Here is a 142,957-nt window from a genome sequence, read left to right on the forward strand (position 1 = left end):
TTGCCCTCAGGGCACTCAGGCCTGGTCCTTACCCTGAGCAATGCCGCCCGTTCCTCTCAGTTCCTCCCCAACTTTATGGTGGCGGATGCGGGTGTCTGGGGTACTTTTCTGCTGGGAGTTGCTTTTAGGCACATAATCTGTGGGGTTTATTTATTTATTTATTTATTTTCCTCCCAGTTAGGTTGCCCTCCGAGATTCGAAAACTTCCCCCAGACCCGCCAGTGCGAGGGTTTCCTGGTGTTTGGAAACTTCCTCTATTACGACTCCCTTCCCGGGACTGGTCTCCGTCCCTAGCTCTTTTGTCTCTCTTTTTATCTTTTATATTTTGTCCTACCCCCTTTTGAAGACAATGGGCTGCTTTTCTGGGCGCCTGATGTCCTCAGCTAGCGATCAGAAGTTGTTTTGTGAAGTTTGCTCTGCGTTGAATTGTTCTTTCGATGAATTTGTAGGGGAGAAAGTGGTCTCACCGTCCCATTCCTCCGCCATCTTGGCTCCTTCCCCCAACAACATATCTTATATAGCCTCACTGTTTTATAACATTTTTTGTGATAGAATATACACAACATAGAACTTACCATTTTAACCCTTGTTAAGTACACCTTTCCATGGAATTAAGTATTTTCATGTTGTTATGCAAGCGCCATCTGCCTCCAGAATTTTTTCAACCTCCCTGACTGAGGTTGTATCCATTAAACACTAACTCCCCATTTCCTCCTCCATTAAACCCCCAAGAAATTACCTTTCTTTGTGTCTGCATGAATTGGATGATCCTAGAACCTGTTTTTTAATTAAACTCTTTTCATAAGAGTGTCCTTGTGAAAAATCTTATTTCTAAAAATATCTCTACCTATAGATGAAGTAGATACTATCATATCTAGTTTATAGTTGGACAAACTAAGTTAAGAGAAATTCAGTGCATAAGAAACAAGTGGCTACTTATCCAAATCTATTCTGCTCTGTCCTCCTTCCCTTTCACCCTTCTTTGTTTTGGCAAGTCCCAAATTTTGTCCTGCTATTCACAAGCAAGGTATATACACAGGGAAGAGGGTACTGTTAGCCCTAGGAGTAAGTCTGCATGCATTTGAGTCGATCACAGTAATTTCAGTCCCTTTGCCAAAGACTGATATAGAGGATTAGCAAGTGATACACTTTGAGCCTATGAGACATGAGAGAACACTGATGTAAGGATTCTAAAAAGGATCTCTTTGCTTTGACAAATACACAGTTCCTATTTTCTGCTTCTCAATATGGTGGCCGTGCGTGAAGTGGTGCCTGGAGCTCAGCAGCCATCTTGCCACCATGAGGAGAGTTAGCCACGTCACCCAGATAATACACTGAAGATGGCAGAGGGGAGTCTGGATCCTTTATGATGTGAATGAGATTCTGAATTAACCAACTTTGGAGCTCCCCACCTTTAGTCTTGCTGTTTATGTGACATCATACATTTCCTTTTTATTTAAACCACTTTTGCATTTTCTGTACTTGCAACCAAAAGCATATCAAGTAACTTGTTAAGGATTAAAGCTAAATAAGAACCAATGCAGATGACCCAAGTCTCACAAGCTTTTGCACTGGATGATGCTATTGAGGCAGCATTGGTCTTTTTGTTATGAGAGAGCCCATCCTATTGTATTATTTCTGAACTGTCGGCTCTGGGAAAAGATTTCTAGGAAAAAGTACTCTTGAAAAATTGAGTTTAATTTTGAGAAAAGAAAGAGGTGGGGAGATATGGGAGAAAATGGAGACAGACACAAATAACAGAGTGAAATTTGTGTAGGAAGTTGCAACTGGAAGGATGGAGAAAAATTTTACCTGGGAATGGTCCTTTGAAATATGATGGTCAGGTGTAGTGAGAGGAATGAGAAAAACAAGCCAGTCAGTATAGCTGTAAGTGCGAGGGAGCTTTTCTCTCCAATGAGAGACCCAGGAAATCTCAGAGAGATGGTGTGTGACAAAGTGGAAGACAAGGACGTGATATGAAGATGACTAGGTAAAGGGCTTTGAAATACTCCAACTACAGAAAGCTGACCGGAAACTAACAGAATTACACACCAAACTGACATCAGTGCTCACTCATGTTGAACTTGTGCCGATTGGACTCTTCTTTAGAGTCTACCCAGCAAACTTTCTTTTAGGCATGTGAGCTGGGCATGTGATCCAGGTTTGGATTATCATAGTTCTTCATTCTCCAGGCAACTTCAATCAGTCCAAGTGGTAGGCACATGACTCAAGGAATGGCCAGAGTCCTTCCCTAGAAAATTATACACAGATGCTGAGAAAAACAAGGTGGGTTTTTTTTTTTTTTTTTTTTTTTGCTAATAGACAAAGAAACAGAGTTGAGCAGAAACAAAAGGCAGAAGAAAAAGAGGGAAGCATTTCTTTGTGTCAGACCTTAAGGCCTAGGCTCCTTTAGCATTTGTTTTAAATCTGTGAACTACCCCAGAGTGGCAGATCATTTTCTTCAGAAATGGCCACCATGATATATCCCATCCCACATACTCTAATTACAATGCAACACTGACACTCCTTCTGTGGAGTGGTGATGTCTGTATCCCTGCCTCTTGTACCTGGACAGACCTTTGTGACCACTTAATCTGAAAATGTATGTGGAAGTGGTGCTATGTGACTTCTGACACTGAATCATAAAAATGCCATACACTATTGCTTTATTCTCTGGGGACTTCTGACTTTGGAACTCAGGCACCGTGCTTGATGAAGCCAGGAGCTACATGAAGAGACCATAGGGGTCATGCCAACAGCTCTAGATGAGGTCCCAGCAGACAGCGTCAACCAGAAATGAGACATATCCAGATGAACCCAGGCATCAAGTCACCTTGAGCCTCAGTCTTCCCAACTGAGGTTCCAGGCATTGAGGGGCAGGAACGTCACCCCCACATATCCTATCTGAATTCCTGACCCATACAGTCCACAGAATAATAAAATGATAGTGCTATATCACTAAACTTTGCGATGGTTTGTTACACAGCTACATTTAGCAGAAATACTCAGTGTCCTTCTTAGCTATGTGAACCAACAAATTTTCTTTTTTGCTTAAGCTAGTTTGAAATGAGTTGCTCGCCTTTGCAACTAAAGGAATCTTGACTCATAAACCCTCTGTGCTCAGTTGCTCAGAAGTGTCTGACTCTTTTGAGCCTATGGACTGTAACCCACCAGTCTCCTCTGCCCATGGAATTTTCCAGGCTAGAATACAGGAATCGGTTGGCATTTCCTACTCCAGGGGATTTTATTTTTTACCACTAGCACCACCTGGGAAGCCCCCATCAACCCTCTGTGCTAAGTCACTTCAGTTGTGTCTGACTCTTTTGCAACCCTATGGACTGTAGCCTGCCAGGCTCCTCTGTCCATGGGATTTCAAGGCCAGAATACTGGAGTGGGTTGCCGTTTCCTTCTCCAGGGGATCTTTCCGACCCAAGGATTACACCTGGGTCTCTTATGTCTCCTGCATTGGCAGGTGGGTTCTTTCCCATTAGTGGGAAGCCTCTGTGCTGTGCTTAGTCACTCAGTCGTGTCCGACTCTTTGTGACTCCCATGGGCTGTAGCCCACCAGACTCCTCTGTCCCTGGGGATTCTAGAGGCAGGAATACTAGAGTGGGTTGCCATGCCTTCCTCCAGGCGATCTTCCCAACCCAGGGATCGAACCCACATCTTCCACATTGCAGGCGGATTCTTTACCAGCTGAGCTACCAAGGAAGCCTGGGAAGCCTCCAGTTTCTAGGAATTATCCATTCTTGCAAATCAGTTACTCAGTTTACCAAAAAAAAGGTGGTTTTTCACATGGTCTTCACAGGAAAAAAGTGCAAAAAGATAGTGAAAAAGAAAGAAGAGTCAGAATTAGGGCAAAGGCCTAAAAAAGGAGTCTTCTTTCTGTTTTCTTCAATCCATGACTTCACGGGAAATGGCACGCCTTATCTCCTCATTCAAATTATGTCATTTTTCTGCTTAGGATTGGGTGCTAGCCACTGATTCACTGAGTGACTTTTGACAGTCATTGTCACCTTGCTGGGTCTATTTCCTTTTTCAAAGGGTGATAGTGGTGGGAGCTAGTTCTTTATCAGCAAAATGAGGGCTAGATGTGGTATTTATTAGCATTCTTAATAACAGCCCTGAGCTAAGTATTATGTTAGGTGTTTCCCACGTATTCCCACTTGCTCCCCACCATGCCGCTAGGCAGCAGATAGTATTAGCCACTTTACAGTCCTTTCCTTAACTAACACGCTATCCACCCTGTTGAACTTCTTCTCTAGTGCCTCTCACTATGATACACTCTGAGGGCGTGACAAGTCACATGGGACAAGTTCCTCATTTTTAAGAAGCTTATGTTCAGATTGGAAAGGTAAGGCTAAACTAGGTAATAAATTGTTACAATCTAAACTGAGTAGCTCTGGCCATAGATGCAACCAGAGTTATATTTATTACTTATCATCGTGTAACAGGTTACCACAAATTGAACAGTTTAAGACAATACACATTTATAATCTCACAAGTTCTGTGGTCCAGGAGTCTGGGTTCAGCTTAGCTGAGTTATCTGTAGGGTCTCACAAGCCTGCAACAAGGCATTGGCTGGGTTGTGTTCCCAAGTTGAAGCCAGGATCCTCCTCCAAGCTCATGAGGTTGTTGTAACAATTTCTTGCAGATTTAGGACTGAGGGTCCTATTTTCTTGCGGTCAGCAGGGGGCAGCTCTCAGATCCTAGAGGCTCCTGCAGTTCCCTCCCACGAGCCTTCTCCACAGGCAGTTCACAACATGGCAAAGTTCTTCTTCAGGGCCAGCAAGAGACTCTCACGCCAGTCAGCAAGAAAGGAGTGTTATATAACGTGTCTGTAACCATGCGAGTGACACACCATTATCTTCACCATGTTCTACTGCCTAGAAGCAAGTCACAGGTGCCACCCACACTCAAGACGAGGGAATCACACAAGGATGTGACTCACTGAGGGGGTGATGGGGTCATGGAAGGTGTATTTGCTGCAGGAATTAAAAAAAGTGAGAGGGGTCAGAGTAAACTGGTATCCTCAGGGGAGGTTTTACGGAGGGACTTAGGCTACAGTTTGAAGGATGAGTAGAAGTGAGACCAGCAAAGAGCAGAAGAGAAGAGGCAGGACATCAAGGGCTAAAGAACGATATGAGTGATGGTGTGGAGGTGGGGTTCTCCTCACAGTACACAAAAAGCTAACAGAAACCTGCTGACTTTGTACATCACAGAGGGTAGGAGGACCTTTTTTTTTTTAACCAAAAAGGAAGTTGGATAATGGAGAGTCCCGGCCTTGGTGTCAGAAAATGTGGGTTCCAGATTCAGTTTTGCTATTAACTAGCAGTGTGATTGGGGTCTGCTGGTTATCCAAGTCTTGTTTCTCAAAAACGCTTTTATTTACCTGGTTATTGTGAGGACTAAACACGCTCTTGACTAGGTGCTCTGCAAACTGTCCTATTTCCAAAGGTAGCTTCATCAACTTTCAAGTCCCTGATCTCTCTGGGTCCCCCAACTCTCTGACTCCTCTTTCTCAGTCTTTCCCCCGTTCTCCTTCCTCTTAAAGTCTGCTAAATTTGATGAGGGAGAGCATTCTCTGGGCTCTGACCTTGGCCCGTCTCTCACTCACTACCCTTCTGCCTTGGGACTCTCAGGAGCCCCACCCAAGACTGATGGCTCCCAAATCTACGCTCCAGCCCAGACCCTTTCTCCCAATGCCAGACTCATGCATCCAACCAGTAACTGATCAATTCTTGGGTCTCCCGCAGGCCCCTCAAACCCAACATACCCCAAACTGAATTATCTTTCCGCCCAAACTTTTTCCTCTTCCGTTTCATGCCTGCTCTTAAAGAATCCCACTGGCAAATCATCATTCTTTCTTCCCCTACCCACCTGAGAGCCAAATGGTCACCAAGTCCTTTTTCTTTAGCTTTTCTTCCCTCCATCACCACTGCCCTCGCTTGAATCTCATCAATTCTCACCTGAATCACTGCAGTCACTTCTTAACTGATCTATCTCATTCTATCTCCACACTGCACAAAATGAAACTTCTGAAGCACAGATCTGATGATACTGCTGCTCTGCTCAAAAGCATTCAGAGGCCCCCAAGTACTTCGGAATGACATCCAAACTCCTGGGTACCCTCTTCAGCATCTGAAACCCTCCTGGATCTGACTCTTGCCCACTTCTCCTGTCTCCTCTGTGCCCACTTCCTCCCTGTCGCCTCTGCTCTGGCTTGCAGTTCTTACACTGCTCCATGTTCTTACAAATCTCTGTGTGTCCTGCCATATTTAAAATGGATAACTTTCCAGCAGTGAAAATCTCATGAGAACATGCTTCTCGCAAAGGGTCTTCTTCATTCCTCTCCAGAAGAGGAGAAGAAGAAACACAAGAAGAAGAGCCTGGTGCAGAGCCCCAATTTCTATTTCATGGATGTAGAATGCCTTGGATGCTATAAAATCACCATTGTCTTTAGCCATGCACAAACAGTAGTAGTTTTGTGTATTGGCTGCTCTACTGTCCTCTGCCAGGCTGCAGGAGGAAAAACAAGGCTTACAGAAGGATGCTCCTTCAGACGGAAACAGCACTAACAGTACCCTGTATCAAGATGAATGGGAAACCATCCCGATAAAGACGTGTTGGATACATCCTGTTTATTGTCTTGTTTTACTCCTAGGAAGCTCCTACCACACATATTCAGGGGCAACCAGAAGAGTGGACTCTAGAGTCACTCAAGAGTCTGGGGCAAGTAAGTGGCCAAGTACTTAAAAAGTCTATTTGGGACATTGCTATCCCTAGGTTCATGGAGTAAATCTGCAGAGTTTGATTAAAAACTGGAATAGTATGTAAATAGGGTATTTCCTTTTACTTGTATGTTTTCTTAGAACTAAGAACTGACAGTTGATACTTAAAACACAATCCAGCACACCACTTTAATATAAAACAGCTTAGGATCCTTTATTTACAGTTCTCAGAAGCCTTGTTTGGAGGCGTATGAGTGTAGAGGTTGCTGCTAGGCACCTGGTCTGGGGCTAGAACTCCCCAGTCCCCTATAGTTAAAGACTTGTCCAAGCAGAGGTTAGTGTCTTATACTCCACAGCCAGTGTTGCAGCCGATTCTGGGTTGGTGGGGGTTGTGGACTCATGAATGGAGGGGATGAATGTGTGGATGTGTAAGAACCTAGAGGTAAAGGAGGAAAGGAAATAGAAGACGGATGAATAGAGGTGAATGAGGGTGGTACCTGAACTTTTCGAGATACAGATGATGATTCTTTACCTGACTGTGTACCTAGAGTTTGTTGAAACTGTCTGTATCTTGTTTAGGCAGGCATTGTATGCTGGAAAAAGAATAAGAGAGATGTCAACAAGGAGATCTATTTTCACTGGAGTCAGGCTTTAAGGATCAAGTCTGTTCTTAAGTATTGCTATAAAAAAGTAATGCTTCAAATTAAATAACACTATATACTTAACAGGAAATTTTTATTCAGTGATTTTTAGAGGTATTCCAACTTTTGTCTGAAAGATGGGAAATGCACGTGTAGATAATGGTATGTTCTGTGTTGCCTGAATCATCTCTCACTGTGTATTTGAACAAAACTAGCTATAAACTAAAGTTCAGCAGTGATTTCCACTTCTGAGTGGTATTTGTTTGCCACATGCAGTTTATTGCTTCTCAGTAAGTTGGGCAGGATCTTTGGTCCACCAGGTGACTAGGTAGGGAGGCTAAGTCAGTTTCAATTGCATGTCCCAAATTAGATGTGATAAATAGCTAATTTTCATCCTGATTTAGTTTGTGAAATAAAATGAAGGCAGTTTCCAAGTTTAAAGTCCACAGTGCTGAATATAAGGACTCCTTACCTAGAAAGAGGGAAGTTGTTGATGCCAGCACCACCAAGAGGGTAAAGAGGAGAGTCTGGCAAGAACCTGCGAACTTCTGTAGAACACCCGAACCTTCATATTGATCTATGCATTGGCAGAATAAAAGAAGATAGTTTTTTGATACATCCAGGACAGATGTCGCATTTAAAAATTGTGTGCTCCTGAGATGTCTAGCTGAAGCACTCAAAACCTAGCCCTTTAGGAAATTCTTTTTGTTTTTTACCAGAGAAAAAGTGGTGAACTGTGCTTGGCGTCTCTACCTCTTTTTGGCTTTTTACCACTGTAATGTAACAAACTACAATTCTTGAGCCTTTCTTTTCAGCTTGCAAAGGAATGTTTAAATTCTCTGCCACTGTAAAATGCCTGTTATCTTTCCTATGTACTTTAACTCCAGGTGACGTGCTTCAACTTTTAATCCCTCTAACCTGAAACAATGACCTCTTAAATCCAGGAGCCACTTGTCTTTTTTGTTCAGCTGTCATTTCTAGGGAACATAATGCTTTGTATATAACTTTGTCCTCAATAAAACTTCAGACTTATGTCTTTTGAAGTGAAAAAATAATAAAATAAAATGAATAGCTGTCAAGGACCAACAATACAGCACATGGAACTCTCTCAGTGTTGTGTGGTGGCCTGGATGGGACCAAAGTTTGGGGAAGAATGGATACATGTGTATGTATGGCTGAGTCCTTTTGATGTTCACCTAAAACTGTCACAATATCATTAATCAGTTACACGCCATACAAAATAAAAAGCTGAAAAAAAAAATCTCTCTGTGTCTTGTCAGAATGTCCTTCCACCACTCCCCTTCCCTGCCTTGCTAACTCATCTTGATCAGTCAGCCGCTCCACGCGGAAGCCGGCTCTGATGTGCACCCAGCGGCCGGTGCAGCCTCTGTCACAGCTCTCATTGCTCAGGAGTGCCAAGGCTCGTATTGTAATCACTTTTTCTTTTGCTGTCTCTCTTGCTAGATTCTTGAGAGCAGTAATGGCGTCTTATTTTATTTTCCTAGTTTGATGCTCTGATCACCTTTTCTTCCAATCTTATCCTTCTAAGTATTTTCTGTATTTATTTTGTGAATGGGCAACACATTCATCTATCTAAAAGAACTTACAGAATGGTATATAGTGAAATGTCTCCCACTCCTGTCCTCCCTGCTCCCTGCAGTTGTCCAGTCCCCCTTTCCAGAGGCAATCAATGTTACTGGTTTCTCGTGAATGCTCAGTCTTGTCTGACTCTTTGCAACCCCATGGACTGTAGCCCGCCAGGTTCCTCTGTCCATTGAATTTTCCAGGCAAGGATACTGGAGTGGTTTGCCATTTCCTACTCCAGGGGATATTCCCAATCCAGGGATTGAACCTGAGTTTCCTGCGTCTCCTGCATTGGCAGGCAGATTCTTTACTACTGTGCCACCTGGGAAGACCTTCTTATAAATAATTCTAGAGACATAAACATATCTATGGTTCCCTTTTATGCAAAAGTGGTATCATACTCTACAGACTGAGCTGCACCTTTTCATTTAACTGTGTACAGTGTCCATGAAGTCATTCCTCTTTAGTAAAGAACTTCCTTATTCTTTACTTACAGTTTTTCAGTTTTCCATTGTGGAACATTATTTCCTAGCTTTTGTGAAGACAAACAATACTGCAATGACTAACTTCACAAAAATGTCATTTCACACATGTGCAACTGTGACAGTAGAATGAACTCCTACAAGCAGAACTGATAGATCAAGGAGTATGCACATTTGTAGGTTTAATCATGTCATATTGCCTTCATGGAGTTTGTAGATACCATGTTTGGATCCCTAGCCACCATTACAGAGTGTAAAGCAGATAGGCATTCAGGATATCTTTGACAAATACATAAATGAAGAAGAAAAAAAAAAAAAGCCCAGCTCTTTTAGTGGAAATTCTCTTTTCCTTTCTCTGATGCCTTGCTTTGTTGGATAAATTTCTTCCCATCCAGTGCTCTGTTCAAACCAAATGATTCATGTTCAATATCAATGCCATTATTATTTTGGAGCAAAATTCTCATTCCAACTTCTATTCATTTCCATACCTATTTAACTAATCTAGATCCCTCTTTGTTAGCTTGGTTATAAAATATGGCACATTAATTTTATGTTATAATATAATAACTTTGAGTCCTCATCCCACATTTTAGTAAGATATCTTAGTTATTCCACTGGGGTTGTTTTTTTGGCTGCATCTCTTGGCTTGTGGGATCTTAGTTCCCTGGCCAGGGACTGAACCAGCACCCTCAGCTCTGAAAGCAGAGTCATCAGGGAATTCCCTATTTTACCGTTTTCCCCCCGCCTGCGCTTATATAGTCCATAAATTCTTTGGAGGGGTTGCTTGTTGCTTTTACAAGTCATCAAACCTCTGTAAATTAACTTTTATTCTCTTCTAACTATGTATCCCTGTTGTTTTTCCTAGATTCACACCTTATTAGCTGTGTGAGCTCTCTATGCCTGTTTACTTAATCTATGAAATACAGGACTTTAAAGAGTTGTGAGAAAAAAAAAAAAAGAGTTGTGAGGACTAAATGAGATTACAAAGTGTTTAGCATTTAGTGCTTAATGTTTGGCACGGTGGCTTAGAGGGTAAAGCGTCTGCCTGTAACACGGGAGACCTGGGTTCAATCCCCGAGTCGGGAAGATCCCCTGGAGAAGGAAATGGCAACCCACTCCAGTACTCTTGCCTAGAAAATCCCATGGACCGGAGAAGCCTGGGAGGCTTCAGTCCATGGGGTTGCAAAGAATTGGATACAACTGAGCAACTTCACTTCACTCACAATGTGCAGAGAGACAGTCCTTCATGGGTTTTTTATGCTTTTTACCCACCTTCCTGGGGCGTCGCAGGGGGCACATTAGTAAAGAATCTGCAACAGACGTGGGTTTGATCCCTGGGTTGGGAAGATCCCCTGGAGTAGGAAATGGTAAACTGTTCCAGTATTCTTGCCTGAAAATTTCCATGGTCAGAGGAGCCTAGCAGGCTACAGTCCATAAGGTTGCAATAAGTCAGACACAACTGAGCATGCACATACACACATCCACCTTCTTGCACATGACAAGAATGTAAGGCCCTGACCATTTTTTACCAGGGTTATTTCTCAGGGTTATGTTTACAGTGAGCAGATGTGAGGAATGAAATAAGCTCTCCCTCCAGGATAAATAATACGTTTGCTTACTACTCCCTACAAAATGGTGTAGGTTCCCCAAGCTCAGTGTTCCCCAACTGTGGAGTTTAAGACCACCAAGTACACAGCATTCATCTGAGCCTTCATGTCATCCTCATGGCACTTGGTGGGGCAAGAGGAATTAATACAAAGGGTCTGAAGTTGTTGCTACTGTTGTGAATAAAATTCCTCTGTCTCTGGCCCAGGAATCTTGGATCTTTTTTCAGCATTCATGAAACAGTAACAGACTTATTAGCTTGCCAGACTTGAGCAGTAAGTGCTTAAGCAAGCTATTTTTCATATTTTTGTTCTTGTTCTTCTTACTTGACTTGCCAGGCATTCTGCACAATATTTGTAAGTTTGTGTTTGTGTAGTTAGCCAAAAAACATCAATTACTGCTATTTACAAAGAACACTACTGTGCTCTTGGGGGAAACAAAATGAATTTGAAACACAGGTAACTTCAAAATCATTGTGTAATACTATGTTATCATTTATATGTGAAATCTAAGACATAAAACACAGTAGTGAACATAACAAAAAAGAAACAGATTCTCAAAGAAAGAAAGAAAGAAAGAAAGAAAGAAACTCTCAGATACAGAAAACAAACTAGTGTTACCAGTGTGGAGAGGGAAGGTAGAAGGAGCCTGATAGGGGTTGGGAATTAAGGGGTACAAACTACTGGGTATAAAATAAGTAAGTTACAAGGCTACATTGTGCAGCACTGGGAACATAGCCAATATTTTATAATAATTATAAATGGGGTATAATCTTTAAAACTTGTGAATCACTATGTTGTATCCCTGAAACTTACTTAATATTGTAAATCACTATATTTCAGTAAGGAAAAGAAAAAGAACATTTTAAAACTAAAAAAAAAAAAAAACAAAAAAAAAAAAACCCAAAGAACAAAATCACTACTCAATTGAAATTATTACTTGGCCACTCTAATATCCAGGTCTAAATCACTGAGACTATAGTTTCCTCTCCATAAGTTTTTACATAGATGGGGCACTCTGGGTTGAGAAGATCCCCTGGAAAAGGAGATGACAACCTGCTGCAGCATTCTTGCCTGGAAAATTCCAAGGACAGAGGAGTCTGGAGGGCTATAGCCCATGGGGCCCCAAAAAGAGTCAGACACAACAGTTCTTATGTAGTTGCAATATAAGAAAAGAATGTTGCACAAAAATAACTGGGCTTTAGTTCCTATTACTTAATAGCTGGATGACTTTGGTTCAGTTTCTTCATATGTTAAATAAAGAAATGAATTCATGACCCAGTTGTCTCACAAGATTGTTGGAGTCCCGAAATAAAATAATGTATGTAGGGACTTCCCTGGCAGTGCAGTGGTTAAGACTTCTGCACTTCCATTGCAAGAGGCAAGGGTTCCATTCCTGGTGGGGGAACTAAGATTCTGTATGCTGGCAGGCAGGACTTGGGGGGAAAAAAAGAAAGTAATAATGATGTATGTAGACACAAAATACTGAGCAAACGAGTTATAATTTAAGACTGTGTTGAATCACAAATGTCAAATCTGTCCTATTAGAATTGTTTTTAGAAGTTATGAAATGAAAGGAAAATTAAATTTGCCCCGCACCAAAAGATGAATCTGTCACCTACATTCTAGGCCGGATTAGGGACTCCCGGTCCAACAGGATAAAACGAGTATAAAAGACGAACTACAACCCCCAGCAGGCTTTGCGCCCCGAATTGCGTCGTATAACCTCAGCTCCGGCCCGGGCCCAGCCCTCTCCCCGCCCCCACCAATCAGAAACTACATCTCCCAGGAGGCTTCACGGCATCTAACCGTCCTCTTTTCCCCCCGCCCCCTGTCTCCCCTTAACCCGCGCCGGTAGCTCCGTGGCCGACTAGGGTCCGGCGGTCGGCGGAGCGGGCGCGCGCGCCGGGGGTCGCGCGGCGGCTGAGAAGGGCGAGCACGCGCGGAGGGAGTGGAGGTGTAGCGGGGTGGGAGTACGGCTTGCTAGCTCGCAAGATGGCGGACGAGGACGGGGAAGGGATTCACCCCGCAGCCCCTCACAGGAACGGAGGTGGCGGCGGCGGTGGGGGGTCTGGGCTCCACTGCGCCGGGAACGGCGGCGGGGGAGGCGGCGGCCCGCGGGTCGTGCGCATCGTCAAGTCCGAGTCCGGCTACGGCTTCAACGTGCGGGGCCAAGTGAGCGAGGGCGGGCAACTGCGGAGCATCAACGGAGAGCTGTACGCGCCGCTGCAGCATGTGAGCGCCGTGCTGCCCGGGGGGGCAGCCGACCGGGCCGGGGTGCGCAAGGGGGACCGCATTCTGGAGGTGTGAGTATTGGGGCTGCCCGCTGTCCCACCCCGCCCCCTCCCCTCCGTCTGTCCCTGCATTTCTCCTCTAACCCTGTCACCCTCAGGCCGCACCTCCCTGCAACCCCCGAACCGGCCCTCCGGTCCCCCGCCCCTCCACGGAGGTTGCCCCTTTTACCTCCCCACACCCTGGGTTTCTGGGACCCCCACCTCCCTCCCTGTAATCTCCCAGCGTCCCTCCTGCTGTTACCCCTGCCCCCATTGCTTTGGCTTCTTTTCTGTCCCGCTTGCCTTCCCCCCTCGGCATGCTGCCGCCTTCTCCGCTTTCCTCTTGTCGAACCTCTTTCTGCTTCTGACTGACAGCATCTCCTTTTCTCACCCAGCCACTGTGTGTCCCCCCCTCCCCAAGTTCTCATCTTGAACATCATAGTTTCTTGCGCTCTACCACTCCTTTCAGCCCCCGTGGACCGTCCCTTCTGCCCTCTAGACCAGAGGCAGGACCTTTGGTCTGCTCCTACTTTTCTCCGAAAACAGATCCCTCCACTCCGCACTCCCTTTTCTTCCCTTAGCTACCCTCTCCTATGGTTAAGAACTCGCTGTATTTTTGTATCCTACCGTGTGTCCCCTCTTTTTGTGTATTCATACTCCAAGAACACCTTCTTCTCTGACCCTTGGGGTTCTTTTGGTTGGTGGCGGTGGTGGCGGTGGCGGCGTCGTCTTTGGCACGATGGTTTGTCTTCACAGTAGTCCCTACATCACATCAGGATTTTGAATCTAGTGTCTCCATCACACCTCTCTGAGAGCACCTCTGTTCTGGCCCTCGTCTTCACTCCTGCACGCTACTCATACTTCTTTTGAGTCAGAGCTTTATGGTAGAACGCTCCCTAGCTGGTACTTCCCCCTAACTACAGCCCTTTTGGGGTCTTGACCTCCCCACTTTCACAGGGCATGCCGTTTTCATTCTCTGCTGTCTTCCCTTGTTATCTCAAGCTTTATTTTTATTCTTTCTCTCCTCTGGGTTGCTTTCCCTTTCTTCTCTTTTTAGGCTCCTTCTGCTGTTGCAGTCCTTCCTCTTTCCTTGCTCCACCCCTCCCCCTTCATATTCCTTCATCCTTACTTCCTCACTGCATCCCTTAAAACTCTAGCAGGATGCTGCCCTGTTTTGCAGTTTCTTTGCAGACCTCCTCCACTTCTTTAATCCAGCTGTTACATGTGTGTTTTTATACTTTGTATTAAAATTTATATAGTGCTTGCTGAGTGACTGGTAGATGGTGTATACGCTGTCTCCCTTCTCCTCAGCAGTCTTCTATCTTACTGCCTTGTATATTCCTTTTTCCCCACACTTCTGTTCTTCCTTTCAGAGTTTAGATTTGCCCTCATGAATCTTTCTCTCTTTTCTTTCTTTCTTTTTTTTTTTTTTGGCCTTGCTTTGCTCCTTGCAGGATCTCCGTCCCCCTACCAGGGATCTAACCACCACCCCCCGCCCCCGCCACGGCAGTGAAAGCTCAGAGTCCTAACCACTGGACCGCGAGGGAATTCCCTCTTTCTCATATTTAACTGTAATTTCCCTAACCTCCAGCCTTTCCTCTAGTAGGACAGTAGGTTTGATCAAAGTTTCAAGGGAATAGTGTTTTGAAGGACCCGTAGCGGGTCTATCCTTTCTTATTCAGCTCATGCCTCTTACCTTTATCCTTGACCTTCTTACTCTGTGGTATCCCTTCATTCTGTTTCCTTTTACCTTACACTATAAGAAAGAGTAGCTCACCAAATTAAGTGTTTGAAGCTATTATACCTTTCCTCTGTCCTTTTTGTAAATGGATGAGTTATTTTTCTGTTAATGTCCTACAGTGTTTCTGGTTCTCTCTGGCAGTATATTAATCTTTTGAGGTTTTATTCTCAACCTTTTGTTTTATACCTGGGCACCTAATTCTTTGTTTTTTCCCTAGATAACTCAAAATCTGTGACTGACGTTTCCTTTTGGTAGAAGCTCTTGGAATTGTCATTTTCCTTTCCTTTTCAAAGTTAATTTTGGATCCAGCTGTTTATTTTTAAATTTAAAACTGAAGTGTTTATTTAAAATTATAAATTTATCATAGAGTTCTAAATCATTTACTCTTTACTGGAGGTAAAGGGACTAAACTGAAACAAAGAATTCTGTAGAAGACAACAGCTAACATGACCATTTTATATATACTAAGTAGTGTAGCTGGTGGCTTCTTGCCTTTTCTGTGGTTTTTGCCACAGAGTTCAGATATAAACTAGATGTTGTAAAGGAGACCCCAGGTGATTCCCTACAGAAGGACTTGCCTCAGGCACAGGTTCCAGTCTAGGCCCATTTCTCCTTCTAGAGAAAAGACATTACATTTTAGCACATCATTAGTGGTGAGTGGAGAACTTTATTTTCGTGGGCAGGGCAAAAAGAGCACTCTTTGCTTAGAGAACCTTTCTTGGAAGGTTGTGATGATCAGATATCTTCCAGACATTGGTTTCTCACCTTCCAACTGTATTTTGATTTCCAAATTCTTTGAGGCATCTCTGCTAATAGTGAAAATAGTGATAGTTGCACCACAGAGCCAGTGTAGTTGGTAATTTGTTTGCGTCCTCAACTATACAACTTCCTTCCTTCCTTCTACTAAAGTCTGCATTTTCTCCTTAAGTTTTCAAGTGAGAGGAGGAAATCAGAGACATGGTTCTTGAGGGATATCTGTATCTGGAACTTGTTTTTATCTTGGTTAGGTTGATGCTGATTTTCCTAAAGCATTCTTTAGGCAACACTTTTCTCTGTCTCTCACCCAGTTTCCTTAATTAAGCTCTCTATTGTCCCAGGAAAGTTTTGCATGTTGATGAAGTGCCAGGTAGGGTCAGGGTAGGTCTAGGTAGGTTATTATTGTATAGAGGTAGTTTGTATTGAGTCAAAGGTGGATGTTTGGACCTTGATAATTGCCTTTTTAGACTTTTCTGCTTTCTTTCAATACATAAATTATTACAATTTCCATATGTGCAGTAATTTGGACAACTGACAGAGGTTTGAAAGAATAGAATAACTTTGAGATTTAAGAGAATACAGGCTTGGACAAAAAAGAGCATCATTTCTGTGCATTTCTTTAAAGGCTCCTTACTATGGCCTTGTCCTCATTGAATCTTGGAAAAGTCATTAAACTGAATTCGGTATGGTTTGGTTTGTCCTTCTCTGTTCAAAACTGCCTAGATTCTTAACTGGTTTGGGAAAGAGTCATGTTGCAAGGCTAGATACTAGAGTATGAGCAAGCCTCTGAGTTCTGACTTTTACTGCAGATGGAAAGTTTTTTCAAATGACATTGTTAGTCTCCACCTTGTAATTTCTCAGTGTAATATATATTGAGTGTCTTCCCTGTGATGTGTATATACCTGGAGGCTAGTGAGAAAGGATGCTTTGAGCAAGTAGAACCAAAATAAGTATGTCTTTGCACTAATTATATAGCGTATGAAATATTTGACTTCAGGTTGATTTTTCTTAAGGTAGTTTCATGGACCCTTGATTGATTTCTTAAGAGATGCCTTTCAGAGGGTCTAAGCGTGCACTGTATATGGATATAATACTGTCTGTTTTTGAGAGATTAGGTTTGTCTGTGGCTAGTTTGTTTTGTCTCTTTGGTATTTGTATAATATCGTCTTCAATAAGCATGAACTCTAAGGTTGGCTTGTAAGCATTCAGTATCATGATATGTTTATGCTAGGCAGAGGGTGTATGCCTTACTTCTTGATAGCTGCAAGATAATATAACTTTCCTGTGTTAAATCCTAAGAAAAATTGAAGATGTTTGTGTGTATATATTTATTTGTAATTTATTTTTAAAACTTGTAGATATGCCATAGGCATTCTCTCTCTCTCTTTTTGCTTCATTTTATTTGAAAATTGACTAAAAAGAGGTTGGGGCCACAAGTATTTTTATGAGTTAAAAAGTACCTTCTTAAGATCTGCTTTCTCAGTTGTAGCTGAATTCTATATAGTGTAGATTTTCAAGGTAGATTTTGAAAATGGTGTTTGAAATCATGGTTATTGATCAAAGGAAGTTTTTATGGCAGTGATTCTCAAGCTTTAGTGAGTATAAGAATCACTGGGTTTGCTTGTCAAAAGTATGGATTCTCAGGCTCACCCTTTAAACATTATGATTCAGTAGGTCTTGCATGGTGACCTGAAGTCTTTATTTTTTACTCCCTTGCCAGGTGTGGTTAATACAGTCTACATACTGAACCTATACCTGGAGTGACTCTACAGGCCTTGAATTCTCAGTTCATTTTATTGTCATGGTTATGTAGAGAGTCAATAGTCAAGAAACAAACAAAGTGAAATCCCAGCCCTTAGGACAATCAGTTCAGTAGATAATGGACTAACTATTATACCTAGTCATCTGTACTTTACTGAATCTTTCTTGTTGTTCAGTTGCTTAGTCGTGTCCGACTCTTTGTGACCCCATGGACTGCAGCACACCAGGCTTCCCTGTCCTTCACTATGTCTGGGAGTTTGCTTGAACTCATGTCCATTCAGTCGATGATGCCATTGAATCTTGCTGAGCTGTTGTAATAAAGATGAGGGTTAAGAGGTAGAACAAGATAATAGTAATAATAATCATATCACTTTGCAGTTTGTATAGTGGCTTCCCTGGTGGCTCAGATGGTAAAGGATCCGCCTGCAGTGCGAGAGACCTGGGTTCGATACCTGGGTTGGGAAGATCCCCTGGAGGAGGGCATGGCAGCCCACTCTAGTATTCTTGCCTGGGGAATCCTATGGACAGAGGAGCCTGGTGGCTACGGTCAATCAGGTGGCAAAGAGGCAGAAACAATTGAGCGACTAAGCATACAGCACAGTTTGTGCAGTGTTTTTATGTTTGATTTGATCTTCATAATAGCATTGTGAGATAGGGAAGTCAACTATTCTTGACTGAAGTCACTGAAAATTCTTAAAATTCAGTCACATTCCTGTAAAGTTGGGTAGCAATTGAACTTTGGTTCTATAGTTTTGAAGTGGAACTATTTTATAACTTTATTTACCCTGTTTCTCTTACTGTTAAATTGGGTGGAAGACAGGGACAAAATAGTCATTCTTTGCTGTTATTTTTTGCTATCTTTATCAGTGAAGAGAACATGACGATTGTAACTGTAACCCCAAGAAATAGTTTTAATTCCATAGGGAGTAGGGCAGCAAAATAATACAACTAAATTTGAAAATAACATTATCTTCCCCTCAGAAATGACTTCCGCTACATTGCTGTGACCAGGAAAAAGATCTTTTGTTAGTAACATGAAGATTTGTCTGGGTCATGTAAGTTACTGTGAAAAACAGTTCTCTTTTCAGCCACTACTTTCCAGTTTATTTCAGGAGAGGGTTTGTTACCATGCTGTCAAGGATAATTGTTTTTTTAGATAGGTCCCATTGGGAATAATTCTTATGATCCGTAGATAAGCAAAGAGGCTCAGTTGACAAGCAAACATTTACGATTTATGATCACGGCAGGGCGCTTAGGGAGCATGATCTGTGGCGAGTTCATTTGTTAGATGATGGCACAAAGGATATTGTAGTGGTTTAGGTTGGAGCCAGTTAGGGTCGTTCTGTTCTTCGATTGTCAGCTATATAGATAGTTTCTGTGCTTCCCTTGGGCAGTCTAGTAAGAGCCTATGTATGGGTCCACATTTGGGGAAAAAACTATTCCAGGCCTACATTTGGAAAAAACAGTATCTAGGCAGTTTAAAAATATTAATTGGAACTCATAGTAAGAGATACATTTTGTATTACAACCCAATTAAAAACGACAACAACAAACCAACAACCCACCTGAAACAAGTCTCACAAAACTGTCTTTACTGGGATCTTGCACCCTGGTATTTTTTAGTCTGTTCAGTGTTTTATTTTATTTTATTTTTTTTGTTTGAATGCTGATGTTGACCCACTGCATTAATGTCCTGACTCATTAGGTTGTAATCCACTGTTTGAAAAACAGTGATTTAGAGTGTCACTTTTCTGATTTTGGCCCACTAACATCACCTCATATTCAGCCTGATACCACAATTAAGCACAAGCTATGTGTAAACACTATTAGGCTCATATGAGTCACAGAGTCCCAACATCCCTGCCCTTGAGAAACCTACACTGCAGGTGGGTTAGATCTAACTGCTTGAAGTTAGATCAGAGTTCTGATTGCAGTGCTAATAAGTTTGGATTTTATACTGTTTTTGAGGTCAGAGAATGGTTGTGTGTGCATTAATACCCAGGACTCACTGTGCATTTAGTTTTTATTTAATTATTTATCTGAAGAGGTTGAATAACATTTACAAGACCAGAGAGGAGAATCACTGTTGGAAGACTTTCAGGGCATCTGCTCTCTTGGGCTGTCTTGTGCTCTTATATAAAGAAGGGAACTAAAGACAACTAAGTTCTAAGCCCCAGAGGTGAGCGTAGCAGGTGAGGAACTGGTTACCTTTAATTTGTTTGTGTAGTTTACCTCACAGTCCAGTTCAGCTTCTCAAGTGTCCGTTTCTCTTTCTCTTATGTTTTACGTGACTGTACTTGCTATTGTGTTTACAGTTGATCCTGTGTACTATAGGCCCACTTGTGCTCTGACATACAGATGTTCTGTTTTAGCTGCACTCCTCTGATTTGAAGATGCCTCCTTTAAATCTTTTATTTTGGCATATACAGCATATTTGGGAGTTGAGGGGAACTGAAGGATCTTAATGCATACAGTACTAAGACTTATACCTGCAGTCTACCTTTAGAATGAAAAAATTCTTACAGATTCTTCAAATAAGTTTTAAGAATTGGTGGTGACTGTACAGTGAATTTCCGCTGTCAGCAATGTGAGGGGTACTTAAGAATTAAATTTGTGCTATAACGTTAATCAAATGCTAAGTAGTATGTGTGTAGGTTCTTTTGTTTGTTACTTATTTTCCCTGCTAACTAATAAAGCTCTCATATAGTTGAAGAAATACACCTGTCTGCAGGGTATTAAAGTTGCAGAGTAAGGTACTGTATTTGAGTACTCTTGTATGTACTTCCTTCAGTGAACTTCCGTTATTATGAAAACATCTTTTAAAAATGATTTGTTTTTGCTTAAGTTCTCTGAAACTGCAGATTCTTGTCTCAGGCCTTAGAGCAAGCCTAGAATGACAGATCTATGTATTCTGTGGACTTGAAGCACAAGTAATTAGTTTACTTCTGTTTGGAAAAGTACAGAGCAGTCTGCAGAGAGTCAGCTGCTTGTGTGGATTTTCTCCCAGCTGCGTTCAAGAGCCTGATTACTCTTAGGGGGAGCTATTCAGTGAATTAACCAGGAAGTTTTCTCTCTCCCCTCTACTCCTCCACCTCCCCCACAGCGCCTTTGTATCTGTGTGTCTGTCTAGTTCTGGTTATATTAGTATGTTCTGAAAATTGGGAGGTTGATTAGTTTAATGTTTGGAGATCTTGGAAAATGTGATGACCTCTGTGAAAGTTCTGAAAACTTCTTTGAATTCTTTTGCTAAATCAGTTTAATCATGATAAAATTTGTAATTTATTAAGTGTATAGTTTTTCTATTGAATGTACCATGAAGGTTATGTAATTCTTTTTGCCCATTATGATCATTTTGATTCTGGTAGGGTTAAAAACTTTTTTGGATCTGTTTTCTCAAGGTATGTACCTTACATCTCTTTTCTTAGAAATGACAATGAATTTTGTTTTCTCTCCCTGATGTTTTGAATCTAAGGAAATGTGACACTGAAGTTTCCCTTTATGAATTGTGTGCTGATAGATTATTTTAGATTTCCCTGGCCTACAAAATTATCTTTTATGTTAACTAATTTGGAAAAAGTCTTACTGTAACTTTTTTCTCACTCAATATGTTGAAATAGACTATAGCTTACAAAACCTATACTGTAGTCTGTATTCCTCAGCTTTCAAAAGAAATGGCACAAATTTAAATTGGATTAAAGGATGATGCATTTAATTGCTAGTGGGTCATATCACTTAAAAAGTATCTCTCTTTTTATTAATTTCTAAGGGCTTCTTTCAAAGATGAAGGTATTTTGAGCTCTTTTTTCAATAGTAGTGATAGATTTACACTTATACTCACACTCAAATACAGTACCTCTGAAGACTAGTTGAATATTTAAGAAATGGGTGTTGGGATTCAGGGTGGGTGCCGTCTGTCACCCCAGAATAGACTTATCAGATCACGTGAGGAATCATGCTTTTAATAGCTTTATGTGGTAATTCAGAAATAATAATGAAACAGAACTTTAAAATATTAAGATGCCTTCTTCGGTAATTTACTTGAGTTGCAAACTCAACGGTGGTTGATAAAGCAAGTATATCTTATTTAACTTTCACCATATACCAAACTAAAAGCATTTGGGAGTTGCATTTAAATTGGCTGTAAAGGCTATGGTTCAAATTATAGCAGATCTCAAGAGCCTGAGTTGGTGTTGAGAAATGGTTTAGGACTGATTATGTTTGTTTTGCTGGTGAATAACTGATTGAGGGGTCCTCAGAAATAGGGTGCATAGGAAGAGAATGAGTTAAATTAGGGAAACTATTATGGCTATTAGCAACTTTCTTCCCTGTAGCATTCATTATCCCACACTGTAAAGAAGTAACCCATTTTCACATCCAGGTGGTAGCTTAGACGGTAAAGAATCTGTTTTCTATGTGGGAGACCTGGGTTCCATCCCTGAGTTGGAAAGATCCCCCAAAGAGGGGAATGGCTATCCACGCCAATATTCTTGCCTGGAAAACCCCATGGACAGAGGACCCTAGAGAGCTATAGTCCATGGGGTCGCATAGAGTTGGACATGAGAGAGCAACTAACAGTTTCACTTTTATAGAGTTGTTGTATGCTGATCGAGTTTTTAAAGATAAAAATTGAAAAGTAAGTAAACAAAAAAATCTTATCCAGACAAAATAAATATATCTTTACAGCTTTAGCATCAGAAATGTCTTCAAGACTTTACTGGAAATATTTAGCCTCTATTATGTGAGGAAACCCATTGTGTTTAATTTTTTCTTACTAAGCGTGGTGCATTTATTTTTTATGAGATGAAACAGTATAATTATAATAGATTTTATTCCCAGAATTAACATAAAATAAAGGCTACTTTTTACATGTCAGCATGTTTGTTTCTTTTTCCTTTTTCTTACCTCATTTTGCTATCCTTGGAATTAAGGTTTTTTTTTTAATTAATAAAAACTTTTATTTTCAGTATACTTCAGTAAAGGAAAACATAGCCTCACTTTGAAATTGCTTACATAATTGAATGTCATATTTTATTATTAAGCATTATTTTTATTGCTTCCCATAATAGGAAACAAAACTGTCACTAATACTAAAACTTGAAAAATGTAGAGCTTGCATAATATTTTTAGTACTTCCCTCTAAATAGTGAACAGGATCTTCCTGGTGGCTCAGTTGGTAAAGAATCTCCTGCAATGCAGGAGACTCAAGTTAGATCCCTGGGTTGGGAAGATCCCCTGGAGAAGGGAATGGCAACCCACTCCAGTTTTCTTGCCTGGAGAATTCGATGGACAGAGAAGCCTGGTAGACAACAGCCCACAGGGTCACAAAGAGTCGGACACAACTGAGAGTGACTAACACTTTCACACTTTGACTAAACAGTGAAACCTGTATAAAAATTAAAAATAAGGAATTGTCGGGCGAGTGTATGCTCCTCGGTTCTTTGTCTCGTCACAACAAAAATTTGGAATGACGGACATTAAAGCCTCCTCGGCGGGTCGCAGCTCTCGGGTCTTGGACAGACCGTGTTATAGCTCTCAGGTCTCCAATGGACCGTGTTACAGCTCTTAAGTAAATCAGTGTTACAGCTCTATTTTATTTAGATAATAGCAGGAAAATCCATCTTCGAGGCGTGAGGGCACGTGGATCCAAAGACGGGAAGAGAAGAGCGCTCCATTGCGTGCGCGCGGGGGTGTGGGGGGGGGGCGCACCCTTTGGCTCCTCTTTTTGTATGTTTTTTCCTTCCCCCCGGGCCTGTCCTATGCAAATTGGGCTTCGGTAGGAGCGCTGTCTTCCCTGAAGTCCCCCGCTCCTGTCCTTGGACTTTGCTTTGACCTTCCTCTGCTCTATTTTCCCTGGCTTTTCCCTCCTGTCTTTTGGTCACCGCCATTTTGGACTCCTTTTCCCTATTCTAACTACCTAACAGAATGAAATTATGAAAGTGCATAAAGGAAAAGTAGTATGAGTTTGTATGCTGGCCTTAATAATCACCTTTCATTCATTCAGGGAAAATTTTTTTTAAATTTTTATTATTTGTTTATTTTTGGCTGTGTGTTTATTTTTGTCCTGTTGCGGTGCACAGGCGTCTCACTGTGGTGGCTTTTCTTGCGGAGCATGGGCTCTAGAGTGTGTGGGCTTCTAAGTAGCTGCAGCGCGTGCTCTCAGCTCTTGCGGTTCCCTGACTCTAAAGCACAGAGGCTCAGTAGTTGGGACACTTGGGCTTTGTTGCTCTGTGACATGTGGGATCTTCCCGGACTAGGGATCGTACCTGTGTCACCTGCATTGGCAGGCAGATTCTTTGCCACTGAGCCACCAGAGAAGACCCCCAGGGAAAAATTTTAATGAGTACTTACTACATGACATATATAATATTGGACACTGGGGATAGGAAGCTGAATGACAAATAGTCTTTGGCCTAAGGAATTTTAGGTTTAATGGGGAATCTGGCAGCCTCAGGTCATTTCTGAAGCCCAGTTGACCTCAGGTCTCATTCCTCCTTGCTAACCTCTCCCATCCTGCCTCCCCACAATGGAATGAACAAGTCTAGAGCAATTCCTCCAACTCCCGGTAAGTACTTTTCCACCCTTAGTTATCTAGTTATCTAAACTAGTAATGCAGGTGCCCAGAGACCATGTGCCTATTAACAGGAGCCTTTCAGGCACAAAATGTACTAAAACTGGGAAGACTATGTAGTGTATGGTACAAACCAAGACACTTGGGAATGCAAGGGACCCATTAATTATGCTAGGAAGAAACATGTAAACTAGCTGTGTACTGGCCACCTGGAACACAGATCTGTAGCCTTGGTAATTTTAAATATAGGAGGCTGTTTGAAATTCTAAGACTAGAGTTTTGTATTCTATTAGGGAAATGAACGAGTTTATTTATTTTTTTTTTTTACAAGTTTATTTTTATTCTTGGTGTCAAGTTGTCACATTGGCCCTGTAGGTAATTATGAGATAACAAATGAACTTTCCTTCTGAATAGCTTGATTGTAATTTTTTTTGTTTGTTTGTTTTGATAAGTAATTTATTTTTCAGTCATTTCAAACTTACAGAAAATTTTCAATAGCAAGAATCAAAGTATTCATATTTGCCCCTTCATACAAAATACTCCACAGTGTGTTTTACCCCAAACAAGGATACTCTCCCAGGAACCCAGCACATATCCCCGAAATGAGGATCATGAAATTATCTTCTAATCATCTGATCCATGAGTCTACTTCAACTTTCACCAGCTGTCCCAACTCTATGGTAGTATCTTCTTTCATTCTGGTTTGGTTTTCTTTCTTTTTTCTGGAACCTTGATTGAGACTTTCTCTCATTCAAATCCTGGATGGATTTAAAGCCTCAGATGTGCATGTGACCTGGGTGGCCTTTCCTGGGTGGCTTCTTTCACTTAGGATGTTGTCAGTGTTCATCCATGCTGGAGCTTGTATCACTCTTACATCTTTTTCATTGTTATGAAAAACACATAACAACAGGTGCCTAGCACGTTTCCTGGAGGCACCTCCTCGAGGTCTTCCAGTTCCCTTCCCATCAGAAGGTACAGGTTTTCCAATGTGTGGCACGCCACGTGGGGGAGCGTGGGAAGGTCCTCTAATGGAGCTGAGAAGCCTAATGGCACTATGTTGTATATCTTTCATGTCTAAGTGAAGGCTAGACATCAATATTCCAACTGCTTGAGACCTTGTGTTGCTTAGCAACTTGACAACCCGCAAGTACAAAGCTGACACAGACACCATGTCCTCATGCTCCCGGATCCTCGGCTCCTCCAAACTCGCAGCTCTTGATTGTAATTTTATATTGATTTTTAAAATGTCTGAAAACCTTAAGCCTTATTATACTTTTTTTTATTGAATGAAAAATAAGATTTATTTATTTAGAAATAAGTCTGTCTGTGTCGATTATGTTTGTATCCTGATTGCCTTGAAACTAGAAGGTTTGAGGAATCTATTGAAAGTGAAAGTGAAGTCGCTCAGTGTGTTCCACTTTTTGTGGCCCCGTGGTCTGTAGCCCACCAGGCTCCTCCGTCCATGGGATTCTCCAGGCAAGAATACTGTAGTGGGTTGCCATTTCATTCTCCAGGGGATCTTCCTGACCCAGGGACCGAACCTGGGTCTCCCGCATTGCGGGTAGATGCTTTAACCTCTGAGCCACCAGGGAAGTCCTTGGGAGTCTATTACTCTTTCCCAAGTAATCAACCCTTGTTAACTCTGGCTGGAGGTATTATGGTGGAAAGTCAGATGAGGTTTATTTGTGCTTTTACTGCCTCAGGCAGCATTCTTTGTGAATAGAACACCCAGCCAAGGTTAAAAATTCCCAGTGATGATGAGCAGCTTATTTGACAAGTTATGTATTCTTTTTTACCTCTTTGGGAAGACCAGATGCATTGTTGACCTACCTCTCAGTTTCTCAGTCCTGACAGGGCATACTCTATTGTTTTTATTAACAGTTATACAGTACCCTCTTTTGCCCAGCATTAAAATTTTGGATGTGCTTTAAAATATTGGTGCAAATATTGCATTTTGCTTTTGATACTTAAAAAAGGCACCAAGGGTTTGTGAATTAGGGGTCTCCACAGAATGCATAACCTCCAACATTGTAAATATACCCCACCAGAGATGGTTAGAATTGATGAGCCTACATTGATACATCATTGTCACTCAGAGTCCATGATTTATTTTAGGGTTCACTCTTGGTGTTGCGTATTCTATGGGTTTGGACAAATTTGTAATGATGTATCTGCCATTATTGCATGCAGAGTACTTTTACTGCCCTAAAAATCCCCTGTGCTCTGCTTATTCTTTCCTTTCTCCCCCTAAGCACTGGCAACTAATCTTTTTACTATCTCCATAGTTTTGCCTTTCCCAGGTTATCATATAGTTGGAATCATATACTATGTACTCTTTTCAGACTGTCTTCTTTTACTCATTAATATACATTTAAGTGTCCATGTCTTTTCATGGCTTGATAGCTCATTTCTTTCTAGTGCTGAATAATACTGCTTTGTCTAGTTCTCCCACAGTTTGGGCTTCCCCGATAGCATAGTTTCCATATATGTATCCCCCACTCCTGCCAAACAGTTTCTTGTTATAAACATCTTATATTAGTATGGTTATTTGTTAATTTAACATTTATTAAAATAAATAAATCAATGTTGATACATTGTTATTAACTGAAACTCATAGTTTCTTCTGATTTCCTTAGTTTTTACCTATTGTCTTTCTGTTTCCGAATCCCATCAAGGACACCACATTACATTTAGTTGTCATGTCTCCTTAGGCTCATCTTAGCTGTGACAGTTTCTTAGTCTTTCCTTGATTTTGATGACCTTGACATTTTTGAGGAGTACTGGTCAAGTATAGTACACCTGACTATTAGAATTTGTCTGAGTTTTTTTTCATGATTAGATTGGAATTTTGGGAAGACAGTCACAGAAGTAAAGTGCCATTTTCATCAGTTCATAGCAAGGGTGTATTTTATCATCATAATTTGTGACTATTTATATTGACCTTGATCGTCTGGCTAAAATAGTATTTGCCAGGTTTCCCTACTATATTCTCCTCTCCCCCTTACTGTAGACTTTGGATAGGAGTCACTATATATGCAGCCCATACTTGGGCTGTTTCCCTTTAGTATGTGGTAACTATATAATTTATTTGGAATTCTACACAGGAGAAGATGTCTCTTCTTCGTGTATTTATTCTGTCCTTTATCTGTATCAGTCTGGGCTAAGGTACACAAGGGTGTACCTTCTTTTAGACCCTGTCAGCTGACAGAGTAAAGAAATATATGTGTTTATAAACCCCTGTGTATATTCATGAGTTGAGTTCAGTTGCTCAGTCATGTCCAACTCTTTGCAACCCCATGGACTGCAGCACGCCAGGCTTCCCTGTTCATCACCAGCTCCCGGAGCTTGCTCAAACTCATGTCCATCAAGTCAGTGATGTCATCCAACTATCTTATCCTCTGTCACCCCCTTCTCCTCTTGCCTTCAGTCTTTCCCAGCATCAGGGTCTTTCCCAATGAGTCAGTTCTTCGCATCAGGTGGCCAGAGTATTGGAGTTTCAGCTTCAGCATCAGTCCTTGCAATGAGTATTCAGGACTGATCTCCTTTAGAATGGACTGGTTTGATCTCCGTGCAGTCCAAGGGACTCTCAAGAGTCTTCCCCAACACCACAGTTGAAAAGCATCAATTCTTTGGTGCTCAGCTTTCTTTGTAGTCCACCTCTCACTTCTGTACATGACTACTGGAAAAACCATAGCTTTGACTAGATGGACGTTAGTCAGCAAAGTAGAGTCTCTTTTTAATATGCTATCAAGGTTTGTTGTAGTTTTCCTTACAAGGAGCAAAGCATCTTTTAATTTCATGGCTGCAGTCACCATCTGCAGTGATTTTGGAGCCCCCCAAAATAGTGTGTCACTGTTTCTGTTGTTTCCCAATCTATTTGCCAGGAAGTGGTGTGATCGGATGCCATGATCTTAGTTTTTTGAATGTTGAGTTTTAAGCCAACTTTTTCACTCACCTCTACATATCTATAAATATTTCTATGTGTAACCATCTGTATCTATAGAAACTTAAACATGAGTTCTTTCTGATGTCTCTGGTTTTTCTTCATTGCTATATGGATGTTTTGTCCCCCTCCCCTTGCTGATCTGTTCATTTTCACACCAACATTGAGGAACTTGACTCCCTGCATCTACCCTTTATTTACTTAATTGTTCAGTTCCAGTATACATATGTAGCAGTGTCAGAATTGTTAACCTGTACCCTGTGGGAAACAACTTTATTGACTAGAATACAGTACTTTTGTGCAGTCCCTTTGGCCTTGAATTCATTTCCAGATACTTAGGTCTGTAATTCCCTGCCCACTCCCTCTCCCTGCCCCAACCCTGTTCAGTGAGACTTTTTGAAATAGATTTGAAATATAGTTAGACTGCCTTGTTACAAGTGGAATTCTCTGGACCTACTGACTTAAGAAAAAGTTGCAAATATTAAGGTTTCAGTTCAGTTCAGTCGCTCAGTCATCTCTGACTCTGTGACCCCATGGACTGCAGCACGCCAGGCCTCCCTGTCCATCACCAACTCCTGGAGTTTACTCAAACGCATGTCCGTTGAGTCAGTGATGCCGTCCAACCATCTCATCCTCTATTGTTCTCATCTCCTCTTGCCTTCAATCTTTTCCAGCATCAGGGTCTTTTCCAGTGAGTCAGTTCTTTGCATCAGGTGGCCAAAGGATTATAGTTTCAGCTTCAGCATCAGTCCTTCCAATGAATATTCAGGACTGATTTCCTTAGGATGGACTGGTTGAATCTCCTTGCTCTCCAAGGGACTCTCAAGAGTCTTCTCCAACACCACAGTTCAAAAGCATCAATTCTTCGGTGCTCAGCTTTCTTTATAGTCCAACTCTACATCGATACACGACTATTGGAAAAACCATAGCTTTGACTAGACGGACCTTTGTTGGCAAAGTAATGTCTCTACTTTTTAATATGCTGTCTAGGTTGGTCATAGCTTTTCTTCCAAGGAGCAAGTGTCTTTTAATTTCATGGCTGCAGTCACCATCTGCAGTGATTTTGGAGCCCGACAAAATAGTTTGTCACTGTTTCCACTGTTTCTCCATCTATCTGCCATGAAATGATGGGACCAGATGCCATGATCTTAGTTTTCTGAATGTTGAGTTTTAAGCCAACTTTTCACTTTCCTTTTTTACTTTCATCAAGAGGCTGTTTCCTCTTGCCTAGCAGTAGATACAATGGTAGTAGTAGTAGTAGATATAATGGTCATCTGAGTTAAATTCACCCATTCCAGTCCATTTTAGTTTGCTGATTCCTGAAATGTTGATGTTCACTCTTGCCATCTCCTGTTTGACTACTTCCAGTTTACCTTGATTCATGGACCTAACATTCCAGGCCTATGCAATATTCTTCTTTACAGCATCAGACTTTACTTCCATCACCAGTCACATCCACAACTGGGTATAGTTTTTGGTTTGACTCTGTCTCTTCATTCTTTCTGGAGTTATTTCTCCACTGATCTCCAGTAGCATGTTGGGCACTTAGCGACCTGGGGAGTTCATCTTTCAGTGTCCTATCTTTTTGGCTTTTCCTACTGTTCATGGGGTTCACGAGGCAAGAATACTGAAGTGGTTTGCCATTCCCTTCTCCAATGGGCCACGTTTTGTCAGAACTCCACCATGACCTGTCCGTCTTGGGTGGCCCTACATGGCATGGCTCATAGTTTTATTGAGTTAGACGAGGCTGTGGTCCATATGATCGGATTGGTTAGTTTTCTGTGATTGTGGTTTTCAGTCTGTCTGCCCTCTCATGGAGAAGGATAAGAGGCTTATGGAAGCTTCCTGATGGGAGAGACTGACTGAGGGGGAAACTGGGTCTTGTTCTGATGGGCAGGGCCATGCTCAGTAAATCTTTAATCCAATTTTCTGTTGAAGGTTTAAGGTTTACACTTTGTGTTTTAAAGTTCTGTAGGTTTTGACATGTGCATCCTGTCATGTATGCAGTGTTACAGTATCATACAGAGTAGTTTCACTGCAGTAAAAATCTCCCCTGCTTCACTTATTCATCCCTCCACTCCATCCAAAGCCCTGGCAGCCTGCTGATATTTGCCTACTCTGGAATGTCATGTAATTAATTGGAATCAAACAATGCTGTTTTAGATTGGCTTCTTTCCCTTGGCAATATGCATTTAAAATTCCCTCATGTCTTTTCGTGGCTTGAGAGCTTATTTCTTTTTATAGCTGAATAATATTCCATTGTCTAGATGTACCATTTTTGTCTATCCATTCACATATAAAAGACATCTTGGTTGCTTTCAGGTTTTGGCAATTATGAATAAAACTGCCATAAACATTTATATGCTGGTTTTTGTGTGAATATAAGTTGTAAGTTCTATTGAGTAAATACCTAGGAGTGTGATTGTTGGATATTATTGGTGAGACTATGTTTAGCTTTTAAAGAAACTGTCAAACTGTCTTCCAAAGTGGCTATACCATTGAATGAGTTGCTATTGCTTCACATCTTAACCAGCATTTGATATTATCATCTTTTAAAGACCCATTCAAATAGGTGTTTAATGTTATTTGCAGTTCTCTCATTATGAGTGATGTTGAGTAACTTTTATATGCTTATTTGCTATCTGTATATCTTCTCTTCAGAGGTGTCCAGATCTTTTGCCTGTTTTTAGCTTGTTTTCTTACCGTTGAGTTTTAAGTTTTAAGGTTCTTTTATATTTTGGATACAAGTCTTTTATCAGATATATTTTCCAAATATTTTCTCCTAGTCTGTGGTTTGTTTTTCATTCTCTTAATAGTATCTTTTGCAGAGTGGACATTTTTAATTTTAATAAAATTCATCTTAGCATTTTTTTTTCATGGATCACATTTGTGTTGTGTAAAATCTCGTTGTCATACCTGTCACTTAGATTTTCTCCCATGTTATCTTTTAGAAGTTGCATTTTTATAATCCGTTTCTTAGCATTGACTCAAATATATGTCTAGATTATCTTGTTCATATTTAAAATTTTAAATGATTGCTTTATAGTCAAATTGTTCTACCATAATTTTTTTTGACCATTCATTTCCCTCTATTGTTGACTTTTTATAAGAACAGAAATTGGGAAACAACCTAAATAATAATGAACATACTTGCACTTTGCTTTTTCTGTGTTCAGAATTGTTTCATTTCTTCCCACAAATACTTGAGAATGGTCTACATGCCACTATAAAGTTCTGGTCTTCATGGAACTCATACTTTGGTGATTTCCTTAGGATAAATCCTCAGGTCACTTGGGGTTGAAAGAAAATGAACATTTTTATGACTTTAGATGCATATTACCAGTGAAATTGCTTTCCAAGAGTATTTTACCTATTTATATAGTCATCATCTCATTTTCCATATGTTAACATTAAAAGTAATTGAGATAATATATTTGCACTTTTAAAATCGTTAACCAGATTTACTGTTTGTTAAAAAAAGTGCAGACATTTTAGAAACCTTTGCTCATTTACTTTCTCTAATTGTATTTCTCTTTTCCTATCAGTAAATTAGGTGTCCTAAAATGTTATTTCTGCAACAGAATTCCAAAAAATTCTTGATACTTAGTAATCTGGAATTATACCTTGGTGTGGACACGTTCAAGCTTGAGTCCCTTTGGCTGTTTTCAGTGCCTGTGCATGCCTGAGTCCCTTATCTCCAGAGTGTAAGGGCAAAGGACAGTATCATTCCTGAGACAATCAGTCAATAAAAATATTCCCTGACTTGATTGTTTGCCTAAGTAAGATAGCAAAGAGGCAGAGGTGGGTGAAAGGAAGTCAACCTAAACCAGCCAGTTCATTTAACTGCAAAATTTAAAAGGACATGTCTTTACATTTCAGTAGAGTGGTTTCTTTTTATAGTCTAGTGTCTAATATAACTGTATGCAACTGTGCAGTCACAACCAGTGAAAAGTCAAAGGAAATGTCTTTCTTTTAAAGTGTCAGGGGACTGTTTTTTTCTAACTTGTAAAGTGTTCACCCAGTTTCCAAGAAGATATATTACAGAGAAGATAGAGAGTTTGTTTAAACAGCTTTGTATAATTGAAAAGATGGAAAAATTTGTTAGGTTTAAAAAATTACCCATAGTTCCATAATTACCCTAACTCAGTTATTTTCATATTTTACATATCGTGCCTATTTTTGGCACAAAAATATCTTATGTGCTTATAATCACAATTGATAATATTTTTATATTTTAAATGCAAAAACCTCCAAAGTAGGTAGTCTTTGTTTTTGCATATTGCATACTGTACAGACTTTTCCATGTTTGCATATAGTCTTTCTAAATATTTTTTGAAAGTTGTAAGCCCATTTGCTTGATGTACTTCAGTGTCATTAAAAGTTTTTCTAATGTTAGCTATTTGGCTGAACAAATTCTTTTTCAAATACTCTGTGAGAAGAAAATGCTTTATAGTTTTGAATGCTTAAAAATCTAACAAGGGGATTCTAGGACTCCTAAAAAGATTGATTATATTTATAATGTAATATAATAGTATTAATCAAGTGTTAAGTGAGTTTGAAGTTTGTTTCTCACATTATGGTTTTAATAAACTTGAGAGAGATGCTGTTGCTCTCTGGCTTAACTTTATAATCATCCATTGCTGAGGTTCTTAGCTACACTGGGCTCGAAATAACATGTGTGTTCTGTTGTTTATAGGATGCTAAGACAGTGCCAAATCAGTAGTAGGGATAAAACTAGTTCTGGCGTAATTTTGTCTTTATTATTTCTGTGAACTAGGCTTGTGAGACATGAAAGTACTGAAAGTATTTTCAGTATGAAAGTATGAAGTATTTTCCACAAAGATATGGGAGGTGAAGAAAAAAGGATGTGTTTTATCCATTAAACAATTTTGTATTGCAGATATGTGTATAGATTCATCTACTAGGATCTTCATAACATTATTCAATAACAGCAAAAAAAAAATTCGGAGTAAGCTAAAAGTTGAATAGGGGCTCTTTCATTCTGATGACTACTATTTCACATTTATAAATGAGGATATTGTATAATTTTAAAATTAGCTTTATTGAGGTTTAGCTTATATACACACTTAGTTTACATGCACACATTTTGACAATTTTAGATTTGAGAAAAGTATAGATTTACCACACCAGTCAAGATACAGAACACATCTGTTACTTTAGAAAGCTTCCGTGTGCGTGTGCATGTTGTTCCCTGCCGTCTGATTATTATCACTATAGAGTAGTTTAGTCTGTTTTGGAACTTCAAATAAATGGAGTCAAATCAAGCAGATTCTTTTCTGTCTTCTTCGCTCAGTGTGTTTTTGGTTTCATCCATATTGTGGACATCAGTAGTTCGGTCCTTTTCATTGCTGAGTAATACTCCATTTCTTGAATATGCCACAGTTTTTCTGTTTACCTCTTGATGGACATTTGGTTGTTACGAATGAAGCTTCAGTGAACATTTGACTATAACTGTTTGTATGGACATGTTTTCATTTCTTTTGGGTAGATACCTATGAGTGGAATTACTAGGTCATATAGTAAATGTATATTTAACATGATGAGAAACTGCCAGAGACTTCCCTGGTGGTCCAGTGGCTAGGACTCCAAGCTCCCAGTGCAGGGGGCCTGGGTTCAATCCCTGGTGGGGGAACTAGATTCCACATGGCATCACTTAAGTGTGCATGCTGCAAATAAAGATCCCAGGTACTGCGCCTAAGAACTGGAGCAGCAAAATAAATAAAAATAAGTATTAAAGAAACTGCCAGATAGTTTTAGCTTTATGCTCCCATCAGCAATGTAGGAGAATTCTGATTCTTCCATATCCTTGGCAAAACTTCTTTTTTAATTTAACTGTTGGGTGAACATGTAGCCATTATGCTTTAACCTCTAGAATTGAAGTGTGTCCTACTGCTTGCAGTTATAGGAATTTATTGTCTGTTTTTTACAGGCTTCAGACTAACTACACTTTAATTGCTTTCCTGCATGTCACGGGGGTCAAAGCAATATTGTGCTTGCCACATGGAAGGGCTCCTTCCTGTGCCACATGTAGTGATTGACTCTGTCATATTTCCATCCATGTCTACTTTCATTATATATGGGTTCCTTCATAAACTGTATACAAATCCTGACTGTTTAGAGCATTTTTTTGCTTTTTGGGAGTATTTATATTAGTTTTGCAATTTCCCCAGCTGACCAGATTTGAAAAGTGAAAGTATTAGTTGCTCATTCATGTCTGACTCTTTGTGACCCCATGGACTGTAGTCCACCAGGCTCCTCTGTCCATGGAATTCTGTAGGCAAGAATACTGCAGTGGGTTGCCATTCTCTTTGGTGGATCTTGCAGACCCAGGGATTGAACCCTGGTCTCCTGCATTGCAGGCAGATTCTTTACTATCCGAGCCACCAGGGGGAGGGCTTGAAGTCACTCTTATTAGCTAGCTAAAGGCCTCTTGATGGGGCCAAGTTTTGGTCTTATGTAAAAAATGAAGGGCATTTTATTAAAATTATCAAAGTGTATCTTTAAAATGCTGAAGGCACAAATTAATTGGATATCATCTAATTGGCTAAGGGGGAAAAAATTGGCCTTAGTTGTGGATTTTTTTGGAGGCTTGGAAAGAAGCCTTCCTTTTTCCCTCCACAATGTATTATGAAAAATTTCAAACGTACAGAAAAATCGAAGGATTGCACATGAATACCTGTTTTACCTACCATCTGGATTCTGTAATTAACATTTTGCTGTATTTGTTTAATCATGTATCTGTTGAAAAATTTTGATGATGTGTTTAAGCCTTTCTTTGTGGACGAAGCATTGATGGGTAGAACCTACTGGGTGGTTAGTTACTTTTGTGTGGTGTAGAATTCAGTGCTTCTCTGATGTGGTAGTTCGCTTTTGAAGTTGATTACCTTGTGATTCCTGTTATCACTGGCCGAGAGCTCAATCATTTATTTTCAAATGAATGGCAACTGGATTATGTTACACAGACAAACGAAACGCGAGGGAAATTGTTCATAGAAAGGGTTTGTATCATCAGGAGCCCCAAATACTACCAACCTGCTCACCTAGCTGATATAATTAATATCACATGAGTAACTACCATTTGTTGAGTGACTACTGTATTCTAGAGCTTTATCTCATTTGAGGTCTTACAGCAACTCTCTTAGCTGAGGGTATTATTAGCCCCATTTGGGTTAAGAAATTGAAGTTCAGTAATATTGAGATTGAATTATTTACCTAATGTCTCATCTGTTAAATGGCACAATTGGCATTTAAACCGAAGTCTTGCTTAACTCCAAAACCCACACTTTGAACCAGAAGTCTATAGTGCTGCAAGTTCCCTTTATTGCAGAATTTATATTTTACATTCATTTATGTCTTCAGAATTGATCAGACTGGGCCACACCTAATATGAGCCTGGTATAGTAGCATTCCTGTAGAAAAGGGGTATCATAAACATTTTTATGAGTATGAAGGCCTCTTAATTCTTGAGGATGGAGGACTCTTTTTGAAATCTGACATCCTGGGGTTTTTACTGACCCATTTCATTCTCTGAAGAAGTTTCAAGCTTGTATTAAATTGTCGAATGTATAATATCCCTTCTGTAATTGAACCAGATAAGTATTACCAAGTGTGTTTAGAATACAATACTGGTAATTCTTTCCTGTTTCTGTTTTTTTTTTTTTTAAGAGGGATTTGGGATGATAGCCAATTTGAAGTGTGGTCTTATTGTTAAAGAAGTGAAACCCAAGCAAATTTCTTTGCTTGCTGGCTGCTCTTAGAGTAAGCCTCACTTAAGTTTCTCTGCCGATTTTCAGGGTTTATTTATGTGAGGGACCTGTAGGAACGGTGTATTCTAACTTGAAAACTGAATGAGTGGAGGTATGTATTGAAAGCTGTAGTTCTTAACCTTTCTGAGATTACATACTCCTTTTTGAAGCGGATGAAAGCTGTTAGCCCTCTTCCCTGGAAAAAAAAAATGCATATATGTAGACAAATATAATTTTACATACAATTTCTGTAGGGGTTCACTGATTTTCCTCTGCTGCTGCCACAAGCCTATCAACAGAGTAGCCCAGATTAGGAATCCTTTAAAGGGGAAGAATTAGGGAGCTGAAAAATAAGAGTGGAGCATTGCTTCTTAACTTTTTTCCTAAGAGCTCATCTCATAAAGTTGATTGTGTTCACATAAAAACCACACTTTTAGTGTATAAGGTGTTTTCTTCAGTCTCTGAAGTGTTAGTTTTTCACTTTGTTTTTTTTTTTTTTAAAACTTAAGGATATTTGTAAGTTAAGTTGATTCCTAGGGATAGATCAAATTTTCTATGTTGATTTTTTAACTTTTACTTTTTCAATTTTATTTCTTCTACCATCAAAACATTTTCCCAGAACTGCTAATTAGATCAAAGATTTAGATGAAATCCTTTATCAGTCCCCAGCTTTAGTTGTCCATTTCTTCTTTAACCAAAATCTCTTCATAACACATAGCTACATAGTACTTCTTTTCCTTAATACACCTAATGTGAGTATTCAGACATTGATCTTAGCAAGTTACATGTTACATTACATGTAATGTTATGTTACATTAATCTTCACAGTGATCTGTTAGGGACTTATTGTCTCCATTTTATAGATGTGGAAAGCAATGGTAAGAAAGATCAAATGACTTGATTAAGATCATTTCTGGCAGGGCCAGGATTTAAGCCCATGTAGATCTCTCTCCAAAGCCCATTTTCTATTTTATCATCCTGCTTTATGGTCAAAGAACTGACCACTTCTTCTGGTCACTGGTCTGACCTGATCTGAACTTTATTTTTTTTTAACAACAAGGATTTACCATATAGCACAGTGAACTATATTCAATAATCTTGCAATATGCTACAATGAAAAAGAATAGAAAAGCAGAATATAGATACATACATAAATCATTGTTGTTTTGTTGTTAAGTTGTGTCCAACTCTTTTGCTACCCCACGGACTGTAGCCCATCAGACTCCTCTGTCCGTGGGTTTTCCCAGCCAAGAATACTGGAGTGGGTTGCCATTTCCTTCTCCTGATCTGAACTTTAAAAGCTAAAATTTCCATTGGTGGAGGGGGCTGATTTTCTTCTGTAGCTAGCCAGTTGTAAAATTGCTATATTATATGTGTGTGTGTGTGTGTGTATGTGTGTAAGTTAGATTTTAGGTTGTGAAATCTCAAGAGTGCTGAATTTACTGGCTAGATTGTTAGACCCGAAATAAGGAAGGAGGCTTGGCTAGATGATCTCCTGCTTGTTCTGTTTATATAAATGGATATTTCAGATATCATACGCTGACAGACAGTTCCAGTGATTGAAAAGTTGGTGGAAGGCTTGTTACTAAACTTAGCATCATTTTCAAGAAGGAAAAACCCTAATGATTTGGAACAGGACTGAAAAAGTTTAAAGGGTAAATAAACTTTTGTCAGATTGACTAAAGGCCAGGTGTGTATTTCCTCACCCTCTTGGGGTAGCTATGGAGGGAACCTCCAGGTCAGCTAGCTGCCTAGTGGTTTTTGCTGAGATAGCAGGCTGGGTCAGCATTCTGGGAAGGTAGCTCAGTTTGCTGGGTGAGTTTTGTGAAACTCAGCATCTTTCTTGACAAAATTATTGTTCTTCCAAACCTTGTACTTTTCCTAGTTTCAGCCTTTATATACACAGTGGAACAGGAAGGAGAATGCGTAGGTTGATTTACTATGTAACCTTAACTGTACATTTTTTAGTTTGAACTGATTACACAGGGCTTTAAGTGAGACAGCACAGAACAGAAAAAAGTAGATAGACTGCTAAAAGAGACTAATTGAAGTGATTGGGAGAGAACAAAGGATATTGGGTTAGATAATACAATTTTAGAGATGTTATCTCCTTGCTTTTCTTAAAACTGAGTGATAGAAGAAACTAGTGTGTATGAAGATATGATCATTTAATTCCCGAGGTAATAAAACTTGATATAAGGGAAAATGAAGTTGACTGACTTGAATATATGGGGAGAAATCAGATAGAAACACCAGATAACTATCTTAAGTCAGTCACACTTCTTGAGTCTTTACAAATTATGGAAGCGCATTTTGTAAAATTTTTCTTTTAATAAAATTCCCAGTTCCACAGGGTTTTAAAAGGACACAGAACAGTTCAAATGGCAGGATTGTTAAAAGTCACTTTATTGTATTGTACACATGCTTAGTTAGGATGAGGAAATTGGACTCTTCAGCTTTAAAAGCTTTGTTTCCTCTTCAGCTTCACCTTCCTTCCCGTGTGTTTTCCTAAGGCTGTGTGTGGAGTTCTAGTATAGAGGAAGAGTAGGTCTTCTCACCTGTTAACATTTTTTCCCCCTGCCTTAAGTTCACACACACTTTTTCACATTATGATTTGTAAAAACAAACAGCTTTGCTGGAACCAAACTGATCCTTTTCTTTTCTGGTTCACACTTCATGACACTGGAGTGGGGGCAGGAGGGTGGAGCTCTAAGGTGTTTGGACCCTTCTGGTTTATGGGATTGTCTTTTTCCCTTTTTCCCCTTAGGAACGGCGTGAATGTTGAGGGGGCGACACACAAGCAGGTGGTGGACCTGATCCGAGCAGGCGAGAAGGAATTGATCTTGACAGTGTTATCGGTACCTCCTCATGAGGCAGATAATCTAGATCCCAGTGACGACTCGTTGGGACAATCATTTTATGATTACACAGAAAAGCAAGCAGTGCCCATATCGGTCCCCACATACAAACATGTGGAGCAGAATGGTGAGAAATTTGTGGTGAGTGTCAGCCCAACTCAATCCTCAAACACTTAGCTTTTGTTTCTCCCAATCTTATAATTTATGATATATATTAGTGCGCTGGGATAAATGACTGCAACCTAGGTCAGTTTGCCTACCAGGAATGTGGGTTTACACATAAATAAAATACCCTGACCCTGATTTATTGCAGGGGTGAACTGCAGTAATGAAGAGGAGTCCTATTTCTGCTTAAGTATTTCTAGACAGTTTTAAGTTTCCATTTGGGCCTATTGAATCATGTGTACGTTTGTTTTGTTTGTTCTTTTATTGTCATATCTCCTTGCTAATGGTGTCTCACTGTTGACTCTGTAGAGATATAGAACAAGATTAATTTTAAAATGTGGTATCTTCTAAAGCATTTGGGTAATACCGTTTGTCCATGTTAGAACCTACAAGTGCCCTATACCCCTTTCGTGTCTTGTTCTTTTCCATTTTCTTTGTAGATATCTGTGTGAATGGTTAATTCGGGTTTTCTCCAAGGGCCTCATTATATTCTGAATGCAATTCACATGGGCTACTTTATACATTTCCAATTTCTTGCTGTTGTAGATATGCAGGAAAGCCCATCTTGAATTTGGATGATATGTGCCAGCCCCTTTCTTTAATGCCTTTGTTTGTTCTTCAAAACCTAATTTCAGTGATCGCCCAATCTACTTAATTTTTCCCTTGGTTGCAGTATTCTTTATTTACCTTTGATTAGTCTGGGAGTAATGGTACAATGAGAAATTCACTAATCTTTGTGAAAAATGCAGTATGTTCTGTTAGGTATTGGCAAACAGACTACATTTATTTAAAGCTGATCTGCTCTTTAAAGTTGTAGTCTCTGAAACAGATTTGTCCCCTGTATACGAATGAGCTACTAGAATTTTATGTAGGTTTTATGTCAGTCTGGTGTATGTATTCTCAGAGCCATACACACAAAATTTAGAGTTTTGTTTTACAGAGGTGCTATACCTTTTGTCTTTAACCATTTTTTTAAATTGAAGTATAGTTAATTTACAACGTTGCGTTAATTTCAGGTGTGATTCAGTTATACATATACATATATATCGGGTTGGCCAAAAGTTCATTCTGGTTTTTCTGTGACATTTTATGGAAAAACTCAAATGGACTTTTTGACCAACCCTCTATCTATTCTTTGTCAGATTCTTTTCCATTATAGGTTATTAAAAGATAACTGAATATGGTTCCCTGTGCTATATAGTAGGCCCTTGTTTATTTTATATACAGTAGTGTATATATGTTAATCCCAAACTCCTGATGTATCTCTGCCCCACCCCCACCCCCTGCCATCCCACTATCTCCTTTGGTAACCATTAAGTTTTCTGCCTCTATGAGCCTGTTTCTGTTTGTAAATAAATTCATTTGTATCATTTTTTAAAATTTCCACATATAAGTGGTATCATATGATATTTGTTTTTTTCTGTCTGACTTACTTCGTTTAGTATCATCATCTGTAGGTCCATCCATGCGTGCTGCATGCTAAATTGGTTCAGTCTTGTCTTACTCTTTGTGATTCTGTGGGCTATAGCCTGCCCGGTTCCTCTGTCCTTGGGATTTCCCAGGCAGGGATACTGGAGGGGTTGCCATGCCTCCTCCAGGGGGTCGTCCTGACCCAGGGGGTGAGCCCCTTCTCTTACGTCTCCTGCATTGGCGGGCGGGGTTTTTACCACTAGTGCTGCCTGGGAAGCCCTAATAGCATTATTTCATTCTTTTCATGGCTGAGTAATACTCCATTCTATAAATGCTCTTTGTCTTTTTTACCAATTCGTCAGTGGATATTTAGGTTGCTTCTGTGTCTTGGCTGTGCTGAACAGTGCTGCTGTGAACATTGGTATGCATGTATCTTTTCAAATTAGAGTTTTCTCCAGATATATGCCCAAGTGTGGGATTGCTGAGTCCTATAATAACTCTATTTTTAATTTTTTAAGGAACCTCCATACTGTGTTCCGTAGTGGTGGCACCAATTTACATTCCCACCAATGGTGTAAGAAGGTTTCTTTTTCTCCATACCCTCTCCAGCATTTATTATTTCATTGTTAGTGTATAGAAATGCAACAGATTTCTGTGTGTTAATTTTGTATCCAGCAACTTTACCTAATTCATTGATGAGCTCTAGTAGTTTTCTGGTAGCACCTTTAGGATTTTCTGTTTATAGCATCATGTCATCTGCAAACTGTGACAGTTCTATTAAGTTGATGAAACAGTAATTGCAATTTTGCATTGTTGAACTTTACTGCTTGATACTGGAATATATTCTTAAAGAAATGTGGTCATGTTGTCCATCATGTTAATGTGCATTTCTTGCTGTTTTTTTTTTTTTCTGATGACTTATTATTAGCTGTGTATTTTATATTTATTTCAGACTATGGAAATAATGTTAGACAAAAGCAAATTCAAGCGATTTTCTTATTTGAGTTCAAAATGAGTCATAAAGCAGCAGAGACAACTTGTAACATCAACAACACATTTGGCCCAGAAACTGCTAATAAACTTTCAGTGCAGTGTTGCTTCAGCAAGTTTTCACAGGGGACGAGAGCCTTGAAGATGAGGAGCGTATTGGCCAGCCATTGGAAGTTGACAGTGACCAACTGAAAGTGACATCAAAGCTGATCCTCTTACAACTACGTGAGAAGTTGCTGAAGAACTCAACATTGACCATCCTATAGTTAGCCAGCATTTGAAGCAAATTGAAAAGGTGAAGAAGTTCAATAAATGGGTACCTCATGAGCTGACTGAAAATCAAAAAAATCATTTTGAAGTTTCATCTTCTCTTATTCTACGCAACAACAGTGAACCATTTCTCGATCGAATTGTGACTTGAGATGAAAAGTGGATTTTATATGAATGTAGATGACAACCAGCTCCATAGTTGGATTGCGAAGATGCTCCAAAGTACTTCCCAAAGCCAGACTTGCACCAAAAAAAGATCATGGTCATGACTGTTCGGTGGTCTGCTGCCCATCTGATCCACTACAACTTTCTGAATCCCAGTGAAACCATTACATCTGTAAAGTCTGCTCAACAAATCAATGAGATGCACCGAAAACTGCAATGCCAACAGCTGGTGTTGGTCAAAATAAAGGGCCCACTTCTCCTCCATGACAATGCCTGATTGCCCATTGCACGACCAGCACTTCAGAAATTGAACGAATTGGGCTAGGAAGTTTTGCCTCATCCACCATGTTCACCTGACCTCTCCACAACCGATTGCTGCTACTTCAAGCATCTCAACAACTTTTCTGCAGAAAATGCTTCCACAACCAGCAGGAGGCAGAAAATGCTTTTCAAGAGTTTTTTGAACCCTGAGGCATGGATTTTTACATTACAGAATAGACAAACATTTCTCATTGGCAAAAATGTGTCGATTGTAATGGTTTCTATTTTGATTAATAAAGATGTGTTTGAGCCTAGTTATAATGCTTTAAAATTCACAGTTTGAAACCTCAATTATGTTTGCACCAACCTAATACTTCCTAATATGCTAGCAAAGTAATGCTCAAAATTCTCCAAGCCAGGCTTAATAGTACATGAACCGTGAACTTCCAGGTGTTCAAGCTGGATTTAGAAAAGGCGGAGGAACCAGATATCAAATTGCCAGCATCTGTTGGATCATTGAAAAAACAAGAGAGTTCCAGAAAAACATATACTTCTGCTTTATTGACTATACCAAAGCCTTTCACTGTGTGGATCACAACAAACTGTGGAAAATTCTTCAAGAGATGGGAATACCAGACCTCCTTACCTGCCTCCTGAGAAATCTGTATGCAGGTCAAGAAGCAATAGTTAGAACTGGACATAGAACAATAGACTGGTTCCAAATCAGGAAAGGAGTATGTCAAAGCTGTATATTGTCGCCTTGCTTATTTAACTTATATGCAGAGTACATCATGAGAAAGGCTGGGCTGGATGAAGCACAAGCTGGAGTCAGGATTGCCAGGAGAAATATCAATAACCTCAGATATGCAGATGACACCACCGTTATGGCAGAAAGCAAAGAACTAAAGAGCCTCTTGATAAAAGTGAAAGAAGAGAGTGAAAAAGTTGTCTTAAAACTCAACATTCAGGAAACTAAGATCATGGCATCTGGTCCCTTCACTTCGTGGCAAATAGATGGGGAAACAATGGAAACAGTGACAGACTTCATTTTGTTGGGCTCCAAAATCACTGCAGATGGTGACTGCAGCCATGAAATTAAAAGATGCTTGCTCCTTGGAAGAAAAGCTATGACCAACCTAGACAGCATATTAAAAAGCAGAGACATTACTTTACCAACAAAGGTCTGTGTAGTCAAAGCTATGGTTTTTCCAGTAGTCATGTATGGATGTGAGAGTTGGACTATAAAGAAAGCTGAGTGCTGAAGAATTGATGCTTTTTAACTGTGGTGTTGGAGTAGACTCTTGAGATTCCCTTGGACTGCAAGGAGATCAAATCAGTCAATCGTAGAGGAAATTAGTCCTGTACATTCATGGGAAGGACTGATGCTGAAGCTGAAACTACAATCCTTTGGCCACCTGATGTGAAGAACTGACTCATTGGAAAATACCCTGATGCTGGGAAAGAGAAGGCAGGAAGAGAAGGGGGCGACAGAGGATGAGATGGTTGGATGGCATCACTGTCTCGATGGACATGAGTTTGAGTAAGCTCTGGGAGTTGGTGATGGACAGGGAAGTCTGATGTGCTGCAGTCTGTGGGGTCGCAAAGAGTTGGAAACGACTGAGCGAGCAAACTGAATACTTCTCCAGTTTGGATTCCTTTTATTTCTTTTTGTCTCTGATTGCTTTTGGCTAGGGCTTTTAAAACTGTTGAATAAAAGTGACAAGAGTGGGTATCCTTGTCTTATTCCTGATCTTATAGGAAATGCTTTCTTTCAGCTTTTCACTGTTGAGTATGATGTTAGCTGTGGATTTGTGATATATGGCTTTGATTATGTAGATGTATGTTCTGTCTGTGCCCACTTTCTGAAGAGTTTTTATCATAAACGGTGTTGAATTTTATCAGAAGCTTTTTCTATGGTTTTTATTCTTCAGTTTGTTAATGTGGTGTATTGTATCACATTGATTGATTTGTGAATATTGAAAAATCCTTGCATCCCTGGAATGAATCCTACTTGGTCATGGCTTATGATCCTTTTAATGTATCATTGGAGTTGGTTTGCTAGTATTTTGTTGAGGATTTTTATATCTGCCTGTAATTTTGTGTGTGTGTGTGTGTGTGTGTGTGTGTGTGTGTGTGTGAGATATCTTTTTTTGGTTTTGGTATCAGGGTGATGGTGGCCTCACAGAGTGAGTTCAGATGTGTTCCTTCCCCTGCAATTTTTTAGAGTGGTTTCAGAAGGATAGCTGTTAACCCCTCTCTAAGTGTTTGGTAGAATTCACCTTCTAAGCCATCTGGTCTTGGACTTTTGTTTGTTGGGAGTTTTTAAATTTTAATTTAATTTCAGTACTGATAGTTGGTCTGTTCATATTTTCTATTTCTTCCCTGTTCAGTCTTGGGAGATTGTACTAATCTAAGAATTTGTCCATTTCTTCTAGATTGTCCATTTTATGGGCACAAAGTTGCTTGTAGTAGTCTCTTAAAATCCTTTGTAGAGGTACTTTTAATCATAAGACACGTAAGAAGTAGAAATCAAGGTCAGGTTCTAAAAATGGATCACATTGGATGTTGGCACCTTTGGGGAGTTGCCTAAGACTTTGAGAACCTCTGTAGACTTAGAAAAGGAATGAAACTACTAATTGTCCTTTTTTAAAAATCAACTTCATTAAGCATAATATACTTGCATTAACATTCATCACTGTTAAATGTCCAGTTTCGTGAGTTTTAATTAATGTGCATAGTTTTCTAATCACCACAAGTCAATAATAGAACATTTTCCTTGTCCCAGAAAGTTGCCTCATACCCCTTTGCAGTCATCTTCTCTCCCTCCCACTGCTGTTATCAACCATTGACCACCTTTCTATCACGGTATTTTGTCTTTTCTTGAATGTAAAATAAATGAATAAGCAGGGTAACAATATACAGCCTTGACGTACTCATTTTCCTATTTGGAACCAGTCTGTTGTTCCATGTCCAGTTCTAAGTGTTGCTTCCTGACCTGTATACAGGTTTCTTAAGAGGCAGGTCAGGTGGTCTGGTATTCCCATCTCTTTCAGAATTTTCCACAGTTTATTGTGATCCACATAGTCAAAGGCTTTGGCATAGTCAATAAAGTAAAAATGGATGTTGGAGCTCTCTTGCTTTTTCAGTGATCCAGTGGATGTTGGCAATTTGATCTCTGGTTCCTCTGCCTTTTCTAAAACCAGCTTAAACATCTGGAAGTTCACGGTTCACATATTGCTGAAGTCTGGCTTGGAGAATTTTGAGCATTACTTTCCTAGTGTGTGAGATGAGTGCAATTGTGCGGTCGTTTGAGCATTCTTTGGGATTGCCTTTCTTAGGGATTGGAATGAAAACTGACCTTTTCCAGTCCTGTGGCCACTGCTGAGTTTTCCAAATTTGCTGACACATTGAGTGCAACACTTTCACAGCATCATCTTTTAGAATTTGAAATAGCTCGACTGGAATTCCATCACCTCCACTAGCTTTGTTCGTAGTGATGCTTCCTAAGGCCCACCTGACTTCACATTCCAGGATGTCCGGCTCTAGGTAGAGTGTGAGTGATCACACCTTCGTGATTATCTGGGTCGTGAAGGTCTTTTTTGTATAGTTCTTCTGTGTATTCTTGCCACCTCTTCTTAATATCTTCTGCTTCTGTTAGGTCCATACCATTTCTGCCCTTTATTGAGCCCATCTTTGCATGAAATGTTCCTTTGGTATCTCTGATTTTCTTGGCAAGATCTCTAGGCTTTCCCATTCTATTGTTTTCCTCTTTCTTTGCATTGATTGCTGAGGAAGGCTTTCTTATCTCTCCTTGCTATTCTTTGGAACTCTGCATTCAAATGGGTATATCTTTCCTTTTCTCCTTTGCTTTTCACAGCTATTTGTAATGCCTCCTCAGACAGCGATTTTGCTGTTTTTCATTTCTTTTTCTTGGGGATGGTCTTGCTCCCTGTCTCCTGTACAATGTCAGGAACCTCCGCCCGTAGTTCATCAGGCACTCTGTCTATCAGATCTAGTCCCTTAAATCTATTTCTCACTTCCACTGTATAGTCATAAGGGATTTGATTTAAGTCATACCTGAATGGTCTAGTGGTTTTCCCCACTTTCTTCAATTTAAGTCTGAATTTGGCAATAAGGAGTTCATTATCTGATCTACAGTCCGCTCCCGGTCTTGTTTTTGCTGACTGTATAGAGCTTCTCCATCTTTGGCTGCAAAGGATATAATCAGTCTGATTTCGGTGTTGACCATGTGGTGATGTCCATGTGTAGAGACTTCTCTTGTGTTGTTGGAAGAGGGTGTTTGCTGTGACCAGTGCATTCTCTTGGCAGAACTCTGTTAGCCGTTGCCCTGCTTCATTCTGTACTCCAAGGCCAAATTTGCCTGTTACTTCAGATGTTTCTTGACTTCCTACTTTTGCATTGCAGTCCCCTATAATGAAAAGGACATCTATTTTGGGTGTTAGCCCTAGCAGGTCTTCTAGGTCTTCATAGAACCGTTCAACTTCAGCTTCTTCAGCATTACTGGTCGGGGTATAGACTTGGATTACCATGATATGCAGAGTACATCATGAGAAATGTTGGGCTGGAAGAAGCACGAGCTGGAATCAAGATTTCCGGGAGAAATACCAATAAACTCAGATATGCAGATGACACCACCTTTATGGCAGAAAGTGAAGAAGAACTAAAGAGCCTCTTGATGAAAGTGAAAGAGGAGAGTGAAAAAGTTGGCTTAAAGCTCAACATTCAGGAAACTAAGATCATGGCATCCAGTCCCATCACTTCATGGCAAATAGATGGGGAGACAGTGGAAACAGTGGCTGACTTTATTTTTCTGGGCTCCAAAATCACTGCGGATGGTGATTGCACCCATGAAATTAAAGGACGCTTGCTCCTTGGAAGGAAAGTTATGACTAACCTAGACAGCATATTAAAAAGCAGAGACATTACTTTGCCAACAAAGGTCCATCTAGTCAAGGCTGTGGTTTTTCCAGTAGTCATGTATAGATGTGAGAGTTGGACTAGAAAGAAAGCTGAGTGCAGAATTGATGCTTTTCAACTGTGGTATTGGAGAAGACTCTTGAGAGTCCCTTGGAGAGCAAGGAGATTCAACCAGTCCATCCTAAAGGAGATTAGTCCGGGGTGTTCATTGGAGGGACTGATGTTGAAGCTGAAACTCCAATAATTTGGCCACCTGATGCGGAGAGCTGACTCATTTTAAAAGACCCTGATGCTGGGAAAGATTGAGGGCAGGAGGAGAAGGGGACGACAGAGGATGAGATGGATGGCATCACCGACACAATGGACGTGGGTTTGGGCGGACTCTGGGAGTTGGTGATGGACAGGGAGGCCTGGGCTGCGGTTCATGGGGTCGCAAAGAGTCAGACACGACTGAGTGACTGAAATGAACTGAAAATAAATGAAATCATATAGTATATAGTCCTTCATGTCTAGGTTTGTTTGCTTAGTGTAGTTCTTGTAAGATTGATGCGTGTGGTTGCATAGACCAATAGATTATTGCATTTAATTACTGATAGTATGCCATTGGATGGATTTATTACAATTTATTTATCCATCCACTTGTTGTTGCCCTTTTGTGTTGTTTCCAGTTTGGGCTATTATTACTGAAACTGCCGTGAAATAACATTAATGTACAGGTTTTTAAGTAGATTTATGTTTTCATTTCCCTTGAGTATATACATAGCTAGAAATGGAATTGCAGGGTCAAATGCTAAGTGTAAGTAACCTTATAAACTGTTTTTTAGAGAGGCTGTACTATTTTTGTATTCTCATCTGTAGTGGAGTGTTCCAGTTGCTCCATAACCTCTTGAACACTTGGTATTTTCAGTTTTTAAATTCTGGTCATTCTGAGTATAATGGTAGCTCACTCTGATTTTAATTTGCATTTGCCTAATGGCACATGATGAGTGTATTTTCCTGTGCTTACTGGCTTTTCTTATATCTTCATTGTTGACGTAGCTGTTCTACTCTTGCCCGTTTAAAAAATTGGGCTGTTTGTCTTGTTTTGTGTAAGAGTTCTTTATGTATTCTGTATATGTCTTCTATCAGATAGATGCCTTGTAAAATATTTCTCCCAGTCTATGGCTTGCCTTTTTATTTTATTTTTACCTGCCTTTGAAAAAAAAAAAAAAAAGGCTATAAATTCTGATAAAGTCTGCTTTGTCAATTTCTTTCTGTTATGGATAATACATTTTTGCATTTCTAAGAAATCTGCCTGCCCCAAGGATGCAAATCTTTTATGTTTTCTTAAGAAAGTTTTATAGTTTTACCTTTCTGTTTTTGCAATAACTTTATTTTGAGGTTTGAGTCACATATCATCAATTCACCCATTTAAAGTATGCAGTTCAGTGGTTCTTGGTATGCTCAGCATTGTGCAACTATCACCACAATTTTAGAACATTTTCATCCTCTCAAAAAGAAACTTTGTACCCTTTAGCCATCATTCTTCAAACCTCCTATCCCCTCTAGTCCTAGGCATCTACTTTCCATCTCTGTAGATTTGCCCATTCTGGATGTTTCATATAAATGAAGCCATATGTGTGTTCAAGGTTTATCCATGTTGTAGCATGTATCAACCAAATGGCATTCCGTTTTATGAATATACCACATTTAACTTATCTGTTCTTCAGTTGATGGACATTTGGTTTTTTTGTACTTTTTGCTTCTTATGTATAATGCTGGATTGAGCATGTGTGTACAAGTTTTTGTGTGAATACCTGTTTTCATTTCTCTTGGAAAGAAATACTTAGGAGTACAATCGCTGGGTTATATGATAACTTTTATCATTAACTTTTTGAGGAAATGCCAAACTGTTTTCCAAAGTGGCTGGATCCTGGTTTTCTTATTTGTTTGTTTTTTTTTTTTGGCTGCACCATGCTTGACATGCAGGATCTTAGTTCCCTGACCAGGGATCAAACCCTCACCCCCTGTAGTAGAAGTGTGGAGTTTTAACCACTGGACTGCCAGAGAAATCCCAGTTTTATTCTTATGTTTAGGTCTGTGATGCATTTTGGGTTGACTGTTTTATATGTATGATCTAGGGGTCAAGATTATTCCCGTCTCCCCCCCGCCCCAATGTGGACATCTTGTTTCAGCAGATGTGTTGAAAAGACCATTCTTTCCCCATTGAAACATCTTGACATTATTGTTGAAAATCAGTTGAACTTATATGTGTGTTTTTATTTTTGTATTCATTGAGTATATGTTTAAACATTTTAATATTTAAGTCGTTTTGAGTTTGTCCTCTGTTTAGTGTTTTTGTTTTCCTTGTGAATGGCTCATATCTTCTGAGTTCTTTGTGTAGTGAGTAATTTTGGATTGTGTCCTGGGTATTACGAATGTTACAATTGTGCAGGCTCTGGATTCTATGATATTCTTCTGAGGAATGTTGGTGTGTTTATTTTAGCTGGCAGTTAACTGAGTATGCTGTGTCAGCTTCTGTGAGTTGTACAAGTCTCATTACAATTCTTTAAGCTTTTGCTGTGCTGCTTTTGAATCTGTCCTGTGTGTATATCATTTAGGGAGGAATCAGCCTGAGGTGTATGTGATGTTTGCTCGTAGAGTTAAGGCATCTCTTTCTCTGATTCTCTCTCCTTTGGGATTCTCCACTCATTTCGTGGCATCTGTGATTGCCCAGAACCTGTCTCTCTTTCCTCCAGCCAGAAAGATGTCTATCAGAGTTTTAGTTGCTTAAGTTATGCTACTATGTGACTGAGGTCCACTATCAAAGCAAAACTCCCTAAAAGTAGGAAACTCCCCAACTCTTTGTCAGTTGCTTCATGTTTTGACTCCTGTCTACAGTTTTAGGGTACTGTTCAGAATCCTCAGGTAATTGGTTTTTGTATTTTTTCCCCAGAGTTTGTGGTTATTCACTGGGAGGGTTGGTCTATAGTGAGTTTACCTGAAGCCTAATCTTCATTTCTACCCATTTTTTGATCCCTTAAACATTCTCTCTTGTAATGTTCTTTGTTCTGAAGTCTTTCTCTAATGTTAACATATAGCCACTAATAGTCACTTCAGCCTTCTTTTGATTATTGTTTTCATTGGATATCTTTTCCATCCTTTTTAACCTACCTGTTTAATTATATTTGAAATGGGTTTATTGTAGGTAGCATATAATTGTGTCTTGCTTTTTTATGCAGCCTGGCAATCTTAGTCTTTTATTTAGTGTGTGTAGTCTGCTTCCCTAGTATAATTATTGATATAGTTAAAATTAAATCTGCCATCTTATTCTTTGTTATCTGCATCTCATCTGTTCTTTATTCCTCCTTTCTTGCTTTTTTCAATTAATAGAATATTTGTAATGATACCATGTTATTTCTCTATAATTTGTTTCATTTTGTTAGTTGTTGTTCTAGGTTTACAGTATGCATCTTTATAAATAGTATCTTTAATACATTATTGCTTCTCAGTGTGAGAATTTACTAATGGTATATTTCATTTCTACCTTTTATCCTTTGTGCTTCTGTTATACATTTTTCTTCTTTATGTACGATAAATTTTATGAGATTTTGTTGTTGTCTTTGCTTTAAGTAATTAAAGAGATCGAAAATGAGAAGAGTTTCTTTATATTTAAGCACATATTTCCATTTCTTATGTCTTTCATTCTTTTGTGTAATTGTAGTTTCAGTTTCCATCTGGTATCATATTCCTTCTGCCTGAAGAAATTCCATTAATATTCTTGTAGTGTAGATCTGCTGGCAGTGATTTCTCTTAGCTTTTGTTGATGTGAAGAAGTCTTTATTTCACCCTTATGTTTGAAAGGCATAAAATTCAGGGATGATGGTTTTTTCTTTCAGTACATTAAAAATGTCTTGCCAAAGAACCAGCTCTTAGTTTCATCAGTCTTCTCTATTATTCTGTTGTTATTTAGTCTCTATTTCATTTATTTCTGCTCTTATCTTTATGGTCTCTTTCCTTCTACTAACTTTAGGTTTTGTTTGTGTTTTTTTTCTAGTCACTTTAGGTGTAGGTTTAGCTTGTTTATTTGAGATTTTTCTTGTTTCCTGAAGTAGACTTATACTGTTATAAACATCTCTTAGAACCTCTTTTGTTGTTTGCATAGGTTTCGGATCATTGTGTTTTCATTTGTCTCCATGTATTTTTAAATTTCCTCTTTGATTTCTTCACCCATTGTTTGTTGAGTAGCATATTGTTTAGCCTCCATGTGTTTGTGGTTTTTGCAGTTTTTCTCCTTCTAATTCATTTCTAGTCTCATAGCATTGTGGTCGGAGAAGATGTTTGATATGATTTCAATCTTAAATTTCGTGAGACTTGTTTTGTAGTCTAGTATGTGATCTGTTCTGGAGACTGTTCAACGTGCACTTGAAAAGAATGAAAAATTTGCTTCTTTTGGGTGGGATGTTATACATGCTAGCAAAGTACTGCTCAGAATCCTTCAAGCTAGGCTTCAACAGTATGTGAACCAAGAACTTCCAGATGTACAAGCTGGATTTAGAAAAGGCAGAGGAACCAGAGATCAAACTGCTGACATCTGTTGAATCATAGAAAAAGCTAGAGAATCCAGAAAAACAACTACTTCTGCTTCATTAACTGTGCTAAAGCCTTTAACTGTGTATATCACAACAAACTGGAAAATTCTTAAAGAAATGGGAATACCAGACCACCTTACCTGCCTCCTGAGAACCTGTATGCAGGTTAAGAGGCAACAGTTAGAACTGGATATCGAACAACGTACTGGTTCAAAATTGGGAAAGGAGTATGTCAAGGCTGTATATTGTCACCCTGCTTATTTAACTTATATGCAGAGTACATCATGTGAAATGCCAGGCTGGATGAAGCACAAGTTGAAATCAAGATTGTGGGAAGAAATATCAATAACCTCAGGTATGCAGACTACACCACCCTTATGCCCAAAAGCAAAGAAGAACTAAAGAGACTCTTGATAAAGTGGAGAGTGAAAAGTTGTCTTAAAACTCAGTATTCAAAGAATGAAGGTCATGGCATCCAGTCCTATCACTTCATGGCAAATAGATGGGGAAACAATGGAAACAGTGACAGACTTTATTTTCTTGAGCTCTAGAATCTCTGTGGATGGTGACTGCAGTCATGAAATTAAAGGACACTTGTTCCTTGGAAGAAAAGGAATGATAAACCTAGACAGCATGTTAAAAAGCAGAGACATTACTTTACCTACAAAGGTCCGTATAGTCAAAGCTATGGTTTTTCCATTAGTCATATATGGATGTGAGAACTGGACAATAAAATAAGCTGAGTGCTGAAGAATTGATGCTTTCAAACTATGCTGCTGGAAAAGACTCTTGAGAGTCCCTTGGACTGCAAGAAGATCAAACCAGTTAATCCTAAAGGAAATCAACACTGAATATTCATTGGAAGGACTGATGGCTGAAGCTGAAACTCCAGTCCTTTGGCCACCTGACGGGAAGAGCTGACTCATTGGAAAAGACCCTTATGCTGGGAAAGACTGAAGGCAGGAGGAGAAGGGGTAACAGAGGATGAGATGGTTGGATGGCATCACCAACTTAATGGATATGAGTTTGAGCAAACTCCAGGAGATGGTGAAGGACAGGGAAGATTGGCATGCCGCAGTCCATGGGATTGCAAAGAGTCGGACACAACTGAGTGATTGAATAGCAACAACAGCAACTTGTTCAGTTAAGTCCATCTGGTCTGATGTGTCATTTAAGGCTAGTGTTAATTATTGATTTTCTTTTTCTTCTTTTTTTTTGGCCATAGCACTTGGCATGTGGGTCTTAGTTTCGCCCCCAGGGATTGAACTCACAACCCCTGCAGTGGGTTGGCAGTGCAGAGTCTTAACCACTGGGTTGCTGGGACTATCCCTCATTATTGATTTTCTGTTTGGATTATCTCTCCATTGATGTAGGTGTGGTGTTGAAGTCCTGTACTATCATTGTCTTACTGTCCATTTGTCCCCCTTTATATTTATTAATATTTGCTTTATGTATTTAGGTGCTCCTATGTAGGGTGCATGGACTTCCCTGGTGGCTCAGATGGTAAAGAATCTGCCTGCAGTGCAGAAGACCTGGATTTGATCCCTGGGTTGTGAAGATCCCCTGGAGAAGGGAACGGCAACCCACTCCAGTATTCTTGTTTGGAGAACTCCATGGACAGAGGAGCCTGGCGGGCTATAGTCCATGAGGTGTCAGAGTCGGACATGACTGAGCGGCGGACATAACACCGCGGCAACAGCATGTTGGGTGCATGTATATTTACAAATGTTATATCTTACTGGATTGATTCATTGATTGTTACGTAATTTTCTTCTTTATCTCTTATTACAGACCTTGTTTTAAAGTATATTTGGCTTGATACAAGTATTATTACCCTGGCTTCCTTTTCATGTCATTCATATGGCATACTTTTTTCCATTCCCTCCTTTTCTGCCTGTGTGTCTTTAGACCTGAAGTGAGTTTCTCTCAGGCAGCATGTATATGGTTCTCTTTTGTATATCCATTCAGCAGCTCTGTGTCTTTTGGTTGGAGTACCTAGTCAATTTATATTTAAAGTAATTGGATAGATTTGTACTTACTGCCATTTTATTAATTGTTTTGGGGTTGTTTTTATGACCCTTTTTTGTTTTTTTCTTTGTCTTTTGCTTTTTGCCATGTCTTTAGTGTTATGTTTGGATTCCTTTCTCTTTTTTGTGTGTATATCTTGTGTAGATGTTTGGTTTGTGATTACCATGAAGTTTATGTATAGCAGTCTGTCTATACGATCATTTTAAGTTTCTAATCTAATCCCTTAATTTCGAATGCATTTTAACAATCCTGTGTTTTTATTGCTCACCATGTTTATTGTTTTTAACATCATATTTTACATCCTTTTTTGATGTGTGTATCCCTTAACTGCTTATTGTGATAATGATGATTTTGATACTTTTGTCTTTTAACCTCCCTACTAGTTTTATAATCGACTAATCAGCTACCTTTACTGTATATTTGTCTTTAACAATGAGATTTTTCCTTTCCTAATTTCTTATTTCTAGTTGTGGCCTTTTTTGCATAGAGAAGTCCCTTTAACATTTCTTATTGAGTTGGTTTCATAGGGCTAAACTCTTAGCTTTTTGCTTGTCTGTAAACCTTTTTTGATTTTCTCCTTCAAATCTGAATAATATCCTTTCCAGGTAGAGAATTCTTGGTTGTGGGTTTTTTCCTTTCATCGCTATAGTATATTGTGCCACTCCCTACTGGTCTGCGGTTTCCGCTGAAAAGCCAACTGATGGCCTTATGGGAGTTCCCTTGTGCATAACTAGTTGCTTTTCCTTTGTTGCTTTTAATATTCTCTGTTTATCTTTAATTTTTGCTGTTTTAATGACAGTGTGTCTTGGTGTGGTCCTCTTTGGGTTGGTCTGTTTGGGACTCACTGTGCTTCCCAGATTTGGATGTCTGCTTTCTTTCCTAAGTTAGGAAAGTTTTTAGTTAGTACATCTTCAAATATGCTCTCTGCACCTTTTATTTCTTTTCTCCTTCTGGGACCCCTCTTAAATGAATGTTATATGCTTGATGTTGTCCTAAAGTTCTCATTTTTAAAAATAATTTTTCGTTTTTTTTCTGTTCAGTTTGAGTTATTTTCTTTACTCTGTCTTCCAGTTTTCTGATTCATTTCTCTGTATAATCTGTTATTGAATCCTTCTAGTGTATTTTTTATTTTAGTTACTGTATTTTTCATCTGTTTGGGTCTACTTTATATTTTCTAACTCTTTGTTAGAAAAATTCTAACTTCTCACTGTGTTCATCTAGTCTTCTCCAAAGTTCTTTGAACATTTTTATGATCATTAACTTGAAATCTTTGTTGCATAAATTGCTTATCTCCATTTCACTTAGTTCTTTTTCTGGGATTTTGTCTTGTTCCTTTGTTTGAGACATATTCCTCTGTAGCCTCCTTTTGCCTAATTCTGTGTTTTTGTTTCTATGTGTTTGGTAGGTTGGTATGTTTCCTTATCATGGAGAAGTGCCCTTAAGTAGGAAATGCCTATGGGCCAGCAGCATACTTGCTTCTGGTCTCCAGACCTTTATGCTTTAGGGGTGCCGTCTATATGGGCTGCATGAGCCCTTCTGTTGTGGCAGGCTGACTACTGTGAGGCACATTGGTAGGCATTGCTGGCCCCTGATTGGGTTCGTTGCCAAGCCTTGCCTAGTGCAGAAGCTGTCAGCCACTGGTGGGTGGGGCCGTGTCCTGGGAGGTTCTGGGTCAGATGTCAGACTGCTGGTAAGTGGGGCCAGTTCCTGACTCAGCTGACTGGGGGTCTGGGGTTTTCCACAGTTGATGTTGGCCCAGTGGTGGGTGAGCCTTGATCCCTGGGCAGCTGGCCAATAAATATATATGGAGAGACAATGATCAACATCATTAATAATCATGGAACTGTAAATTAGGACCAGAGCAAGAAATCTTTTCATAGCCATTCCATCTGCAAAAATTAAGAGGATCTTTTTATATTATTACTGAAAAGGAGTGTAAGGAGTATAAGTTTATGTAACTGCTTTAGCTTATAAGTTGGCATTGTCTCCTTAGGTTGAATATTCACATACCTTATAATCCTGAAGTTCCTCACATGGAGTATATCCAGGAGAATCTCTTACATTAATGTATGTACTGCAGGCGGCATATGTGCAAATGTTCACAGTAGCATTGTTCATAATACTTAAAACCAAGAAATATTAAATCCCAGAAACAACCTGAATGTATGTCAACAGAACAGATTTTTTAAAAAATGCAAAACAACAAAGTGTTACGTACAATAGAATAAACCACAAAGATAGATAGCATTGTGGATGAGACTGTGTGAAAAAATAAGTGCCACAAAGCCTCATTCTGCATATTAGACTTTTTATAAAACTGAAATATCCTCCAAAAATTAAAATAAGGACTTCCTTGATGGTCCAGTGGTTAAGAATCCCCCTGCCAATGCAGAGGACACAGGTTTGATCCGTGGTCTGGGAAGATTCCATGTGCCCTGAGGCCGCTAAACCCATGCACCACAACTGAGCCCACGTATCACAACTACTGAAGCCCATGTGCTCTAGAGCCTGTGCTGTGCACCAAGCGGGGCTGCTGCACGGAAAGCCGCGCACCACGACTAGAGGGTAGGCCCGCCTCCCCGCAGCCGGAGAGGAGGCCCGCCTCCCCGCAGCTAGAGGGTAGGCCCCCCTCCCCGCAGCCAGAGAGAAGGCCCGCCTCCCCGCAGCTGGAGAGTAGGCCTGCTTTCCCGCAGCTAGAGAAAGGCCGCACACAGCAGCACAGGCCCACGGCAGCCAAAAAATTAACGTGAACAATAAAAACGTGAAGATTACATGTGAACGTAGGAATAAACTGTGAAAAGAAAAACAAGGGAATAATGAAACATGGTTGAGCCTAATAATTTTGAGAGAGAAGCAGGGAGATGGGGTGAAGGAGGCAGAGACTATGTGATTAGAAATGTTTTTGTCACGGTCTTAGCTTTTAGTTTGTTTTTTACAATGTTAAACATAACTAAATTGGGATTTCCATGGTGGTTCAATGATTAAGACACTCTGTGCTTCCACTGCAGGGGGTGTGAGTTCAATCCCTGGTTGGTGATCTAAGATCCCACATGCCATGTGGAGTGGCCAAAAAAAAAAAAAAATCAATTAATTAAAATAAATTTTAAAAGATAAAAATATCTAAATTAAATATCCAGACAGAGTTCATCAAAATGAGACTGTGTTATGAACCAAGGATTGCTGTTAACCCAGTTCTATACACCTGAGGTCCAAATAAAGAAAACAGATGCCATTTATGATCTACATTAGGGAAAACACACACACATAGCCTAAGTTCTTTAGGAGCATCTTGTTGTCTTTTGATTTTTTTTTTTCCAAGAAGAAACCTAAATACTTCAGCATTGGGAAAGAATCCCTTAGTTAAGGATCTCATACATTTCACTCAGAAATCAGATAAGAATGCTGAATGTTCTTTTGCTATTATAATCAGCTTGTGAATAGCCAATAAGGTGTCCTTTGGAAGACATGTTTTCAGCTAAAAGCAAGATTAAATGGCAAGGTGGCATTGGAAACAATTTGTTGGTCCTAATGTACATTGAGGATTTATCCAGATCAATAGCATGAACCAGATGAATGTCTGTTTGACATTTGTAGGCAGAACTTGGGTGGTGTTGTCATTCTTTTTTTCTTTTTGTTGGAGGATAACTGCTTCACAATATTGTGTCTGATCACTTTTGCACTGTTAAAGGAGACTCTCTTCTGTGTGTTCAGTAGCGTAATTCCTGTGGGTTACTAGAGGCTTGAGAAAGTGAGAACATTTTAATATTCAGATCTTACACAGAATGAGATGTTACCATTTAAAAGCCTTAAGAAATCTGTAAGTGGGGATTAAGGAACCAACAAAATAAAGATCTCTGTTATCTGGAATTTTGTTTTTTCATATTGAATATAGAGCCCAAATATTACTAGAATTGCTTTCCCTACACTGGTTTGTGCTTTTGTGAGAATTTATCAGTTACCACCTTCTGGCATTCATTCCACAGAATTAAGTCATGAGGATAAAGCAAAATGGCATGGCATGGAGTTTCAACATTCACATATAGAGAAATTTAGAAATTATTTCAAAGCTGAATTTTGAAACTTTTATTTGCAGAATCCAGAGAGACAAAATCAGATCACTGATCACATAAGTTTTACACTTTCCCCACTCATAATTCATTCCTTTTCCCTCATTGGGTTTAACTCAGCAAAGAGTATCTCAAGAGGGCAATAACTTGTTACCCTTGGAAGCTGACTTTGCAATCTGAACATTCCAACTTTTGAAATTTTTTAGGATATGGTCATTTGGAGAAGACAGTGACCAGTGATCATTAAATTCAACATGTTCTCGCAAGCTAGACAAACTGTCTAATTCCATGTATGAGCCAGCTAGTCTGGGGTTTACATTAAGATGGAATCTAGAAGTACTACCTGCTTGCCTATATCTTTAGTCCCTATTTTATGATAATCTCCTTCATGTCTGGCAAGTATATTTTCTGATGGACCATTCTCATTTGTAATGAGACCGTGGTCATTTCTCATGGTCCATGGACCTTCACGAGTTGATTCAGCAGGGAATCAGTCATTTTCTTTGCAAATGAGTGTGTCCAAATCAGTGAAATGAATACTAATGGATCGTAGGTTAATTTTAAGGACAAGTGAAGAACAAAGCATCACTGTTGTAATATGTTTTTGTATGGTTTTCGTTTGCTAAGCACTACTAATTTAAAAATGGTTTAGCTCTTGTGGAAGCCATTCTTACCTGCATGAATGTATTACTGAACTGTCAGGCATCCTATTTATAGTTCTGTTCCCTTTGACTTCACATTTAAGTGGGAAGAGGTGGGTGGTGAGAGGCTATTTGATGTTACTGTTCGCACTTTATGAGAAACTGAAATTTTAGGGTTGAAATTGTCACAAAGGCCTCTTAAGTTTTAGGGTTCTTTCTACCCTAAGAAATGTTTTGTTAGACTTGAGATCACTCAAGTGATCGTCACTAGGGAAATGTAGTCATAGTCTTTCTTTAGAAGGCAGTGATGGGAATACTTGGTATTACGTGTGGTTCATTACAATCAGTTACAAATTTGTGTGATAATTACAAGAAGAAAACTCATTGATCAGGATCATATTCATCCCTGGACACTGATAGTAGTTAGAGGCTTTGCTTAGGGGAGGAATCATAGAAGGAGAGTTGTGAGAGAGGAGTTTTCAATGACTAAATTTTTGTTACATTTAATTTATACTTCTTAAATCATAGAAGCATGGAAAAGATTCTTCTTGAGACTGAAGGAAATGCTTTGGTGTATACATTCTCAGTGACTAAGTCTTTATTTATTAGATTGAAGTATAGTTGATTTAGAGTAATTGTGTTAACTGCATCTGTACAACAGAGTGATTCAGTTATATATATATTCTTTTGTAAGAATATATATATGTTCTTTTCTGTATACATACATGCATATATACACACACACATATATATACACTTTCTCTTTTATGTTCTTTTCCATTATGTTTTATCATAGGATATTGAGTACAGTTCTCTATGCTGTACAGTAGGACCTTGTTGTTCATCCATTCTGTATATGAAAGCTTACATCTGGTCACCCCAGCCTCCTCCTCCCATCCCTCCCCCTACACCTTCCCTCTTGGCAACCACCAGTCGATTCTATGTTCAGTGACTAACTCCTGATTACACGAGTAGATGACCTGTTTTGTGCACATTTAAATTTTTGAGTGATTTTTGCTAAGCCAGTAAGTGTGATTTGGGGCTAATTTTCCCATCTCTGCGTAATTTGATATGTTCTGAGACTACAGTTACTTACTTGGTGTTTTTGGATCATGTATTGCACCACTTTCCTTTATGAGGACACATATCTAAGAATTGCCAATATATACACTCATTTCTTCATCAAATATTTACCGAGTGCCTACCGTGTGTCAGGCCCTATTCTAGAAGCTTGGCATGCATCTGTGAACAATAGACAAATATCTGTCTACTTCCTTATGAGGATTATTAACTGTTTATTATTATGAGGAGGTCCTTAGAGTACATTTATTCTTCAGCTTTTTGTTAACTCTGTTTTAATGTTGGAAAGGAGAAGACCAAAACTAGGGACATCTGATTTTAAAAAGGAGCTTTGGCAAAAATGATCTTTTTGTAGCAAAAATACCAATATTGCTTACATCATTTTTTAGACCTTTTCTTTGGAAATGTGGTTCACACACAAATGTCAGCCACTTTGCTTTATGATCAGTTCTGACTTTTTACATCTCTCCAAATTTGCTTGCTTGTTCATTCACATTGGCTTTAAATGATTTTTAACTTTCTGAAAATAAAAACCGATAATTGCCTCCAAAGATGTTTAAAACAGTGTGCTGGAGGTAATTGTAATAGCAAAAATAAGATCATGGGCCCCTTGAAGGCAGTATCTGTCTTTTTTACATACAATTTCTGGCATGTTTATTAAAAGTAAATCTTGTTTTATGGTGACCTTGAACATAAATTCTCTGTTAAAGTACATAGAGAAATATACCTATGCTGCTGCTAAGTCACTTCAGTCATGTCCGACTCTGTGCGACCTCATAGACGGCAGCCCACTAGGCTCTGCTGTCCCTGGGATTCTCCAGGCAAGAACACTGGAGTGGGTTGCCATTTCCTTCTCCAATGCGTGAAAGTGAAAAGTGAAAGTGAAGTAGCTCAGTTGTGTCCGACTCTTCGCGACCCCATGGACTGCAGCCTACCAGGCTCCTCCGTCCAGGGGATTTTCCAGGCAAGAGTACTGGAGTGGGGTGCCATTGCCTTCTCTGACCTAACCAGTGTTAATCTGAACCTGACTCTAGATGATTCTGTGATTTAATATATAGTAAGTAGGCTTTTTTTTGTTCTTCCCCCTCACCAGGTCTACAATGTTTACATGGCAGGGAGGCAGCTGTGTTCTAAGCGGTACCGGGAGTTTGCCATCTTACACCAGAACCTGAAGAGAGAGTTTGCCAACTTTACATTTCCCCGACTTCCAGGGAAGTGGCCATTCTCTTTATCAGAACAGCAATTAGATGCCCGACGTCGGGGGTTGGAAGAATATCTAGAAAAAGGTAAGCCAGCCTGTTAAACTCTATTATCTTGAGTAAACATAGGGTCAAGATAGTATGTTGTGGCTCTTAAGCTGCATAGCTAAGTTCCTGAAACTCAATAGTGAAAGTCACGTTTCTGACTATAGATGTTGATTGATCTGAGCATTAAAGCCAACACTGAACTGTTCAGTACAGCAGTTAATAGCCTATATTATTGACTCACTGAACACTTAACAACAATAAAAAAAATGCATAATTATTTTTTATGCGTCAAGGACCTATATTTATAGGGTTATATTATTTGCCAGCAAACACATACACACTCAACATGCTAAATGTATTTGGAAGCTAGGTGTTTAAGACATTTTTACGAAAGTGATTCTTAGTTTACTGACATAGCCTACTTGAAAACTCCTTATTCCTTTTGGACAGGTTTGCTGAGTTGTAAGTAAGCTAAAGTCCCCTTGTTCTTAGCAGGTTATAGGTAGAAATATTATAACTAACTTGTTATTAGTATCTCAGGACTTGCAGACAAGACATTAGGAATCTTTGGAAGCTGAGACATTCATTTGTCTAGAAAGGCAGGGAGAGATGACACGAATCTCCTAAATATGATGGTTCAGTTTGTGGCTCAGAGAGGAGACCTTGCTTTGATATATTATAGAGTTATAGAATTTGCTAGGCGTGCAATAGTTTTTTCTTTAAAATACTCATTTAATAGAATAATGGTCTTACGTGGTATTTAGTAATTCTGTGTCCTTGTAGAAGAACTAATTGACCTAGTTGAATTTTTTAAAACTTTGGTAGAGAGCTTTCCCTGAAGAAAAACCATTTCCTCCATAGAAGGTAGTTAAACTTCATCTATTTTTAACTTCTCTAAGGTGGAATGGCCTCTAAACACAGCCCTTGGGAAATGAAAAAGAGTACAATTTTTTTTTAATAAAATGAAGTAAAATCAGCTGTGTAATTTATTATCCCCATGAGAATGTTAGGAAATTGACTCTCTTAGATGATTACCTGCTTACCTGCCTGTTTTCCTTTCCTTCCTTTTCCCTTTTTCTCTTTTTTTTTTTTTTTTCAGTTGTAGTTGTTTTGAAGTTAAACTTAGTGAGATGAGAAGATGTACTCAGCTTAATACTTGATTACCCCTTTTTTTCCAAAATGGCTTTGAATGTTAATGATTCTCTTACTGACCTTCTCCTATGCCAAATAGATATTTTTCTTTGTATTTTAATTGTGTGTTTGATACATTCCTAATTGTCCGTGCTCTTGCTCTATTCTCTGGCTTATTAACACAAGCCATCAAAGTTGGATTTACTGAACTTTTATTTCTCTTTTATGAGTGACTTCCTTTGTCTATGTTTAATGTTTTTAGCAAGCTGTATCTTTGTACATCCTGTTATTCCTCAGTTCTACTTCATATGTAAATGTTTGTTGTGCCTTAAAATACCATGTGTCATGAATGGCATACTATTTCAGCATTGCCTGCTACTGATGATTTATATTTAAATCTTGATAGGTTCTTGACTATATATTCTTAATTTTAGGGCCTCATGCCAGATTCTATCTTTGTTTTCTATAGTGTGCTCAATACGAGTCATTGGCGAAAGTGACATCATGCAGGAATTTCTATCAGAATCAGATGAGGTAGGTGAATACCCACTACAGTGACTATTTCCCTCTTGGCTCCTTGTGGGGAAAATGGAAGTTTTTGTTTCTGGATTGAATTGCCATAAATTCTCCAAATGACTAATTTTTCAACTTCTTTTTTTTTTTAAGTGTTCTGCTTATCCTTCATGTCCTAGTGTTAGGTCCACCTTCTCTTTGACCCCTTCCCTGATGTTCACGTCATTAATTTTCTGTTCCACCAAGAATTTCTGCAGTCAGTACCACTTAATTGTCACCTTGTTGCTATCTCATTCTCTAATTTTTTATACATATAGTCAGGTTATCACTTTATAATTTTACTTTACTAGAGTATGAGCTACCTGTAGGTAAGAGCTAAATCTTAATTGTTTTCTTTTCAGCTTTTTGACATAATTGTCAAATAGGAATTGTATATATTTTGGTATATGATTTGATGTTTTGATATCTGTATAAATTGCGAAATGATCACTATAGTCAAGTTAACATATTTATCATCTCATTACTATTTCCTCCCTTCCTTCTTGTTCTTTTCTTCCTTCCATCCTTCCATCTTCCCTTCCTTCCTTTCTTCACTTCTGATCTGCCCCTTAGCAAATTTCAGATATATGAAATAGTATTGTTAACTATGATCACCATGCTGTACATTAGATCTTCAGAACAAGAGCTAAATATTGATCATCTTCATATTCCCAGTGCCTTAGCACAATGTCAAACATATTGTAGGTGCTTAATGAATACTAATTGATTAGACACATGACTGTGTAATGCTACTGTACTAGTATGTTATTCATTGATTATTTTATATGTATATATTTTATTTTCCCAACTGGATTATAAGTTCTTGCAGACAAGGGCTTATAACAAAGTAATGCTTAGGATGATTTTAGGCAATTTTACTTTTTAAAAAGTGGTATTTAGTAAATAGTTGTTCTCTGTAGTAAAAATGCCAAGGTCACAGTTTGTTAGAGGAATGTGTAAATTTATAAAAAGCAGTAAGAGAAAAGGACTTCTTTTGAATTAAGGAGGATAAAAATTGTTTACTCTTCGCTTTAAGAAAATTGTACATCAGACTAATGCAGATTCCTGAGTTTCATTAATTTTTCCTTTCAAAGGTGTGGTGATTATTTCAGAATCTGGAAAGGAACTTAGAATTTCACTTGGGCCAGTCTGGTATTGTTGTTGTTCAGTTGCTAAGTTGTGTCCAACTCTTTGTGACCCCATGGACTGTAGCCCACCAGGCTCCTCTGTCCATGGGATTTCCCAGGCAAGAATACTGGAGTGGGTTGCCATTTCCTCCTCCAGGGAATCTTCCCAACCCAGGATCAAACCTGTGTCTCCTGCATTGGCAGGTGGATTCTTTACCATTGAGCTACCAGGGAAGCCCATGCCTGACCATTTAAAACCAGATATTATTTGTTGAAACTACTGCTTTCGTTGTTTTGTTTTCTCATTTGTGAGTTCTGAATGTTTGAAAGTAAGCCAAAAATTTCATCTGTGTTTGACCTAGACTGCTTCACACAAATTTTCTGTTTTGGATATGCACACATTGAGTTTAACATATTTCTTTCCTTCCTGTTCCTCTTAAAGGTTAACTTTTGCTGGAGCCGAAAGTTAGCTTTATGACTGACTTATAAAATGTAAATGTATTGATTTATAAGATGTCTTTTTTCCCCTTTTCATTGAAACTCATTTTCTTTCCATCACAAGTTTAGGTTGTTGTTTAGCTAGCATGTTGCAAGGAGAGTGAAGATATACTGGGTCATAATTTTTTTTAAATTAATTCTTTTTCTGTCTTTTCCCCAGAATTACAATGGTGTGTCCGATGTAGAGCTGAGAGTAGCATTACCAGATGGAACGACAGTTACAGTCAGGGTTAAAAAGAATAGTACTACAGACCAAGTATATCAGGTAAATTAAACTTGAACAAGTAGCCTTGACATTGTTGGTTTAAAACTGAGAAAGATAGATTAAATGAGTTAATACATATAAAGTGCTTAGAGTATCTGACATGTAATAAATTTATTAAATATTAGCTGCTAGTGTTGATGTTAATTATTATTAATTTGTAAGTACTTTGTCTTGCTTAAAAGAAAGGCAATAAATATCTTAGGTCGTATTGGTTGTGATTGGTACCCCCTCTTTTTAATTGTAAAAACTTTATAATGTACCTGAAAATAGAATAGTACCATAAAGTCCCATGTTCTCATTACTCATATTTAATAATCCTCAAGATTTTGCCACATTTGTGTTCTATATCCAGTTTTCCTTTTCCTTTGTTTAAATATTTTATGACAAATTCCATGTTATTGGACCTGAATGCATTTCTGTATGCCTCTCTAAAAAATATGGACATTCTTCTTATATAATCACAAAACCATTATCAAGCCTAAAAAATTAACTACTTACATGGTATTAACTAATAACAAATCCATAGTCAAGTTTTCCCAGTTGTCTAAAAATGATTCTTTACAATAGGTTTGTTAAAATCTGGATCTAAACAAGGTCCTCATGTGATATTTGGTTTTTATGTTTGTTTTAATATAGGGCAGGCTCCCTTTCCTTCCCTTCCCCAACTTTTCCCCCCAGATTTTTTGCCTTATTGCAGAAATTGGGTCTGTGTCCTGTGGAATGTTCCACATTCTGAATTTACCCATTTGTTTCTTTTGTCTATTTATATCATTTAATATGTCTTTCTGTTTCCTTGTATTTTCTATAACTGTAATTTTGCTCTAGAGGCTCGATTAGATTCAGCTTTTCTGTTAAGACTACTTCGTAATCTGTGTTATGTACTTCATATTACTTCTCAACAGGTGGAACACAATATCTGGTTATCCACTTTTAGTGATTAATTAGTAGGTTTAGGTGGTAATAACTTGATATCTCCATTGTTTACTCCACCAATTTTTTTATTCATTGAGTTTTTCACTGATGATTGCTGTTATAACCAGTGATTTTATTAAGGGTCGCAAAATGCTGATTTTCCACTTTTCTCACGTCTTCACATTTATTAACTCGAATTCTTCTATAAGAATGTTCCCTTATCAACGAAGGTTATTTGGTATCCTGAAATACAGTTTGTAGGGAAGGGGAGATAAATATGTAATTCTTTCGTTTTATTGCCAATTTGTGGTATAAAGAAATGGTGCCCTTATTGATTCCAGTGATATCCAATGAGATTTTTTTTTTTTAGTATCATGTGGGATTTTAGGTACTCAGTATGATTTAATCAAAAGCAGTATTCTTTTTGGTGCTCACATTGTTCTGTCTTTGGTCACTGGCAGCTCTTTCATGTCTGCTCCTGTGGGTTTTTTTGGTGCAGTTCATTTGTTTATGATAGCATCCTTGCTTTTTGGTACAACAAGATGCTTCGGGCTCATCTTTGTATATTTCCTATACTAGATCTAGAATCAGCCATTTCCCCAAGGAGTCCTGTTTCCTTTCAGTGAGGAATGGTATTTAAAGATCATGATCCGGGTGCTGGGTATAATTGTTTCTTTTAGGCCTTTTCTTTGGTCGTTAATCTTGATTTGATAAAGGTTTTCAGAGAGACTAGCAGGTTTTTGGATATTAGTGCTTATTTCTACTTTGTAGCAAATAAATTATCCCCCAAACATTTACTGTATACCATGGCAAAGAGTATGTATAGGATCTGAGGTATTTCAGAAATTATAAAATGGTAGATTGATTACAAGGAAAACATTAATTTTATATAGCTTACTGATGTTTTGTTTTCAATATTTCTCTACAAAAGTCTAATTTTTTTTTCAGTTTTCTCCTTACCCAGTCACTGAGACTTCTAGCTATAAGCCATTTTCCAAACCCTGAGAAGATACCAGTTTCTGTCTGGTGCAGTATAGAATTGTAACTTAGAACACTTACAGTCTCCAGTTTCTACCTCACTTCAGGGATGACCCTAGGTCTGCTTCGTGAGCAGATCTGGGAAGAAGGATATACTTCTGTTTGGTTTACTGAGACACTAATACCCAAGAGTTTCGTCTTGTTTAATTAACATCTTATTTATACATTTTGGGATTGACCTTGAAAAGGAATTTTGATACTACTAGCTTGTGTTTTTTGCTTTGTGTTTTGTTGTTGTTTGTATGTAATTTCAGTTTTCTTTTATCTGCATATGGATCTTGTTTTTATTTGTCATGTTAGGACCTTAGTTTCTAGAGAGAAGAACTGATACTTGTTCAAAGTGTCTTTGTTGTTCCAACATTTTGCTTTTTTCATGTGGATAAGAATGACAATAATTCTTAGGAAATGGAGGTCCCAAGCATGAGACATGGATTATCTGAAAAGTAAACAAGAATAATTTGTGAAGTATGAACAAAATTGATAACCAGTATTTTAAGCTCAAGAACCAAAGATATAGATCTTGTATGGTAACAGCCTGTATTAAAATGTAGGCTGAATGTGTAAGACTAGATATTTATAAGAATTTATTTTCCTCTTAAAATCTGTCCTTGTGAAGCACATGTCTTGTTAAGTGCTGTTAAAAAAGACCCTTATGAGATGAAGTTACATTTCAGAGAGCAAAGCTGATATTTAAGGAGAGACTATTAATCAGCTTTAAAATTCATATTTAGAGATCATAGCTATTTGGGTCAAATACTATAGGTATTTTTACCCTTTTATTTCGTGCATGTATACATACATACAAAGAAGAGTAGCTATGGTCCATGGATTTAGTTTATATGAAATCAAGATAGTAAGACCCTTCTCTTCCCCCTGCTTCTCATGCATACACCCGTCTTTTCCCAGCCCCATGAAACTGCTTAGTGTCCCTAACTAATGTATTTCATTTACACTTTAGGCAATTGCAGCAAAGGTTGGCATGGACAGTACAACAGTGAATTACTTTGCCTTATTTGAAGTGATCAATCATTCCTTTGGTAAGTGCCAGTGACTGATATTAAGTTTGGGAATATTTTATTCTAATACTAATGTACCGAATATCCCAGAAGCTGTCAGATTGAAACTGTTGGCCTAGAGAAGAAGATATTGAAGATACAGGGCAGTCCCACTAATTGGAACTGTTTCTAACAAGCAGACAGGACAAATCCCATTAAGCCCAAGTCTAGGTATCTGATCGCCTTTTTCTTCTTCTGTCAGTGTTGATTACTTGCACCCAGCACTGAAGCAGATATTTTCATGAGATTTTTTAAAATCAGAGATTCAAAATTAATATATTCTAATGAAACCACCTTAAAAAGATTTTATTTAACTACAACTTGTTTTAGTGTTCTTTATGCTTTTTGTAGATTTTTAAGAATAGCTTTTTATTTTCAGGAGTTAGAAAGAGATACACTGATTGAAAGGCTTTGCTTTAGTGCATGTGTTTAAGTTTCTGTGTAAACAGGTATCCTTTTTCTAGGAAGTTTTGTTGCCTGGTGACAAAGATTTTCTTTTACATATTATTTTATAAAAGCCAGGAACAGTTTCATTGAGACCACAAAGCGGGGAGGAAGTCAGAAGGCTCTCTTTAAATGACAGATTTCCAATGGTTTATGGGTTTTTTCACATCATACATATATAGGGGTAAGGCCAGAAACAACAGATAATATCAATAGATCAGAATTTCCCCATTCTGGAAAGGGAGAGAGTTTGGGAGATTTGAATCGCCCTGAATTGTTGTCGCCTTGACCTGTCGTCGCAGGTCAAGGTAGAACAACTTTGATTCCCTCCAAAGCAACTATTTCTCAATTATTTATTGTCTTCCCAACTCTCTGTAGTCTAATAGGCAGATATAAATGTTGCAAAGGATTGCTAAGGAACCAGGACACTAGGATTCTAATCTTATCCTTCTTTTCTAAGCTTTTCAGTTCAGTTCAGTTCACTCAGTTGTGTCTGTCTTTTTGCGACCCCATGAACTGCAGCACACCAGGCCTCCCTGTCCATCACCAACTCCCGGAGTTTACTCAAACTCATGCCCATTGAGTCGGTGATACCATCCAACCATCTCATTCTCAGTCATCTCCTTCTCCTCCTGCCTTTAGTCTTTCCCAGCATCAGGGTCTTTTCCAATGAGTCAATTCTTTGCATCAGGTGGCCAAAGTATTGGAGTTTCAGCTTCAGCATCAGTCCTTCCAATGAATATTCAGGACTGATTTCCTTAGGATGGACTGGTTGGATCTCCTTGCAGTCCAAGGGACTCTCAAGAGTCTTTTCCAACACCACAGTTGAAAAGCATGAAATCTTTGGTGCTCAGCTTTCTTTATAGTCCAACTCTCACATCCATCCATGACTACTGGAAAAACCATAGCTTTGACTAGATGGACCTTTGTTGGCAAAGTAATGTTTCTGCTTTTTAATTAGCTGTCTAGGTTGGTCATAACTTTTCTTCCAAGGAGTAAGCGTCTTTTAATTTCATGGCTGCAGTCACCATCTGCAGTGATTTTGGAGCCCAACAAAATAAAGTCTGTCACTGTTTCCATTGTTTCCCCATCTATTTGCCATGAAGTGATGGGACCAGATACCATGATCTTAGTTTTCTGAATGTTGAGTTTTAAGCCAACTTTTTCACTCTCCTCTTTCACTTTCATCAAGAGGCTCTTTAGTTCTTCTTTGCTTTCTGCCATAAGGGTGGTGTCATCTGCATATCTGAGGTTATTGATATTTCTCCTGGCAAAATCTTGATTCCAGCTTGTGTTTCATCCAGTCCAGCGTTTCTCATGATGTACTCTGCGTATAAGTTAAATAAGCAGGGTGACAATAGACAGCCTTGATGTACTTCTTTCCCGATTTGGAACCAGTCTGTTGTTCCATGTCCATTTCTAACTTTGGCGTCTTAACCTGCATACAGATTTTTCAGGAGGCAGGTCAGGTAGTCTGAAATTCCCATCTCTTAAAGAATTTTCCACATTTTGTTGTGATCCACACAGTAAAAGGCTTTGGCATAGTCAATAAAGCAGAAATAGATGTTTTCCTGGAACTCTCTCACTTTTTCGATGATCCAACGGATGCTGGCAATTTGATCTCTGGTTCCTCTGCCTTTTCTAAATCCAGCTTGAATATCTGAAAGTTCATGGTTCACGTATTGTTGAAGCCTGGCTTGGGGAATTTTGAGCATTACTTTGCTAGCATGTGAGATGAGTGCAATTGTGCAGTAATTTGAGCATTCTTTGGCATTGCCTTTCTTTGGGATTGGAATGAAAACTGATCTTTTCCAGTCCTGTGGCCAATGCTGAGTTTTCCAAATTTGCTGACATATTGAGTGCAGCATTTTTACAGCATCATCTTTTAAGATTTGAAATAGCTCAACTGGAATTCCATCACCTCCACTAGCTTTGTTCATAGTGATACTTCCTAAGGCCCACTTGACTTCACATTCCAGGATGTCTGGCTCTAGGTGAGTGATCACACCGTTGTGATTATCTGGGTCGTGAAGATCCTTTTTGTACAGGTCTTCTGTGTATTGTTGCCACCTCTTCTTAATATCTTCTGCTTCTGTTAGGTCCTTACCATTTCTGTCCTTTATTGTGCCCATCTTTGCATGAAATTTTCCCTTGGTATCTCTATATAAAGACAGTAAACATCAAGAGAAAGAACTCAGCCTTTTTCAAGAGAAACAGTATAGAAATTAAAAGTGGTAGTGTTTTATCTTGCTTGAGCATTGTTAGGAAGAGGAAATAATGCTACCCAGAAGACACTTTTCACTTTGATGAATGTCTTATATTTGTGGAGGGATAGGGAGAGTCTTTCAGCTCTTAACAATAAAAGCACCATAAGTAAATAAAATGCACTATAGCTGGATAAAAGGGGAGACTTGCTCTAAAGAGGTTCAGTGGTCATTGCCATAACTTGCCCAATAATGGATCAGATATTTTAACTGACTTTGGAGTAGGTGCTGTCTGCAGAGTCAACATGTTAACTGAAGGGTGTGTCATTCAGGTGAGAGATTTCAGTTAGCTTGAGGCTCAACTGGCTAGTCATATTAGAAGGTATAGATTTGGCTAGAAAAATGGATATTTTGTGGTCCCAAGGCAGAGCTTCTTGACAGTCTAAGCTGATGTCCTGGTTAATGATCAACTCCATTCTTGTCTGCTTTACACAGTTGATACTAAGGAAATGCCTTATGTGTCTTCTCACTCTGGCTGTCTTTGTTTTGTCTCCTCTCTAGTGCGTAAGCTGGCACCTAATGAATTTCCCCATAAACTCTACGTCCAGAATTATACATCAGCTGTGCCGGGTACCTGCTTGACCATTCGAAAGTGGCTTTTTACGACAGAAGAAGAAATCCTCTTAAATGACAATGACCTTGCTGTTACGTACTTCTTTCATCAGGTAGGTAAATTGATCTCCCTGGAGAGGCCTAATTTTTTTTTCTGTATGTATATAGTGGTCATTTGCCAATCCTGTGTGAATCCTTGAGTAAGCTGTTTTGCCTCCTAGATTTTAGTTAAATTTGTAAAATGTTCTGTTGCATTTCACAAAAGATAAGTTTAAGAAGAGGATATCCTGGAGTTCAAAATGTATTTATTTTTATTTTTTAAAGCAATAGCAAATGAAGATTATGGGGCTGTGTACTTTTTCAAAAAGATCTTCATCAGACAATATGGAAATCCCTTTAAAAACTAGGAATAAAACTACCATATGACCCAACAATCCCACTACCCTGAGAAAAACCATAATTGAAAAAGGCATGTGTACCCCAATGTTCATTGCAGCGCTATCTGCAAGAGCTAGGACATGGAAGCAGCCTAGATGTCCATCGACAGATGAATGGATAAAGAAGCTGTGCTACATATATACAATGGAATATTACTCAGCCATGGAAAGGAACGTGTTTGAGTCAGTGCTAATGAGGTAGATGAATCTAGAGCCTATTATACAGAGTGAAGTAAGAAAGAAAAACAAGTATCAAATATTAATGTATATATATATGGAATCTAGAGAGATGGTACTGATGAACCTAATTGCGGGGCAGCAGTGGAGACGCAGACATAGAGAACAGACTCCCGGGCATGGGAGGCAGAAGGAGGGAAAAGGGTGGGGTGGCTGAAGAGAGTGGCATGGAAACACACACACTGCCGTGTGTAAGACAGACAGCCGGTGGGCCTCTGCTGTGGGACCCAAGAACTCAGACGGCTCTGCGACAGCCCAGAGGGGTGGGCGGGCTGGGAGATGGCAGGGAGGCTCAGGAGGGAGGGGACGTGTGCATTACCTGTGGTTGATTCACGCTGATGTATAGCAGAGACCAACACAATGAAGCAATTATCCTTCAATTAAAAAGAATAAATTAAATTTTCATCAAAATTATTTATCCATAGAGCTTAAAGCATCACATAGTTCTACACAGGTTATTATGAAAAATATTCGTTATTCCCACTTCTTTCCTATCATAGGCAACCACTTTCACCTCTTTTTAGCTTTGTTTTTCTGTTGTTATTTATTCATCTTTTTTCAAAAAAATTTATTGAGGTAGAGTTGATTTACAATGTCGTGTTAGTTTCTGGTGTGCAGCAGAGTGATTCAGCTATACATATATGTGTATTCTTTTTCATAGTCTTTTCTATTATGGCTTATTGCAAGATATTGAGTACAGTTCCCTGTGCTAAATAGTAGGTCCTTGTTAATTACCTATTTTGTATATAGTAGTGTGTATCTGTTAATCTTAAACTCCTAGTTTATCCCCTGCACTTTCCCCTTTGGTAAGCATGTGGGATCTTAGTTCCCCGACCAGGGATCAGGCACATGCCCCCTGTATTGGGAGCATGGAGTCTTAACCACTGGACTACCAGGAAAGTCCCCTGTTTCTGTTTTTTAAAGAAGTTCATTTGTGTCATATTTTAGATTCTACATATACATGATATCATATGATATTTGTTTTTCTCTGTCTAATTTCACTTAATATGATAATCTCTAAGTCTAGCCATGTTGCTACAAGTGGCATTATTTCATTATTTTTTATGGCTGAATAATACTCTTATCTCACACAGACAAACACACACACAGAGACACACATGTTCTTAATCCATTCATCTATCCATGGACGTCTAGGTTGCTTCCATGACTTGGCTCTTATAAATAGTACTGCAGTGAACATTGGGGTTCTTGTATCTTTTTGAATTAGTTTTCTCTATATATATGCCCAGGAATGGAAATTTTGGATCATATGTTAACTCTGCTCTATTTTCAGTTTTATGAGGAACCTCCATACTGGTTTCCACAGTTCTCTTCAGTTCAGTGTTCATTTGCTCAGCCGTGTCTGACTCTTTGCGACCCTGTGAACTGTAGCATGTGAGACCTCCCTGTCCATCACCAACTCCCAGAGTTTACTCAAACTCATGCCCATTGAGTTGGTAATGTCATCCAACCATTTCATCCTCTGTCATCCCCTTCTCCTCCTGCCTTCAGTCTCTCCCGGCATCAGGGTCTTATCCAGTGAGTCAGTTCTTTGTATCAGGTGGCCAAAGTATTGGAGTTTCAGCTTCAGCATCAGTTCTTCCAATGAATATTTAGGACTGATTTCCTTTAGGATGGACTGTTTGGATCTCCTTGCAGTCCAGGGGACTCTCAACAGTCTTCTCCAACACCACAGTTGAAAAGCATCAATTCTTCAGTGCTCAGCTTTCTTTATAGTCCAACTCTCACATCCATCCATGACTACTGGAAAAACCATAGCTTTGACTAGATGAACCTTTGTTGGCAGAATAATGTTTCTGCTTTTTAATAAGCTGTCTAGGTTGGTCATAACTTTTCTTCTAAGGAGTAAGTGTCTTTTTGTTTCATGGCTGTAGTCACCATCTGCAGTGATTTTGGAACCCCTGCAAAAATTGGTGTAACTACTTTCCTCAGTAGCTGCACCAATTTACATTCCTACCAATAGTGTAGGAGGGTTCGTTTTTCTCCACACCCTCTCCAGCATTTCTTTCTTTGTGTGTGTGTGTGTGTGTAATAAAGTTTTATTAAAGTATAAAGGAGATAGAGAAAGCTTCTCACATGGGCATCAGAAGGGGGCAAAAGAATACCCCTTTGCTAGTGTTAGCAATGGAGTTATATACTCTCCAGTGAATCCAAAGAATGTCTGGAGGTTGCAAAGACCTCACCAGACCCACTCCCATAATTTACATTTTAAGATAACAGAGTTGGCTAGAAGGTTTAATCCAAAGATTGTCCTCAGGCAGGATACATCCTTGTAAAGACCAGACCTACTCCCATAATTTATGTTTTAAGATAACAGAATTAGCCAGAGGGTTTAATCCAAAGACTGTCCTCAGGCAGGATACATTATTGTTATATAATCCTAAGGAATGTAGAGGAAAAAAAGTAAAAAAGTTTGTCCTTTCTTCCTCCTTGAATATCCCAGACCTCTCTCTCCTTGGGGACCCCTAGACTTCTTATCAACCTGCCTAGGAAATGACTCTCTCATTCCCCCCTTTTCTTTTAGGAGAATTATGTTGCCTAGGGAAAAGGGGCGTCTTTCTCATTCCATAACTGCTTCCGAGCTGACAAGGGGCGTTGTCCCTAAATTGGTGAGGCAACATATTCTCCTAATCCTCATAGTGAGGATGTCTGATCCAGGGGCTCCAAGTAATAGTTGGAGGAATCTCCAGCATTTCTTATTTGTAGACTTTTTAATGATGGCTGTTCTGACCATTGTGAGGTAATACCTCATTGCAGTTTTGATTTGCATTTCTCTAATAATTAGTGATATTGAGCATATTTTTTAAAAAATTCATTTTATTGAAGTGTTGATTTATAATTGTGTTAATTTCTACTGTACAACAGAGTGATTCAGTTACACATGTGTATACACATGTTCTTTTTCATATTCTTTTCCATTATGGTTTATCACAGGATATTGAATATAGATCCCATTGCTGTATAATATGACTTTGTTATCTATTCATCCTATATATGATAGTTTGCATCTGCTAATTCCAAACTCCCAATTCTTCCCTCCCCCAATCCTTTCTCCCCCGTGGTGACTGCAGATCTATTCTCTATGTCTGTGAGTGTGTTCTGTTTCACAGATATGTTTATTTGTGTCATATTTTAGTTTCTACATACAAGTGATGTCATATGGCATTTGTCTTTTTCTGACTGACTTTGCTTAGTGTCATAATCTCTAGGACTGCCTATGTTGCTGCAAATGTCACTATTTCATTCTTTTTTTATGGCTCAGTAATATTCCACTCTGTGTGTGTGTGTGTGTGCGTGCGCGCACACGTGTGCGCATGCACGCGCCCCAGGTCTCCTGTCTTGCAGGCAGATTCTTTACCATCTGAGCCATCAGATCACATAGGCCTCCTTAAATTAATTCCCAAGTATTTTATATTTTTATTACAGTTATGAATGGAATATTTTTTCTTTGTGTTGTTGGAGTAGAAAAATTATTTTCTAGAAGTCAGAATATCTGGTTCAGGTAAGTACAAGCTCTCCATTGGGTAAATACTTAACATATAGCTTTGTTAAGATCTGTTTTCTGATCTGTTAAAGGGTAATAGTAGTACTTCACTTTTTAAAAAAATCGGTATCAAACTTTAAACAAAGCAGAGCTTGTGAAATTACTTTTTGAATTATAAAACCGTAAAGCAAAAGTAAGGCTGGCTTCCCTGGTGACTCAGTGGTAAAGAATCCACCTGCCAGTATAGACGGGTTTGATCCCTGGGTCGGGAAAATCCCCTGGAGAAGGAAATGGTAATCCCCACTCCAGGATTCTTGGCTGGGAAATCCCATGGACAGAGAAGCCTGGTGGGCTGTATAGTCCATGGGGTCGCAAAGAATTGGACACAACTTAGCAACTAAACAACAACAACAGAGCGAAACATTTAGGTGGATAGATAGAAAAGCTTTTGTTTTTGTATCAGTGTCTCATACCCCAAAACTTTTTGAACTCTCCTGTTTCTTCAGTTTTTTAACCAGCTTTATTGAGGTATAGTTGACACAATAGACTGTATATATTTAAAATTTATAATTTGGTAAGTTTTTTTTTTTAACTCTCAGCCGTTTAAAAATGTGCAATTCAGTAGTGTTAAATTCACTTCATTATGCAGTAGATCTTCAGGACTTTTTCCTCTTGCAAAACTAAAATTCTACCCATTAAACAACTCATTTTCCTCTCCCCTACTTATGGCAACTCCCATTCTACTTTCTGTGAACTTGACTACTTTAGATATCTCATGTAAATGGAATCATACATTATTTGTCTTTTGTGACTTGCTTATTTTATTTAGCATAATGTCCTTAAGGCTTATTCATGTTATTAAAACTGAATAATAATATGCCATTGTATGTGTATATCACATTTTGTTTATTCATCTGTGGATGGACATTTGGGTTGCTTTTACCTCTTGGCTATTATGAATAATGCTGTTATGAACATGGTTATGTAAATGTCTCTTCAAAATTCTGCTTTTAATATCCCCAGAATCATGATCAATGGCTGGATCATATGGTAGTTCTATTTTTAATTTTTTGAGGAACCGCCGCACTGTTTTCCGTAGCAGCTGTACCATTTTACATTCCTAGCATTGCACAGCAGCTCAAATGATTTTATGATTGACTAGGTAAACAATTGTGCCTTTTGGAAAATAATACTAAAATTTTTCGCTCACTTAATTTTAGTTGATTTTTTGTATCATATTTTGTTGGTGGGACTGTCTCAGGCATCTCATCAGTTCTAAGATGCCATCAGTTGTAAGAAGCACTAGTATTTTATGTACTGCTAAGAGAAAAAAGCTACCAATTAAACAACATATATCATTGATTATAAGATGCATCCCAATTATAGGAATGATAAAATGTGAGAAAACTGTGCACCTTAGAATTGATGAAATACTAGATAATAATGATAGTTATGTGCCATTTCCTTAAAAATTGATAAAAGTCAAAATCCATAGTAGGATGTATTTAATTTCTGGCTAAACCTGGCAGATTAAACATACACTTAAACTACTTTTTGAAAGCTTACTAGAATAATCATAATGGATTTTAAGAGGCATAAACCTGTGAAGAGAATAGGCTGAGACACAATAGATGAGAATGGTCAACAGTTTTTAGAAAACGAATGTTTGAATGAGTCAACAGGAGTTTGGTGTTTGGTTATTGTGGAAGAATTGGTAAGAGGCATGTGGAAAGTTACAAACATAAGGCAGTTAACCTAAAAGGAAAACAAAATATATAAGAAAGGAAGCCCTGGTAACAGCACATGATTTAGTTGTGAACAATGTTTACATGCTTATAATAATGTGTTGAGTACAGTATTCAATACTGATTACTGAGTTAATTTTTATTGAGATGTTGGAGGAAGAAGAGAGAGTGTAGGAGTGGTATATGAAAGCTAAAACATTACTATTTTTGGCTGCACATTATGGTATGTGGGATCCTAGTTCCCCAACCAGGGATTGAACCAATGCCCTCTGCAGTGGAAGCATGGATGCTCAACCACTGGACCACCAGGGTAGTCCCTAAAACTTTTTTTTTAACTCTTTTTATTTATTTTTAAAAATAATTTTATTTATTATGGCTGTGCTGGGTCTTCATTGCTGTGTAAGGACTTTCTCTAGTTAGGTGAGCAGGAGGCTACTTTCTAGTTGCAGTGTGGTGACTTCCTTTTTTGTGGAGCATGGCCTCGAGGGCACGCAGGCTTCAGTAGTTGTGGCATGTGGATTCAGTAGTTGTGGCACATGGGCTTAGTTGCTCCGAGGGATGTGAGATCTTCTGGGATGAAGGGTTGAACCCATGTCTTCTACATTGGCAAGAGGATTCTTTACCACTGGGCCACTAGGGAAGCCCAAAACTTATTATTTTTAACACAGCAAGTCAACATTGTCTAAAATTGACAAGTTAGGAATTAGCATAAGCATGACATTTAGAATTATGAAAGGAATATTACAAAAAACTGCTTACAGTGCTTAACAATATCTGGAATGAGGCTGTGTGATCAAACTTGTTTTGGTTAGATGCCTCTTAGTAATACATATTTTTAAAAACTATGTATCTCTTTTATTTCATAGATTTTTTTCAATTAAGGGAAAAAGGAATCTAGTGTCCTCATATTTTATGTTTTCCACTCAGCCAATCAAGCAATATCATCTTGATTAGAAATGAGTGAGGAGAGAACATTTTTACTGCCCCACATGAAAATAGTTCACTTAGAGTTGCTGGAGTAGATGTTCACTCTGGCCCACCTCTGCCCAGGGGAAATGGTCATCAGTAAGTATTTAAGTGCTGTTACTAGTTGGACAGTTCTAGGTATTGGAGAAACTGAATTGATAAACCAATATTTGTTTGTTTTCCCTCTTTACTTCTCTCCCAACTTTTCAGTCTGATTTAAATTTGATCTAGCTGGAGCAGCCAAGTCTTTTGGTGATAGTATTCAGGTTCTTCAGGACATTGGTGGCAGTTCTCATTGAGCATCCCTTCTGTGAATATAATCTCTCTGCCTAAGTGAATCCTCGCTTGTATGGCTAGGGTTGGGGAGACACTGGGGTACTCTCTCCAGTGGCAGTCCCAGGGAGGATATATCCTTGTGTGGTTCTTAGAATTTAACAGGCAAATGAAGCCAATATCAGTGGTAGTAATAATAACTATTTATATATATTTACAAAGCTGTTAACATTTTTTATCTTGTTTTGTTGTCTACCTTCAAGATGGGTTTTATTCTTGTTTACAGAATGAGAGGGTTTAAGTGACTTACTCAAATGTATATGGGTAGGTGACAGCTAGAATTTGAACTCGTCTCTTGACTTCAATCCTGAATTCATTCTAATAGGCAAATGTTTTCCTGTAAAAGACTATGGGGAATGATTTCTACCTGAAGGAAATTGGCAGTTTTCTGGTAAAGATTCAGGTGGTTCCCTGCCTGCTGTCTGCATAGGGTTGTCTTTGGAGTAACTCACTGAGGGTAGATCCTGAATGCTCTGGACAAATGGTTCTGTTTGTTCTTTTTCTTTTTTTTTTTTTCCCTCCCAAAGATCAGTTTTCTCTTCCATTGAATTTTTAAGGTTTTTCTTAGAGTGGAGGAGAGGTGGAGTAAGGTTGGGAAGGGGGGATGTATGTTTCATACAGCTGAACTAGGAATAGTTTATTATTATATCTGGATACCTTCATTTCTATATCAGATCCTCGCTGGAAATTCATGGTCTCAGATTTATCACTTCTCTCTTCCAGTTGCTACCCCGCTGGACTAAGGTCTTGTTTCACTTAATGCTAAAAGTACCACAATATCATTGATCTTCCTTGTTTCATTCTCTTCTTAGCTTAAATCATTTGACAGTCATGTAGAGATCAATCTTTCTGAAACAACAACTTTTTATTTATTTATTTTAGCTTTCTACTGTCCTTAAGTCTAAATTCCTATGCCTGCTCTTTGGGATCCTTCATATTCTATTAACTTATGCATCCAGAATTATTTTTCATTGTCCACTAACATGTATCCTTTATTCTGATCAGGCAGGTCTGTCTCCTGAATATATTTAAATTCAAACCCATTTCTGTTTCGTGACTTTAGCCTGAAGTTTCTCCTATTCAGCCTCTCCTGTGGGGTCCAACCAAGACTTCCTTGATAACTACAGTTAGCAGTAAGCTTTCCTGTTCTGGCTTCATGTATCACTTACTATTTAAGTCACACATTTTTGCTACTTCATCATCATCTTTAATACAGTATTGTGTGCTGTCTCTCAGTGTTCTGAAATTATTTCACATGTATAAATTAGCCTGAGTTTAAATCTAACAGGACAGACCTACAATAAGAGTTGCAGGGTTCACAGGCAATGATGATGATGGTCCAGATGGATAGGAATTATTGTGAAAATGAATCTGTATCCCTTTATTTCTATCAAGAATGTACTTGATAATAATTTTTACATTTCTTTCTTCCTTGCCTTTGTTTTGGTGACAGGCTGTTGATGATGTCAAAAAAGGTTACATCAAAGCAGAGGAAAAATCCTACCAATTACAGAAGCTGTATGAACAAAGGAAAATGGTCATGGTAGGTTTATGTTCCATAATCTCTTTATAAAATGCCCCTTATCCCTTTTTAAATTTAATTTAACTTTATATTGGAGAACAGGTGATTTACAATGTTGTGTTAGTTTCAGGCATATAGCAAAGTGATTCAGTTGTACATACATCCATTCTTTTTCAGATTGTTTTCCCATATAGGTTTATTACAGAATATTGAATATAATTCTCCGTGCTATACAGTAGGTCTTTGTTGATTATCTATTTTATATATAGTAGTTTGTATGTATTAATCCCAAACTCCTGATTTGTCCTCCCCATCCCCACCTTTCCCCTTTGGAAATTATAAGTTTGTTTTTGAAGTCTGTGAATCTCTGTTTTCTGTATATATTCATTTGTATTATTTTTTAGATTCCACATATAAGTAGTTGTGAAAAGTCCATTTGTAACCTTTTTTTAGATTCCACGTGTAAATGATATCATATAGTATTTGTCTTTCTGCTTCTGACTTACTTCACTTAGTATGATAATCTCTTTTTGAATTATAGTTTTGTCTGGATATATGCCCAGGAATGGGATTGCTGGATCATATGGGAATTCTATTTTTAGTGTTATGAGGCATCTCCATACTATTTTCCACAGTGGCTGCATCAGCTTACATTCCCACCAACAGTGTTGGAGGATTCCCTTTTCCTCACACCCTTTCCAGCATTTGTTATTTGTAGACTTTTTGATGATAGCTATTCTGACTGGTATGAGGTGATGCCTCATTATAGTTTTGATTTGCATATCTAATAATTAAAAATGTTGAGCATCTTTTCATGTGCTTTTTGAAAATTCCCCTTCTTATCTTTTAAATTTGTTGTTCTACTCATTTTTGAAAGATGTTGCAACCTGGTCAGTGGCTTAACTGATTTAAAAAGGAGTGGGGTACTTACCCAGTAGTCCAATAGTTAAGACTCCACACTCCCAAGGCAGCGGCACGGATTCAATCCCAGGTCGGGGAACTAAGATTCTGAGTGCCGCATGGTGCTGCCAAAGAAACAAAAAAGGAGGGGGGTAGAGAGCTTGACATAAAGTCTATTGTGTTCCTCTATTTAGCACACAAAGAGCTTATTGTTTTATATATGGGTATATAACTTTATTATTAGTGATTACTAAACAATGTTCTTTTTAATAATAAAAAGGCCTAAAATAAAGATGTACAAAACATTTAATATGATAAAAATAAGGCTCTGTGAGAATTAGTATTTAGGTGTTTAACATTAGAAATTATTTCAGTTGTGATTGAGCAGTGGCAAAGTCGTTTGTTTTCACAACTTCCATCTCTGCAGTTGCTTGAACGTTTATGCTCAGTAGTGCTGTTGGTTAGTGTGATATCCTAGAGCTGTGCTGTTTGATTCCATAGCTACTAGCCTCGTGTGGCTACTTAAATTCAATTTTAAATTTATTTAACTTAAATAAAAGTTAAAATTCAGTTCCTCAGATGCACATTTCAGGTATTGAGTGAGTCGCTAGTAGCTATTGTATTGGACAGCTCAGATATGGAACATTTTCATCACCACAGAAAGTTCTGTTGGAGAGGGCTACTATGATATTCTTAGAATATTTCAGAAATAGTTTTGAATTTATATATGCCATAAATGGAGGGATGAAACTTGTCAAAAATAAAATGTATAAAGAACATTTATAAAGACTCTACTAGTATCATTTTAAAACTTCTTTCCTGGCCAGTTCATATAGTTGAAAATTTTCCAATTATAGTTTTTTCTAATAGTTTTCATATAGTTTCTACACAGTGGAGTAGGAAATCACAGTTCACTCCAGTATTCTTGCCTGGAAAATTCCATGGTTAGAGGAGCCTGATGGGCCACAGTCCATAGAGTTGCCAAGAGTCCGATACAGCTGAGCAGTTGAGCACAGTTTTTACAGAAGGCAGTAATTGCACTGGTAATAATTCTAATAGGCCACTTGAGTTTCTTTTGTACTTTCTGAGCAGTTTTTAGGAGGGAATGTTTGGAATAAGAACACAAACAAGTTAGCCACTGAACTTATTTAGCTCCTTCCTAGTCTTATATCTAGGTGGGATATTTATTTTATCACTCATATGACAAAGAGGGAACCATCTACCAGTGTTCTGCATACCAACAGGCTGAAATAGACATTCCCCAAATCTTTTAAATGGAATTAAGTCTTGGCAGAATTTTGGTTAAGGGAATTTTGCTGTGTGGGAGACAAAGATTTTAAAACTGAGCTTCCACCTCTTCTTTAATGGTATTGTCTTCTATATATTAATGCATGATTCTGACCAAAACATCTGCATATTTTGGTGAAAAGGGCTGTTAACCCCTGCAATAGTTCTTTGGCTTTGTCAAAACCAATAGAATCAAAGCAATTTCATAAAAGCTTCTGAATGTGGAGTACATACTGTTTCTTTGAACATATAGCACTCTAAATGCACTATCTTCCATTTATACATTTACAAAAAATATTTGTTGAACACCAGGTATGTGCCAGGTACAATGCAAGGTGCTAGAGAAATAAATAGGTTTGAGCTGTTCTGTGGCAAAATATAGCAAGTCTGAGTTTAACAAACGTAGTAATCTAGTATGAAGTTATTTCTTAGACTCATGTTTGTATCTTGTCATACAAGGTGAAGAACGCAAGTGCAGTTCGTACGTTGATACGTTTCCCCGTGGGTCATCTTAACTGAGTGTAAATATAAAATGTGCTTAAACGTTTATGGAATTCTGTTCTCTTGAAAGCCTAGTGCCAGTGTACTGTTTTGTACTGGCTACATAATATTGCAGCCTGATTTTAAAGACCTCCTACCTCCCCAAAAAAGTTTGGATTTTATTCAGGTGTTAGTGTTCAGAGAGATTAGCCTAGACAGTGGTCATGGTCAGTACACTGAAACTTCCACCTCAGATGGATCCCTCAGAGCCCGTGGGTCTTGATACCATTATGTGTAACAGCGTAGCATGTTGATAGGCCTAAGATTAGGCCCGATCACTATGATATTTTGCCAGATAACTGTGAGACTTTCAGCCATTCACAAACTTCTCACTTTCAGTTTCTTTCTTGTAAATTGGGGATATTAGGATTGCTTGCTATCAAGTAGAGTCTTGAGGAAACATCACAAAGTTCTTAACAAATAAATAAGCTTTGTGTAAGTTGCTTTGCTCCCCACATACAGAGGATAGCTCATACCTTTGCCATAGTTTGTAATACCCAATATGATCAAAATGTTTTTGTTTTTTACTTATTTACAAAGTTAGATTGAATCTCAAATTTGTATGGTTGAGAACATAATGTATACAAGACTTGTTTTTTTTTTTCTCTCTCTTTTTATTCCCTTTCAAACAGTGAATGTGTGTATCTTATGTCTTGCCATTATTGAACTGACAAATAGAAGTTTCTGGGTTTGTGTTTGTCAACATAATTTTTAATGATTTCACATAAGGTGATATATGTGGAGGTCAGTGTTTCTCAAAGTATAGTCCCCAGCTCAGTTACACAGGAATCACTTGTGAAGCCTGCTTCAAGTGCATATTTCTGGACTCCACCTCACATACACTAAGCCAGAATCTCTAGGGGTAGGATCTAGAAATCTTTGTAGATTTTTACAGAAGCACCCTAATGAGGCTGAAACTTCAGGTGCTTGAGAATTGCTGCCCTTGAAATTTGGGAGAGTTGGTTCCCACGGTTCCTCTCAGGCCTTGATTCCAATATTAGATCTAGTTTGACCCTCCGCAGGAAGTTTGGGAGAACAGAGAGCTCTACACAACCAGGATTACAAATCAGGGTCTTTTTTGTGCCTGTATCTCTTCTCTTGGTGAGGCAGAAGGCAGCTCTCCAGTGTATTCTAACTTCCTTACCCATCTAGTTGAAATCAGCTGGGGGCTCCATCTTTGTCTTCTGACTCTCTGCGCACATTGCCACTCTGCCTGTTCTTCTGTGTGACATGCAGGTGGTGGTGTCACACAGATGCAAGACTGTTGGCTTGTTTCCCAGGTCAGAGTCCATGCGTCGTCTTTTGTTCTCATTATCTTTTCTGTTTCTCTCCTACTTTCCTTCCCGCTACTTCTCTTTTACTCTGTCCCCACTCAATGCAAAGTAGTGTTAAGGAAGAGAGAGGCTAGCCTTAACTGTGGAGGAGAAGAGTCAAGAGTTCAGAGAGCTCTCTGGGGAGCATTGTACCTGTGAGGGTCACATCGGTCACTTGATTTGGGTCCAGATGCTTTTTAAGGAGGCCTGTATGTTGGAGACCCAGGGGACAGTGGGGCTGAAGGGGACTAGTCGGTAATAGAGAAAAAGGATCAGAGGCCTAGAAATTAAACCTGATTTGTAATCCTGGTTGTACCACTTATTATTACATGTAACATTAAGCAAGTCTCATATTATCCTGGGTTTCTATAAAGTGACTAACTTTTAAGTTTCTCTCAGCTTAAACCTTTTATGAATATGAGATTTGGGTGGTTTCATCCTCATCACTGAGATCACTCTAACTTTTGATTGGAGAGGGCACGAGAAACATTAGTTCTCAGATAGATTTGATTTCATCCCTTAGGTACAGTGAAAATAGAGGGCTGGACTAAATGGCATTATGAGTTCCCTCCTCTGAGTCTTGGTTGCAGTCTCTCTTCTGGCTTCATTTATGTATCTTTTTTAAGTAGAGAAAGAGACAAGGGTTGAAGTATGGAGGTGAAAGTTAGAAGGAGGATGAAGGATCATCCAGGAGTCCTGTCCCACATCCTGTCTGGATGTGAGCCCAGAGGCACAGTCTATAGGTTGTGAGGATTTTCTTGGTTCTTTTGTGCCTTCTCAGCAGCTCTTGAGGATGGTATAGTTCCAGGGGAGCACTGTTTCTCTTTCCCTTTTTTTTTTTTCCCTAGTACCTCAACATGCTAAGGACTTGTGAGGGCTACAATGAAATTATCTTCCCCCACTGTGCCTGCGACTCCAGGAGGAAGGGGCATGTTATCACAGCCATCAGCATCACGCACTTTAAATTGCATGCCTGCACTGAAGAAGGACAGCTGGAGGTGAGAGTTCACCGAGCAGGCGCCTGGCCAGGGGCAGGGCCAGGGACACCGGGAGTGCTTTGATGCTCACTTGCTATGTTTTAGTTCCTACTTGGGGTGGGGGAGAGTGAAATCAAAACTGTTTTGACTGGGATGCATAGGCTCTGGGTGCACACTGCTCCTCACCTTCGCTGGCTGTTTACATGGACTTTTATTCTTCTGTCAGTCTTTTCCATGAAATGCTGTAGACATCTCTACATTTCTTTTCCGCTGCCTGGTTCAGAACCATCTTACCTAAGCTCCCCAGGATTCTCAAACTTATGCTCTCGATTGTTCAGAACCAGGTAATAGCATTTGAATGGGATGAGATGCAGCGATGGGATACAGATGAAGAAGGAATGGCCTTCTGTTTTGAATATGCACGAGGAGAGAAGAAGCCTCGATGGGTTAAAATCTTCACACCATATGTGAGTGATGGTTGGGGAAGCATGCTTGGGGAAAGTAGATTGGGCTTAAAGTTCTCCTAAAGCTAAATGTGTAAATGGAGCTGTAGGGATAAACAGTCTTTGAGATCTGAACCTGTTTGAATTCTAGATCCCTAGGTTCTTCTGTCTTTCCTTTAAGCCCAAGTAGGATTAACAGTTTCACTTTCCTCTTCACTCACAATTACCACTAGAAGGAGCCAGAGAATAGTAGATGAGCCAGGCCTGGGTTTTATGGAGTCTCTTAAGGGTTTTCTCAGGCTGAGCAAGTTTGGAAGGTGACTCTGGGCAGGAGTTCAGAGGCATGGTTTTGTGATGCCTGGTCTGGAGACGGCAGTGAACGTTGCTTTGTCTTTTTCCAGTTTAATTACATGCATGAATGCTTCGAGAGGGTGTTCTGCGAGCTCAAGTGGAGAAAAGAGGTAATTCTAAACAATCTTGAATTGACCTTTTCATCTTTGTTTGTTTAAAATGTACACTCCTGTATCCAAATACCTGGGACCCTCACCTCCATCTTTCTAGGAATATTAGTTACAGACCAGTTATCCCACATGAGCCAAGATGCTCTTCTAGGAGTATTAGTTAGAGACCGGTCATCCCACGTGAACCAGGACACTCTTCTAGGAGTATTAGTTAGAGATCAGTCATTCCACGTGAGCCAGGACGCTCTTCTAGGAGTATTAGTTAGAGACTGGTCATCCCACGTGAGCCAGGATACTCTTCTAGGAGTATTAGTTAGAGACCGGTCATCCCACGTGAACCAGGACGCTCTTCTAGGAGTATTAGTTAGAGACCGGTCATCCCACGTGAGCCAGGACGCTCTTATAGGAGTATTAGTTAGAGACTAGTCATCCCACATGAGTAAGGACGCTCTTCTAGGAGTATTAGTTACAGACTAGTCATCCCACGTGAACCAGGATGCTCTCCTAGGAGTATTAGAGATGGGTCATCCCACGTGAGCCAGGACGCTCTTCTAGGAGTATTAGTTAGAGACCGGTCATCCCATGTGAGCCAGGATGCTCTTCTAGGAGTATTAGTTAGAGACCGGTCATCCCACATGAGTAAGGACGCTCTTCTAGGAGTATTAGTTAGAGACTAGTCATCCCATATGAGCCAGGATTCTCTTCTAGGAATATTAGTTAGAGACCAGTTATCCCACGTGAGCCAGGATACTCTTCCAGAGAGGTCATTAGCCTTGGATGCTAAACCAGACTGTGCAAAAAAGCCCTGTTTCCCTTGTCAAGAGGGTGGCTGTTGGCCACAGGCTGTTCATCTCCTGTGACTTCATGGACCCTCCTCTACCTATATTTTTATCAGTCGCCCTCCATGTTGTTCCTGATCCAGAAGGGCAGTTGTACTTAGCTTTAGTCCTTCTGACTAGATGAGACGTTAAAGAGTGTGTAGGATAACCAAGAGTGTGTGTGTGTATGGTTTTTGCTGCTGCTTTCCTGCTGTCTGTATGTGCTAGTGATGGAACAGAATTTAAAAGATTCTGAATAATTAAATGCTTACTCTTCAAGAAGATGTTTTTGAGGTTCAGAAAGTAAAGTAAGGAATATGAGCATTCATATTCTTGGTTTTGTAGGAAGAACACATGGCCCTGGGGATCAGATCTGGATTCTCTCCTAGCCATTTTTCTTTCTGTGATTCTGTTCAAATCGGCCTCCCTGGATTTTAGTTTTCTCATCTTTTCTTATCTGTGAGGCTGAAAGACTGAGCCGGATGAGTAATATCCTGGGTCCCTTCCAGCTCTAAAAGGCTGTGATTCTTGATGGAAAGTTGTGTCCAGTGAAGAGGCCCATCATGTCGAGTCATCCAGTCGTACATTTTCTGTGTGAGGGGTTGTCTCTGGATGGGAGGAGATGAAGACACCTGAGGCTTCCCAGTAACTCTTGTTTTTTTTTCCTTTCAGAACATTTTCCAGATGGCGAGGTCACAGCAGAGGGATGTGGCCACCTAGCCTCTCGTTACCCTGTTCCCTTCTCTTCACCCTCATCCTCTTACCCTTTTCGTCTCCCATGTCAGACAGAGTAACCATTAACACAGAAGAAGAGAAAAAGGAAAAAAGTCATTATACTCAAAAGCCCTAAACTAAATGTCATTAATAATTCCTCTGAGTTTTGTATCTCTGTAATTGAGCTGGTAGAGAACAATAGATGGGTCAGCACCAGGAGTCAGCTGAGTTAAGACAGGAAAAGAAAGAAATAAGCCCAACCAATTCGCCAAAGGGATCTTTGTCCTTTCCTCTGGGCCTCATACCAACAGACTCTCCTTGTACTATATTTTTAGAACTGGAACTATGAACTCCATCCATTTGCACTGTTCAGACATATATATGTATGTATGTAAAAATTATATATACGCAAATTAGCTGCACGTATATACATATATATATTTCTTTTTAAATTTCATATTGATGGCAGTACCTTTTTTAGCTTGTGTTTTTACACACCTTTCACTAGAACTCATGACTTCTCTCTTGCTCTCTTTATTTTGAAACAAACTTTAAAAAGGAAAAAAAAAAATTTTACAGGGAAAATACCTCTCCTCATGAAGGACTCGAAAAGTTTACAACCTGCTTGGGTTTTCCCCCCTTTTTTGTATTGAATGAAGATTTTGGATCATGGGTTGCCATTGAGTCTGAGGAGCAAGGCGCATAATTTCTTTATCTTCCAAAGGCTGCTGGGGAGGAGAAAGAAGTGTGTTTCTCAAGGGCAGTGGGGCTGCAGATCTGCAGGGAGAGTCTGAAGACTTGGTGTGGTCTCTTGATCCCAAGACAGCATTCCTGGTCCATTTCTCTCTCTTCCACTCACGGCTTTTAGCCACATTCCACCTCTTCCCGCTTCCCAAGGGCCCCCTTACGCTTTCCCTCAGCAGGCCTAGAATGAAGGGTGGGGGGCTCAGGAGGTTGATGCCACAGACCCCTGAAACGCTTGGTGGTCATGACTGCCCATTTCTCTGCTGTTCGTAAAGCAGGGATTGTCCTCGGGACCAGAGTCAAAGCTGATACCTTTAGGCACAAAGATTGGACTTAGGTAGGGGAGGAAAGAAGAAAGGCAGTATGTACGTAAGCTTCTTCCTACTGTGTTCCCGACCAGTAACACCGTAACTATTAGGTTCTCTGTGACTTCCTTAAACAACCGTGTTGGGGAAGGACCTGACCATATCCCCCAAGGCCTTGGGGACACTTGGAATGGTCAGTGATCTGAGCCAAGCAAAACCATAACCCATCTAAGCCAGCTGAGGACCCAGGAAGGGACAGTAGGAATATGGTTGATTTGGGTTGGATCTCAACTTTTAATTAAAAGGATACTGAAGGAAAATATTTTTGCCCCGTAAAAGAGCGCTTCATCTGACCTTGCAGTTAGACCTTTTGAGACCTAAGAACTGCATCCCTGGGTCTGGGGCCAGGGCTGACTGGGGGTTGAGAATGTCGCTCTCTCAAAGGCTGCCCTCCTGATGTGAGAGCAGCAGGAGCGACATTCTCAACCCCCAGGCTCCAAAGAGCTCTTAGTCAGGCTCTGATGCATCTGAAACACATCTTTGAGCCTCTTTTACTTTTTTCCTTCTCTACCTTCTGAACAAAAGCCTTCACAGAGTGGCATCTTTTGCTTTGTCTAACTGGGAGGCAACCATAGTTGGTTGTAGTCACTGAGCAGTGTTGGGGTGGTTTGAAGTTTCTTTTTCTGTAACTTGTTTCTGCAGATGGTCCTGAGGCACTTTACTATCTCTCTCACTCTGTTACCCTGGCAGGCACTTGCCCCGGGGGGTGTGGTATCATGTAGGACATCCTGTCTTTCCTCGCCTTCTCCAAACCAGGCGGGATCACAGAGAACAACCTGTAAGGAAGCTGTGTTTAAAGTCGCAGAGAGTGAGCCCTGCTTTGGAGGCTTTGGGACAGAATTAACTTCTTCTGGCATAAATGAATTTAATAATGAGCCAGAGGACCATGGGAAGAAGGTATGTTGATTGCCCACTCCAAGGAGCTGAAGAGGTTTTTGGCCCCAGCTCTGTTCACACTTTAAAAATAGTAGTTTTGCTCCTATTCTGTCAGAGTGGGAGAGGAATGAACAAATCCTGGAGTCCATGGGAAGCCCAAAGGCTGCCCTCCAGATGTGAGAGCAGCGGGGGTGCTCTTAGCGTGTGTAGACGCTGCTCCCTCCCTCCTGCCCTGACCTGGCACTCACGTGGCACTTGGAGATTGGGTGGGGCCTATTGGATGGTTAGCCTGTTGGGAGAATATGTTGAGGGCCAGCCCCTACTTGAGGCTGTTCCATTAACAAAGCCCCAGCTTGGGGAGACGGGGAAGGAGGGAAGGCCCAGAGGAAGGCTTTCTCTCCACTCACAGCAGGTGTCCTGCGATGGAGGCAGAGGTCGCTGGGGCTGTGCAGCTCCTAGGGTCAAGCTCTTCTTTGCATGAAGCAGTGTTCGTGTGATACCCTTTCCCTCTTACTCTGCACTTCCTTTCTCGAATCCCCGCTATCTTTCTCAGTCCTGGGTTCTGCTCAAGGAGGCTTCTCCTCAGTCTTTTTTTTGCAGTTTGTCTTCGGGAAATGGAGAGGTCCCCCTGCTCCCTGCTCTGCCCACAGCAAAGCCAGCAGGCTCGCCCCGGTCTCTCCTTTCACCCCCACAGAGAGTTCCTGTCCTCTTTGATCAAAGCTCAGAGTTTCTATGGGTCAGGAGAAAATGCAGGCCCTGAGAAACCGATCTCTGCAGAAAGTTTCCCTTGGCCCATGCTTTGGGTTTTCTGCTCTTTATGGTTTAATTTTACTCTCCATTCGTCTCCCCTCCCCTTGCTCTAGGTCTGAGCTCAGCACAAGTGCGTGCTCAGGGCAGCGCCCGGGCCTGGACAGCTCTCGGGGGGGAATTGGGTAAATGTGCAGCATCCCCACACCTGGCCCATCTGGTTTCATCCTTTGCCCAGGCCAGTAGCTTTGGGTCACTCCTTCTTGTACCTCCAAATCCAGTGCTTGGAGCAGCAGTATAGGGCTCTGATGGGAGGTGACACCTCTGTCTCTCATTTCAGAATTTGCCAACTCGGGGACCTGGCTCTGGAAGGCAGTTTTCTTAAAGGGGATGGCATCCTGGGTGACCCAAAGTCTCCAAACCTAGAGGGACAACTGTGCCCTCCCTTCTCTCCTTGGTGTTCTCTGGATTGATTGAGCAGTAGAAACCATTTGGTCTGTTGGGCCCCAGCATACCCGCTAGGTTCCTTCCAGATCCACTGTGTCACATTAGCTTCCCTTTGGGAGGGTGATGTTGTTGAATACTCAGAGAGGAGAGGTGGTGGGTGTGCATCTTCAGTCCCCCACCTTCCGGTTTCGCCTCCTGCCTTCCTCTTCCCCTAAACCTGAGCACATCATACCAAGCCTCACTCATTTACACAGTGGCGTCAGCTCACTCCTCAACAGTAATCTAGGATGTGTGGGAAGCTTAGGGTTCTGGGGAGGAACAGAATTGAAGAGGGGAGTGATGTGGGTGGAGGCACTGGCCAACTGCTAAACTTGGACACCAGTTTTATATCACGCCCCCTTTGTAAGCCAGTGAGCTGGGCTTCAGTTTTCCCCAAACCATGCACACTTTTAATTTATTTGAGAGAAACTCTAATTGTATTTTCACTGCAGTATCTTGTATTTTTTATTTGTGATTTAGGAAATGTGAAGAGAAAATACACAGACACATAATGGCTAACAGTGTTTCTTTCATTCCTTGTTCTAGAGCTAACCACTCTAAAATTGTTTGGTAATGTCACTTAGTGTAATTAATTGTAACATATTCTTTTAAATAAATTGATTTATTGATGAAACTATTCTTTGGTTTCCTTGACTACAAATCCTTTGGGTTGTGTGGGAAGAGGTGAAGAAGAATGTTTGAGATTTGAGTTTGAATGATCCATCTGAAGATGGGGAGAACATGTAACTGGCTCTCCTGCACAACTAGTGAGGCAGTTGTTTGAGAGCAGGAGTTGGGGAGAGGTGGAAAAAAGAGAAGGAGAAAGAAGAAGCTGGGAGGCCCCTGGTCCACAGTTGTGTTTCCAGAAAGTTCCTTCTCCAGCTCTTAGGATTGGTTGTGCCAGTTCACTCAAGCTCCACATTAAGACTCACAGGACGTCTCTCCCTCAGCCTGATGCAGATAGAGTCTGGCAGAGCCCTTGGGACAGGTTTTAGCACTGTCCCCATGGCCCAGAAATATGTATTTTCTTTTTCGCTTTTCAAGTAACAGGAAACTTCCCTCTGGAATCTGAAGTGAAAGGTACATATCACCTCTAATGAGTGCCAGCTCAGTACTGTGTACTCTGAATGATCGGAGTCCCTCCTCTGCACACATGTGGTCTTGCATGATTTTTGCTCTTGCAGAAGAATCTCAGGTGCTATGGACTGAGTACCTATACTTTAGAATCCCTGTTCTACTCTGTGTGTGTGTTTCTGGGCTGAATCTGTTCTGAAAAGCTCAGCGTTTTTGTCTGGTTGGATTTTTAAAATTATTTTTATAGACCCTCCTGTTTTATTTTTATAATCCCGAGCCACATGCTTTTGCTCCTTGATTAGAGACCATGAGAGCAAGGAGTAGTTTGACATTTTGTTTGGCAGTTTGGGGAGAGACATTGCTTGGGTCTCTCACTCAGCCGTCAGTACTAAATAATTGAAATCCGGTAAATATTAGTCCCTGATCCTGGGAAAGATTGAGGGCAGAAGGAGAAGAGGGTGTCAGAGGATGAGGTGGCTGGCTGGCATCACCAGTGCAATGGACATGAACTTAGGCAAACTTCCGAAAATGGTGAGGGACAGGGAGGCCTGGCGTGCTGCAGTCCGTGGGACTGCAAAGAGTCGGACACGACTGAGCAACTGAACAACAAATACTACTGTGTTAATTGGGGGAACAGTTTTTTTTAATGAGGAAAGAATCCGCAGAGAAGTAGAAAGTGGAACTCCAGAGTTAGAATACAGAAGGTAAAGTCAAACATTTACTGATTATCGACGTTGTGCAGGGCATTGTGTTAGATACTGCAATAGATACAAAAGCAAAGTAAGAAACTCTACTAACTTTCAGGCTCTTGGACGAATGACCGTGATCCCCAGCTGTGAAAGGGTTAAGTGGCAAAAGGACTAGAAAAGATGGGAGAAAGATCTTTGGATGAAAGCAGTTAAAGAAATCTTGATGAAGAAAATAGTGTTTAAAGTGAACTGTTTAGAAGGAGCAGGATTTCAACAAGAAGGCATTTGGTGAACTTCATTGAGCTGTTATGTGCCAACACTAGTAATTGGGAATGAAAATACATGGGTTGGAAGTTATCAAATACTTGTCTAGACAACAACAAACAGTTCTATTTGATTAGAACTTAAGGTGTGTATAGGAATAAAACAGAAGATAAACTTCTGAAGAGCCGTGAATGCCAGATAAAATCTCTACATTTTTAAAAAAAGAATTTCCCCAGTGATCCACTGGTTAGGACTCCACGCTCTCATTGCTGAGGACCCAGGTTCAGTCCCTCATTGGAGAACTAAGACCTCAAAAACTGCACAGCATGGCCAAAAAATAAAGTTTCCTCTTTTATCAGCTGCAGTTGAGAAACTTTGATGTTGCAGAAAACATACAGAGGGATCAGTTAGTAGGAGACTGTCTTGATTAGTAAGTGGATGCAGTAATAACTTGAAATGAGGGAAATGAATATGAAAAAATTATGGAAGTAAAATCATTTATGATTCAGCATTAAGCATTGAGTTTACTTGAGAGAGTAGTAAAAGATTCTCAAGGTTTCGTGGCTCAGTGACAAATGGATATATTTAAGATGTGAAACTTTGGGAAAGAAAATATTTTAGCTTTGGACCTGGTACAATTTAGGCGTGTGTGAGAAATCTAGATACAGGTGTCCAGCAGTTATTTCTTATTTGCTGAGCTCCTCCTCATGTTCTGGGCACTGACTAGGGTGGTGGGGACTTGGCAGATGAGCAAGGCAGAGTAGATTTCTGTGAGTGAATTTGTAGAAGATGGATGGCTTCTCTGGAGAACAGGAGGGGAGGTGTGGAGATGGGTGGGGAGGAAACCAGATCTCCGGCGGGTGAGGAGAACCTGGGCAGTGTTGATGGCGGTGAGATGGAGAAACGGACGTGAGTGAGCGAGCGCCAGTAGGGCTTTGCAGTTGGGTTGGATCTGAGACATGAGAGAAACGGTGTGATTGCAGTCTGGGCCTGGGCCAGTTCACAGTGATCCTCTTTACTGGTGAGGAGGACTGAGGGAGGAGAGGCACCACCGAAAAGGAGGTCAGGAGAAACAGCAGGTTAGAAACAGGTATCCGGTAGTCATCTTTGAGTAAAGAGAAGATGCAACCCCATTTATGAGGAGCAAGAGGAAGCCGACTACTCGGGAAGGTAGACTGAAAGAGGAGCCAGAGAGGGGAGAATCTAAGAGGTGGGAGCTTGAGCCAGGGCTGCTCAAGTTCTCAAATTTGGAAAAGGGAATGAGGTTTGCTTGGCCAAGAGTGGGAATTGCTTCAGTCACAAACTCAAGCAGCCAAGGCTGCGAAAGCCTTTGAAATTTTAGCAGGAGAAGGAAAAGACAATGCAGACCCTGAAAATCAGAGAGGGACTCAAGCTACTGAAGAGTCCAACCCTGAAGAAGCGAGACACCTTGTATTACATTCATATATTTTAAAGATCTGATAATACAGACGGGATGGGGATGCACTGAAGGAATGATGGGACTTTTCCCTTACCACATTCTCATCGCCACAGCCCCCTCCTAACTGAGGATATTTTCCTAAATGTCTTTTTATCTCTAAAACTAGAAGGCTTCCCCCAATCCCTATTAACCTGTCAGCTCCACTCTTCTGCCTTAAGTTATTTTCTTTCTCTCTTCTCTTCATGCTGCCATAAACATTTGAACAGTAACTTGATTATTTTAGAAGAAACTAATGCTGTTTCCTCTTGTTTGGCTTGAAGGTAAGTGATCCTGTTGTTGTCATTTCCTATTTATTCTGCATTTTATTACTGAGGCCTCTTCTGCTCAGAAGAGAGGTTAGTGAACTTCATTAGCTAACAGAACTACCTCTCCTTTGTACCTTTCCTGCTGTTTGAAGCAGTATGATGTCTGAAAAATCTGTGTTCATACAAATTAGGAGCCCCCTTTTCTGTCTCAGGTGGCTGCCTTCGTTTTGCCATCAAAGGGCCTGGAGAATCTTTGCCCAGATGTTGTTCTGATTCCTCAGAAGAACCCTGTGTCGTCTTCATCCCCATCATTCAACCTGACTTGCCTGATGCTTCTCTGGAGAAAAAACTGGCTGCAGCCTTGAGGGAGGCAGGACAGCAGCAAGCAGTGACAAGCAATGAATGTTGTCTTCCCTGTTTGTGTGAAGGGAAAGATGCCAGGAAGGGGAAGCCTTCCTAGTCCCCCCAATCCCCACATCTCAGGAGATCCCAGCTGTCAGTAAATCACTCTGGAGGTGACTTTTGGTTTAAACCCAACCTTCTATCTTTCTGTCCTGACCCAGAAATTGTTGCAAAGCCACAGTGAGCAGCTCAGGGGAAAATTCACAGTGTTAATTCCAACTCTGGTAACCTTCCTCCTTGTGCACACCTCATCCCATCTCTGATCACACACACAGACACACACACACACAGACACACACACCCATGTCTCTGTTTGAGATTTCATATGCTGCAGACTTGGCTCAGAATCCTGAGTAAGTCCCATCCCTGATCTCTTACCAAGCCAAGAGATATGTTTTTTTCTTGAAACAATGTCCACAGATAGTCCCTCCAGCGCCACACATGTTACTTCTCTTTCTGTCTCTTCTTAGTTTGGGGCAGTTGAAGAAAAGGCAGAAGTATGGGGCGTAAGTGGGGGGTGAGTTGTGGGGATTCACTCATCCTTGTCCTCTCATAGAACAGCTCTGGCCTGAGGCCAGATCTAGACTGGAAAGTGAGCAAGTTTATAGGTAGAATGTCATGAGGATGAGGTTGCAGGTAGCCGCCTAGAAGCAAATGGCCCATATGTTGTGAAGTTAAAGACAACACCTGTGTGAACCCCAGCAGGAAAGCAGTTTACCGAGTGGAATCTAGAAAACTGAGAGACCAAGGGCTAATGTATCCACTTTCTGCTTGATAGGAGTCACTGCTCCGGCCTGCTAGGTACTTCTTGGGATCTTTGCCTCAGGTCACAGACAGGTATTTGAAGCTGTGAGACAAGTGCATCATGGGCTTTGGGGCCTGGGTTCCATTCCTGCACCATCCCTTCATCACTCTGTGATGCTGGGTAAGTGAGCTCACCTCCACACCCTCCATTTCCCTGTCTGTAAAATTATATCCTGCCTCATTTCAGCAACTCAATGGACATGAGTTTGAGCTGAGCAAACTCCAAGAGATAGTGAAGGACAGGAAAGCCTGGCGTGCTGCAGTCGATGGGGGTAGCAAAGAGTTGGACACAACTGAGCAACTGAGGAACAACAACATACGGTTGTTGAAATGAGGAAATGCACATTAAGGGCCTGGAAGAGAACCAGAGCAAGTAGGTACAGAGCAATTGCTTTATAAATGGCGGTGGTACACTCTGCTCCCAGCATCCCCGCTGGCTGGGTGCTGGGCCAGCTCCCCCATGTGAACGAGGGGCAAGTGGAGGTCTGAAGTGTGAGGCCGCGTGTCCTCAGCCTTCAGATGGACAGGGCTGGCTATGGGGAAGAGGCCCGCTGACCTGCTTTCTCCCTTCTGTGCCTGCTCTGTAGAGCACTCCAGAATTAAGCCCAAAAGAAGGGCAGAGGAATAAGATCATGAAGCCATGATCAAGGCCTAGATTGTGCTCAAAGGACTTCCTATGAGGAAGTCTGGGCCTTCCTCTTGTAGTTTTCTCTCCCCAACCTCACTTTCCTTACCTCCTTCTCTCCCCATCCCCCGTGGGCACCACATCCCCTACCGCCATCCTTCCAGGACACTTACTTGAAGTTTTTAAACTTTTTTCTTTATTTAGACAGAAAAGACCAACTCTTTAAAAGTAAAATGCAATAAATAAATAAGTTAAGCATAGAGAAGTGTCTGAAACTGACTCCCCACTCTCCCCTTACCACTCCCACCCCCACCCCATTTCTTTTCCCTAAAACCTCTTTCTAAAGAAAATGATCAGGTAATAAACCCTTTTAGCCCACCCCGCACCCCTCCTCCCAAATACCCAGTTACCCCTCAAAGCAAAGGGAGAAATCAAGAGAGAGAAAAAATCCAAGGGAAATATTGTCTAAACTCCCAGAAAGAGAGATGGCAGCGTCCGGGCTGGGCCGGGCTGGATAACGCACGGGTGGTAGTGGTATTTACACGGAGGGGACCAGCAGAGACTGTAAACATTTTTAGGGGTTTGGGGGAGGTCTTTTCCTCATGAAAGGAGGAGGGTCTCTGTGGCTGACTGGCGAAGAGGCAGCCCTCAGGGCTCCCCCACACCCTCCTTAGAGGGGGCCCTCAGGGGAGGCAGTGTTTTAGGGCTGGGAGCCCAGGGTTAAGGGTTGTCCTACCTCGAGCTGAGGGTGGCAGGGAGTGTGAGAACCAGCTTCTGAGAAACCCCTAACGTGGGGAAGAGGCTGGGGTGAGGTGGGTGGGGAGCGTGTCGGCGGCCCCTGCTGCCCTCCCGGGCCACACAGGTAGATGAGGCCCACGGGTGGGGGAGGCAGGTGCGAAAGCTGGGCACAGGAGGCCCGTCACAGGAGCCTCAGCAGAAGGCAGATACCCCAGAGCCTTCGAGCCTGGTCCATGCTCCCTCACAAAAGGCCAAAAGGGCACCTGGCAGGAAAAGGCCCTTTGGGGGAGGCGGGGTGATGGGAGTGGGCCGGTGTCCTGTGCCCCCAGGGCCACGAAGCAGCGTTTGCCCCAGAGCCCAGACAAGGCCCAGGGCGGATGTGCAGAGAGGGCCGGGGCCAGCCGTGGGGAGAGGGGTGAGGCGCCCCTTCCTCTGGTGTCTCCAGACCTGTGAAGGAAGGAAGCACAGGTGAGGCTGGGGCAAGATGGCAGCGGGTGCAGCTCACAGGCCCTGGGGTCAGACGGAGCTGGGGGCGCTGAGGAAGGCAGGTCATCAGGAAGGCCTCGGGCCCAACTGAACCGTCTGGCCCCCCAGCCATTCGACAAGGGGCCAGGGTGGAGGAGAGGAGACGGGAGGGGTGGGGCGGATGATTCCGGAAACCAAAGGATGTTAGGAAGGAAATACTCAAACAGCCCGTGAGAAGAAAGACTGGAGGGTGTGGAGACAGGGGCTGGAGGAGGAGAGGCAAAGACACGAGGTGACACACAGGCAGGCAGCGGGGACTCGGAGGAAGGAGGGTGAGGTACGGGGACAGACACCTGGAAAAGACCAAGGGGGCGTCCGAAAAGGGCGGCAGAGCAGGCCGGGGTGGAACCGGGGCTGGAGTCTCGTGGGGTGAGACCCGCCCCAGCCCCTAGGGGGTGCTCTCATTCCTTTTTGAAAAGGAACAAAGAAAGCCAGAGAGAAATGCACGGAACACAGACCACAGTCACCAACCACTGTTGACCAAGCACGTCCCGCGAGCTGCCCCCGGCCCTGACCCTGGGCTGGGGGGCGCTTCCCTCCGCGGCCCCCTCCCCAAATAACAAACAATCGGCTCCAAAGACAACACGCTCGTTCCATGCAACTTACAGGGGCCCGGAGCAGGGGTCCGGGGATGGGGGCTTCGGCCGACAATGGACACGGGCCCTGGGCTGGGGGGCCCCCAGGGTGGGGGGGAGTTAAGCAGCCAGGATTGGGGGGAAAGGGGGAAAAACAGAAAATGTGGGTATTGTTCTTGGGTTGTGTTTTTTCAGGGGTTTGGTCCAAAAGAGATTAAACAACACAAAAGTAATCAAAGCTCACAGCTCTGTGGCCATGAGGTTGGGGTGGTGGCGGGCAATGGGAAGGAGGGGGCCTGTTATGTAAAATTCACAGGCAGTCCAGCATTCCAGCCACCTCACCTGAACCAAAGGTGCTCCCCAGAGGCTTGACACTCAGACTCCCCCGAATCTGTTCTGTCACTCTCCCCTGTCCCATGGGTCTACAGCTACCACTTGGAGTCCAGGGCACCAGGACCTGATGTCCCCACTTCTCAGGACAACAGATATTCTAGGAGCCAGTGATTCTAGGACCCTCCAGTACCCTAAACCAGTCCCCCTAGTCCCCAAAACCTACTCCCCTAATTCTACTCCATCCCAAAGGAAAACCAGAAAGAGAGACACATAGACACATGGACACTGACCAGACAAACGAGACCAGATACTGGGGAAGTTCTAGGGAGTGGACACGGATAGATACAGACTTGGCTTTCTCTGGGGTCACAGTGTGTGTGTGTGTGTGTGTGTGCGTGTGTGTGTGTGTGTGAAAGAGAAAGTGAAAGAGAGAGACCTGGGTGATTGAAAACAGCTGAGGAAGCTGCTCCAGGTCCCTGAGTGCCCAGAGTCAGGGGTGGGCATCCCTGAGGGGGATGGGAAAAGGGGTGGGGGCCCTGGCTGCAGTGTGAGGGGCTAGAGAGCTGACAGGACGGGAGCGGGACCCACCTGGGTGCCCTCAGTAGGGCCGATTGGCATCCTTAGGCCGCTTTAACTGGACTTTGAGGCGCTTCATGCCAATCTGGAAACCGTTCATGGCCTGGATGGCAGCCTGGGCGCTGGCCGGATTGTCGAAACTCACAAAGCCTAAGGTGAGAGGGTCATAAGGCCTGGCCCAGCCCGCCTCACTCCCCTGAGCTGAGGCCAAGGCCTACTCTTTGCTTTCCTGTAATCATGCTACTTTTTTCATGTCTCCCAAATGCCCAGAAACTGCCCGGCACACCGGAGGCTTTCAGTAAGTAGTTGTTGAGTGGATGAGTCCAGTCTACCTTCTTGCATACCCCAGGACCTTCCTTTCTGCATTCTTTGAAGGGAAGCCCCCTCCTTGGCCTGGATAGCTCAGAACCTGCCTTTTTGAAACTTCCATTCCAGACCCTAAATGACATCTGAAGCCCAGAGGACAAGTACGTCCCCTTTCTCCCCTGAAGCAGCCTTTCAAAGAACGAAGACCACTAAACGCTGCTCCCTAAGCCTTCCTTTTGAAAACTGAACTACCCCAGCTCCTAAGCCTCTTCCAGTCCTCTCTGAGCATGGATTTGACCAGCTCTTAAAGGAGGAAAGATGTGGTTTCTGGAAGAAGGGATGGGCCTGGGCAGCAGCTGCTATGGGATATCAGGAGTGGAAAAAATGGTTCTTTCAGACTCCTGGATGATCTGGATTTCAAATACTGGGCCCATTGCAACCACATGTGCATGTGTGCATGCTAAGTCGCTCAGTCGTGTCCAAGTCTGTGCGACCCTATGGACAGTAGCCTGGCAGGTTCCTCTGTTCATGGGATTTTTCAGTCAAGAATACTGGAGTGGGTTGCTATGCCCTCCTCCAGGGGAATTGTCCCATCCAGGGATCGAACCCATGTCTTTCATAGTCTCTTGCATTGGCAGGCACATTCTTTACTACTAGTGCCATCTGGGAAGCCCCATTGCAACCCTAAGTGCCTTCAAATGCATCAGACCTTGTCCTTATCTGGAGTCTGGCCAAAATGTGCCCTATTTTCTCTTTTGGATCATTGTGTTCTTACCAAAACACTTGCTCTGATTGGTGGCTCTGTCAACAAAGACTTTGGCTGAGATGACGTGGCCAAAGGGGACAAACATCTGGAGGATCTCTGAGTCCGTGAACTCCTGGGGCAGGTGGTAGATGAAGATGTTGCAGCCGTCAGGGCCTGGGTGGCAGCAGAGACAGAAGGAGGCGCTCAGTGATGGGGAGACAGGCTGCAAGGGGCCGGGGAAGGCAGCCCCCAACATGTAGGCCAGGGTGCCAGACACCGCATCTGTCTCCTACCCACTCGCGTCCCCACGCATGGGGCCAGAGCTGGCCTCGAGCCCACAAGGGCACCCCACCCCTGAAAGCTCTTAGCTGGGAGCCCCCGCAGGCCACACCACACCTTCCCGTTGCTGCTGCTGCTGCTGCTGCTGCTGCTGCTGCTGGGGGGGCGGCGGGGGCTGCTGGGCCACCAGAGCAGGAGGCTGCGGGAACGCGGGTGCCACCAGGCTGTAGGCTGCTGGGTAAGCTGCTGGGGGGCGGGGGTTGGGGAGAACAGACAGAGTTGATGGGGTCCCTGAGATGCCCCTGCCCCTGGCCCTCCTAACCAGCCCTGTCCCTCTGCCCATAGCCTGGCTGATGGAGCTGACAGGGGTGAGAGGGGTCAGAGGAGGGCTGCCTCAGACCATGCCCATAAAGGTGTGTCCTCGCAGGTCTGGCCTGAGGTCAGCCTGAGGGGGTGACTGGCAGAAAGCAGGAAGCCCAGGCCTCTTTTCCTCTCACCAACCCTTCCACCCTGGCTGAGGCCGGGGCTCCTCACCTGTATAGTGCTGCATCCCTGCGTAGGCCTGCTGCAGGGGGTCCACGGGGGCCGCGGGGCTCTGGGCTGCGGAGAGCAGCACCGACCATGAGAGTGGGGCTCAGAGGCAGCGGGGCGCCCCACCTGTGCTTCTGGGAGCCGGGGCCAGGCAGGTGGGGAGGAGAACCTCATGGGAGGGCACGGGGGTGAACTGACAGGGTGGACATGCACCGAGTCGCGGGCAGAGGGGAGAGCCTGGCATCAGCAAGACTTGAGTCATGGCTGGCTGTGCCACCCTGGACAAGTTGCCTTGCCCCTCTATGCCTCCGCTTCCCTGGCCGAGACGGGGAAGGAACATCCCTGCCCCGGGTGACAGAGCGGGAGGAAGTGCCTGTCACCTCGGAGTCGGGAGAGGAAAGGGGGGTCCTGACTGCCCACAGTCAGTGGTGGGGGGGATGGCTGCTGGGGAGCGCAGTGGGCAGGCGGGCAGAGAACCCCACCTGGGTAGGGGTGAACCCCGTTGGGATATAGAGCGTCAGGGGCCGGCTGCCCGGTGGGCTGGGTGGGCACTGGGCTGTAGCCGTTGACGCCCAGGGCAGCAGGGATGGCAGAGACGGGTGTGGCAGCGATGGCAGGAGGCGTGCTGGTTCCTGGGGAGGAGAAAACAGCAGAGACAGGGCAGAGAAGCAGATACACACACACAGAGGCAGAAAAACGGTCAGCAAGCCTGGAGGCGGAGGGGAGGAAGCAGGCTACTGTCTGACCCCTGACCCCTCCCAGACCCCACGCTTCCCCGAGCGATGCCCGGAGCCCCCCTCCCCACCTCCACCATGCGGAAGCGCCTGTGACCTGCCTCCTGCACGCCAGCCCAGCCCAGCCCTGCCTGGGCCTTACCTGAGAAGGGGGTGATGGGGGTCCCTGTGGCCCCCTGCCCACCTGCCCCCGTCACCCCCAGCCCTGCCGTGCCCTGCCTGGACCTTACCTGAGGAAGGGGTGATGGGGGTGGCAATGAGGCCGTTGGCATTGATGGCGGCCATGTGCTGCATCTGCACGGCAGCCATGGTGGCCATGGGGCTGAGGTAGGCACTATGAGCCGCTACCAGGGCCGCCTGCTGCTGCATCAGCTGGGAACAGAGGAAGAGAGGCGAGTGGGGCCCCTGCACCCTGGCCCGGCTCCCCTCTCCACCCTGGGCCTTGGCACTGGGGGGTGGGGGCAGGACCCCGGAGGGAGATGCTCACAGCCTGGGTGTAGGCGCTGTAGGCGCCGAACTGGAGAGCGATGGGGCTGAACATGCCCAGCTGGGTGGCCACCTGCTGCATTCGGCGGAGACCGCGCTCCTTCTCCGTGTCGGCAAACTTCACCACCAGGCTGGATGAGGCACCCTGAGCACCCGCCCCACACGTGGTGAGAGGGATGGAGTCAGCGTCTCTCCTCCCCAGAGCCTTTAGGACCTGGCCTCAGTTCCACCATTCTTGGCTTAGCCTCGTTGGGAGGGCAGCCGTCAGAGCGCAGACGTCAAACGGGGAGGCTTTCACCCTGCCCTCCCCCCACGACAGGTTGTGCAAGAGACTAGGAAAAATCGAGGAATACGAAGCCATGTGCTGGAAAGGGGAAGATGCTCCCAGAATGCAAAGGGCACTCCTGGCCTCTGCATGCAGATCCTGAGCCGGAAATCATCCCCAGGGTGGATCAGCTATAGCAAATGTTTAATCTCAAGCTCATCTTGCCTTGTAGCTACCCCCAGTGTCCTTGTAGCTGCTCCCCAGTCCTCACGGTGTGCTCAGGGGACACAGCTCGACATTGAATACCAGCCTACGCTATTAGTAAATAAAAACTAGCTTGGAACATTTGCAAGGATCCTTGTAGAATCCTGGGCTCTGGAACACATTTCTCTATCTGATGCTGTGTCCTCTAGCCCAGGTGCCTGCTAAGTGCCTGCTTGCCCAGCCTCTGCTGGAGAACCTGATGGAGTTTGGGGAAACCGAACTCCAAACTTCCTCAGGAGCTAGTTAGTTCCTTTTGAGGGGTTTGCTCTGCTGGGGAGCCCTCTGTGAGAGCAGTCAGCTAGCTAATCCACTGCTAATGTGAGGGGAGGGGGTGGGGCAGCGGGATGAAGGTGCAGAGGGCACATGGGGCCGCTAAGCAAGTGTCCTGATGCCCAGCCAGTGAGGGAGGGGGATGTTGGGGGAGGGAGGAGGGAGAAGAGGTGAAAAGTGAAGAGGGCTGAGGGCTGGAGGAGGCTGGAGAGGAGGGCAAGGGCTTTTGGACCGAAGATGGGGGCTGGGCATGGGGACAAGGGGCATGGAGATGGTCTTTCCAAGGGGAAGCTGTCCCTAAGAGATTTGATTCTTCTGCTAGAAAATTCTTTTTAAAGATATTCAAAGATCCTATCCAGAATGGACTGCCCCCTCTGAGCCAGGGTCTGGTGTGGGCCCAGTGAGGCTGCAAGAGGCCTGAGGGCTAGGGCAGTGGTGGGACTTACCGGCAGGGTCCGGCTGCTGTGAAGGGTGTTGATGGCTGCCTGGGCCTCCGCATGGGTCTGGAACTTCACGAAGGCGCAGCCTGAAGAGTCCAAGAGGGAGGAGAAAGGGGTGAGTGCCCACCCTGGAGGGTGCCCCCATAGTCCCCATCGCCCATGGAACTAGTGGGGCAGGGGTGTTGGTGGGCTACCTTTGCTGGTGCTGTCTGGGCCCCGAGCACCCCATCGCCCATGGAACCAGTGGGGCGGGGGCAGGACGGCGGAGGGCCCGGTGGGGGAGGGGGTCGGCGGGCTACCTTTGCTGGTGCCGTCTGGGCCCCGGAGCACAGTGCACTCGTCTATGGTCCCGAAAGGCTCGAACATCTTCCGGACGTCCTCATCTGTCTGCTGCTTCCCTAGCATCCCCACAAAGAGCTTCCGGTCTTCTGGCGGGGAGGGCATAGGAGGAGGGGCAGACTCAGGGCCTTGGGGGCACTTTCCCTGCCCTGCTCCAGCCTGGGACAGGCAGAGACCCCTTCCCTTCTCCCCTTCACCTGCGCTCTTCCCTGGGACTCCCCTCACCCTGGGACCAACAGCTCTAGAGTATGAAAAGGGGATGGTTGGGGGATAGGCTACAGTTACATAGAGAGGACACCCCGGTTCTGAAGGACTGACTTACACTGCCCTGTGGGTCTCAGTTTTGCCATCTCAGCAGTGGGCTGGATCACATCCCCTCTGGCCACCCTGACTCATGCCCACGTTTCCAAAGGTACAGAACCTACCTCCTCGGCTCTCGCTGTCGGCTGGCTTGACCTGGATTGGCCTGTTCATCTAAAGGAAAGAAGAGAAAGGAACTGCTGGGGACCACTTCTGACTGCCCCAGGCGCCCGCCCCAGGCCAGGACCTGCAGAGAGGCTAGAGGGAGTAAGCCCCAGGCCCAGCCCTCTAAACTGTTGGTGGGAAGGAAGGGACGGGGTTCAATCTTGTTTGGGATCAGGACCCGAGGGGACTAGAGGTCGAGGAAGGAGAGGATGTGGAAGGAGGATGCTCGTGGGGCAGGACTCCAAGCTCAGGTTGGGCCCCAGATGATTTGGCCAAGGAGAGGTGCTGCTCTCCTTAGGGGGAGAGTCGGGCTGCCCACAGGACCTGGGTCCTGAGATAGAGCCCAACCAAGGGCTATTCAGCAAGGCTGCCTCAGTTCTACAAAGTAGGAGTAGAGGCCACCCTATCAAGCAAGCCCCAAGGAAGACTCTAGACTGAAGGAGACCCCACAGATGCTCCGACTTCCGTCTGACCCCTGGAGGTGTGTCTGCCTCTTTTTCTGGCCCCCTACACCCCTTGACCCCAGGGGGAAGGCACTCGGGCAGCACAAAGGGAGCAGATGCCCAGTCTCCGTGGCAACGGGAGAATGCGCGCCATGGCAACCGCCCACTCAGCCTGATTTATCCATCCCCGTCGCCCTGGCGACCGTGGTGACGTCATCACTTCTGCTGCTCCACACACCCGGAGACAGTGGGGAGGGGGGGTGGGAACAGGGTATGTTGGGGATGGAGGATTTGGTGGGGGCTGAAAGGTGGGGGAGGGGCCCAGGAGAGCTTCCTGATTCTGGAGGGAGGCGCTGAGTAGGTTCTACAGGAGCCATACTGTCCAAGCTCCTATCTTCCTCTTCCAGATCAAATCCTTGGTGTCTCACTGTCAAGACAGCTCTAAGGGAGGAATTGCTGTCCTGTGCTCCTTTGAGATTCTCCGGGTACCCAGAAGTCCTCCTGAACTCTACCCTCTCCCTATTCCTGCAGCATCTCCCTTTGTTCAGCTTCCAGTGGAGATGCAGACAGTTCCCTTCTCTGTGTTCCTGTCTGGTGAGAGGACTTGGGAATGACTCCTGCAGGTTGATTTCCTTCACCAGGGTGGGGAGCATCTTAGGAACTGGAGAGGTAGGAGAGGACTCAGTATTTCAGGTCTGAATATATTTTGCTGTTGAGGACTTTGACTGTTGGGGCTACACCTGGTCACCCCACTCACCTGCTGGTGGAACAGCCCTTGTTCTAGTGGTCAAAGAAATAAACAGAAGTAACCATTCATCCACATTCCAAGGGTGGGACCAAAGTTACACTCAGGAAAGGCACTAGATAGACTTTGAGGACTGGCCCTGCCACTCACTAGCTAGGTGACCTTGGACATTTCTCTCCTCTAGGCCTCAGCTTCCTCATCTGTGAAATGGGCTGGATCTGGTGGTCTAGAGTCAGGTTCCCCTCAGCCCTAGTATTCTAACCTTGAGACTTCATGTGTCAGCGCATCACCCAGAGAAGTGCAGGAATGATAGTTGTCCCTGCCCACTTCTCACATGCACCTTGTTCCCAGGTGGCAGATCATGCCAGTCTGTCCAGCTGGACTCTGCAGGTGAGGTATTCTCAGCTCCAGATCCAATCTAGGCCTCACCTCAACCAATGCTTCCTCCCTGTTCACCCCTCCCCCTAGTCTCTGGATCTGAGAGCAGCTGGCGGGGGTGGGTGGTAACAGACACACAAATCCTCTGGCCAATCTGCCCCAGTTTTATCCTTCAGCAATCTGGGATTATCCCATCGGAGGCTCAATCTCCTCAAGGGCGTGTGTGTGTGTATGTGTGTGTCTGTGTGTGTGCATGCAGCCAGGGGTAGTAGTCAGCCACTCAGGCCTCTTGTTCTTTCACTCTCCTCCTCTCCTGTTCTCTGGTCTAAGCGACCAGGAAGTCCCCTTATGGGCATCTCAGCAGCAACCTCTCAACCCCCACTACCGGAGCAGTAGGACCTGAGTCACAGCACTGGAGTCACAGCTTTGGGGAATTCTTAGGCTTGGCGCTAACCCCTTCCCAACAGGCCCCTGGGGATTTGTTGTTCTGGTTGGGGATGGGGAACCTGGGATCCAGAGAGAGAGAATGGTGTTCCTGCCCTGCAAGGCTCCCAGGCACAAAAATAGCATATCAATAAATATCCACAGCTGATGTAGATTCGCACAAAAACACGCAAGTGCACAGACCACAGCACAGACCACACTGACGGCAGGCTCTCCCCACTCCCCCACAGACAGCCTTCTCCCTTGGTGGCCCCCAGAGCCCCATTCCCAGCCTCTCCTTCTTGGCCTGGCACTTCCTGTGGGAAGCTCTGCCTTTGTTAGCTCAGCTCGGGCACACCTGCCCCCTCCCCTGAGTCCAGCTGAGCCCTGTTTACCTGGCAACCAGGTGCTGGGTGCCTCTCTTCCCTAGCTACTACCCGCCAGGTGATAAGCCCTCCCCAGGGCCTCCCAGAGAAGAAGGGGTTATTTATACTCCAACCAAGTATCTATAAGACCCCCACCAACATGGTCACTTGTAAGTAAGTCCTTCTCACCAAGAGCAAAGACCCCGCTTCCAAGAAGAGTTCCCCATGCCCACAAATCTAAGTCTTCTGAAGGCAGAGGCCTGGTGCCCTACCACTCAGATCACACACAGGGCCTTTCCGTAGAGCCATAATCCTCCTGCCCAACGGCAAGGTGAAGGGGGGACTCATGTCCCCGCCATGGGATTTTGGCCCAAGTAAAGCAGGAAAGGCAGGCCTTCATGCCACCAGCTCCAGGAGGCCACAGGGAGAATGCTCACAGAGAGAATTCAGGGTCCTGTGACAGAGCCTCTCCTGGGAACTCTTAGGAAGGAGAGAAGGAAATGGGGTTCCATGGCCATAGGCCCAGCTCCCATTCTTTGTCTCTGCAACATTAAGCATCACCCAAATATGGTGGCACCTTCCAGATTCTGGGGTGACAAAGATGGGGAAAGGAGTGAGAGTGAACGCCCCCATTGAAGAAAAAACCTGCAGCAGGAGGCATGGAGATTAGACAGTAGGGGGAACTTCCCAACACAATTGTGCCAGAGCTGGAGACTGAACACACATATACACTCATACACATACACACACACACACTTGCACACTCATCTGAAGGAAAACACTGCTGCCAGAAAGGCAAGTGGCTGAGAAAAGACCAGGGGGGACACAGGATCAGGCCAAGCTTGACTCCCCTAGGCTGCCCTGGTCTGCTCCCCTAAAACCCCAACACGGGCCCCTCTACATGGGCCCTCCTTGGAGGACAGAATCCCTCATTTCCTACTAAAAGCTCTGTCTGGGGTGTCTGGATTCTGTCACCTGGCGCAGGGGCCAGAGTGAGAACTCAGCATCACCTGGGAGCTTGGGGCAGGGCTGGACAATTATTAACTGGGGTGCCCTCACTCACCTCTGAGCCCAGGCCTTACTTCCTCAGGAAGAGGAGGCAGCACCTTTCCATACCCAGGATGGAGCCATGCCCGAGCCACACAGGTGCCTGGAGGGGGACAGGGCCAGGGAGGAAGCCCCCTGCTGGCCCCGGGGCTCCTGCCCATCCCTGCCACCTCTCTCACCCATGACCCCACAGCCCTGCTTTCTACCTCCTCCCTTGTTCCTCCCCACTCCTCTTTTCACAGGAACGCTGAGATGGGAGACAACAGAAAAAGACAGAGAAACAGCAATGGAAGTGAAAACTGTTGATCTGTGTGGGGCCTCCACAGAAGAAAGAGAAAAAAGAGGGTCGTGAAATCATGTGATGGAAACCAGGCTTCCTGGAGATGCTTGTGCCCAAAGACAGACAGACAGACAGACACACACACGAGCACATACACACACACATTAGCACACACATGCATGAACACACACACAAGCACACACAGACATATACACACACATGAGCACACACAGATACACATAAATGAGCACACACACACATGAGCACACACACGGACACACACGCACATGAGCACACACACAGACACACAGATACACACGAGCACACACAGATACACACAAGTGAGCGTGCACACACACACGTGATTCTTAGAACCCGAGCCTGCTCACACATGCTCAGATCCTTCACTTCATGGGCTGTGGCCGGGATAAGGTAGTGGGTACAGGCGGGGACCTGGCAGTGGATCTGCTTCCCTAGAGGTACTGAGGGTCGAGGGCCACAGAGGGTCACTGAGCTACGGAGGGTGTGAAGTTGAGAGTGATGGAGACAGTTCTGTTTTCCTGGATTCCCCTCACCCTCTTTCCATCTGTTTTGTCTATTTCCCTCCCTGGAAGAGCTGGAAAAACAGGCTACATCTCTATTTCCCACACAAGGGAAGGAGAAGGGGATGTGACAGGTGTGTCTCCAGCACTCAGACTGTTCAGCAAATATTGGCTGGAGGGAAGGATGGAGTTAGCTCTCAAGAGGTACTTTCCAGGGGAGGCCACAGAAGCCAAGATATGGAAAGGAAATGGCACATCCTTTCCCCCCAGGATGCATAACTAGGGGGGCAGTCTGAGAGTCTTTATTCTTGTCCTCACCCTCCCCCCACCCAGGCCTGGGACAAGCTGCAAGGATGGCTGAGAGGAAGACAAAGAGCTCTGACCTTGCAGGAGGGAGGCCACATTAGAGGCCACCCTGCCTCCCTAGGCACGCTCGGTGGGGTCAGGCCAGGTCCTCCATGCTGACGGCTGCCTGCCCTTGCCTGTTGCCCCTTGCCCCCCTCCTCAGGGCTTACTCCCAGCCCAGGCCCACCAGGCCCTGATCCACCCCGATGCCCTGTGGCACTGTTCCTGTATTTTCTCCTGGGAGACACGAGGTGAGCTTGTTCGACCTCAGAAGTCAGCTCAGAGATGCCCATCCAGTGGGTACCAGCTGCTCATCTCAGGGTGCAAGCACCCTTCCCCCATCTCACAGTCAGATTTCCTCCCCGGAGCCAGAAAGAGTGCCTGAGCGCCTCCTGCCCCCCTCTGCCCTGCACTTGCTGCCCACAGTCTTCTCCCCACACCACCCAGCCAGCCAAGTCCTCCCTCTCCATGTGGCCCCAGGGGTGAGTGGGTGGGTGGGGAAGGGGCCGCCTCTGCTGCTGGCAAAGGTTATATTTACTCCACTCATGGCTGTTTTCCTTCTATCTCGGTGAGAAGACATGCATGCATCTTCAGCAAAGAGGAGGGGAGCTACCAGGAGGAAGTGACCTCCTAGTGACCAGAGGAGGTGGAAGATATGTTCAGGGTCTTGGGACGGTGGTGCCCCTTCTACGGCCCTTCTCAGCCCTCTGGCCCTGGAGTGGGACTCACCCCTGGAAGCGTCTTCTGTTCGTGCAGGGCGCTCTGGGCCTTCAGGGCTGAATCGCGGGCACAGTATGTCAGGAAGGCACATCCTGAGGAGGGGCAGGGGCAGAGAGGCCGGGTGGGGGTGAGTCCCCATCTCCCCTCCCTAAAAGGCTCCCCTCCCCCTTGAGCCTGAGGACTGGGGAGCTGGTCCCTTCTTGCTACCTTCTGACTGCTGGGGCGGGGAGGTGCCTGAGAGGGGGTGCACGTTCTCCCCAGGAGTCTCTGGGCTGAGGAGCACGGGGCAGAGACCCCGAGACCGGGAGTCTTCCACGGTGGGGTGATGGAAGAGAGAGAAGCCTGGGCTGTCGGAAGCTGGGGCTTTGTGTGGGGGGAGGAGAAGGGGCATGTGATCTCCACACAAGTACGTGTCTGTGGTTTCCTCTCTTCCTTTGCTGGTCTTCTTTCCCCTTCCTCCTTCGCCTCCACCTCCCTCCATCTTGGTCATCACCCCTCCCCTCTCCCATTTTCCCTGTTTCTTCCTTTCTTTCCACCTCCGAGGGTGGAGAGCAGACTAGAGAAGGAAGGGAAGAGCGGGGCACAGGAGTCCCTGGGCTGGTGGAGGGGGAGGCAGTGTGGCCCCTTTGAGCCCCACCGCCAGGGGCTCTCCAAAGCCTGACCCCGGACCTGACTGACCATGGGCCTGACCCTGCTTAGCTGCACAGCCCTGAGGCCTCTCCTCACCCCCAGCTCCCGTAACTTCCCAGTCACTGCACTTCCCACAGCTTCACCAGCCCGTCATTCTACAGTCACTCCAGGCCCCTCTAGTTCTGGAGCTGCCCTGCCCAGTCCATGAATATCCATCCATCCACTCTCTCCAGGTTGAGCATGTGACCCCGGGTCCATACCCCTGTCCCAGTAGTATCTGAGGCTACTAAGACTCTCATCTTGTGCGCGACACCTCCCTCCCACACACACCCCTGCCCACCTTCTGTCTCTCAAACCAGCTCTCTCGTTCCTCCATCCTTCCTTGCGTACACATCCACATCATCTGCCTCAACTCGGGGAGCCACACCTCTGCAGCCCCTTGACAACTCTTCCCCTTCCATGAGGCTCTCCTGAGTCCTCCACCTGGAGTCCCCTGGTCACCCGAGCTGAGTTCTCTTCTAGCTCTTCCATCCACACTCCTCATCCCAGGAACTCTTTTCCTTCCAGATCGGCCTTTTCCAGCCACTCCAGCCCTCCAGCCTGGCCTGTCCCCTCCTCCCAGCCCCCCAGCCCACTCCCTGAAGCCTCTCCAGCCTGGCCTGACCCCTCACCCTTGTGCAGCCCGGTGTACTTGTCCTTGATGACAGTCAGCTCGAAGATCCGACCGAACTGTTCGAAGATGGGTTTCAGGTCCTTTTCCTCCAGGTGCCTCGGGATCTGCCCCACAAACAGCTTGATGGCATCCGGTTCCTTCATCGGGGCGGCCCAGGAGAAGGGGCCGAGGGGAGCAGGGAGAGCCCGAAGGCCAGGGGGAGCTGCCCAGCAAGGAGGCAAGTGGCCGGGGCTGGGGCCCAGCCGGGGCTGGCTTTCCCTGTGGCCCCAACCACAGTGCTAGCAGAGGGGCAGCTCTTCACACAAAGGAGGCCCAGGGAGTTGAAGGCTAGGGGTCAGGGGTCTAGGCAGACACTGTCATGCCACCAGGGGGCATAGCCCAAACAAATGATCTCCCTCCCGGAGAGCTGGCAGAGATCCCAGGATGGGGGGCAGTGTGGCCAAGACCTGGAGGGTCGGGGTGGTAGCAGAGGCACTGGGAACCGGGGGCTGAGATGTGGAGGTGGAGGGCAGGGGGGGCCTGAGGAGGGTGACGGGAAAGGGGGCTGAGGGCTGAGGGTCCTGGTATGGTGGCCAGCGGCGCTGGGAGGGGGGCACGCCTGATGTGGGGCAGGTGGAGTTCTCCTTGGCTTTCCTGGAGGACACCTCCCCTGTGGCTGGTCCTTCTGCTGGGTCCGAAGATCCCTGACGCCAGATGCTTGGTCTCTGATGGCGGCAGGGCTCCGGGGGTCCCTTTGGCCCTGCCGCCCCCCTTCAGGTCCTCCCCTCAGCCCCCCTCCCACCCCCACCCCTGTCCCCGGGCCTGGGCTGCTGCTGGCTGCTCCCGCCGCTGGGGCTGCCTGCTCTCCCGGTCACCTGGGTCCCGGAGCTCTGCTCTCCGGCCGCGCTCTCCTCAACAAAAACCTCCCCCCTCCACACCCCCCTCCCCACTCCCACCTCCTTTCCCCTGACATCAGTGATGTCAGTCTCAGGGGTGGAATACAAATTCTCTACCCTGGAGAGGGACGCACAATCCAGACAAGAGCCACGCCCTCTTTCTATCTCCTTCCTCCCTGACTCCTTTCCCACCCCCAGAAGAGCAGCTGGTCCTGTTGATAATAACCCTTCCCCCGTCTTACTCCCCAATCACGAGTTGGGCAAGGCACTAAGATGGAGAATTTATAGAGGAGCCCTAAGGTGGGGTCCATTGTTCCGGGGGCTGGAGCTGTCCCCGGTGCTGGAAGAGAAGACCCAGGAGAGGGGAGCAAGGGGGAGGAAGAGAAGGGAGCCGGCGTCTGGGGAGACTGAGAGTGGGGAGCCAAGGAAAGAAATCGGGGGAAAGAAGAGGGCATAGAGACAGTTGGGCAGGTTAGGGGTGGGTGAAGAGAAGGGTGTAGCTGGGGAGGGAAGCAGGTCACGGAGCCTGGGGGAAAGGGCAGAAGGGACCCAGAGGGAAATATGGAAACAGGGTTGTGGAAGAGAGAGCAGGGTGAGAAGAGTGCAGAGAGGGAATTGTGTGTGTTCCAGAAAAGAAAGCAAGGAAAACTCGATCTTGCTGGCATTTGCTGACGCCCCCTTCTTGCCCTCTGGGGGGTTTGTGTGTAATAAGTGCGTGGGCAGAGAGGCAGCGGTGGTGGTGACAGCCGGTGGTGACAGTGTCACGGGTGGTGACAGCTTTCTCACTGGGAGGCTCCTTGAAGACCAGGACACCGTTTAATTCCCCATTTTACTGTTCACAGTGTCTAGCACAGTGTCTTACTCACACATAGTAGGAACTTAACAAATATTTCTTGACGAAATAGTCAACGCAAAGAACCTCTGATGAGAGTAGATTCCTGATTGCTTCAGTGGGCAGAATCACAACCGTCAAGCTCCCCTTTAAGTGCAGAGGAGACCCAAACACTCCTTCCTTCTCCTCCCCCTGCCCCAGTTAGGTTCCCTGAGTGGGACTCTGAGAGTCGGGTTGCACAGAAGCACACTTGGGGGCCAGTACTCCCCTAGACAGCCCTCCTGTAGATGACCAGTTTGCCTGATGATGTCGAAGGAGCTTGACCCCTCCATGCACTGGGCTTGCTCACAGTTCCTCCTCAATGCAGAGAGTATCTGTGACCTCAAACCTCCTGGATGGGGCAGCCCTTGCCCGCCATCTGGTGCTCACTTACCAGGGCTCACAGCTTTTGCGGGACACCCTGCCTCCTGTCACCCTTTCGTCACCCCAGAATGAGGCTGATGTCTCCACATCTGAAATCTGTCCCACCTGAATCCCAGCACCCCTTTTCCTAGGCTCTCTGGGCAGGCCAGCTTCTATTCTGGAAAGGGAAGTAATAGTAACACCTCTTAGAGGGCTCTTGGTGTTGGTTCATGTCCTAGGCATTGTTCAAGTGCTTTATATTGACTAACTTGTTTAACCCTCAGCACCACCCTATGATGTAGGCTCTATCATTATCTTCCAGTAAAGATGAGGAAACCAAGGCAGAGAGAGGTTAAATGAATTGCCTAAGGTCATGCATTAGAAAGAGATATAGCTAGCTGAGAGTGGAGGCCAGACAGTCTGGTTCCAAATCCACAGGTTTAACTCCCCTATCACATCTCCTAGGGAGAATGTGGGGAGTGGTTGAGCCTGACTTTTCTTCCTCTTGTGCCTTCATCTGAGCCCTGGGTGGGACATAGCCTTCCTTCTACTGCTCAGTCCTTCATTAGCCCCCTTCCACCCTTCCCTCCTGTGGCCTGAATTCACATTCTGCCAGGTATGTATGTTTGAGAGAGAGAGAAAGTGTTTGTGTGTGTATAGACATGATTATACTTCATTGTATGAATGTCCAGGTCCTCCCTGTAGGGTCCTCTAAAGTGGGTGGGTGGTGGGAGATGGTAGAGGACCACCTGACCACCATTCTGACCAGAGTGGTCAGAATACGAGATGGCAGTGCCAGGGAGTCAAGAGTGCAAACACATCTGGAAAGTAACTTTCCACTCACCTCCCCACCCCCACTGCTCCTTCCCTGGCCTCCTAATCTGATCTTGGTATTTATGGAGATGCTGAACAGATCCGCCCTCTGAGGACAGAGCCTAGGAAGACCCCACGGCCCTGTTGATCTCATTACTCTGGGTCTTGTCAGCAGACCTGCCGCCCTGCTGCTCATTCAGGCTTGGGGCTAATCATATTAATTGAAATATTAAACATTCAGAAAAGCGAATTATAATGAACTCCCCTCACTCCTCCTCTCAGTCAGCAATTGAGGAGACAGCTGCAGGCAGCAAAATGTCTTCAATCCTTCGTTTAGTTTGTGGTCCCCAGATGGAAGGTTTCAGTCTGAGAGGAGAGGCAGGGTTTAGGGGAGAAGAGGTGGGAGCTCTCTTTAGGCCCTAGTGGCTAGGTGACTTTGGGCACACCTCTGTTTTCCTTCCAGCCATGGGGGAGGGTATCCCTATGAGGTAAATGCTGGGGTGGGGGTTGTGTGTGTGGGGAAATGACCAGAGGCCCATACTGGGGAATTGCTCTCCTGGAGGAAATGAGGCTTCCAGCTCCTAGTTCCTCCAAGGTACTTTCTCTTCCCACCACCCCCAAGCTCATCCTTTTTCTTGTGCTTTTGCGCTCAACATTAAGATGTCCTACATTAAAAGATTATTGACTTTATAAAGGGAGAGCACACTCCTGGTTTTAGATTCTTAGGAACTGAGAAGTGCTAAATAATTGGGATGCTTTTCAGAAAGGACAAAATGTAGTGATGGCATGTGTGGGCAGAGTGACTGGTCACCAAATACTTGCTGGCCTCACTAGTTGAAAACAAGAGTGAAGACTTCTGCAGCAGAATCTATAAGAATGTACAGAGAGCACCAGCTCAGGTTGGATGCATGAGATAAGTACTCAGGGCTGGCGCACTGGGAAGACACGGAGGGATGGGATGAGGAGGTGGGGAGGAAGGGGGGATCAAGATGGGGAACACGTGTGGATCCATGGCTGATTCATGTCAATGTATGGCAAAAACCACTACAATACTGTAAAGTGATTAGCTTCCAACTAATAAAAATACATGAAAAAAAAAAAAAAAAAAGAATGTACAGAGAGAATTGATGCTATAACCTTCCTTCCTTCAAGTGGAGAGGTAAGACAGGCCAGCACAATTTACAATAGTGAGAACTGACCCATCACTCGCGCGCATGCTCAGTTGTGTCTGACTCTGTGTGACTCCATGGCTTCTCTGTCCGTGGGATTCTCCAGGCAAGAATACTGGAGTGGGTTGCCGTTTCCTACTCCAGGAGATCCTCCTGACCCAGGGATCGAATTCAAGTCTTAAGCATCTCCTGCATTGGCAGGTGGATTCTCTACCACTGTGCCACCTGGGAAGCTGTTTGAAAAAATGAAAGTAGCTTCTCTCATTTCCACATATGTGTATTTGGGGTTTAGGCCATGGGATGTGGTCAGTCAAGAGAGGCTTGATTGATTCTCAAAGCACAAGAAGAAGCACAAGATTCTCAAAGCCTAGCAGAAGGAGGACATTAATCATTTTATGCATGAGGGTGGGGGGCGTGGAGGGAATTCTGCATGTATATGCCTATTATCTCTGTGTGTGTGTGTAGATTTTCCAGTCCAGGTCAGCACTGTTTACTATAATGCAAGCTATATATATATACATATGTATATATATATATAAATAATTAAAAATTTTCTAGTAGCCACATTAAAGAAAGTAAAAATGAAAAGTCTTTTCATAATATATTTTCTTTAACTGATATATTCAAACTATTATTCAATGAGTATATGATATAGCCAAAATATTCAACATGTAATCAACATAAGGATTAATAATGAGATATTTTACATTTTTAAAATACAGAGTCTGACTTCCCTGGTGGTCCAGTGGTTGAGAGTCTGCCTGCCAATGCAGGGGACATAGGTTCAATTCCTGGTCAAGGAAGATTCCACATGCTGCAGGGCAACTGAGTCCTCAAGCCACAACTATGGAAACTCTCGCATCCTAGACCCCATGCTTTGCAACAAGAGAAACCACTGCAATGAGAAGCCTGAAGACAGCAAATAGTATCCCCCACCCTCAGCAACTAGAGAAAGCCCACGCACAGCAACAAAAATGCAGTGCAGCCAAAAATAAATAAACAAAAGATTAAAAAAAAAATACAGTCTTCAAATCCAGTAGGCATTTAGCAGTTACAGCTCATCTAACACAGCAAATTTCAGCCACAGGTGTCTGGCTATGACCACAGTACAAATCTAGAGGTTTTACTACTAACTTCTCTGGGGAGTGGAGGGGTGGGCAGAGACAGGTCTTGGCTGGGAGAAGTATCACCTCTGATTAACCTCTGCTTCAGCCTAAAAGAATCACTTCCGACAGATGGCAGCTTATCTACCTCTCACTATAATTCACGCTCCTAAAAAACAACCCAAATGATTACTAACCCAGATGGGGTTTCTGGGAAGAAGCTTTTAGGCCACTATTTAATCTACCTCTGGAGGTTTTCTCCTGGCTTGAGAACTGCCAACATTTTCACTTCTTTTCCTCAGTCTTTTTTTTTTTTTGTCCACACTGCAGCTTGTGATATCTTACTTCCCTGACTGGGGATTGAACCTGGCCCCAGCAGTAAAAGCACCAAGTCCTGACCACTGGACGACCAGGGATTCCCTCCTCAGTCTTTTCCGAGAAGCAGATGGCAGAGAGACCCTCCCAGGCCATGGCCTTATATTGGGCAAGCTCTTTCCTTGCTCCTTGGGTGTATGTGCCACATGATGAAGTTGTTCATAAATCTGAAAAGACTGCCGCTCTCTTCCCTGCCTCTCAGGCAGTCTGCTGGGTATGATCTCTGCGGGTGTAGAAACTCAGCACTTGTGTGTATTGTCAGACAGCCTCCTGCCCTTTCTAGGTGCTATTTTCAGCTCTCTGACTTTTTGTCTCACTTTCTCTTCTTAATTAGCTAGTAGAAGAACACATCTTGAAGACCAACTGCCTTTCCCCTCCTGTGTATCATTGGGAGTGGGAGACATGATTTAGAATTTATAAGCAGCACAAGGAGGTCAGTCCAAGATGGGAAACTTCTGGCAGGATGTCCCCAGGTCCTGTCCAGCATTTTTAGCCCGAAAATGTTCCTTCCTTTGTAGAACTCAGTTCATTCCTTGCTATGGGGTGCTTTCATGTTTTGTTAAGAACCCGAGACTTCAGTGTCAAGTGTCTACAGGACAGATGGAGGGGTTTGGCTTCCGGGCCAGTGGAAAGGGAAGAAGCCTAGATTCTCCATTACTACTACTAAGGCTTTAAGTAAGAGGGTCAGGAACCAAATTCTGGGAGATTCTGCCTTAAGGAATCCTTTTTCCAGTTTCACTCTTTTTTTTGTTCAGTTACTCACTCGTGTCCAACTCTTTGCGACCCCATAGACGGCAGCACACCAGGCTTCCCGGTCCTTCACCATCTCCCAGAGCTTGCTCAAACTCATGTCCATTGAGTTGGTGATGCCATCCAACCATCTCATCCTCTGTCATGCCCTTCTCCTCTGCCTTCAATCTTTCCCAGCATCAGAGTCTTTCTCAATGAGTCAGTTCTTCCAATTAGGTGGCCAGAATATCAGAGCTTCAGCTTCAGCATCAGTCCTTCCAATGAATATTCGGGACCGATTTCTTTTACGAATGACTGGTTTGATCTCCTTGCAGTTCAAGGGACTCTGAAGAGTCTTCTCCAACACCACAGTTCAAAAGCATCAATTCTTTGGTGCTCAGCCTTCTTTATGGTCCAACTCTCACATCTATACATGACTACTGGAAAAACCATAGCTTTGACTAGATGAACCTTTGTCAGCAAAGTAATGTCTCTGCTTTTTAAGGTTTGTCATAGCTTTTCTTCCAAGGGACAAGTGTCTTTTAATTTCATGGCTACAGTCACCATCTGCAGTGATTTTGGAACTCAAGGAAATAAAGTCTGTCACTGTTTCCATTGTTTCCCCATCTATTTGCCATGAAGTGTTGGGACTGGATGCCATGATCGTAGTTTTTTGAATGTTGAGTTTTAAGCCAGCTTTTTCACTCTTCTCTTTCACCTTCATCAAGAGTCTTTAGTTCTTCTTTGCTTTCTGCCATAAGGGTGGTGTCATCTGCATATCTGAGGTTATTGATATTTCTCCCGTCAGTCTTGATTCCAGCTTGTGCTTCACCCAGTCCAGCATTTCTCATGATGTACTCTGCATATAAGCAGGGTGACAATATACAGCCTTGAGGTACTCCTTTTCCAATTTGGAACCCATCCGTTGTTCCATGTCCGGTTCTAACTGTTGCTTCTTGACCTGCATACAAATTTCACAGGAGGCAGGTAAGGTGGTCTGGCGTTCCCATCTCTTTAAGAATTTTCCACAGTTGTCTTTCCAGTTTTGCTCTCAAGCTAAAGAAAAAACAATTTGAGGTTGAGTGGGGTCAAGAAGAAGGACTCACTTTCACACAGAGCCAAGCTGGAAATCCAGTCTGCAAATCTGGGGAAGGGGGTCCTTTAGAGTCCCTCCGGACCTTACTCCCTGACTTCAGATTGGCCCCCTCATTGCTTCTCTCAGCCCCGCCCCCTGCTGGAGAGGGCCGGGCTTGAGGGCGGGGCCAGGCTGGGGGCGGGTCCTCACCGGCTGTGCCGCCCGTCGCCTTGACGACCGCGACAAGATGGCGAACCTGCCGGGCTCGATTAAGGGGCTGTACCCCGAAACACTGAGCCCAGAGCAGCTGGAGAAGCTGCGCGGCTTCAAGGTGGGTGCGGTCCCAACTCCCGCCTCCATCGGAGTGCAGCTCCTCCTCGGGTGAGGGCCGGGCCCCGGAGAGAAGGGATTCGGGAGCCTGTGCCCAGATAAAGGGGCGGAAGGCTGGGGGATGGGGACACCTCCGGCGGACCCCTGGCTTCTGGGTCCTTGAACAGATCCCGACAGGCGCTTGAAAGTGCAAAAAGAACTACAATAGGAATGGACCAGAGAAATGGACCGAAATGACTGCCGGATACTTTAACTTAGATACAAACAAGAACTTCCCAACGGTAGAGACCCGACTTTAGTTAAGGCGCCTAAGCCTAAGCCTGAGCCTGAGACAGCAGCCCTGGAGATGTTAATAATCTGTAAGAAGAGAGATGGCTTAACTTTTCAAACATCCTGGGAAGAGACCCGGGTTCAGGGAGCCCCTTGTTTCCCCAAGCCCTCTGCACCTCCACCTGGAACCCTGAAATCTTTCTCTTCATGGAGGGTGACCTTTTGCTCTTGCCCCCCAGATTCAAACTCGGATTACCAATGAGAAGTACCTTAGGACCCACAGAGAAGTGGCGTTGCTCCTAAGTGGTTTCTTCAGGTAGGTGGTTTTCCAGACTGGCCTTGAGTAAATAGTGGAAATTTTTACCAAATCTCGCTGGGGATAGATGAGTGTGAGTCACCTCCTCTTTGTTTAAACACTGTTTGTTGCTTCCTTTAGGGTCTGAAGATTAGAAAATATCCTAAGATCGAATATTTCCTAATGCTGGGGCCTGTGACACCCAGGATTTTCTTGTTATTTCTAGAGGCTTCCTTCAGTTATCTCAAAAATATTAATATGCATTCATTTTATCTGTGAGGATAAATATATACCTTCTGACACTTGGAAGAAGGAATTTGGCATTGAGAAACTCAGCAGACAGCTACTGGGTGTAGAACACTATTCTCCACAGTGGTATTTAACAAGATCATTAGAACTTAAAAAAAAAAAATTACAGATGTCTGGCCTTTCAGATGTACCAGAGAACATTGTTGTAGAAAGACTCCAAGGGTTGGAAGCCACTCCCATGTAAGTCCTGGGGAAAAGAAAACCATTTTCCACCATATCTTGGAAACCTTTTCCCTTCCCCCACACTGCTTTTCAGCGTGGCATTTGCTTGAATGAAAAAATTTCCTAATGGGATGAAAAGCAAGGAACTGAGGGGGAAAAAATCATGGTGCATCAATGGATGGAAACAATAGAGCTATCTCTGTTTGGCTACAGACAAATAGACAAGATTTAAATAATAATGGCTTCCATATCCAGGCACTGTGTTGGTTTCCTGCATTAGCAGTTATCACACTGTATTGTAATTGCATTGTCCATCTTTTGTCTCTCTCCCTGGACCAAAGCTCTAAGCTGGTGGAGCCATGTTTTTGTCCCCAGGGCCCACACAGTGTATGGCAAATCGGTACATTTGTGCTGATTCTCCCAGCAGCTCTACAAAGATAGTTTATTATCAGTTCCATTTTACACATGAAGTACTTTCCCCAGGTGCTGAACCAGGATCCAAACCCCTGGTTTTTCCACTGTGTTTTACTATAAGCACACAGGAGCTGGGAGCCAGAAGTAGTGCTCTCCTTTGTCTTTTAAGGATTTTTTTTTTGCTCATACTGGAGTGCATGCATGATCTTAAGTTCCCTGACTAGGGATTGAACTCAAACTTGAGCCCCCTGCTGCAGAAGTGTGGTAACCATTGGACCATCAGGGAAGTCCCTGTCTTTTTAAAAGTAGGCCTAGAGGGGTGTCTTTCTTCATGCTTCATTGTTCTTCATATTTTAGCCGTTTCTCCAAATGGCAGTGCAGTCTCAGAGGGCAGAGAGGGGAAGGGGAACGGGAAGATGGAAACCTATCTGTGAAGTTTGGTTTTATTTGGGTTAGGGGTAAGGCTTGGCCAAAAGATCGATTAGGGGTCCTCTGACAGTGTCAGCCCTGGGGATCGGGCCATCACTTTCTGTACCTTTTCTTCTAAAGGGAGGTAAAGGAAGACATCTATCCTGTCCTGGGGAGCTCACAATGGAGATTGGGAATAAATGATAAAACCTGAAATATCTCACTATTTGCAATGTTCACAGACAAAAGGATTAAAAGCAGTGGGGGTGGTGAATGAAGAGGGCATTGTTTTAGTCACATGGCAGGAATGGCCCTGCTTCTCTGCCCAGGAACAGTTTCCAGGAGTAGCCTGGTGGCTGCAAGGACAACCCCAGGCAATTTTTCCCTCTCCTTCCTTATCATCCCCCTCTTGGGCCAGGTAGGCCACGAGGCCTCTCCTTTTGCTGTCCCTCAAGCTCCTCTCATGAAATCCTCCTGGCCCTTTTTAGGCCTTTCTTTTTCTGGGATGGAGGTGGGAGGAACAGAGAAGTGTTTGAAGTTTGAGGGTTTGTTTTCGGGCTTATGTGTGTGTGTGTGATTGTTATTTCCTTTGGATGGTACCAGAATGAACCAGAATCAACCTGTCATCGTCACTGGATGCTTCTGATGGTCCTTCCTATGAGAAAAGAGGAACGGAGAAGAGGGGACAGAGTCCAGGGTAGCATGCCTGTCCTCACCTGTCTGCAGGTCTCTGCTGTAGACTCACTGCAAGCCGTGAGAAGCCCCACAGTGTTTTTGTTGGGAAACTGGCTCCCCACTTGGCTCTTCCAGATCCTAATGATTTATGGCCATTCAGCCACAGCTTTCTGGTCTGTACTTATATATACAGTGTATGGAACTCTTCATACCTTGAATTTGGGAACTGAAAAATGGAAGGAGTAGGGATCTAACCTATTTTTAGGCACCCAGAGATCTCAGGTTTTAGGCTGAAGATAGGAAACAAAGTGTGACATTGTAGGAAGGCTTTAGTAGGTGTTTCTGTAAACAGCCAGGCAGATGAATCTTCCCAAACCATAGCACCAATCATATCATTCCTTGGCTGGAAAAAAATCTGCAGTGGATCCACAATACCGCCTTAAAAAATTCAATTGAAATATAAAATAGAAAAGAAAATGGCATGAACTTTCACAAACTGAGAATACACATGGTACTAGTGTCCAGATTAAGAATTAGAATCTGACCAGCACCTCAGACCCTTTGTGGCCCTCTCCAGTCACTTCCTCCAAAAAGTTAGTATCCTGACTTCTTTGTGTGTGTGTGTGTCCTGACTTCTAATTGCTCAGATTTGTATTGCCTTTCTGTATCCTTTGAAAGTGAAATGAAAGTTGCTCAGTCATGTCTGATTCTTTGTGACCCCATGGACTGTACAAGGATTCTCCAGGCCAGAATACTGGAGTGGGTAGCCTTTCCCTTCTCCAGGGGATCTTCCTGACCCAGGAATGGAATCGGGGTCTCCTGCATTGCAGGTGGATTTTTTACCAACTGAGATCTGAGGGAAAGCCCTCTGTGTCCTTTGTATAAATGGAATTCCACAGTATGTGCTCTTTTGTGCCTGGTTCTTTTGCTCAGCAATATCTTGTAGCCCCTCCATTCTCCTTGCTTTATAATATTCCACAGTGGCACTTTACCACACTTTATTTATTCATTCCCATCATCTCTTTTGGGCTTCCCTGGTGGCTCAGATGGTAAAGAATCTGCCTGCAATACAGGAGACCCAGGTTCAATCCCTGGATCAGGAAAACCCCCTGGAGAAGGAAATGGCAACCCACTCCAGTATTCTTGCCTGGAGAATCTCCATGGGCAGAGGAGCCTGGCAGGCTATGGTCCACGGGGTCGTAAAGAGTTGGACACGACTGAGTGACAAACAACATCATCTCTTGAACTGAATAGGAATGTCTCTCCCTGGTCTTTAAGGCCGTCCACACCAGACCCTCCTTCACTTTCCTCTCTTTCCTGCATGTGCCCCCACTCTAGCAAGACTGGACCCCTCTGGTTGTTTCACTGAGTGCTCTTTTAGACACTGGGGAAACAAAAGTGGAGATGACCCGGTTCCTACCCTGGAGGAGTTCACTGTCAATAGACTGTGAGCTGTTCCCTTTACTTTCCGGACCTTTGCTCCTGTTGCTTCCTTGTCCTGGAAGTCTCTTGTCCCTCAGCCCTTGTCCCGTGTGTAACTCAAGGATTCTCAAACGCCAGATGCTGTGTGAAGACTTGGGGGGTCTTGTTTGAAGAGGCAGCCCTCTCTTCTCTGATCTCTCAGCACGCTATTCCGAACCCTCCTGTAGCACTACCTGAAGGTTAGTTGGTATTTTGGGAGCTTCCCTGTTTCCTTGTGCTTGACTGTCTTTTCTTTGAGGTGGGGCTGTATTTATCTTTTTAAAATCAATCCCTCTTATCTTATATAGTGACTTACACCTAATTTGTGCTCAGCAGTTCTCAAGTTGAAGGAGGAGAAGGGAAGCAAAATTGTTGAAACTTGGAAGGCAGGGGCCTCCTGGGCAGGCAGGGCAGCTGTGGCCACGAGGCTATGTTGCAGAACCCTGGCCTTGGAGCCACACGACCTGGGGCTCCACTCCTTTATTTACTCGCTTTATGAACTTGGGCAAATGGTCACCTTTTGAAAGCTTGGTTTCTTCCTGTGTAAAACGGGGCACATCATTGCTGTTTCACAGGGTTGGAGAGTGAGGTAATATTTGTGGACCTGCTTTATGAGCCATAAAACTCCGTGGGATGTGAGGCAGTTTCAGCTTCCCAGTGGACCGGCACTGCGGGTGTCGTCACAGTGTCCACGGGCCTGCAGGGCCAACAACTGTCTCACATCTGTCCTCTCAGCTTTGTTTCCTGCGCTCTCTCTCCCCACCCGTGGCAATTTCTGGTTGCTCTTCCTGGGAAGATTGTGGGTGGCACACCTGTCCCCCAACACGTGAGACCCTCAGGGACGAGGCAGCGAGCTCTTCAGCCCTGGCCTGTCCTCGGTTTTGTGAAATGACTGTCGAGTGAATGACAAGCTTCACTTGGCTACAGCACTCGCTGTTTCTCGAGCTGAGCGTTCCCTAGGCTCCTTGCTTCTGGCCCTGGATCCTGACTTGAAGGAGAATCACATCGGAAAGGGTCCTTTGCGGGAGGCCTCTGGCTCTCTGCCCGCGAGGACAGGTGTGTCTCAGGTCATCAGCCGACAGCTCGGGACCTCCGCCCCGTACCCCTTGTTGTTTTCCAGAGAAATGTTTTTGAAAAGACCAGACGACATTCCGGAATTTGCCGCAGGTGAGTAAGGCAGCATCCGTTTTGGGTGAGTGATCAACGCGCACCAGGAGTGTTCCTGTGAATTGTGACTCGGACAGGGCAGAGCCTGGGATACCACTTCACCTGATGTCTCCCAAGGGAGCTTTTTTCAAAACTCTCTTTCCTGCATGTCATTTCCTCAGAATGAGGACAGATAAGAAATGAGGCAGAACTTCCTCGTGGTAAAGATGGTTAAGAATGTTGAGATTCCCAAAGGGACAGACAGGCAGCTCTTTTCCCGGGAATCTTTTTTTTTTTTTCTCTCCTGGGAATCTTAAAGCAGGAGTCTCAGCCCAGGCTGTGCATTAAAGTCACCTGGGGAGATTTTAAAAAATACGGATGCCTGGCCCCCCCCGCCCCAGGGTTTTATTTAATTAGTCTGGGGTGGGGCCTGGCATCCACGGTTTTAAAGGCTCCCCAGGTGATTCTAATGGGCTCCGCTGCCCTGAGAGGGCTTGAGGTCAATGGTATTTAAAGGGAAGGGGCTAGGTCGACTGATTTCTCGGGTCCTTTTAGCCCTGGGAATCGGTTACAGCCTCACAAGATTCCTGATTGAATCTAAGTACGTCTTTGCTGCCACAGCAGATGCTGCCTCTGATTCACATTATGCCGGGTGTATAAAAATCCTCCTCTGTCGTCATCCTGTGAGAGCCTGGCCCTCCTTGGAGAGGATATTCTCAGAGAGGGCGTGATGTCTCAGACAGGAGCCGGCAGGCCGAGTAGAGACAAGAATAACACTTGGTATTTATTTGGGCCCCAAGATGGGCCTGGAGCAGAAAGCCAGAGACTCATCAACCCTCTAACGGCTTCCTGTGCGTCAGCAAGCTGAGAAGCCAGTGGCAGGGTGGTGTGGTGGGGACCGGGGCCACCCCGTGTCCCCCTTCCTGGGAACTCTGGAGCTGGAGGCTCAGAAGTGCTGGGGGTCGGGGCAGTGCAGATGGTGACCCTGGAATTTGCTGTGACATCTCATATTACATCGTAAAACCGAACCGCAGGAACAGTCCTGCCAAGACAGAGCTGTCCTAACTTTTTAGCAGAGTGAGCTGTCTCTCCCCTCATCTCTTCCCCTTGGGTTTAGATGATTTCTTCTTTTTGATTCTCATCCCAGACTATTTCACGGATCCAAGACTTCCCAACAAGATTCACATGCAGCTAATTAAGGAGAAGAAAGCGGCTTAATTAGCAAAATCACGATGCTCAGCTGTTGAGAGAGACCAGAAAGAATCCAGCCTCTGGTGGGTGTTAACCTCACTTACAGACAGAGGCTTCTTCACTCCTGTGAAAATAAGCACTGGCTCCTCGGCCCGGGGTGTGAAAGAAACCAAACAGTCTGCAGAGAAGTTTCTGCAAGTGTTGAGTTTTCCTGACACTACCTTGGGGAATTAGGGGCTGTGAAGAGAGGCCTAGGGTTTGTCTGGCATATCTGTGGCAGAGACATCCGTCTTCTTAATCTAGTGACGTGGTTGAGGAGAGTGGAAGTTGGAGTAGTTCTGGAGAAAGAGGGAGGCAGCGAAGCGGGGGTGGGATCTGTTACCACAGGCTTCCTGTGAGCTCCTGTAGTGGCCTTTTCCTTGTGTCCTTGGTGGTGGGAGTGGAAGGGCTTCCCCACTGCTTCTGGAAGGGGTGGAGGCCGCCTCCCTCACAGCGTTTGGATTGGGCATCCTCCCATCCCCATCGTCAAGCCAGACTACCCTATGAGGGCCAGCACACATTTTCCAGGCAGGCTTTCTGAAATGATTTGGAAGGTTGGGATTTTTAAATGTGAGGTGGGAAGAAGCCACACTCCTGATTTAGCAGCACCATTTCTTTTTTTGCAGGGTCATCTGAAAGCCAGAGAGCTCTGTTGCCCTCAGTGTGGGTTTCCAGGCTGCCCTGGGCTGCGCCTGCTGTTGCAAAGGCTTTTAAAGATACTCATTAAAAGCAGGCCTTCCTGTGCTCTCTGCTTTATTTCAATCAGGAGGAGGAAGACATCCTTCATGGGAGGCTGCTCTACCCCTCCTCTGACCCGGGAGGTAGCAGGGCCTGTTTCTGTGCCCATGGCAGAGGCCTCTCAGCTCAGCCAGTGGGCTGGTTCATGTGCCTTAGCCCCGTCTACTCCCTGCCCCTCCAGGCTCTCCCTCCCAGAGCCAAGACCGGGCAAAAGAACAGCGGTGAGCATCTGGAGAGGACCACAGCTGGCCATGGTGGTACTCAAACTAGCAGAGTCCGTGCTTCCGAGGTGGCTTTTGTTTTTTATCTCACCTCCGGGGTTACTGTACAGAGTACAGGTGATGATTAACTTTTATTTCCATAGAAGCAATAATAAGAGGAATTGGGTTGGAAGAACAGCAGGAGTGAATGAGATTAGACATAGAAAACCCACTCAGGCTCATGAATAAGAGTGAGGGGCTCAGAGGGGGACTTTGTTTTGGGGGATTTTTAGGAACAAGCTGCCCAGCCATTTCATTTTCAGTGTTAGAGGCAGGAGAGTGGGCCAGCTGGCCTTGTGGAGTCCTTTCTAGGCCTAGAAGTTTTGCATGGATGTGTCTATGTCTCTGGCCTCCACGACGTACTAACTCCACTATAGGAAGGACCTCTCACTTGTGTGTCACTTGTCAGCTTCACCATGGCTACAGAAACACCAAATATTAATAATACAGACTGAAGCAGGGGCTGTATTTATATTTGCCTTGTCTCTGCTGTCTTGTCCCCAGCTACTGTCACCTGAAGTAGTAGAAAAGGCAACCAGATGGGGGCGGTTAGAGAACTGTTGGTCTTCCCTGGTGGCTTAGACGGTAAAGAGTCTGCCTGCAAGGCCAGAAACCTGGATTTGATGCCTGGTTGGGAAGATCCCCTGGAGAAGGGATTGGCTACCCACTCCAGTATTCTTGTGTGGAGAATTCCGTGGAGGAGCCTGGCCTACAGACCATGGGGTCACAAAGAGTTGGACATGACTGAGTGAGTAACACAGAACTATTAAAACTGCAGATAATAAGCTATGCGATAGGAACCTGAGGAGTTATTTTAAGTGCTTTCAGAATCACAGTTCAGCAGCCATGGATCTGATAATGAGCTATCCCTGTTTAGAAAATCCAAACGAAGCTATCAGCCAGACACACATCCACTAAGGACCCCTGATGTGAAGTGTTAGATCAGACACTCTCGGCGCCTTCTGTGGGAGAAGAGACCTGCAGCAATGTGAAGAGAGAGCAGAGTGTTTCTCAGGGTGCTCAAATGCGTGATTTAATACTGTGACTGTACAACGGCCCGTGATTGGGGAGTTTCCTGGTAAAAAGAAGAAATGCATTCCACTGAAAATACATTTGAAAGCCTTTCTGAGTAAAGAATGCACTTAACACAGGTCTTAGTGTGAGAGAGACCGTGTGCTAGGTCCTGGGGATAAGGCGGCGATCGTCCCTCCCTGTAACGGTTCAGGGTCTGGGAGACTGGCCGCTTTACTCCCCAAACCTCAGCTGTCTACCTGTCTCACCTTTTAGATCGAAAACTCCACCAGGGCAGGGACCACACCTAAAAGGCGATCTTGTTCACTGTTGAGTTTCTGACTTCCTATCAGTGTCTGAATACAGCAAGTGCTCAGTGTGTGTTTGTGGAGAGAATGCTTGTATAATTGAGTGACCAATCCCATCGTGTACCTATGATGGTAGCAGGGGCGTGATGCCCGAGGCAGCAGAAGAAAGAACACCTGGTCCGCCTGTGGAGTGAGGGAGGCCTCACGGAAGCTGGCATGTGATGGGTAAGGAGGGGTTTGCCCGCAGACATGAGGGAAGAGGCCTGGGGCAGTCAGGGTGTCTTGGTGCTTCTGTTCTGTTCAGCAGGGTGCTGGTGGCCTGCTGATGCTCATCACCCCTTTCTTCCTTGCTTCCAAAGCAGAAGAGGGCACAAGAGGAGGGGAGGGGAGCAGCTTTGGCTCAGTCCCAAAGCAATGTCTTCTGGCCCCTTCCTCCCTGACTCACTCTCCACACATAGCAGCTAGAATGATCTTTTAAGAAACTTAAATAAGTGTTACTTTCCTGCCTAAAACCCTTTGGTGGTTCTCCATGCACTTGAAATCCAGATGCCTTTCCCAGGACTACAAACCCTCACAAGTCCCTCCACCTTCTAAGACATCCCCCTCTGCTCTCTTCCTCCCGCCTCACTGGGCTCCAGCCACACCAATCATTCCTCTCCTCCTCAAACATGCCAAGGTTGTTCCCACTGCAAGGCCTTTGAACTCTGCCTGGATTTCTCTTCCCCAGAACCTCATAGAGCTAGTGATCCAAGCTGGGGTGCTTTGTGCTGGAGGGAAGAGTCTGCTAAACAGACCGGCCATGCTTTTCTCACGGAGGGCAGCTGCCAGAGCTGGTTCAGGGGCCGCCTCTCTGTGGCTCCCACCTTTCCCCCCATGGTCACAGGAAAAGCAGGAGGACCTGGAAGGGACTTGCCAGTGGTGCTTGCCTGTCTTTTCAGAAAAGCAGAAGCTTCCTCAGGATACCCCCTTCACCGCCACCACCCTCGCCCCGCCCCGCCACCTTTTATCACCATCTTGGCCAGAACTGTGTACGTGGCTCCCTCTTGAACGGTGACTGGGAAACTGAGGGCTTAGCTAGTCAACAGTGCCCTCCGTAGCTTCTTGTCACTTCCTCAGAGAGTCTTTTCCTGGGGATCCAACTGAAGTAACCTCCCCCAGACATTTAAAAATCTTTAATTAAAGTACCGCATCACTGTTTGTTTTCTTTTCAGCACCTACCACTGTCTGATACGATCTTGTCGGCTCGTTTTCTTGCTGCTGTTTGTGGCCCAGGAACCTGAGCCCCAGGGAGCAGCCTTGTCTGTCGTGCTCGTCACTCCCAGGCCGGCACCCGCAGCGCTTGCTTGGATGGGTGGGTGGTGGTTATAAGCCTGACTGTAGGTACCATGAAGGCTTGATTAAGGCGGTGGCATGAAAAGAAATGAATCCTAGTTGTCTTTAGGGGGAGGGATTGCCTGGGCTTGTGATTTGAATGGGGTGGAGTTATAAGGGGGGGTGGTAGATTCTAGACTGACTTCCAGGTTTCTTGTGTGGACAAGGAGAGGGGTGAGAGGATCATTTACGTATGCAGAAGGGTTGCATAAGGGGCAGAGGAAAAGGCGAGATGGATTTACTCTTTGGCTGTGCTGCGTGGCTTGTGGGATCTCAGTCCCCTTGCTAGGGATTGAACCCGGGCCACGGCAGAGAAAGCACTGAATCCTAACCATTAGACCACCAGGGAACTCCCCAGGAGATGAATTAAGACCAAAAGGTTTCCACCGATGTGTAACTGGGTCGTGGGTAATACTGATTCAGTGGGGTTGACAGGAGTTTGACTGCAGTGGACGTAGTAGCGATTGTGAACTGAGGATGTGGAAGTGGATGCATGCTCCCTATGGACATGACCTTCTCGGACCATGGCCGGGAGGAGGATGGAGGAAGGGCAGTAGGTGGAGAGGCAGCATCAGGGGTGGGCTTTTGTAATGGGAGATGCTGAGCATCCAGGGATCTGACGGCTTCCATTGCTGCAGGTCTGTTTTAGGCTAAAAAATGTTTGGAGCATCTCGGAAACGGCAGATGGGCCCTGACATTCAGAAGTAATGGGGACTAATGGGCAGGCCTGACTGCCATCATGCGACCCAGAGCGACCTCCGTGTGAGTTTTCTCATCCTCATAATTGGAGCAGAAGCTCTCATGGGCTTGCTCTCCTCACCGGGTGGGGGGCAGGGCTGGGCCGTTAAGCGTGGGCTCTCGTCTCACTGGATGGGCCTCTGCTGCCCTCTCCTGGGCGAGACGCCACTCGGAGAATGCCCGCTCCAGGCCCAAGTAGTGAGCAAGAGGAAGAGGAACAGGGCTCGGAGTTGGGAGCACGTTCACACATTCCCAGATCCCTATATTAGAAAGTTTATTAGAAGTTGTGAAATCAGGGCCTTATCTCCAGCAGAGCTGCTGCTTTGATGTCTCCTTAGAAGTGTCAGAACGAAAGGTTGCAAGGTTGATTATTCATTCATTTATTTGTTCACTTATTCACTATCCAACAAATACTAGGGTACATTATATAATCAGCATGCAAAGTTTTGGAAATAAGATACACTCTTTCCCTCAAGGAACCCATAGTCTAGAGAGTACCCTTGGATTTGTGGATAATTATAATCAGTTTCAAAAGTGAAATGATCAAAGGGCAAGCCGTTGCAAGAGCACGGGAGGGGTACCTTGGCCAGAAAACATTTCACAGCATGTGGAGCTAAATGCTAACAGATGATCAAGTATCACCAGGCACCAAGTTGCTGCCCAATATCATATTTCCCCATGATTAAATCTGAAGGGCAAGTCTTGTTTCTTCCAAGCAGACTTCTTCCTGAATTCTTTCCTCACTTTTATCTCTGTGCTTAACAGTCTTGCAAGCCCTCGGTTTTCCATATCTGTAAAAAGTGGGACATGCTACTAGATCTGACCTTTGAGCATTGTTGTCATCATGAATCTGAGTTCTAGGGATGGTAACATTTGCTTTGTAAAAACAACTTGGGAGCATGCTAGCACATTCATTATAGACATACAAACCCAGAGCATTTTCAGCATCCATGGGAGGATTCTGCTTTACCAGAAAGAACCAAATGTGCTTTGCATACAGTAGCCTTTCACTAAATGCTTGTTGAAAAAAAAAAACAGGCTGTTGGCACTGATAAAGTATTCCTGTTGTCCCTGTGGGTTGCTGAGTTTCTTCATCTATAAGGGGGATGACATGTCTCTTGTGGACTTGTGTGGGGTGCCGTTACACTTGCAGGCAGCATGCTCATAGTAGGGCTCGGTAGATAGCAGTGCTTATTTCAGTGAGGTGGTAAATTTAACCTGGGACAGGGCATAGTCACTGAGAAGAGTCTCCAGGGGAAGAGGGAATAAACTAAAATTAAATGCAAGTTGATATGTTGGAGTTTAGGGCTACTTGTGGGAGACTGAAGACTCACAGCTTTCTGGAGAAAGCTTCTTCAAGGCCCAACACAACATCAGTAGTCATACTTTGGACCCATCTCTCACAGGCCCCAGGTGGCATGGAATCTAAGACAGGTCCTTCAGGAGCAGGACTTCACAAAGTAGCCTATACTTTGGTCATTGAGCTGGAGAAGTGACAGCATAGAGCACTCAAAGAATTACAGCGATAAGTGCATCTCTGGGAAATGGAAGAACAAAATCCCAATAGTTGTCTGGTAGCTGTACTCAGTTCAATTGCTTAGTTGTATCCAACTCTTTGCTACCCCATGAACTGCAGCACAACAGGGTTCCCTGTCCATCACCAACTCCTGGAGCTTGCTCAAACCCATGTCCATCGAGTCGGTGGCCATACAACCATCTTGTCCTCTGTCGTCCCCTTCTCCTCCTGTCTTCAATCTTTCCCAGCATCAGGCTCTTTTCCAATGAGTCAGTTCTTCACATCAGTTGGCCAAGTATTTCAGTTTCAACTTCAGCATCATTCCTTCCAAAGAATATTCAGGACTTTCCTTTACGACTGCCTGGTTTGATCTCCTTGCAGTCCAAGGGACTCTCAAGAGTCTTCTCCAACACCACAGTTCAAAAGCATCAATTCTTTGGTGCTCAACTTTCTTTTATAATCCAACTCTTCACATCCTTACATGACTACTGGAAAAACCATAGCTTTGACTAGACAGACCTTTGTTGGTAAAGTAATGTCTCTGCTTTTTAATATGCTGTCTAGGTTGGTCATAGCTTTTCTTCCAAGGAGTAAGCGTCTTTTAATTTCATGGCTGCAGTCACCATCGGCGGTGATTTTGGAGCTCAAGGAAATAAAGTCTGTTACCATTTCCATTGTTTCCCCATCTATTTGCCATGAAGTGATGGGACCAGATGCCATGATCTTAGTTTTCTGAATGTTGAGTTTTAAGCCAACTTTGTCACTCTCCTCTTTCACTTTCATCAAGAAGCTCTTCAGTTGCTCTTTGCTTTCTGCCATAAGCGTTGTGTCATCTGCATATCTCAGGTTATTGATATTTCTCCCGTCAATCTTGATTTCAGCTTGTGCTTCATCCAGCCTGGCATTTCACATGATATACTCTGCATGTAATTTAAATAAGCTTTATTGACTACGCCAAAGTCTTTGACTGTGTGGATCACAACAAACTGTGGAAAATTCTTCAAGATATGGGAATACCAGACCACCTGACCTGCCTTCTGAAAAATCTTTATGCAGGTCAAGAAGCAACAGTTAGAACTGGACATAGAACAATGTACTGGTTCAAAGTTGGGAATGGAGTACGACAGGGCTGTATATTGTCACCCTGCTAATTCAACTTATATGCAGAGTACAACATGTGAAATGCCAAGCTGGATGAAGCACAAGCTGGAATCGAGATTGACGGGAGAAATATCAATAACCTCGGATATGCAGATGACACTACCCTTAAGGCAGAAAGGGAAGAAGAACTAAAGAGCCTCTTGATGAAAGTGAAAGACAGTGAAAAAGTTGGCTTAAAACTCGACATTCAGAAAACTAAGATCATGGCATCTGGTCCCATCACTTCATGGGAAATAGATGGGGAAACAGTGGAAACAGTGACAAACTTTATTTTGTTGGGCTTCAAATCACTGCAGATGGTGACTGCAGCCATGACATTAAATGATGCTTGCTCCTTGGATGAAAAGTTATGACCAACCTAGACAGCATATTAAAAAGCAGAGACATTACTTTGCCAACAAAGGTCTGTCTAGTCAAAACTATGGTTTTTCCAGTGGTCATGTATGGATTTGAGAGTTGGACTGTAAAGAAAGCTGAGCGCCGAAAGAATTGTTGCTTTTGAACTGTGGTGTTGGAGAAGACTCTTGAGAGTCCCTTGGACTGCAAGGAGATCCAACCAGTCCTTCCTAAAGGAAATCAGTCCTGAATATTCATTGGAAGGACTGATGCTGAAGCTGAAACTCCAATACTTTGGCCACCTGATGCGAAGAACTGACTCTTTGGAAAAGAGTCTGATGCTAGGAAAGATTGAAGGCAGGAGGAGAAGGGGACAACAGAGGATGAGATGGTTGGATGGCATCACCAATTCAATGGACATGAGTTTGAGTAAATTCTGGGAGTTGGTGATGGACAGGGAGGCCTGGCGTGCTGTAGTCCATGGGGTCGCAATGAGTCAGACATGACTGAGTGACTGAACTGAACTGGTTGGTGTACTCTTTTCCCAATTTGGAACCAGTCTGTTGTTCCATGTCCAGTTCTAATGGTTGCTTCTTGACCTGCATACGGATTTCTCAGGAGGCAGGTCAGGTGGTCTGGTATTCCTATCTCTTTCAGGATTTTCCACAGTTTGTTGTGATCTACACAGTCAAAGGCTTTGGCATAGTCAATAAAGCAGAAGTAGATGTTTTTCTGGAACTCTCTTGCTTTTTTGATGATCCAGCAGATGTTGGCAATTTGATCTCTGCTTCCTCTGCCTCTTCCAAATCCACCTTGGACATCTAGAAGTTCATGGTTCACGTACTGTTCTTGGGGCCTGGCTTGGAGAATTTTGAGCATTACTTTGCTAGCGTGTGAGATGAGTACAGTTGTGCAATAGTTTGAGCATTCTGTGGCATTGCCTTTCTTTGGAATTCAAATGAAATTGGGATTGGAATTGCCTTTCTTTGGGATTGGAATGAAAACTGACCTTTTCCAGTCCTGTGACCACTGCTGAGTTTTCCAAATTTGCTGGCATATTGAGTGCAGCACTTTCACAGCATCATCTTTTAGGATTTGAAATAGCTCAACTGGAATTCCATCACCTCCATTAGCTTTGTTCATAGTGATGCTTCCTAAGGCCCACTTGACTTCACATTCCAGGATGTCTGACTCTAGGTGAGTGATCACACCATCGTGATTATCTGGGTCATGAAGATCTTTTTCGTACAGTTCTGTGTATTCTTGCCACCTCTTTCTTAATATCTCCTGCTTCTGTTAGGTCCATACCATTTCTGTCCTTTATTGAGCCCATCTTTGCATGAAATGTTCCCTTGGTATCTCTGATTTTCTTGAAGAGATCTCTAGTCTTTCCCATTCTGTTGTTTTCCTCTATTTCTTTGCATTGATCACTGAGGAAGGTTTTCTCATCTCTCCTTGCTATTCTTTGGAACTCTGCATTCAAATGGATATGTTTCCTTTCAATAGTGTGAAAAGGTAGCTGTAGGGTGTACATCAGTTAAGCTGTACCTGAGAATGAAATCTGATGGAAAGAGGCTAAGTGGGTTACTGTGTTTTGTTTCCACACTTAAGAGAAATCTAGAAACCAAAGGGAAGGACTGAATCATAGAATTTCTTCAAGTAGAAATTTCTTTGGAGATCAGCCAGTCCAGTCTTATTTCACAGATGGAAAAACTTATACACAGATGACAGTGTGGCACAGGGGGCTGGCACTCTCCTGATGTCAAATCTGATGTGATTCCAGTATTTCACACTGGAAAAAAACTACCTAGACTCGTTTAGCTTGGAGAACAATGGCTAGATGACAGTTCGGGAACAAGGACGTACTGTGTGTCCAGGGATAATTAACTTACTCTAACTGTAGGTGAGGTCAAAATCCGTTCATTTATCAGCAAACGTTTTGAGTGTGTGCCAGCTCTCTCTCATTCAAGGTCACTTCCATCTCCATGCTTTTCATTTCTCAGTTCTGTATATCATCTTGCACTAGATGTTATGGGAGGACCTATCAAGTGTAAAGAAGGGAAGCTCACCCCTTAGAGAGAAGGTAAGATTCACAGTGTATTTTTTTTTTTTTCTGGCTGAGGCATGTGGAATCTTAGTTCTCTAACCAGGGATCAAACCTGCTCCCCATGCAGTAGAAGCATGGAGGCTTAACCATTGAACCACCAGGGGAGTACCCAGCTTATTTCACTGGAGAAGGAAATGGCAACCCACTCCAGTACTCTTGCCTGGAAAATCCTGTGGATGGAGGAGCCAGGTAGGCTGCAGCCCATGGGGTCGCTACGAGTCGGACACGACTGAACGACTTCACTTCACTTTATTTCACGTAGCTTATATTTAAATCTATCTGTATTCATTAGCTTGTTCCTTTATCTGATGGATAGTAGTCCCTTCTTTGTGTACCAGTTGATGGCCATTTGGGGAAATAAAGCTTTGATGAACATTAAATTAATAATATTAGTAACTTTTCATTTCTCCTTAGTAAATATCTAGGAATGGGACTGCTGAGTTAAATGGTAAGTGTATATTTAACATAGTAAAGAATTGCCAAGTTCTTTTTCACAGTGGCTGCCCCATTCTGCATATATATTGTGGCTCAGCAGGTAAAGAATCTTCCTGCAGTGCAGGAGACCTGGATTTGATCCCTGGGTTGGGAAGATCCGTTGGAGAAGGGAAAGGCTACCCACTCCAGTGTTCTGGCCTGGAGAATTCCATGGACTGTATAGTCCATGGGGTCGCAAAGAGTCGGACACGACTGAGTGACTTCACTTAACCCATTTTACATTCCTACCAGCATTGTATGACCAGTTTCTCTGTATCCTCACCAGCATTTGGTATTGTCACAACTTTTTTTGTTTTTTTCCATTTATTTTTATTAGTTGGAGGCTAATTACTTTACAATATTGTAGTGGTTTTTGCCATACATTGACATGAATCAGCCATGGATTTACATGTGTTCCCCATCCCGATCCCCCCTCCCACCTCCCTCCCCATCCATCCCTCTGGGTCTTCCCAGTGCACCAGCCCTGAGCACTTGTCTCATGCATCCAACCTGGGCTGGTGGTCTGTTTCACCCTAGATAATATACATGTAACTTTTTACTTTAACCATTCTGATAGGTGCATAGTAATATTTCCTTGTGGTTTTAATTCGCACTTCTCTGGCTAATTGTGTTGAACATCTTTTCATGTGCTTCCTGTCCCTCATTATTTCCTTTTTAGTTTAGTGAAATATATATTCATGTCTTTTGCCCATTTTCTGACTGGATTGCCTGTGTCCTTTTTTTTTTTTTTTAATTGAGAGTTAGTTTATTTAGATATATAGATATATGGTTTGCAAACGTTGTTTCCCAATAGTCTGTCTTTTCATTCTCTTCACATGAGCTTTCAAAGGAGCACACATTTTTAACATTGATGAGATCCAAATTCTTGATTTTTCCTTTTATAGAGCATGTTTTTGTTGTCAAATTTAAGAACTCTTTGTCTAATCCTAGATTTTAAAGATTTTCTCCTTTAAAAAAAGTTCTATAATTTTACAATTTACATTTAAGTCTGTGGCCATTTTGAGTTGATGTTTGAATAAGGTATTATACTTAGGTTGAATTTCGTTTTGGGCCTCTGCCTATCTAATTGCTCCAGCATCATTTGTTGAAAAAGCTATCTTTCCTCCATTGAGTTGCTTTGGTATCTTTGTCAAAAAAAGGAGTAGAACATATTTGTGTGGGTCTGTTTCTGAGATCTCTGTATTTTTCCTCTTATTGATGTGTCTGCCCTTCCACCTATAATACACAACATTGATTATTGTCACTATATATTAATAAAGTTGGGTAGATGGATTTATTACACTTCATTGTTTTTTTTTCTAAAATTATTTTAGTTGTTCTAGTTCCTTTGCCTTCCATATAAATTTTGGAACAATACTATATTTGTCAACAAAAAATGTTAGGATTTTGATAGTAAATTTCATTAAACCCACATATCAATTTGGGGGGGAGAATTGACACCTTTATTAAGTTGAGTCTTCTGATCCATGAACATAGAATGTCTCCATTTGTTCAGATCTTTATTTCAGTAACATTGTATAGTTTGTATTTATTTTGTTATTTATACCTAAGCATGTTTTGAGCAATGATAAATAGTATTTTTAATTTTGGTGTCCACATAGAGGGGTGTGTGTATTATAATGCACTGTTGACCAGAGACATATTAATACATCTTTTGTTACCCAAATGTTATTGACTGGAGACATCTCCATATTCATTTACATGATAATTCGCTGGCCACAGGCATTAGTTTCTGCAGAGATCCCCCAGTCAATAATGTGTTAATTTGCTCCTAGGAGGTTTTTTGTAGGTTCACTAAGATTTTCTACGTAGAAAATTTGGCATCCGCAAATGGGGACAGTTTTACTTTTTCTTTTCAAATCTGTATGCCTTTTTATTGCCTTTTCTTGCCTTATTGCACTGTCTAGAACTACTGGCACTATTTTGAATAAGAGCAATGAGAGCAGATATACTTGCTTTGTTCCTGATTTTAGGAGAAGAGCACTCACTGAGACTTTCAGCATTGAGTGTAGTGTTAGCTGTAGGCTTTATAGGTGTTCTTGTCAAGTTTTAGAGATTTCCTTGAATTCCTGTTTTCCTGAGAGTCTTTATTTTTTTTTTTTAATCACGAGTGGGTGTTGAATTTTGTCAAATGATTCTTTGAATCAATTGATATAATCATGTGATTTTCTTCTTCAGAGTCTTAATATAGTGGATTACATGGGTTGATTTTTTAATATTAAATCATACTTGCCTCCCAGGAATAAACTCCACTTGGGCATGGTATATAAATCTTTCCATACGCTGCTAAACTCTATTTGCTGATACTTTGTTAAGGATTTTTAGATTTATATTCATGAGAGGTATTTGTCTGTACGTATCTTTCTTTTGTACTGTTGTAGTCTGTCCCCTCTCCCCACCCCTGGGTATATATAACTTCATAAAATGAATTGGGAAGTATTCTCTCCTCTTCTACTTTGTGAAAATGATTATGTAGAATTGGTGTTAATTCTTCTTTAAACAGTTGGTAGAATTCTCCAGAGAAACTATATGGGCCTCAGGTTTTTGATTTTTTGGTGGTAGGGGAGAAGGGGACACTTTAAAACTACTCAGTTTTCTTAATTGTTATCAGTTCAGTTCAGTTCAGTCACTCGGTCATGTCCGACTCTTTGCAACCCCATAGACTGCAGCACGCCAGGCCTCCCTGTCCAACACCAACTCCAAGAGTTCACTCAAACTCATGTCCATTGAGTCAGTGATGCCATCTAACCATCTCATCCTCTGTCGTCCCCTTCTCCTCCTGCCTTCAATCTTTCCCAGCCTCAGGGTCTTTTCAGATGAGTCAGCTCTTCACATCAGGTGGCCGAAGTATTGGAGTTTCAGCTTCAACATCAGTCCTTCCAATGAACATTCAGGACTGATTTCCTTTAGAATGAGCTGGTTGGACTCCTAGCAGTCCAAGGGACTCTCAAGAGTCTTCTCCAACACCACAGTTTAAAAGCATCAATTCTTCGGCGCTCAGCTTTCTTTATAGTCCAACTCTCATATCCATACATGACTACTGGAAAAACCACAGCCTTGACTAGATGGACGTTTGTTGGCAAGGCAGTGTCTCTGCTTTTTAATATGCTGTCTAGATTGGTCATAACTTTTCTTCCAAGGAGTAAGCGTCTTTTTATTTCATGGCTGCAGTCACCATCTGCAGTGATTTGGAGCCCCCCAAAATAAAGTCTGCCACTGTTTCCAGTTTCTCCATCCATTTGCCATGAAGTGATGGGACCGGTTGCCATGATCTTTGTTTTCTGAATGTTGAGCTTTAAGCCAACTTTTTCTCTCTCCTGTTTCACTTTCATCAAGAGGCTCTTTAGTTCTTCTTCACTTTCTGCCATAAGGGTGGTGTCATCTGCATATCTGAGGTTATTGATATTTCTCCCGTCAACCTTGATTCCAGCTTGTGCTTCCTCCAGCCCAGCATTTCTCATGATGTACTCTGCATATAAGTTAAATAAGTAGGGTGACAATATACAGCCTTGACGTACTCCTTTTCCTATTTGGAACCAGTCTGTTGTTCCATGTCCAGTTCTAACTGTTGCTTCCTGACCTGCAAACAGGTTTCTCAAGAGGCAGGTCAAGTGGTCTGGTATTCCCATCTCTCAGAATTTTCCACAGTTTATTGTGATCCACACAGTCAAAGGCTTTGGCATAGTCAATAAAGCAGAAGTAGATGTTTTTCTGAAACTCTCTTGCCTTTTTGATGATCCAGCGGATGTTGGCAATTTGATCTCTGCTTCCTCTGCCTTTTCTAAAACCAGCTTGAACATCTGGAAGTTCATGATTCACGTATTGTTGAAGCCTGGCTTGGAGAATTTTGAGCATTGCTTTGCTAGCGTGTGAGATGAGTGCAATTGTGCAGTAGTTTGAGCATTCTGGGGCATTGTCCTTCTTTGGGATTAGAATGAAAACTGACCTTTTCCAGTCCTGTGGCCACTGCTGAGTTTTCCAAATTTGCTGACATATTGAGTGCAGCACTTTCACAGCATCATCTTTCAGGATTTGAAATAGCTCAACTGGAATTCCGTCACATCCACTAACTTTGTTCGTAGTGATGCTTTCTAAGGCCCACTTGACTTCACATTCAAGGATGTCTGACTCTAGGTGAGTGATCACATCATCGTGATTATCTGGGTCGTGAAGATGGTTTTTGTACAGTTCTTCTGTGTATTCTTGCCACCTCTTTCTTAATATCTTCTGCTTCTGTTAGGTCCATACCATTTCTGTCCTTTATTGAGCCCATCTTTGCATGAAATGTTCCCTTGGTATCTCTGATTTTCTTGAAGAGATCTCTAGTCTTTTCCATTCTCTTGTTTTCCTCTATTTCTTTGCACTGATCACTGAGGAAGGCTTTCTTATCTCTCCTTGCTATTCTTTGGAACTCTGCATTCAAATGGGTATATCTTTTCTTTTCTCCTTAATTGTTATAGGTTTGTTCAAATGATATATTTCATATTGGGTTGTTTGTAATGTTTTTCCCAAGGATTTAATCTGTTTTGTCCAAGTTCTCAATTTTATGTGTATAGAGTTCATAGTATTCCCTTATCTTTTTAGTATTTGCGGGGTTTTTATTGATATGCCATGTTTCATTCCTGTGTTTGTAATTTTGTCTTGTCACTCTTCCTAGGGGTTTGTCAATTTTATTGATTTTTTTCCTTTCAAAGAACCACCTCTTTGTTTCATTAATATTCTCTATTGTCTTTCTTTTATAAGTTTCATTGATTTCTGTTCTGTTTCCTTATCTTTTTTTATTTTCTTGCTCATCCTTGTTATGGGTTTAGTTTGATCTTTTTCTAGGTTCTTGAGGTGAGAGTTTAGATGATTGATTTTAGACCTTTCTTTTCTAGTGTATGCATTTAGTGCTATAATTTCCCCTCAGTACTGCTTTAGCTGTGTGCCCAAATTTTAATATATTGCATTTTCATTTTTATTTAGTTCGATGTATTAGAAATTTTTTTTTCCTTGAGACTTCATTGAGCCATAAGTCAGTTTCCAAGTATTTGGAGATTTTCCTCTTATTCTTCTATTATTGATTTCTAGTTTGATTTCAGTTCTTTTAAACTGGTTGAGACTGGTTTTATAGTCCAGGATATGGCCTATGTTGGGAGAATAAAAAAATATGCATTCTGCTCTTGTTGGGTAGAGTGTTCTATAAATGTTGATAAAGTCCTGTTGGTTGATGGTGGTGTTGAATTTTTCTGTATCTTTGCTCATTTTCTGGTGGTTCTATCAGTTACTGAGTTACTGAAGTCTCCAAGTATAATTCTGGATTTGTCTACTTTTTAGTTCAGTTCATTTTTGCTTCAGTTGTTTTTCACCTCTTTGTTTGGGGCATATACATTTAGGATTGCCATGTTTTTCTTAGTGGACTGATCTTTGTATTATTATATAGTGATCTTCTTGATCTCTGGTAATTCTTTGTTCTGAAGTTTACTCTATCTGATATTAATACAATCACTCCCACTTCCCATTGTTTAATATTTGCATGGTATAACTTTTCCCATCCTTTTAACTTGACTATATCATTATATATATTTATATATTTTATATATATATATATATATACATATGGGGCTTCCCTGGTGGCTCAGACAGTAAAGAATCTGCCTGCAATACAGGAGACCCAGGTTTGATCCCTGGAGAAGGGAATGGCAACCCATTTTAGTATTCTTGCTTAGAGAATCCCATGGACAGAGGAGCCTGGCAGGCTACAGTCCACGGGCATAGAGTTGGATACAACTGAGAAATTAGCCAATTAACACTTTTACTTTCATATATATATATACATACATATATATATCTTCCGGTTTTATTGAGATATAACTGACATACAGCACTGTATAAGTGTAAGGTGTACAGCATAGAGATTTGACTTACATACATCATGAAGTGATTATAACAGTAAATTTAGTGACAGTCCATTATCTCATATACAAAATTAAAGTAATAGATACATTTTTCCTTGTGATAAGAACTCTTAGAATTTGCCCTTAACTTTTATTTATAACATATAGCAGTGTTAATTATGTTTATCATGTGCATTATATCCCTAGTACTTATAACTGGAAGTTTGTACCTTTTGACTATTTTCATCCAGTTCCTCTTCTGCTCATTGTATCATTATATTTCAAGTGAGTTTTCAGTAGACAGTATCTATTTGGGTCATATTTTTTTTTCACCAACACTGTTGATTTCTGTCTTTAATTGATGTATTTGGACTATTGCATTTAATATATTTATTGGTATGTTAGAGCTTAAGGCTGCCATTTTACTTTTTGTTTTTACTGTTTCTATATTCTTTTTCCTGTCCTCCTGAGGATTATTTGGAAATTTTTTAGAATTCCATTTTGGTTTTGAGTGTATCTCTTTGTATAGCTTTTTAAAAAATTGACTGCTGTAGGTATTACATAATTTATCATAGCCTACTGATGTTATCCTTTACCAGCTTGAGTGAAGTATGGCAACCCTACATCTGTATAATACCCTATCTCTCTCGTTTATAGTTCTTTAAAACATTCCCTCTATGTATCATTAGGAGCTTCCCTGGTGGCTCAGATGGTAAAGAATCTGCCTGCTAATGCAGGAGACCTGGTTCGATCCATGGTCAGAAAGATTTCCTTGGAGAAGGGCATGGCAACCCACTCCAATATTCTTTCCTGGAGAATTCCATGGACAGAGTAGCCTGGCGGGCTACAGTCCATGGGGTTGCAAAGAGTCAAACATGACTGAGTGACTAACATACACACACACATATTGTTAGAACCAGATCAGACGATGTTAATATTTTTTCATCAGTTGTCAGACATAATTTATAAAACTCAAGAGGCGATCTATTGACTTTACCCATATTTTCACTAACCCTGCTGTTTCTTTCTTCCTGCTATTCCAAGTTGTTTTTTTCTTTATTGTTTCCTTTCTGTTTAGAGAATTTCCTTTAGCCATTCTTTTTTGTTGTTGTTTTGATTCCCCATGAGAACCCCCATAGACAAAGGAACCTGGCAGGCTACAGTCCATAGGGTCGCAAAGAGTCGGACATGACTGAAGTGACTTAGCACACATGCATGATTTTCTTTTTTTTTTTAAAATTCATTTATCTATTTTAATTGGAGGTTAATTACTTTACAGTATTGTAGTGGTTTTTGCCATACATGGACAGGAATCAGCCATGGGTGTACATGTGTTCCCCATCCTGAACCCCCCTCCCACCTCCCTCCCCATCCCATCCCTCAGGGTCATCCTAGTGCCCCAGCCCTGAGCACCCTGCCTCATGCATCGAACCTGGACTGGCTGTCTGTTTCACATATGATAATATACATGTTTCAATGTTATTCTCTCAAATCATCCCACCCTCGCCTTCTCCAAAAGTCTGTTCTTTACATCTGTGTCTCTTTTGCTGTCTCACATATAGGGTCATCGTTACCATCTTTCTAAATTCCATATATATGTGTTAATATACTGTATTGGTGCTTTTCTTTCTGACTTACTTCACTCTGTATAATAGGCTCCGGTTTCATCCACCTCATTCAAATTGATTCAAATGCATTCTTTTTAATAGCTGAGTAATATTCCATTGTGTATAAGTACCACAGCTTTCTTATCCATTCATCTGCCAGTGAACATCTAGGCTGCTTCCATGTCCTAGCTGTTGTAAATAGTGCTGTGATGAACATTGGGGTACATGTGTCTCTTTCACTTCTGGTTTCCTTGATGTGTATGCCCAGCAGTGGGATTGCTGGGGTCATATGGCAGTTCTATTTCCAGTTTTTTAAGGAATTTCTACACTGTTCTCCACAGTTAGCCATTCTTTTAGAGTCAGCCTACTGGTGACAAACTTTTAATTTTCCTTTGTCTTAATTTCCCTGTCATTCCTGAAGGATATTTTTTTTTCCTAGGTATAGAATTCTGGGTCAACAGTCCAACATTTGAAAAATATGGTATCAACTCCTTCCTGCTTCCATGGTTTCTGATGAGAAGTCTGCTGTCATTTGAATTGGGTTGTTTTTCCCTTAGCAGCAGTGTCATTTTTCTCTAGCTGTTTTCAAGACTTTTTGTCTTTAGATTTCAGAAGTTGGGTCCTGATATGTCTTGGCATGGATTTCTTTTGAGTTTATCTTGTTTGGGGTTTGCTTAGTTTCTTGAATCAATATGTTTGTCTCTTAACAAATTTGGGAGGTATTCAGACATTATTCTGTTGTGTGTATAAATATATATATATTTAACCCTGCCTTCTTTCTCCTTTCCTTCTGGGACTCCAGTGACAGAAATATTAGATCTTTTGTTATAGTCTCACAGGCCTCTGAGGCTCCGTTCTCCCCCGCACCCCCCCCCCCCAGTTCTGTTTTCTCTGTGTTGTTCATAGTGGGTAGTTTCTGTTGTTCTCTTTTTCAGCCCTTTCCTCTGTCCTCTGTTTTGCTGCTGAGTCCATCCACTGAACTTTTCATTTCCATTATTACATTTTATAGTTACAATATTCCCACTTAATTCTTCTTTGTATTGTCTATTTCTCTCTAAGCTGTTTTATCCTGTATGTTCAAAGCATATTCATAATTGCTTGTTGAAGCATTTTTCTCATGGCTGCTTTAAAATATGCCAGGTAATTCTAATATCTCTATCATCTCAGCACTGGCATCGATTTTCTTTTTTCATTGATTGAAATCATCTTGGTTCATGGTAAGAGGACAGATTTTTAAAAATTGGAATCTGGACATTTTTGTATTATGAGACTCTGAATCTTAATTTAAAACTTACTTCTGTTTTAACTGACTTTCTCTTATACTGCTTTGGCACAGAAAGGGGAAATAGGTCATTACTGCCAAGTACAATTTCAGATTTTACCCCTTACCTCCATTGACACCAAGGCACGTGGAGCTTCTCTTCCCTGTTAGGTGGGGATGTGAGTCCAGCTTCCTACATGGTCTCCACTGACACTGTGGTCAATGTGGCCTCATTACTGCTGGGTAGCGGTGAAAGTGC

The 142,957-nt window shown here is 42.8% G+C and overlaps 4 protein-coding genes across 9 annotated transcripts; 3 read left to right on the plus strand and 1 right to left on the minus strand.

Moving 5' to 3' along the window:
• The first annotated feature begins 4,986 nt into the window (after positions 1-4,986).
• On the plus strand, positions 4,987-8,624 carry LOC122434722 (40S ribosomal protein S27-like). The gene has a single exon (XM_043458375.1). The coding sequence runs from the start codon at positions 6,321-6,323 to the stop codon at positions 6,576-6,578; it is 258 nt and encodes an 85-aa protein (XP_043314310.1). The 5' UTR covers positions 4,987-6,320; the 3' UTR covers positions 6,579-8,624.
• Positions 8,625-12,841: 4,217 nt separating this feature from the next.
• Positions 12,842-90,432, plus strand: SNX27 (sorting nexin 27). Its single transcript, XM_043458366.1, has 12 exons — positions 12,842-13,348; positions 38,618-38,849; positions 60,388-60,580; positions 62,142-62,206; positions 64,010-64,114; positions 67,023-67,101; positions 70,329-70,492; positions 79,056-79,145; positions 84,013-84,162; positions 84,480-84,608; positions 84,986-85,045; positions 86,536-90,432. Exons 1-12 carry the CDS (start codon positions 13,038-13,040, stop codon positions 86,581-86,583), a joined length of 1,626 nt encoding a protein of 541 aa, XP_043314301.1. The 5' UTR covers positions 12,842-13,037; the 3' UTR covers positions 86,584-90,432.
• Positions 90,433-95,551: 5,119 nt separating this feature from the next.
• On the minus strand, positions 95,552-110,761 carry CELF3 (CUGBP Elav-like family member 3). 6 transcript variants are annotated; one of them, XM_043458420.1, is made up of 14 exons: positions 110,695-110,744; positions 109,839-109,944; positions 108,547-108,629; positions 103,210-103,258; positions 102,745-102,873; positions 102,452-102,531; positions 101,208-101,351; positions 100,951-101,092; positions 100,469-100,618; positions 99,990-100,055; positions 99,573-99,701; positions 99,207-99,350; positions 98,138-98,275; positions 95,552-96,563 (listed from the first exon to the last, which is right to left on the minus strand). In XM_043458420.1, the coding sequence occupies exons 4-13, from the start codon at positions 103,256-103,258 to the stop codon at positions 98,148-98,150; spliced, it is 1,161 nt and encodes a 386-aa protein (XP_043314355.1). In that variant the 5' UTR covers positions 108,547-108,629; positions 109,839-109,944; positions 110,695-110,744; the 3' UTR covers positions 95,552-96,563; positions 98,138-98,147. The 6 variants fall into 6 exon arrangements, with proteins under 6 accessions (XP_043314355.1, XP_043314329.1, XP_043314326.1 ...); XM_043458394.1 differs by having other exon boundaries at positions 102,745-102,870; positions 109,839-110,761; XM_043458391.1 differs by having other exon boundaries at positions 99,573-99,698; positions 109,839-110,761.
• Positions 110,762-117,416: 6,655 nt separating this feature from the next.
• Positions 117,417-124,658, plus strand: RIIAD1 (regulatory subunit of type II PKA R-subunit domain containing 1). The gene is made up of 5 exons (XM_043458484.1): positions 117,417-117,544; positions 118,053-118,129; positions 122,658-122,704; positions 123,831-123,957; positions 124,540-124,658. The coding sequence occupies exons 1-4, from the start codon at positions 117,461-117,463 to the stop codon at positions 123,899-123,901; spliced, it is 279 nt and encodes a 92-aa protein (XP_043314419.1). The 5' UTR covers positions 117,417-117,460; the 3' UTR covers positions 123,902-123,957; positions 124,540-124,658.
• Positions 124,659-142,957: the final 18,299 nt, after the last annotated feature.

Source organism: Cervus canadensis, chromosome 2, assembly GCF_019320065.1.
Source record: "Cervus canadensis isolate Bull #8, Minnesota chromosome 2, ASM1932006v1, whole genome shotgun sequence".
NCBI lineage: Eukaryota > Metazoa > Chordata > Mammalia > Artiodactyla > Cervidae > Cervus > Cervus canadensis.

What these genes read in the sequence shown, in the direction of transcription:
- LOC122434722 (XM_043458375.1), top strand. Translation starts at nt 6,321, where the DNA reads ATGCTTCTCGCAAAGGGTCTTCTTCATTCCTCTCCAGAAGAGGAGAAG.
- SNX27 (XM_043458366.1), top strand. Translation starts at nt 13,038, where the DNA reads ATGGCGGACGAGGACGGGGAAGGGATTCACCCCGCAGCCCCTCACAGG. An exon ending in TTCTATCAGAATCAGATGAG is followed by an intron (nt 62,207 to 64,009) that starts GTAGGTGAATAC and finishes TCTTTTCCCCAG; the next exon opens with AATTACAATGGTGTGTCCGA. An exon ending in CTACAGACCAAGTATATCAG is followed by an intron (nt 64,115 to 67,022) that starts GTAAATTAAACT and finishes TTTACACTTTAG; the next exon opens with GCAATTGCAGCAAAGGTTGG.
- CELF3 (XM_043458389.1), bottom strand. Translation starts at nt 109,983, where the DNA reads ATGAAGGAACCGGATGCCATCAAGCTGTTTGTGGGGCAGATCCCGAGG. An exon ending in AACAGAAGACGCTTCCAGGG is followed by an intron (nt 103,259 to 108,546) that starts GTGAGTCCCACT and finishes TCTTTCCTTTAG; the next exon opens with ATGAACAGGCCAATCCAGGT. An exon ending in ACAGCAGCCGGACCCTGCCG is followed by an intron (nt 101,352 to 102,451) that starts GTAAGTCCCACC and finishes GCGGGTGCTCAG; the next exon opens with GGTGCCTCATCCAGCCTGGT.
- RIIAD1 (XM_043458484.1), top strand. Translation starts at nt 117,461, where the DNA reads ATGGCGAACCTGCCGGGCTCGATTAAGGGGCTGTACCCCGAAACACTG. An exon ending in CTCCTAAGTGGTTTCTTCAG is followed by an intron (nt 118,130 to 122,657) that starts GTAGGTGGTTTT and finishes GTTGTTTTCCAG; the next exon opens with AGAAATGTTTTTGAAAAGAC. An exon ending in CATTCCGGAATTTGCCGCAG is followed by an intron (nt 122,705 to 123,830) that starts GTGAGTAAGGCA and finishes TTCTCATCCCAG; the next exon opens with ACTATTTCACGGATCCAAGA.